Here is a 120482-nt window from a genome sequence, read left to right on the forward strand (position 1 = left end):
TTCAAAGTAAAGCACTTTCAGGCATTAAGCGTATATATAATAGGTAAGGCTGGTCTCGTCAGTGTCAGTGATGGTACTTGCAAATGTAAATGCAGTGCATGAGTCAGCACCATGCCCATTCAGGCGTACCATGATAGCAGGCATCAAGCTCTCATAGAGCTCCCTGGGCAAAGGCAGAGTGGAGTCAGATCACCCAGGAGACCCAGGTGTGCAGAAGGGGCCAGCTCTGAAAGGGAACAGCAAAATATTAAAGGGCACCCACGGGTGTTCACTAACATGTTATCGGTTGTTTACTTTACAGTTTACAGTACCTTGACTTTTCATCGCCATTTTGAGGTTGGAGTTAGTTTTCTGAGGAAAGTCCATTTCAAAGCAAACTGCTGGTGAGGTCTTTCATTGGTCATTGGACATACTAACCATATCAAGACCATTTAAAGGCATTCATTTATAAATCCTTGGTACATCCTGATGAAAACACTTGCATTACATTTTCATATTTAATCCAGTTAATACATTTTTAAACACACATGCAAATGAAATAAATGTATGTAAATATAAAAAAGCACATTTTGATTAAGATGTCTTACTAAAAAGTATCAATAAATTTCCCTAGAGTGAAAAAATACCAGGTGCAGATGTGCATGTGTTATAGAAGGTCATGTATGCTTTTGGACTTGAATAAAAATATACCCAGACGATTTAACTATACAGTGTATAATTTCCCATAATGTATTTCAGAATAGAGCCCTGGGTGCACAAACTGACCTTCTCATGTCTGATGAGAAGACACCGTTTTTATTTCACTAGCCCACAGCGCAGGTCTATCTTGGGCGGAGTCAGTGATTGGTGTTCTCGACAGGTTCCGCCCAGCACCCAACCCCCTGGGCTTTCAAAGTGCACTGAGACATGGAGATCCTATTGTGACAGTGCTGACTGACAGTCCAAAAGCCTGCTGTAACCCGAGCTGTAAATATCATATTTCCCTCCAATAAAACGGATGCCATAGCTGGGGCCTGCAGACAAATCTCCCTCTGGTCGGAGCGTTCTCCGACGTGATTACAGAGGAATGCTCTTTTTCTGTGCCGCAGAGTTAAAGGCCATTATGAACGCAGGCAATGAAATACCTCTGATTGCATTTCATTCGGGGGACTACAGAGGTGCTTCGGGTAAAAGGCAAATTTTTCATTTGCGCTCTGAAGGGCTGGTTTAAAGGACTGTCCACCTTTAATCTTTCCTGGAAGAAGACAGATTCCCTCATGCTCTACAGAAATGTGTTTCAGAGAATGAAATTGCCTTAGAATTCAGCTCCACGGTCAGGAAAGCTGAACATTCATCACAGGACCGCTAAGGAGAATCTGTAATGTCAGAGTGTAATATGGATGGCTTTACTTATAGTGCTCTTAAAATATTTCCAAAGTGCAGTCACACGATTACAGTTAAAGGTGGAATTACAGTCTACCATCAGCATGTCACAATTCAGATTTAAAACACTGGCCAGTGGACGATTGAGGAGATGCTGTTATTGGGAGGGAGGGTGGGATAAACTCTACATCTGGATCTTAAAGGGGCCCAGTGCTACTACAGCTCCTCACACCCTACTGCAGTTTCAATTATATATAGTGCTTGCATATCACCCTGGAGATATCAGGTCATAAAAGCATTCGCTGTCCATTTTCAAAATATAAAAACACTGCCATAGCTGGGCTTTAACAAAAGGGGGCAGTGTTTCCCCATCACAAAGTACCAAAGGTATTAGGCTGACATTATATGCAGTATATGCTCACTTGTAACAGAGCAGACGATGTGCACCCACCTCAGACACTTTGGGATAGTTAATCATCATTATTTATTCCAATGGTCAAGATTAAAGCTACTTGTGTGCACTCGTCTTACAACAAAGACAAGTTTATGTTGTTGGTTACTGTAAGTGCAGTAGTATTTTCTAAATTTGCATTTTTATGAAGTAAAATGAGGCTTGTATGGTTATAGTATATGGGTATCGTACACAAATGCACAGATGAAAAAGACAATGGACTTAAAAATTCAAAAATTTCCTTTTATTTACAGCCTTAATTGTTTTGTCTTCCAGTGTTTTTAAAGCAACAAAAATAAATACACATATGTTACAAAACATTTCCAGTGTCTATGATCATACAAAAATGAAAATATTGACAGCTTTTTTTTTTTTAAAGAAATACAGCGATCTGATCCCATGAGGAGAGAGGTGATACACTAGGGGGTCAAGGGAGGGGGTGAAGGACACAGAAAACGTGCTTCTTTAAACAGCAGGGGTGGGTGTAGGCAGACACTGTGGACAATCATTCCTAGCTATTCTGTTTCAGGTCATAATGCTGCAACGATCCTGCACAGACTTCACAGATCCACTGATCTCTAAACTGCGGGGATGGCTCATCCTATTCACCATGCGCATGGTACCAGCCGATCCCTTCACTATGAAGATCAGTGAAACCACACAGGATATGTGCATCATGGCACCCAACAAAACACAACCAGGGAATGAATAAATAGTGGTTAAGCCACGAAATATAATTCCCCCAGCATTTCTGAAGAGAGAGCACTTTCAAACACTGCACCCACAGTGGACTATAATAGGATCCTTCCCTGTGAACAGCTTTCTGCTCTTTCTGCAGCTGGGCTGTAAAGCTCCCTCTAACTGGGGCTCATTTAAAATGACCAAAGGCACTGTGTGTTAGTTCATTTCAAACACTGTTTCTATGGAGACATCTTTTATTACAACACCATAAAAATCGCTCGGTGACAGAAGAGGGTTTATGCGGTTCTGTACCAGTGTCAACTTCACAGAAGACCTTTTCAAACGAGATGGAAATCTGTTGCAGCTTTTGAACTTCGAGTCTTGTATGTACAAACAGAACTGCATTTATTCTCTGACTCTTTGTGCAGTTGGCATGTGAAATACAGGAAATTTTCACCAGAAATGCAAAGAGATGCAAAGTCAGAGGAGAAACAGAAACACGTGTATATGACAGAGGTCTCAGTGCACTCCTTTATGGAGATATTGCTCTCTACCAGAGGATGTTTCAGCTGCCATTTGATTGGACCACATGCTATAGCGCCCCCTGTAGTCAAGAAAAGAAAACAGGTGACGACAGAGCTTCTTAACATAATTTTTGATGCATATCATATTCAATGAGTTACCATGAGCAACGCAAGCAGTATGGACCTGTCTGTCTTCTCCCAAACAACACGCTCGACACATAACTTCACACACTTTTTCCTGTTATTCACAGAATGATCTTTCTGAACCTAAAAACCATCCATTAGATTATCATACAATTCAACATGGAGCTTTTCCTCCTTTAAGGCAATAAGCAGACCTTTGGCCTGAGCCTGATGACTGATGGCTGTTTAGGTCTCCGTAATGTCTCTCAGAACAGAAAGTACCCGCTTAGACACAGCTCTGCTCCTGTACCAGAGACCGACCTGCTATAGGTGGAGGGTTCATACAAAATGGCAGGCATTAAAAAGATACCACAGATTATTAAATGAAACCCATGTGTTGCTATTGATAGTTTTTTTTCTAAGAGCTGGTGCAAATTTTAAAACCATCCTAAAAACAAACATCTTTTTCGACCGTAGGGCAGTCGGACAGTACGCCAGCATCGAGTTAAAACTGTGCTATCAAAATGTCAAGAAAAACAGCATGAGATTGACCCCGAGCAGAATCTCCAGCATTGACATTTACGTTAAAAATACTAATTACAATATACAAATGAGTTTTTCTCTCTGCTATGAAACAGTTAAAATACAAAACAGACCATGAAAAAAGTATCTACAAATTAATTACACTCAGAAAAGCAGTTGCTTTAAGACTGTTTTCCTTCCAGGGAAGTCAGATGGAGAAATCAGGGCACGTTTGCTTGTTTGTGGGGGGTGGAGTCATTGAAGTATGAGCTGGGCTCTTGCTTGACTCTGTCACAGTGAACACCCATTTCGTTTCATTCCACTCTGTCCATCACACTGGGGATAAACCGGGAGGAACATCAGCAAACATCCCCACCAGGTGCCGGTATCATGTAAAAATGTATTCATTTCCGGAGCCACGCTCACACATGTTCTGGGCCAGGGCACGCACAGTGGCATGCTGGGGGATGTAGTTTTCCACCACCCCGGGTGTTTTGGCACAAGTTCACCATCCTGCCCGGACCCCTCTTATCGTAGTCCAATACATTCCCTTTTTTTTTTTCCTCTGGCAGGCAAAAGTCTGCAGTAATACTGTTCTCCATAGGAGCTGAGGAGGAGAGGCACGCGGGGTTCCCAGGGTGGAGGCGTGGGGAGCCCTGTGTCCCTAAACGGTGCGCCGGTACGGACGCAGTCCGCCTCCCCCCCCCCACCACCCACCCCTCACGAAGGCAGGGTCTCCTTGGATTTCCTGCTGGGTCAGATTGAGGTTTCGTTACTGCCGCTGCGCCGGGGAGGAGAGAGAGAGAGAGAGAGAGAGAGAGAGAGAGGGAAGGGACACATGCGGGTTAGGTGGGCTCCGCAGGCAGGAGAGAGGACAGATCACTACACATTTACGGTAACCACATGCAGCATTCATACAGAGCCGGAGGGCTCCCTCAGACCACACACATGCTCTTTTAAACACACCGCAGTGAGTACACTAAGGGTACACTAAGTAAACCTTTGTTCCCCTGAAAACTAGAACTAATGAGGGACATGGCATGCATATCAGTAGGAAAATACTGTGCTGTAAGGACATCGATTAATTTCCAGCGTTCAGTCATCTCCTCGACTAACTTCTACCAGGATTTGTATTTTAGTTATTGCATTTCAGCTTCTTGAAAACATTGTGCTTTTTGGTTAGATGTTGGCCAGATGCAAGAGATGGGTAACATTTAAACCCTGTGCAGTATATTACATTACATTACATTCATTTAGCAACGCTCTTATCCAGAGCGACTTCCAGCACAAAAGAACAGAAGTGTATCCATTCAAGTTGAATAAGCAACAGTGTCAGGCCAGGCTAATAACACTCCCCGTGTGTAACATTTCTCAAGCACTGTGACGTCACTGCTGAGGGTCACGCGACTACTCACTCTGAGTCTGAGGCGTCGCCCCCGTTGACCCCCCCGGCCCGCAGGTTCATGGCGACCCCGTTCTGCTGCTCGCGGGGGGGCACGGGTGGCCTCTGTGGAGGCTTGATGATCATGCTGTTGGAGCCGGCGACCGGGCGGACGCCGTCATTGGAGCCCACCGACGGCGTCCTGGACGTGATGGTGGGGGGGTTGTAGTCGGACAGCTTCTCCCTCAGGCGGTTCTTCATGTTCTTGTCCGTCAGCGGGGGCGGGTAGGTGATCTTGTTCTTCAGAATCCCTGAGAGGACGAAGAAAGAAAATATAAGCAACTGGCCTGCGATCGGAAAACTGATGATGCTGTCAATGTTTTTTTAGCTGTTAAGAGAACAGAAAACACTTTTGGTTTAATCTGATTAAGATGATCTGTGGTGTTCCTGAGCTCAGCAAAACTCTCTTTAACATCTATGGTTGTTACTGGGGAGCGGGGGAGCCATCTTCACTGGCGATCTCCCAAAACAGACTGAAGACCCACTTCTTCAGAATGCACCTCGGTTCCACCTCAATCACCACCCACTAACACCTGCTACTTGTAGTACTTGCTGCTTATTTTACATGTAGTATCACAGTGTGTTTTGGATTATATTAGTACTAGTTACTGATGTATGGTAGCATTCTTGGCTTCCCTTGTCTAATCAGGTTGCACAAGTTAGGGTTTGAATAGCTTTATGGAGCTGTTGAGGGGCTAAGGAGATATTACTCTGTATGTAGGGTATGGGGAATATGGTGAGGGGATTTGGGGGGTATGGTGCGCGGGGCATGTAGGAATTATGCAGTATGGAGGAGCTCACCTTTCCTCTGCTCTGGCTGGTGGTTGATGTTGGGCTGGCTGGGGGTCACACCCTCATTGCCCTGGGGATCCTTGTCGGGTTGGGGCGGGTCCCCAATGTGGTTCAGCTTGTTCTCTGGGTGCAGCTCCACATTAACCTTGGTCTCCACCCGCAGCTTCTCCGGCCCACCTGGGTCCTCGCTGTCACTGGCCGTCGTTGCCCCCGCCGGCCAATAAGGCTTCACGTGATTGGCCACCGTGTCCACTGTATCACACGGACAACCAATGTCTCAGTGCCAGATTTTCAACAATACTGTCATACCATGCAGGGTGAGGTGTGAGAACTGAATCAACAATATTTTCAGGTACTTTGTGGTTTATATTCATGTAAGTGATGATTCATGTTAGTGATGATTCATGGCAGAGCTACTGAATTTTTTTTTGTGTGTGTCTGGGGGGGGGGGTGAGGATGGGGCATGGGGAGGGATGAGTAAGTGAAATAGAGGAAGTGAAAGAGATATCTGGGGTTTGAGAGTGTGGGTACCTTTAAGAGTGCTGAATGAGTTGGGGCAGAGGGATTTGGGGTTTGTGGTTATGGGTGCCTTCTGGGTTGCTGAGTGAGTGGGTTGGGTTTCAAGAGCGTAGGTACCTTTGGGGGGGAGGGGGGGGTGCTGGGTGAGTGGGACAGAGGGTTTTGGGGTTCGGGAGCGTGAGTACCTTTGGGGGTGCTGTGCAGCGGCTGCCGCTCGTTGTTCCACTTGGGCTTCATGTCCACCTCGTCGTCCTCGCTGTCGGAGGACTGAGACGAGGCGTAGGAGCTGCTGTGCTCATCCACTGACAGCTCGCTGTCTGAGTCCGAGTCTGAGAAACCAGATAAGCCATCAGCTCTGTGAGACTCCGTCCCCAAGGGCTAAACCCCTGAGCTGAACAAAACCCCCTGTGCACTCTATACAGCAAGCAGTGCCCTTTCCATTAGACTACATTACATTATTGGCATTTAACTGTCATCCAGAGCGACTTACATAGGAAACAATTTTTATGTTATTTACATTTACATTTACATTTATTTATTTAGCAGACGCTTTTATCCAAAGCGACTTACAAAAGTGCATACAGTAAGTACAGCGACAGTACGGGGACAGGATGTTATCCAGCTGGATATTTACTGATACAGACAAAACTTTTATCAGGAGAACGTAAACGCCGTCAAACACTAGCAGAGGGGTCTGCTGACATACCGTCTCCCTTGGTGCCGTTCCGATGGAAGAGGGAGGAGTCTCCTTCGGCGTGCCCCACTTTGGCCGTCCCGGAAGAGACGCCGGCCTTCTGTCCAGCATCGTCCCTGCGGGGGTGCGACGTCGTGGGAGAGAGGGATGACAAAACGAGACGAGATTCCGTTTGGAGTCAGCCCCACAGACAAACACTAACACACTCCCTGCACTCACCACTCCCTGTAGCCTGAAACCCTTCAGCTGCATCTCTATAGCCCCCTGCACTGCGGACAGGAAGTGGCACCACCGCAACTGGATGACCACACAAACACTTCCTCCTTTCTGCACTGAATCACAGAATAAAGGCCGATCCCAGACTTTGTACTGCGGGAGTCAGAGCAGAACCCAGAGCAGGCTCCTGTGGATTAAGATGTTCCCCTGAAGCACAGAGGCATTCCTCTTTTTGATCTGAGAGAGACATGCTGGGGCTGGATCGGGGCCAGGTTTGCCAGAGGCGCAGTGAAATATTCCTGTTCCACCAAGCACCACACCCCCGCAAAACACCCCCCGACCCCTGCTCTGCCAAGCCCCTCCCATACTTCTGTGTGTTTGCCGCAGTTGACCTGAATGTCACACCGGTCTGCGTAACTATGACGACAGCTACACCCTGAAGCGTGACTCAAGGGCCTTTCGGTGACTCGCAATTGAAGATCTTAAACAGTAATAATCTTTATCGTACACAGAGAAGTTTCAGGTTGCTGTTTATCTCAGTTTCATCTCGAAGTCTCGTCAGAAACTGATTGTTCACAGTCTTTCCACAGTGCCAAAATTTCACCACCTCCATCGGTCACACATGGTGCAGTACTGACCTCAAGTCCAGTTCAGTCCAGACAAGAGACCTTTCTCGCAGTGATGTACATTTTCAAGACTGCATGTGAGAGTGTGTGTGTATGTGTACGTGTCCACCTGTGAGTGTTCGTGCATACATATGCAGCCCCAGAGCCATGCACTGCTAAGCATATGAGGAACATTCCTTGAAAGGAAAGACTAACATTGAGAGGAAAAGCACAGAAGGAGTGAGAGAGAGTGCAGCATACACGTGCAGACAGGGGCATTAGTTTGGGTCAGTGCTGCACAGTAGAGACAGAAAGAGATAGAGACTGTGAGCAAAAGACAGAGACAGGCAGAGAGACAGAGAGCGCCATGCACCCTGCACCGCGTTACCTGAGAGCGTAAGCGAGGTAGCTGCTGTGGCTCTTGGCTGACCTGATGGTGCTGTCCAGGGACACGGTGGAATCGCCAATGTGCGTGCGGTACAGCGCCCCCTCCTCTGTGTACGTGTTGTTGCAGTTCAGCGAACGCTGTGGAGGTAAAGGGGCAACTGTGAGTACAGGCCCTGCCCTCATCCCAACCCTTCCCTCACTCTCCTCCCCCATCCCCACCCTCATCTTCACCCCCCCCCCTCCCCACCCTCATCCTGACCCCTCTCTTTTCCTTTCTTACCACTCCCTCATTCTCCTTTCCCTCCCCCCTACACTGCCCCACCCTAAACCCGACCCCTCTCTCATTCTCATCCCCCTCTCCATCCCCCACCCTCCTCTTGATCTCTCCCTCATTTCCCCCCCTACACTCATCCTGACCCCTCCCTCATTCTCCTCCCCCTCCTCATCCCCCACCCTCCTCTTGATCTCTCCCTCATTCTCCTCTCCATCCCCACCCTCATTCCTGATCTTCCTCTGACCTCATCTTCCTCTTCCTCCTTTCCAAAGCCGAGCACCTCTTTTCGCTCCCTCACTCCACCTTTCCCTCCCTCATCCTTTCATATACGCACACATTCCTAATCCTCGGAGATCGTACTTGTCCTCGGCACTTACGCAGAACCCACTGTACAACAACACACTACCTCCCTAAAGAAAACATTACAGTTCAGGCAAGGCATTAGCCCCCATAATCACTCTCTGAGAGGTAAACTCACATTTGCAGTGTGTGTGATCTGTGTACGCTTGTGTGAAATTCTTTAGGGCGGATTTAAACACACGTCCAACCCTTTCTCCGATACGGTGTGTGGTCCGCCGTGCAGTATACACACACCGTTCCGCTCAGAATGTACACAGGGTGGAATCTTACGGTTAACAGCGAAGCCCGGGTAGTGCTGGACTCGTCCGGCAGGGCCTTCTTGCCCGTGAAGACGTTCTTCAGATTCTTTCTCACTTCTTTGTTGAAGACACAGTGGAAGAAGAATATGAATATTCCCTGGGAAAATGGATGGAGAAACTCATTCATAACTTGCATTATTGTTGTGATACACTACTGACACGGGTGCTTATTCTGATATCACAACACAGACACACACCCTCCCTGCGCTCTCCTCCCGCGGGGCCGTACCTGCAGACAGCTGAAGATGGCGAAGAGGTAGTGGAAAGTCATGACGTCGCTGTTGACCGCCATCAGGCCCAGCAGCCAGGTGGCGCTTATGAGCAGCAGGAGCATGAAGGCGGCGCGCAGGGCTGAGCTGGAACAGAAACCAAGAAGACAAACTAGAGTCAGACCTGGGTATCCATAGAGCCTCTGTGCGCCATATGTTCCACAGATAGAGTTCTCCTTTGAATGAGAGGCAGGAACCTCTCCCAGTACTCACATGACCCCAGACTTCTCAAAGGTACGGTGCCTTCGTCCGCATGAGGCCTTCGCAGCCAGCACAAATATCACAATGTTGACCTGTGGGGAGGGGGACAGTTTTCATTCAAATCAGTGTGAATAAAGCTCCAATATGCATACAGACACAGGTATTCAGCCCTCTCAAAACAGAGAAATCAGCTTCATTAGGAGAGACAGAGAAAGAGGGAGTAAGAGACTTGGAAGAAGAGAGAGAGCTGCACTGATCCAAAACCCACGTAGACTCACCAGGACCACAATGGAGATGGGCCCTGCGAAACTCCAGATGAGAGTGTCGTGGACCGACAGCCAGCAGAAGTCTGGGTTCCCATAGCCCTGCGGGTCCAGCCCAACGGCCAGGCCTGAGAGTGGATAAAAAAAAACATCAAACTGTAAGAAGATCCACCTGTTTTCCTAGAAGAGGAGAAAAGAACCAGGCCATCCCAATTCTTCTTGCACTTGGCCCTCTTCCCCTGGCTTTGAGCGTGTGCCAGTAGGCAATCTGACACCGGCATGCTCTCAATGGCAGGAATCAGCAGCTCTAATCACCCGGAGAGGAAGTCTTCCATGGAGAGATAACACCGCAACACCATAAAACTACATAACAACCCCCGCATTCTGGATTTCCCACAGGGATCAGCATATCTGTGACCAGCCGGATAGCCAGGAGCCAAAATGGCGGGTCCTTACCGGTGATGATGGCCGGGATGCCCCAGCCGATGGCGTAGTAGAAGCGCATGTGGCCGTGGTTGATGTTGCGCACCTCGGTCAGCATGCGGTAGATGTGCAGGCCCTCCACGAACATCCAGGCGAAGGTACACATGTAGAAGTAGTGCAGAAGGATGGCGATCACCGTGCACACAAACTAGGGGGGAGACGGGAAGCCAGAGGTCACAAAAGATCCCCTCCCAATCTCACCCTCACCCACGCCCAACAGACATAACCCTGCTCCTGACTGACTCTTATCTTTTGAGAAATCCTGGAAAACCCCAGGCCTGCAGAGGAATCGGGACGGACTCAGATCCTGCCCGTCCTTCACAGCTGTTTCGTGACTGACGGCATTCCACTGCACTGAGGCAGCGAACTCAGGTTTCAGCCCTCAGAACCGAGCACGGTGGGCAGAGCAGTGGCTCTTTTTGAGCAGTGAAACTGATCTGCCTCTCATGCACAGCACTGAGAGGGTATGGTACTACTCAAGCCCTGTCCTTCCACTCTCACGGACACTGAAACCCATTCCCTGGCAGCAGGTGGGCTTATACAGTTAGGCAGTGCCTCGCCAGTCAGGACATGTCTTTATCATAAGCCTAGAGGGCTTTTCTAATAGCTCCGCAGAGAAGGAGGGAGGGCCAGAGGGAGGGGGAGAGAGACAGCAAACATGAAAGGAGGCTGTATCATTAATCTCACACCGATTACAGCTCTGGATCTATCCCTGATCCAGGATCAGTAAGCCAGGCCTTGAGCCCTGAATCGTCATCTACTTCTCCCTTTCTTTCAAAGGTGAAGGAGTGTATGCAGTAGGGAGTCAATATAAAGGACTGAGGGCTCTCTCCACAGGTGAGTGAGTGTGAGAAAATGCTACCTTTATCTTCTACAGGTGTGTGTGGGAGGGACTGAGGCCTTTGTATCCCTCATGCAGGTGAGCGTGTGTGAGAAATGCAAGCTCTTTCTTGCACAGGTGAGTGTGCATGAAGTATTGAACCCTCTTCTGGTGCAGGTGAGTTCATGACCAAGACTGGGGCCTCTCTGCTGTACAGGTGAGTGCGCATGAGGCTGTAGAGGTGACTACGTGTCGAACCCAGATGGTGGTGTGCATAGTGCTGGATCATAGGCTTGTCTCTAACTCTCAAACTGGCATTATGTGATTTAAGTTTCATCCTCCTAAAAATCTCAACAGGCATCTCTTTGGAACATTTGCACACTTGTATAACTTGTGCAAACTTGTTCAGAGTACTTCCATTTTGATTTAGGTCTACTGACTGGCCAGTAATTTGTAGCAAATGTAGCTACATCGGAAAAAATGCATTCTTGTCATACTTGACATAAACATGCATGTTCTTGCACTTAAAGTCCATACATTTCTTAACATACACATATTTATATGTAAAAAAAGTTAACACTAATGTGGATACGCGATATTAACAGTCTTATCTAAGCTGATGTGTGCCATTACTTTAATACATGTTTGATACTTACATACCACAACATGAAACCATCAGAAATTTTTTATGATGACACCTGAGCATTCAGAAAGTTTAGGCTTATCATTTTGCTTACTGCATGTAGCACTACATCAAGCCTGGTCTTGAACCATTCAAGGACCTCTGCTTTCATTACCAGTCCTGGAAAACTGTTCTAGGAAATAATCTATGTGGAAAAAATACTTCCTGACAACAATGCAATATTTACCTTTACCTAATTTCCAATTATACCCTCATGTTCTATTGACAGAACTTTAATGAATGCATTCCTTCTGAGATGTCAGATGCATCTATAATAAACATTACATACATATTCTACATATTTCTTATAAACTTATTCTTGTACATTTAAATCAGCAGTATACTTGTCCAAACATATAATCAAATGCACACCGGGCAAACCTCAGGTGTTGTCAGCGTGTTCTGTGCTAAACTAATCTACCATCATCACCTCTATTGTGATGCTCTGTGCAAAACAATGCAGACATCTCTGACGAAAAACCATGCTTTCAACAGACAGCATGTACCTGCCCTGCATCTGTAAGCCTCAAATCCCAGCATAACCCTTCATTGTACCCATCCAGCCGCAGGCAACGCAGAGAGAGCCTGCCTGTGCCCTCTCGGTATTCCTGGCACATGCTACCACATGTAGCCAGGGCCCAGTGTTACCACGCAGGCTGACGGTACAATGAGCGCTAAACCTGGGCCTAAACAGCATCGAAGCCCGCTCCCGTGAGTCAGAACTCAAACAGCACAAATATGATTGAATAAACTGCGTTATTATCTAAGATGTCTGATGTTCGTCCAATAGGATCACTACGCTTCGTGAGTGATGTGAACGCTGTCTCGGGCATGATTTGTGAAGGCAAGCACTGGGTGGATTTCATATCCCCAGGTGGGAGAAGACGGAGGACAGATAATTCAATTCCCTTCCTCTCGCTAATCCCCTCAATTTGTCTATTACCGGAGCTCTTTGCCTGAAATGCTGTTATCCTGGTAACATGAATATACTCTATGCACCTCATAATTAAAGAATGAAGTGGTATTATGGAGAATATGAGAAACCGCATAAGCTATACATCAGCACTGGGATGAATGCACACCCAGTACAAAATTAAGAACTAAAACCTAAAAACCACTATCCCCTGTGTTCACGGTCCACCAAAACAGATCAGGGCTCCACGTGTGCCAATTTTCCCTTATGCGGGTACTTAGAAATCACATTTATTTCGTTATCGACCATAACTATAATCACCAGTGCAAGACGAAGTTGAAGTTTATCCTAATTCATTTTCAAAGATCAGTTTCAAAGACCACTTCTCTCCTAGTACATGCAATACTGTGGCAATAGTATGAAGCTGCAGCACAGGCAACTCTTTGAGTTCTGTGTTAGGTTTCTTCTTTGTTTTGCTTACCTTACTTAAAGACTTAGCAGATGTCCATATTCAGGGCAAATCACACATCCGACACTTTAACCTTATCAAACCTAATATTTACTGAAACTATGTAGGTTTCAAGGCTAGGCTAGGAGCAAGGCTAAAACAAGCGTCCTATCTGAGATACGAGCTAACAACATTCTGGTTGCATGCTCAGCTCCCTTATTGCTACCCTGCATTGCCATCCTGTTTGCTTACACCTGGGTAACACTGCATGTTTCAGGGCCGCCGAGGTCTCACCGGGTTCTCGGTCTGGTTGATCCCAATGAGGAAGACGAGCTCGGAGAAGAACAGCGCCACCACCAGGTTCTTGTGGATGCTGTGCAGGTTGGAGCGCAGCTTGCGAATGATGGCCAGGAGGATGAAGGTGAGGAGCAGGGCGACCAGAGAGGCGGACACCGTTGTGTAGGTGACGATCTTCAGAGGCAGCACGTCCCCATGCTGACAGAACAGAGAGTTAGTTGCGTTTTGGTGCCATTCGGCAGACAGGCGATTGACAAGAATCTGGGATTGTGCGTTTCGGCAGGAAGGGGTACCTCTCGCTTGGAGATGTCCATGAGCACGGCGAAGCTGGTCATGTGGTTGCACTGGCAGCTGATGTGGGTGCTGTTCCGGGACACCAGCTCGCACCCCTTTGAGGACCAGCCTCCTGTTCCTCCGATTCTGAACCGAAACAGAGATCAGTGCAAATTACATTAAATTACATGCATTTAGCAGTCATTCTTATCCAGAGAGACTTCCAGCACAATAGTAACAGTGTATTCATTCAATTTGAATGAGCAACAGTGTCAGACCAGGCTAACAACACTCCCAGACCACTGAGTGTGAGCATAAATCATTACTAAAAGCCATAGTGCTGTGTGCTACATCTCCAAACGTGTCAGAACATGACATGAGTGACATGTGAATATTGTGCTTATGACAGCAGGCTCACCTCTGTGTGCTTCATATTAATGTTGTGTAAATGTTACATAAATGTTAAGTTCTGGTGAGTGAATGTTTTATAAGGGGAACAAAGCTTGTGCGTAATATTTTAAAAAACGTTGAGAAAACGTTAAAAGTCATGGGGGAGAGCAGGCTTACGCAATGGAGTGGTTCCAGAAGACGCAGACGGGTTTGGTGCGCTCCTCCGTCTCCAACAGCCTGTAGTCCAGGGTGATGGGGTGCTCCAGCGGGGTGAGCAGGGGCCCCCCCTCGCTGTGCACCATGGCGCTCACGATGGGGGTGTTGATAACCGGCCGGTTGGGCAGCCTGGCCAGATAAGGGGGACAGAAACATCTAATGTAAACATTCTCAGCTGTTGTTCTGTCGCCTGGCAATCTGCCAAACCGTCTGCCTAACACGCCGCCCCCCCCCCCCAACCCCACCCCCACCCCAGCTCATGTTTACAGCAGGAAACCAGCTATTGCTTATGCGCACAGTCAAATATTTTGACATGTTCACCGGGAGCAACTTCACTTTTTCTACAGTGAGTTCTATATCATCTCTGCAGTGTATCTGATGCTGTTTTATGAGCATGGGCTGAGATACAAGACATGCAATTTAGAACAGGAGTTGTGAGCTGTGTGTGAAATGGAGGGCTGACAAGAATAATGCAGGAATAAGCCCGATCTCGTCCTCTGAGTGCCATAAATCACTCCAGAACTGGGGAGCTGTGCTGTAGGTCTCTGCAGAGGAGACAGAGCATAATTCGTGGCTGGGGGCGAGAAGGGGCGTCATGGAGGTCCGAACCTCAGACTCCGGCGGTCCGGGTCGTAGCGCTCAGGCAGGAGCTGGCCCAGGGACCTGTAGACAATCACCATGGCCACCGGGAGGGGGCCGGCGCTTTCGGCGTGCCGCCTCTTTTTCGGGGACGCCGTTTTGTCCTCCCCCGTTGAAGGATCTGTCCGAGCTATAGGCTCATCCGTGGGGTTCACTGGGGAGGACGACAACAAGAGCCAATGAGACGAAAGCACATAAATAGCACAGCTAATGAGACACTGGTGGATAAATCTGTACAGCCAATGAGACAAGGGCAGATAAACTACCAGTCTAACCTTAGCTTAGGCCAACCTTGGCTTTTGTGTGAAGCATTCATCTACACACGCATTTAATAGCTTATCTGTGGAGTTTGCCTAAAAAGATGAGCCTAAAAGCTGGTGTTTACAGCTTTCGTGTACAGACCTGAAACTAATTGCTTGTGTGTGGTGCTTTCGTAATCAGAGATGTGACTAACTGGTTCAGTGTTTATATTTTGTAGAGATGGGAGTTGACAGCAAGCACTGATGTAAAAGCTAAGATTGGCTTTGCCCCCGTTCTGAGGCTGGGGTGGATGGCTACCTATGCTTTGTGCTGGTTTGAAGCTGAACTCCGGGAACTGCACAGAGGACTCCAGGTCTTTGGGGTAAGCCTCCTGGATGTCCCGGAAGCGGGGGATCTTCGCAAGGTCTGGGCTGGAGGTGTCCAGGTAATCCACAGCAACAACTGAGCATGAGGAAAAACATCACACAGAACATCAAGAACACAAGCAGTACCACAGTATTCATGCCATTACTCTCATCATCTTTCATCACATTTTTATTTATACAGACACACACCCTTATTCAGGCTGACTTCCAGAGCCCACATCTGACATCTGAGCCATTCATACAGCTGATATATGCTCAAGCAAAGTAAAATAACTTTACTAAAGGGTTCAACAACAGCTGTCCACATGGGATTTGAACAAGCAACCTTCTGGTTGTAATTTTGGTTCACTACAAATATTCCAGACTTCCACCCTTTTCATACACATTGTATGGACACATTCAATTTGGAGCTTGAAATGAATTTCTCAACTACAAATAAAAAAAAAAACAAGGCAGGGAATGTTTTGTTTGGGCATACCCTACCTCAGAATGACCTCATTGCACCCTTGAATACAGCTATAAAAACACGTATACACAATATATGTGCGATACACACTGGATTAAAGGTGACACCCTACATCAGAACATGATGAAATAGAGGAATCACTCACTCATGTTTTCAGTGACGATGGTGAATGGCTTCAGATAGGTCTTCCTCATGTTCTGGGCTAAGGTGTTGGCGTACTCCTCGAAGTTCCGGAGCAGGTGAGCGGTACCACCCTCAGACCGTTGGATCTGGTCCCAGTGCTCCTTGTAGCCCGGGTCCAGTATGGCGCTGCCCGCTCTGACTATGTTCTGCAATGTGCACCAAACAAGCAAGAGTCAACAAGACAGAATATGCGCCAGTGTCTGAAATAACACTGCAGCGCTCGTTCAATGAAGTTCCCTACATGCCAAAACCTTGTTTGGCAAACTCAGAAAACCCCACTTTCACCATGTAGGACTGAAAAGAGTAGAAAAATGCACCAGGTCATAAGTGATAGAAATAACAGCATCTTAAGAAACACTTTAACACTGCAACTGCTTATATCCAGGGTACAGATTAACCTTTTAGCACATCTATAATTCACACACGCTTTTCTGTTTCCTCCTTTCCTAACATACACTTAGCAAATTCCAGAGACTCGCGGTTTCATCAGGTGACATGCTTAATGATAAGCATGATAAGAACCATTTTAAAGATAAAAAGAGTAGAGAATCTTGTGCCAACGCAGGCAGACACATGACAGATAACAGGCTAGCGGCCAATAGGACTGGTACCACAGGTGTGTGGTGGGAGAGGAACATGAGAATATATGAATATTATCATGATTACAACAGGCCCTTTGCAATACACAGCAGAATAGAATACAGCAAAATACCATCACACTACATCACATTATTCGCATTTAGCAGACGTTCTTATCCGGAGTGACTTACATTGGTTACAAATTTCATATGTTATCCATTTATCCAGCTGGATATTTACTGAGGCAATTCTATATTACGCACCTTGCCCAAGGGTACGGCAGCAGTTCCCTGAGCGTGGAATCGAATCGGCAACTTTTTGGTTAGGTGTCCTGCTCCTAAAAACTATGCCACGTTGTCGCCCAAATTAACTAAAATTTAAATTAAATAAAAGATTAACCCCTCGAAACCTGCCATAATCCTATCTGTGGTCCCTGTCTTTCTCTTAGCAAGCCTACTTGACCGTGGCCATTGTCAAAAACCTCCACATAGGCCCAGTTCCGGTTCTGGTTCTGGAGCAGCCATTGGGGGCTCCTTTCTAAGATAAGACCCATGGAGACCCAGAGAGGTGTGGTCCGTGCCAGGAATGAGCACCGGCAGAACAGGTTCTAATCACGGGCCATGTTACCTGGGGCCTCCTGGCTCCCAGCGAGTACATTAGTCACCGTGCACAGTATTACTTACACATAATCCCCCGGGCTTTAATACTCAGAGCCCGGATCGCATGCTGCTGCAGGGGAAATCTCCCCCTGGAAACGCAGCTCCAAGAAAGCCTGCACCAACTCAGGAGGATTTGAGAAACTATTAACGTCTTTAAGCCAGAACATACTTTAAGAGCTTTAGCCGCATTTCGTAATCATCATACCCTTTTTTTCACTTCATGGACAACCTACATTTACAGTCTTTATGATAGTGACTGTATTCTTGATTTTCTGAACTCTGTGTTCTTTAAAAGGGTCTCCCTAAAATGTGTGGATATTTCAATACACCCAATGACATCAGAGGCAGATTTTTTTCAGAGCTGTATACCTGAAGGATCAGATTAATACCACCAGCAGGGGGCGCAGTCACCCTAAAGTGTTAGAGCATAAGTGACCTTGTGAAACCCAATAAGCACGTTAGGAAGCCTCTGTCAGGTTCATGAATAAATGAGTCAGGCCTGGCCTGATGTACCTCATTGAACTCGGCGTCCCGGGTGGCAGCCAGGTCGAAGCCCTGCTGCCGGCTCTCATACTGCAGAACCCGCGAGATCAGGTGGTAGGCCGTCCTCACGTCGTTACCATAGAAGGTGGCGGTGTGGTTGGTGGCGTTCTGCAGCAGGTGGGCGATGTTCTTGGACTTCTCGCCGTCCATCCTGGACTCATTCCGATGCATCTCCTCGTTCTGACGAATGAGTCAAAGAGGACAGTTAGAGAGGCAGGTCACAGAACAGAATCAGAGGACATGGAGAAGAGTCACTACAGAAAGGAGATATACAGTATATATATAGTTACAGAGTGAATGTGAAGAGTGAGAGAGAATAGTAAGCATGGAGAGCCAGAGAAGGGAGTTAGAGAAGAGTGTCTACATAAAGGTCTGATTCATGTAACTCCAGGAGGCACATACCAGTTTCTTGAGCTGGGAGAAGGTGATGGTGGTGCAGTTGAACAGCTCAGGAGGCAGCCAGCCTTTTTCATCACTACAGTGTCGGATCGCCGTCCCTGCAATGGGAGAAATCCAGGAGAAATTCAGGAGAAACACGAGAACAGAAATGAGTCATGGGAAATCTGTTGTGTCAAGACTTGGGCCCTGATAAATCAAAAGAAATATTTACAAAAGCACACAGCCACTGAGTCACTGTGACCTGCCCCAGGCAGAGACACAGAGAACCTGTGCCAGAATGGTACAGTAAAGGGGTGCGGGCACAGGGTAACCAGGGAAACTGGGCAGAAGACAGCGGCTGCATGAGAGTAGGTCATCGTGCTCATATCGCTGCTCCACTCGGCTTTGTGTCTGCTCTGCTTTCCGGAACATTCTGGAACAAGAGGCCCAGCCCATGGACGTCTTTTACAGAATGCATTCAGTCGCACATGGAGCTCCTCTGCCCGGCTCCAGTCCTAGATGCGCCAGACCACAATAACCCTGCCGTCCATGGGTCTCTGGGGAAGCGCTGCCAAGTCCTTCCAACAAAGTGCGCTGTTTGTCAGAGGCCCGGCTTCATTAGCAGGCTTGGCCAATGAGAGCACTTTCATTAGCACGCTGGACCAATGACGGCGCACCCCAGAACCAGGTCCAAGTAACCCACCGGCTTGAGGACATGCAGGAAAAGAGCCAGCTAGGGTGCCCATACAAGACGGCTACTGTCCCTGGCAAACATATCTCCAGTATCTCCTCCCTTCTTACTTTCAGCTTTAGCAGCTGGCTTCTGCAGGAAAATCAGCTCATAATTTTACCAAAGTGCAAACGGCACTCACCTGTGGTTCCCTTGGGACAGTTCATCGCAGCAGGACGACCGAACTTGGTCTTGGGCCACCAGATACCTGCGCCGAAGGCCTTGGGGCAGCCCTCATAAACAACTGCAGACAAAGGACGAGGCGGAGGATTAACAGTCAGGAACCGGCTCTCCCACCGATGTCATTAAGCATTGCTAATGAGCCAGTCGAACAGGGCTGCTATCCATGCAACTTTATTAAAAAAAAAATGAAAAAAAAAAACAACAAAACAGACTTCCAATTAAACTGATAATCCTCCAAAACCATTGCATAATAACATCATTCAGAACATAAAAACATTTCTCACGCAATTAAAAAAAAAAAAATGATCACGGGGCAAACAGCTCTCGACAGCTCATGTGAACTGCGGTTTCGGCTCGCGTCCGATTCGCCGCTTTCCGGCTGCGGCCCACGGTCGGGAGGCGAAACCTTAAAAAAGAGAGCCCTTAAAATGCACACTGCTCCCCTTTGAAGGTACAGCCAGCGCGGCCTCAAGGTTAAGTTCACACATGCAAAGAGATGACAGATAAACAGAAACTCCACAGCTCTTGTATAAATTAGCCCGAGACAACAGCACCTTGGGAGCCCTCAAACCAGACCACTAGCACCAGGGAGACATTCCAAAAAAATCTTCGTGTTATCATCATTTGCGATGACATACGATACATACAATAGTCCAATATCAAAAGTATACCACGCTGTGTGTATTCTGATGGATTTAAATCGTTACGTTCATCTGAGACGTTGAGGACTGAACCTGACACCTGATGGTTGTGTTTGATTCGGAAGGAGCGGGAGAATGACGTTCTGCGAGCCTGAAACGGGGCAAACATACCCTCACAGCCGCCAACCGTCACCTCGGCGAAGGGGTTGTCGCAGCGGTTGCACTGCCGCCCGATCACGCCCGCCTTGCAGGGGCACTGCCCGGTGTGGGGGTCGCACGTGCGGCCCGTGGAGCCCTGGGCGAAGCAATCGCACGGGAAGCAGGTGTCCCCGCCATTCGGCCTGTAATAGTTATCCTGAGGAGAAGGGACAGGGTTAGCGCCACCTGCTGGGGTCGATGCTCATAACGTATGCAGCCACTTCAACAAATGAGTAGAAGGCATACAGCAGACTGCTTGCACTGCACGTCCAAAGGCTGCATGCGAAACACTATAATGCACTATAATCCTTATCACTGTCATGAATACGGACACATACAGTGCCTACGGCCACTCTTACTTTGCAGCGGCACTCGCCCGTGGTCTTGTTGCAGTCCAGGTTGAACCCCTTGCTGACGTCACAATTGCAGGGGCCACACATTGGGTTCCCCCACCAACCACGAGGGCAAGGCTGGTCAACCCTGTGAGAAGGAAGAAACACAATCCAAAATCAACCATACAGAAACATTCCATTACTTCTTACCCAGCTATCTATCAATTCCATTCATGTACACTGGCTGTGTGTGGCTGTGTTCAGCAACCTGTTCAACTGCACATGTAAAACTTGTCCTCATTATGGCGTGAATCTTTAGTATACTTCCTTTTCCTGGAGAAACAGCATGTTCTATAAACCAATGCACATTTTTTAAAACCAATTATTCTCTTACAAAAAACAGCAGGTCAATTGAAGTCAGAAGTAAATGCCACGTAAGAAACGTCTCTGAAGCCTTGTTCCAGTGGGGAAACTGGAACCCCTGCTACGGAGGTCATGTCCTTTTCAATGACTTATGCATGTAAGTGCTATTTGAAAAGAAAAGGAAAAAGAATTTAAATCAAATTCTCGTACGATGCATCACCCAGGACAAAAAGCAGATTATATTATCTGTAATCCATAATCTCCCAGGCCTCTACATCCAACAGCCACGTACCTTTAAGTACAAAAGAGCTTTGGTGGTTATTGCAAGGTGTGTTAACACTTTGACAACGACACACAAAAGCCTGATCTGTAACACCTTTCTTGGCTTTGAACACAATCAAAGAATTCCTGCTTAAATCGAAGCCAGCTCTGGAATCTGTCCAGAAACACAGAGTCACCAGCAAACATGGATGTCCATATGGGGCTCATTACCACAACATCGAGTTCCTCAACTTGGCAGGAGATAACAGCGAAATAATTGCCAATATAAAATCCAGTGGGAAATCCGATGACAAAGCAGATATTTTCCTGTAGAGGACAGGTTCTGCGTGGGGGTTAATTAGGGTGCCCAGCAGAACGATGACAAACGTTTGACAAACATCACACAGGCATCAGAGCCTGACCCAACTCGCAGCAGGTTGATTTTTATCATGTGCCCTGCATGGCGGAGCTGGTGCCAGAGCTGACACACACCAGCCTCATGTGGCTTTGCACCAGGTGATAAATCACTCTGCCTGCCATGCAATCCGCTACACCCTGCAGAAATCAGCAGGCCAGGATACCGTTTTAACATTACACTACCCTTTGGGACACTCAAAACACATATACACACACACTCAATACACAACCACACATACACACATGTACAGAACAATTATATCTGTAAGACTGTACATGTGTGACAGACAAACACACAGCCCTGAAAGGCAAAACACTAAACAAAAATACTGGATACCGTTTTAACATTACACTACCCTGTGGGACACTCAAAACACACACACACACACACACACACACACACACACACACACACACACACACACACACACACACACACACACACACACACACACACACACACAAGCATATGGACACACTACATAACGTTGCAGGACAGTGTGGAGATAATGCCACACCTAACTCAACCCTGACTAACCACGATTAACTAATGACCCCATAAACCTGACATAACCCTGGGCAGCTGAAGGGGTCTGGAATTAATGTGAACTTGTAAACAGGAAATGTAAATTTGCTTGCTTGGGCAACCGTGTGTGTGTGTTTTTTACCGTAACACTCTATCAAAGGGTTGGCAGCTCTATAGGCTGGCCCTTCTCCAGCAGAGCTCAGCTGCAGGGGGGAGAGGCAGGTGTTTCAGGATGGCTGTGATTGTGGGCGTGTCCGAAAAGATGGTGGGTGTGACTGGGGGGGGGGGCGTGGTTAAGGTCGTACTTGTTCTCACAGTACTGGCCGTAGTAGTTGCTTCCGCACTCGCAGGTGTAGCCGTGGGAGGAGCTGGGCTTGTGCACGCAGCTGGACACATGCTCACAGGGGTTGAGCTGACAGGCGTCCACGCAGTCTTTCCCAAAGTACCCTGGGAGAGGAGGGAGAGAGCGCGCTCAGACCAGATACACTGACCCTGAAAAAAGACATTCTGACACACAGACATCCACCTGTGTTTGTGTGTGTGTGTGTAATAAAAAAATACAAAAAATGCTATGGCACAAATGAGCTGAGAGTGTTAAGGGTCAGCATTCGTGTGAAGGAATCTGACATGGGAACAGGTTCAGTGTTTAGTACAGGAGCCTAATGGGTTTTGGACTTGCTTAGTGCAGGGTCCCCGCGGGGTTTACCTGGGTCGCAGATGCAGGTGTGGGTGGTCCAGTCGTCGCTGCAGTAGCTGTGCTCGGGACAGATGTTGGAGTCGCAGGGGTCGGCCATGTCGCAGCCGTCCTCCACGCGGATCCTCAGGCCCTGCTGCATGTTGACGTTGGCCGTGTTGGTGGACGTCTCGCCCATCCGCACACCCTGAAAGGGTCAGCTTGGCACATTAGGCATCCCTCAAGTGCTGCACCCCATCCAAGAGGTAATGCAGACTGAGTACAGACAAGAACTGTAACACAGTGAAATCAGCCAGCATCCTTTATAACATTGTGTAAACGTAAAGTCAGATGAGGACAAACGTGCACAGGTGGATGCAGGTGTACGGGCCTGTGTGGACTGGTGGGTAATTGTGTGCAAAGGTAACCCCAGGAGACGAAAGGTATGCGTATGAGGAGAGAGACTCACCTGCATGCAGCCATGGAAGCCGTGTTGGACCGCCCCATCTTTCCCCAGCAGCCCGCCCACAAACAGACTCTTCACTCTCAGACCTGGCAGCTCATTCCCAATCTCCACTGTCCTCTGTGGATCAGAACCACTGGCAGTGTTATATGCTATACACCACACACACTGGCAGTGTTATATACTGTACACCACACACACACTGCTCCTCTTATATAACATACCACAACCAGTGATACTCTTATATACCAAACACCACACACAGTGCTACTTTAACAATTTATTCTTGCTGCTTTCAGTGTAAATGGTCTGCAAACGCTGTAGTCTAGACACAAGAGCTCAAAGTATTCAAACTCTTCACCTTTGACATGGCTTAGAAAAACCAGTTCAGCTTAATGCACTTGAAGTCTGTACCTGAAACATGCCGTAGTCGACAGACACCCGCCCCATGTACTTGATGTCCTTTCCGTCTTTGATGCTCTTCAGCTCCACCAGCACATGATGCCACTCCCCGTCATTCACCCGCACCTGCGCGAACTCCAGGACGGCCATCAGCTTCTTTCCCAGGAGCACCTCGAAACGCACCTGATTGTTCCTGATCTGAACCCAGACGCGGAAAGACAGAGAAAGAGAGACAGACAGAGAGAGACAGAGAGGGTGAGGGTTAATAAAAATCCCGGTTTGTGGTCTTCAAAACTAGGACTGCACATGGCACCTTTGCTTTAAAATCAGTTCTACAGCTCACCCTTGGCAGGGGATGTACAACTCCAGTAATTTTCTAGTAATTTTTGGGCTGTGGACTCATCTCAGTTAGAGCTGACCAGTGGAGCTGTTGAGTGAATTTTGATTGGCTGAGAGCCGAGAGCTGTGGTGGTGTAGATCACTCACCAGCAGGTTGATCTGGGAGGAGGCTCCAGCATTGGCCTGCATCAGGGTCCCGCTGCTCTGCCGGGTGCGGAACATCAGGCCCAGGTACCACGGGATGGCGATGGTGATGTCAGGCTCGTTCCAGGAAACCAGGGCTTGGCCATCGAAGTACTGAGGAGACGGCATGGCTGGGGGGGGGGGGCAGATATAATACTTTAGTGTGAGACTGATACAAGAGTATGACTCACCAGTTACAGACTTAACTGGATAGCACTGAATATTCTTATTTGAAGTCTGTGCCACAAGCATTCTGGTTGACTCAGTAACAGTAAGTACTTGCAATAATTTTTTTATTCGGTCTAGAAGGAAGACTTCCCCCTACCGGTCAAGCAACACCACTACTAGAAAACTGGTTTTCCCCAGGAGGTTTCACATCCAAGTCCCAACCAAACCTAACCTGTTTAGCTTCAGCCATTTGGCCGGTAGAAGGCTACAGTGCAGTATGTCTGGCAATACCACCTACTTCACAGGTAGGCAGTTTTGGCGGGTGGAAGAATCCAATGCGACATGCTGAGAGGGGGAGATTCCCAACTGAGAATCAAGATGAATCACCAGAAGAACACTGTCTCTCTACAGCTGCAATGAGGCTGAGACTTCTGTGAAAATTCCACAGGTAATTACAGTAGCAAGCATAATTACCTTCAAGGAATGCGTACGAGGAGGTCCTAAAATAAATACAATTTTTAAAAAGAAAGCCTCAAGATATAAATATTTTTAAAAAAATATATGATTTGATGCCACCTATGAAGAGCACCAGCCCTGCAGGAAGGCAGAATGTTGTCGGTGCTACTCTGGGCATGTCTGTCAGTGTTACCAAAAGCTTCTCTCAGAAGCTGGGGAAATAATATTCTACCTCACAACGGCTTCAGGGCAAATTTTTCCACTGAGGCAAAACGACTGCAATTACCTGTTAAAACAGCAGAGAGACAGAGCGAAGCATCTAGTGCTAGCAGCCACCCCCGCCCCCCACCCACCCATCCCCTTCTCTCAAAGTTTCAGTCTCTCTTTCTGCCTCTGCCTCTTACTGACTCTTCCTGCTCTCACACCTTTATCTCTCATCTCATGTCGCCGATACCATCACCCGGCCATGGAGCTGCTGCCGGGGCTGTTGCTGGGAATGGGGACGTCTCGAAACACGACCACGCGGGTCCGGATGGGTACGATTACACATTACACCTCCGCACCGCTCCTCAGAGGACACCTGGGAAAGGTCCTCAGCTTCTGTTTGGTCCCATAAAATGCAGCTCTTGGTAATTAGTTGGGAATCAGTGCTCAATAAATGCACAGTGGCTTGGATTTCTCCTGCACACGTATCATTTAATGAAGAGTGTTCAAATGCCGGGCAAATGACACCAGTTTTTCTTAGGGGGATTTCTTCCCTTCAGCATCAGAAGCACTGTAGTACCTATGGCTATTGCTCAGGCAGATCTTACAAATCTGTTTATTTCAAAACATTTGCGTAGTGTTTTAACATTGCCTTTACACATGCTAAAGCATTTCTTCTGAAAGCACTCTGTCATGTACATTTGAAACTGAAAACAAGGAGATCACATAAAAAATGGAAATTCTCTGAGTGAATGAGAACACATGTATGTTACATGTTGCTTTCTTTGTAATAGTTTACAGCTTCAACTTTATGATGTAATATCACTATACACAGTTCATTTGATTTAATTATTACTCTGCACTTTCACATGTACCTCAGCATGACTGGATAGGTAATGATAATGATAACAACCCCCTCCAGCTCCCTCCAGCTCCAAGGATTACAAAGACCTGACCATAAAACTGTTGCAAAATATCCTGAGAAAACTATTATTAACACCACTCAACACAGAAACACATTAATCAATCAAAGGTATAATATACGTTGTGCCATAAGCTAGGGGCTTGCATAAGGCTTGCCCGGCTCTTAAACCGCAACCACAAAACTGACAGCCAACTGAGTCAGTCAGTCATCATTTCCTCTGAAACCACAGCCTGTCCTTCATGCTGATAGAGCAGCTGTCCTGCTATCTACAAGTCCTTCTGTTCCACCAGACTTCTTCAACAACGCCTTATGTCAATCCCGCCCAAAACAATACCGTCCCTCTTGGCTCCACTCAAACCATCACCTACACCAGTACTGTATCCTTTGACTCTACCCACAAATTCACCATTCCTCTCTGACCCCACCCACAGCTCGCTGTCTGTTCATGACCTAATGACATGCTGACTCACAGGCAGTCTTTGCATGTCCTGTAATTACCTGCCTGCAGGTGACAGTTACTACATGACTAACAAACCGGCCCTTTCTTCTAATGGGTGTAGTGTATGCGTTTTACTCCGCAGTGGAATTTCAAGGAATTAGGTCAAACCGAGCTGTCTCCACAAGAAAGCCACACACAGCGCTGCTCAGCCATTTCTTTTTCGCAGGAAAAATCACATTGTAAATCATGTATTGTACTTTCGTTAGTTGCAATTGCATCTGGGTACGGCACAAATCATGAAGGAATTCGACTCAGGGTTGACTGCTTCACCAAAAGAATTTCAGACTGTGTAGGATATTTTGGGAAAACCCAAGGACCTTTTAAGAAATGTTTAGAGTCTGAGCAAAAAAGGCAAAACAACATTCTCTTGACTTGCACTGTCGCTGCTGAGACACAGAAGTGTTTTTGTCAGCCGCAGGAAAACGCTTCCCACAACAATGTCCTTGTCTTCTCTGGCTAATCAAATCAATCTGGGAATGTGGTCACATGACAACAGCCTGTCACCTGGCTGTCCTGGTACTTTGGCCCTTAACTAATACACAAGCATAAGCGCTAATGGTACTGGCTCATCCGCTCTATCACCATGAAGTGTGTGTGCATTTCTGTACGGCAGGCCTTTTTTGCGTGTAACGCTCTTCCTGATGCTGTAGGACAGCTGCGTGAGTCTGAGGAGAGTTTTCCTGTGTGTGTGTGATATTGTTCCTGATTCTGTCGGGTATCTGTGAGTCAGCGAGTGTTTCTGTGGACTTGCTTCCTTCACGGGAAGCTTAGGCACGTTATCTCCAGTGTCTGCTTCCTTAACAATCAGGCGGCTTAACACAATAAAAGGACCACAAGTCGTTATCATCAATATCAGTGCAAGCGTGCGCACACACACAGACACACACACACACACACACACACACACACATATATATGTCCCTCACCTTGCTCACAGTTCTTTCCTCCAAACTTCACTGGGCAGTCACAGGAGTATGTGTTCCACTTGTTGATACAGGTTCCTCCATTCTGACACAGATCCTTGGTGCAGAAGTTGCTCTTCGCAGTGCAGCCTACCCAGGAATTAGAAGCATGGGAAGAACACAAAAAGCAGCACATTGTTTTAAGTCATCGTCAAAGACAAGCAACAGTGTTCACACTAACTCCCAATGCGTGGTGTTGAGGCTGAGAAAATGAGAATTCAAACAGAAGTCACATCAGCTACGTCCCACCGAGGAATGGCAACACAGCATGCAGCATGGGAAATTCTGGGAATATGAGGGCCACCAGCAATGCTGGCAGTGTGGAGCAGATGACTTCAACTGCGGACTGAGCCAGGGAGGTGCAGGGACGAACCTGCGGTGGTCCCATTGTTGGCGATGAAGCTGGCCATGTCTATGGGCTTGCCGTCGATGGTCAGGTTCCGCATGCAGCCCACAAAGTCACGGTTCTGGACTGGGAAATCCTCCGGGAGATTGGGAACACCGCCTAGGAGAAGCGGCCCGGTGAGGTCCAGGGACCTGTAGGGTCAGAACCATTAGCTGGGCTGATGATGCCTGCACAAATAGCACTTTCAGAGGATCTGAAAGCACAGGGCCTTGAAAAGCCCTGAGGTCAAACAGGTGCACTTTTTATTAAGTTTACATTTACACTGTATGCATTTAGCAGACACTCCTATCCAGAGCGACTTCCAGCACAATATATAAGTGTATCCATTCAAGTTAAATGAGTAACAGTGTCAGACCAGGCTAACAACACTCCCACCGTTCAAGCCCTACCACAAGTTAACTTGTGCAATCTGACAACGCAGCAGAAGCCAAGTATACTACAATACATCAGTCACTATCTGAAGGAAGCTGGGCTTTAAGAGGCATTCTTACTAATTCTCTGGTCACCGTCACCCGCACATGAAAATTTCAGGACTTTTTAGGATGGGGGCACCCACAAGACTGGCTGACTTGCAGAGGTAAGTCACAGTGAGCTGGTATCAGCCTCCTAACGCTCACATAATGAACACAGACTTAAATGCGCAGGAAAAGCAAGCCGCTTACGCCCTTCTAAATTCTCACATCAAACACTCCGGTTTAAAAGACTAAGGGGGTGATGTGGCAACGACGCATAATGCTCGTTATGAAAAAATGAGCCGTCGGCATACAATAATCTGTGTAATCGCACAGTCATATGATGATTTAATATCATAATCAACTTTGACCTAAAGGGGAACTCGATGAAAGCGCTGCAGTTTCAGAGACTGGACACGTACGTATGAGTTTTAATCTACTTAGACATTTTGCTGCTGTATGTGAATTTTGATTTTTGACATTCATTCTCCTTGTAAATGCTGGCTCAGGCTGCTGGCAGCACTGTTGTTTTTGCTGATTGCAAAAACAGGGCGGGTTCAGGCAGGGAGACAGGTTTGCACCGTACCTGCGACTCTCTTGTCACAACAGCCAAAAAGACAGGTGTCGACACATGACCCGAACGACACGGAGATCTACCAAACAGGCCACCGCCTACTGAAGGTGAGACACTCACTCTGTAGGCCTTCAGCTTCACTTGTGTCATTTTTTTTGTCAAGTTTTTTTTTTGTAATCAAATGCGTTTGTGCATGTTGACCCAACTGACGACATAATCGCTCCACATAATTTTCTCTGCTTCTGGTTTCAGACACAGAAACAATTAGCAGAGAAGAGTAAACTGAAAAGATAAGATTTGAGCATAATGCCATTTTAAGCTCAGTGAAGCCTGTCTGACAATAAACAGTGTATGGATCCGGAGAGATTACCGCCAGAGAATGGCAGCGCGAATGGAAAAGAGTGTAATCTCTTCTAAATTATCAGTAATTTAAAAGTGCCCTCCAGTGAAAGAGCTTACCTCCACTGCTCTCTCAACAACCTGCCAGTATTGCCCAAGAAAGTGCCCCTGAGGCCAGAGACACAGAGGTGAGAGGGAGGGGCAGAGCCCAAAAAAACAAGCCCAGGGGGGGTGCAGAGGAGAGGAGCGGGCCGAATGGACTTACTTCTTCTGCCCGGTTTGGGTGCCCTGGGCAGCACAGGAGTAGTTCCCAATCTGGCTGCCGAAGCGCACCGCCATAGCGATGTCGCAGTCGTCCACAGCAACCACTGCTACCTTCTCCCCCGAGGGACCGTGGGGGACACCCAGGCGTCCGATGTTGGGCTGGAAGAGAACGAAAGGAAAGGTTACATGACCATGCCAGGAAGTAACCGGGTCACAAACAACACGAATTACGAATCCAGGGCTGGTTACACACTGCAGGAGAAGGCATTGCAGTTGGTGATATTGTGTATAATTGTACGTCAAGGTTACTTAATATTATTTCCTGAAAATGATGGCTGTTAAATTAATGCTGTCATTTACCAAACACATCTAAATTTAACAATCTAAGATGATGTACATTTTAAATTCTCTTTAAATGTAAAATGCATATGAGGGGTAATATATATTTTAATCCTAAACTCTTGTTTATATGCATTAAGCTGTGACATTCTGGTCAGGTTATATTTTTAGGCATTAATTTTATCTGATTTATATAATTAGTATAGACCATTTCACTTGGTCTCTGCAAGAGAGAAATAACTTCATACTACATGCACAAAAGGTGCAACCTTACAGTGAATCCACGTTCATTTTCTCAATGTGTAGTTTACAAAAGCCAGCATGTTAAGATAAAAAGATTGTGTATCTTTCCCATGAGGGCAATAAAGAGGTCCCCTATGTTCACAAAATGAAGCTCTGTATCGTGGCAGATCAAAGTTCAACAGAGAATTGCTTGTTCAGGGCAGATGCGGGGGCTTCCTATTTCTGAGTGCTCAGGAATACCAAAGCAGCCATGTGGGTGCAGAGAAGTGATGAATGCTTAACTTTGTGGGCCGGCTGTTTTTAAGCATTTATCACATAACTGGATTAGAGTGACGAGACGAGGGCGGGGCGGCGAACAAACTGCAGAGAGACGCAGGACTCCATGACTCCATTCCGTGTCAAAGCTCACCAGTTTCCACCACACGGCGACAACAATCCGCGTTATCTCCACGCACGCCCTTGTCCCTGCCCCTGTTCCACCTATTAGAAACACTCCGTTTTCCACACTGCACCCTCTAAACAACAATCACGTTTCTGACCTTTTTTTTTTTTTTTTAAACAGGCACAGAAGTCGGTCAGCCCCTGGCATGCCTTTGATCTCCTTCCTTAGGGAGCGTGACTCCACGGAGAGGACGACAGGCTGACGACACCACGGGTGAGACCGCGACAGCCGGAAAATGCAGGACCCCTTTAAACTGCTTCTTTGAATAGCTTGAGCATCTCTGAGGTTGTCCAACAACACCGTTACAGTGGGTGGTTGCTACTGATTTATGGACTGAGTAAAAGCAGACCCTCCAGATATGTTCTGGCTGCTGTGGTTGGATGTGGATGAGGGTCTGAATTATCTATATGTCTGTCTATTCATTACTGAACAATAGCTGGCTATGACAGCCCGTTCGGCTCAAGGGGAGACCATTATACAACTGTGAGCTCTTTAAAAATCACTACCTGTGACAAAAAAGAGGTAATCTTTGTTACACAGCTGAACTGTTCCAGGGGACAATACTGGATACATCCTAAAGCAGACTAAAAAAAGCTGTGTTCTCTCCATCATCTCCTCCATCATCTCCATTGATGTGACCTCTTTAAAGGCTACTGAAGCCAAAGACCTGCATGCTTTCAGAGGGCGTGGTGGAGATCTTGTTTATTTCAGAGATCCAAGGGTTAAATAGAAGGCACTGTGGTGGGTTCACCTCTCCTCTCTGTCCTGTTCACTCTCAGCCGTGATCCCTGACTCACTGCAATTCCGCCTGTGTTCAAGCCTTTCAGAGAGAATCAACTCGGCTTGGAATCTCATTAAAGCCCTGGACCTCTGCCAGCAAACATATGAAGGAGAGGAGAAAAAAAGCTACGAAACAAGCCAGGGTTGGCACAAGGCCTCTCCAGCAGCCCCACCCTGCTGCTGGGCACTGTTCACAGTGCCTCTCCTCACGGTCTGTGACACCAGCTGCCCTCATGTCCCTAGAGAGGGCCGTTAGCATTGTCTGCAGGAGCCTGGTCTATAAAAACACATTCACTGGTACTGCCACAAACCTCCAAAGGAAAGTTCCATTGTAACAGAGAGTCAACCACACTCACCACATGGCTTTGAGCTAGCAAACCAGGCTAACCATCAAAAGTACTCTGCATTACCATAGGACACTGTAGTAAAGCGCACTACATGAGTATAGTTTCTCGGGAAATGATTGTCCACCATCAAAGAATACTAAAGCCACTCTGACACTACCAATTTCAGCAAATTACCAATATTTAAATGGTGGCATAGGTCACTGACATCCCAGTCAACTGATGCTGGGAGAATTCCACCAGATTGCTGGTTGGTCCCCTTTTACATAAATGAGGCAGAAGGCATGTGTTTGCAATAACTGAAAGTGATACAATGTGTTGTTTATGAGCATCTTGATGTGCAGTTACAATCTTATTGCCATAATTGTATCACAATTTAATATGAAAGACCACACTAGAACTCTGTTAGAGCAGGAATTATACGTATTTAAAATAAATTAGCTCTGAGGTACTGGAGGAGAGCATGTAGAACTTCCAGAAAAATCTGTGGCTTCTTGAACACATGGGCTGCTTCCACATACACAATTCAGCAACAAAAAAGCGAAAGTATTGGCATTCTTGATGCCTGTGCTGTGGCTGGGGCAGCTGAGGGAAACGGTTTATGTCTATGTACGAGATGATTTATTCTCAGTGTCCAAGTCCTGTTGACTTATGGGGAAGAAAAATTACAATTCAGGCTTATGAGATGGGAATTTTACAATGGCTGCAATTATGCTGTAAATCAGGTTTCCCTGAATATTGCTTTACCGCATACGTTAAAATTTCTTGGAGCATTTCAAAGGCTGAACTGAAGCAAGACCTTGAAAGAAATGTAGTGGAGAAATAAGGGTTTTAACTTAGGTTATTTAAATATATTTCCTGAAATGTTTACACCCTGGCCCTCTTAAATGTACAGTAGGACAGGGACTCACCCACATGATACCCATGGCCAAGTTTTTTGTACACCCATTACTTCAGCATAGCAACGCTAATACGTAGCTACTGTTTTTAAGACTCCATACAGATTGAATTCAGCTTAATGCAGGTAACAAACTACATCACTGAAAGAGAAAGCAGAGAAAGCAAACTTCATCAGACGAGAACGCTAAGAATACTGGAAATAATTCACCACCATGGAATACTGGAAAACCAAATCAAATTACTAGTCAGTTTACTCAGTGTCAGGGTACACAGTAGCCGTGGATATTCCCGCTCTCTCTCTCAGCACCACTTACTGTGAAACCCGATTCAGTGAACCAAGGTCTGGGCAAAACCAGACTCACATCTGTCTCTGCTTTGATTTAAAAGGAAAAAACGTAGCAGGACCCAGTCACTGTATTTCTGAATGGTGTAATCTGTCTAATCTGACAATGTTAAAAAAAAAAGAAAAAACACAAAGTTAGTGCCAAAACTGAAGAAAATTGCCTCCTTTTTACAGCTCCAACAGCACAAAACCATGAGAAAAGAGAGATAAGAAAGGCATTCACTCAGAAAATAATAAAAAAACAAGATTACTTTTATGCTTGTCTGTATCCATTTATAATACTCAGGCTCAGTACAAAGGAATGCAAAGCTGCACTGTACACTTAAGATTTATTTGTTATATTGCATTTTTTCTACATGAAATACCTGAACTATTGAACTATGTTGGTACTTCATCACAGGGCACTCGGCTGAGGTGTTAGGTACCTTTCTGTGCATATTTGTATGCTAGGTCTGGTATGCTAGAAAGCAGTTCATACACATCTAAAGTATATGTTTGATTATTGAGTTTGATTCTCAACTTTTAATACTATTATTTTTTGTTACAAGACCACCTCATCCAGAATAATTTAAACAGATCAGCTTGCACAGTATTTTTCAGTGCTGGTATTATTCATTTATAAATCTAGATATCTACCAAAACAACATAGGTTAATAACTTGCTCATGAGTATAACTGTTGTGTAGCACCTTGAATTCGATCCAGCAAGTTTCCTGTAACAAGTCAAGTTGTAATAATGATGCCACATTGCTGCCCCTAACCCAAAATGACCATCAGAAATGGCAGGAGGTATGACCCCAGACCAGCACTGGTCACTGTCACACTGAGAGAAGATGGTGAATTTTTCTTTTTCACACTTCCCTGTGAGTCATCCCTCATAAAATCCTCATGCCACAATCAAGATGAGAACACACACGCATTGTTCCTGAAAACTACACATAGACTGGCTTTTGCTTGCTTGTTCAGTACAGTTGAGTCTATGACAAGCATCATGCTACACCTTGTGATTAGAGTTAGACAGGGAGTTAGGGACAGGGATTAATTTTCCATGTTTTTTTTCTGAATTGGTCTGGGTATTCTGGTTTTTGATTCCCTCTGGAAAATGCACTCTGCTATATGTACGGCCCTTTGTGACAATTTCAATTGTAAAAATGCCACAACAAATAAAATTTGATTGATTGATTGACAGACTGCAGTGACTGTCCTGGGCTTCCTAATGTCTCAGTGGTATGAATAAGGCAATGCGGTTTCCTTCTGGTGTTACCTATTTGAGATTCCACATGAAACATGCAGCGTATTGTAAAAGAAACAGAACTGAAACCGGAAGACTAGAACATTCACTATTCAAAAATGATGGAAAGCAACCTTCATTATTTTAAAAACCAATAAAAGTTGGCTGTAAATGTACAATGCTTGCACACAAACACAAGTTTGTGACAGACATCCATTTAAGCTAAAATCTAAATAATCTCTGGCACACTACTTGGCCTTCCCTGCCATCAACACTGTCAACAGGGCATGGGCTTTGGACGACATACGATTTAAACGTATTTATTTTCCTTGAATTGTGAAGGAGCTGACTCTCTACCTTTTTGTCTGCTGAGCATGCTCTTCCTGCAGAGTGGAATCAGGAAAGGACACTTTGGGCCTGTCATCCCTGGCGGGTACTATCATTAGTTGTAACTTAGATTGGTAATTAGCACCCAAGAATCACCTCTCCTGGCCTGTCAGGGGATTGTTGAGTCTTCGTCTCATTAATATTTGATTAATTACTGTAGAAGAAACAATGATGGATAGTTCAATTCTGCTGCGTGATATAAAAAAGCACAGGCAGCAAAGTGCTGTGGTTTTCTATGCAATCACACTGCCCCTGCACATAAAGACAGCGCTGTCACAGGTAGCAGTTTACCTGGATTTATGCGTCTCCACGGAGGGGTTAAGCCACACAATCGATGTGACGTGATCAATTGTGAGGCGCAAGGGTTCTCTCCGCTCACTTTCAAAGGCATTGCTTTTGGCAGAGGTCCCTGCTTTTCAGGCGGTTAAAGAAACAGGTATTCGATGCCAAACGACTGCTCGAGGCCCCGAGGTGAAGGCTTTGTTTAGGCAGGTAGTCTTTCTGTATTTATTCGAAAACAGAAGCTCACGTCCCTGGCCTCTCCACAGCGGCGAGTGGAACGCTGTTTACGAGCTGCCGCGGACAATGCACTGCAACTACGTAGGCAGAGGGGGGAAAAATTAAACCTAGCCATAACAGGGAGATTACCTGAGCAGGCTGACACAAGAACAAGTTTACACACACATGCACACACAGGGGGACTCAGGCCCATGTGTCAGTGGTTTCTACCCACACTATCCAGGTTCATCCGAGGTAATTGGGGATCTTTTGTCCTGCCTGGCTGCACGGAGGCTGCAGTGATCTCCCCGCTGCTGTTAGGATAATACATCACTCTAACGCCCGCCACACCTGTAAACAGGAGGAGGCACCACACATATCCCCCTCCACCGGAGGAAGAATAGGAGAGCTTTAAAATTCCAGATGCCTGATCATGAATTGACTGGAAAAAAATTGACTGTCACATAATATCCGCCTGGATATAAATCCTACAGTGATATATTGCGTAGCTGGAAAAAAACACAGGTAAAGTAAAAGTGCATATAAAACACCGCCTCAACCTCCCTAACCCCCCCCCCCCTTTCCCACAGACACACCAACAATACTGTAGCCATACTGTGTTATCCACCTCAGAGGGCAACTTTTCAGCTTTTGTGTCAATCTCGATACAAGTTTTACACATGGACTGAGACAAAAGTCATTCTGCAAGTCTGTTTTCGTGATCCAGGCTTTATATCTGCAAGCTAATGTATGTGAGCAAGTGGGCATGAACTAAATTTACTTCCACAGTGATGGTAGTACCTCACAACTGGTACCACACACAAAGGATCAGCCCAGCAGCTGTGAGATGTCATTTCTGAGCGATCCCAACGCTCTGATTCATACCTCCCTGCCAGCCTGCATGCTGCCCGGTGAGGCGGCTCAAGGCACAGGTGCTCAGCACAGAGCCGGGTGGACTTCCCAGCAGATGCTGGCTGTGTTTTCATTCAGGCCCTGACAGCCCGCTGCAGATGAGACGGGGCAGATGTTGGCCCAGATGTGGTGCATGGAGGCCCCACCCCCCCACCCCACCGCATGCCCCTGAGCAGCGCTGTGTGAAACCCTGTCCCGCCACACCTGCCCCCCTCCCTGCTCCTTCCCTCAGGAATAGGGGCACAAGGCCGTAGTATTGCCTGCTTCTGTTCCTCCAGCTGTCTGGCCACAAGTGTTCCACACAACCGCAGCCGGCTCCCACGGTATTCCTCCAGGACCAGCTGTTGTCAATCACCACACTAAAGTAGTGGCGAGGCCCTCGTGAACCTCAAGCACACATCTGACACTAGGCGCTACACTACAACACGATGGCTTTTTTTTTTTTATACTTTCATATAACCGAAAGGCTTTCTCCCCTTCACAGTGTTGAAAGTGTAAAATTAGTTTCCTGACTTCCGACTATGAGATAATCCTTGTCTTTTGTTTGGTCTCCCTCTCTCCCTGGCTTTTTTTCCCCCCTTCCTCCTAGGTTGATAATTCCCTGTTCATCTCTGTGTTTGCCTCCTGGAATGGTAGGCCTGCTGGAGCCATGGCAACACACTTGATCCCCACAGTTCTACACAAAGAGGAGAAGGTCAGAGAACATGAGCTGCTGGCAGCAGAGCCAGGAATGGGAGCGTTCAGGTACCGGGACTGGTTGTTTTCCGGGGCCCGGAATGCCAACTTTTCAGGGGTTAGGAATGGTAGTGTCCAGGAGCTGGCAGTGTTCAGAGCCTAGGAACGATAATGTTCGTTTACTGTGTTCCCATCACTCTGCCACAGGCTGGAAATCACTCAAGCTTATGGGTAAGACCTGTGACACAACTAAGCGTGCATGTTTTCATCTAACGCACAAGTTAGTACAGGAGAACATCAGTATTACAGCCTAAAACCATGTCGTTTACCTTGCAGCGAGTTCAGGTTACAAGCGGCAGAGATGATTTGACACTTAACGTACAGATTAAGTAGACAACGGAAGCCCTTGCTTCCTGGTGCCTGCAGGTGAGCCCAACTGACAAACAAAATATATTCTTACGCTCATTTAACCTGTCTATCTTCAGCCTCGTCTTTCTTCTTTCTTATTAACAATTGTATCAAGGTCCATAGGTGATCATATCATGCACTAGTGCAAAAACACCTTAAAGACATATGCATATTGTAACAGAAATAACTGTATCTTTTCCATGAATATCCTGAGTTTGACAGAGCGGGAGGAACAGGTTTGCAGGCTCTAACAACAGCAGCATGCGCACGCCACAGGAGAGAGAGAGTGCAGAGATTCTCAGAGAGATTATTTTCATAATAACGGAAGCGGTGCGTGCAGCTGTGATTTTATTTGGGTTTTCGCGTCCCCTCTGCAGGTCCTTCTCTCTCCCTCCTACTCCCCCCCCCCCACCCCAGGCAGGGTAACCTTCACACAAACCCCGTGAACATGGGCATCCCATTCCCAGCATGCTCTGCTCCCTGTAGTGGAAGGATTAGCTCAGGTCATGTGATCTGCACCTTCTTCCTGTTGTGGGCTGGGTAGGGTGTCCAACACTATTACCTCATATTGGCTCTGTCATTGTACACCTTAAGGAGTGAATTACTGACAGATGACAGTGCGGCTCCAAAGAAAGACATAGCCTCAGGAAATACACAGAGGTTAGTGTTATTCTGTCACCCATACACAAGAGGAACATTTCAGAACTATACATTACAGAGCTCATATTTCCTAACCCTCTGCTGCAAATTCAAGTGATAAATGGTACGCTATTTTTCAGGGGTCTCTGGTGAGACATGCATTTGTGTCTCATGCTGTTCTTTTATTGTACAAAACACACGGCATGGTAGTGCTGGTATGCGAGTGAAGAGGTCCCTTTATCTCCTGCTGTCCACTTCATCTGTGCTCCTACATCACTGCCCTTGTCAGCAGCTCAACAAGTCGACCACGCAGGGGAGAAGTTCACCAGTAAACCGCACTGGAAATTTAACTGAATCCTCTCAAAGTGAAGCGAAGTCACTGCTGAATGTGAGCGTTTCCTAAATCCGGCAGAGAAGCTTTTTAACTTGAAAAGCAGGCCACGTGAGAACGTGGGATTGCTTGATGTAAAAACTGACAGGCATCAGAACCGACCTGGAGGTCTGTGCCCTTGGTAAGCAAGATTGCGAGGGAAAGATGGGGAAAAGAGAAAGGAAAGGCAAGTGAGACGGGGAGAGAGGGATAGAGGAAATGGAGGAGTCAGGGAGAAAATAAGTGAGGGAGAGAGGGAGAGAGAGCAAAAAGAACCAGGTGTTCACAGCAGGGGACATAAATCTCCTTTCTACTCTGCCAACCTCATTGGTCAAGGCAACAAGTCTTACTTGATACTCACATTTAGTCATGCAACACAAACTGTGTGGAATCTCATATGGAGATACAGGAAGGTGAGTAGAAAAAGGAGTGTTTTTTTTTCTTGGGGAAGAGGGAAGGGAAGGGATGCATTCAACCCTGAGATATATATATAACAAAGTAATTCCCTTCACATGTGAAAACTCTGTGCTTGTCCCTCACACAGTCATCTGTATGCCCCTATACCTGTTTACCTGACTGCCAAATACCAGCCAAACCCACACAGACTTGGACCACCCTGTTACCCTATTTCTATGTGCCTCACACCTTACATAAAAATGTGTATTGTACATGATGAATGTACATATTGAAACTCCTTTGCACATAAAGCACATAAATAAGCAAATAAACCCGCAGTTTCTACTACCTTGATGTGAGCTTTCTTCTGCAAATATTCTTAAACCAAAAAAAAAAAAAACATAAATGTTGCAAAAGAAAGTAACACTGTACCAATAGATTGCCACAGCCTTTCAAACACACAATTCAGTCACAGTCAGATTCATTTTGCCTGTCTCTGAAATGGCAGCCGTATCGTGCAAGACCATACCCATCAGATCAAGACCCAATTAACTGGTCAGATTGAGTGCCAAGCAGCTGTTAGGGCTTGTGCCGTCAGCAATGCTGTGAAGGCCATGACCGGCAAAGGGGGGGGGGGGAATCCCAAGATGCCCTGAGAGACGTTCCCACCACCAGCCAGAGATGGAAAATCAACTGCCCCCTGAGATGGTAAGAACTGCAACATCCTGCTAATGTTCCAATCAAGCAAAAATCTCCCAGAAACACACAACCACCACCATATTAACCCGTCTAAATGTGTAAACCATTACAACCATTACATTACAACAAGGAAGAATTAATGAGTCAGGTCCAGCGGAGAAGCCATCTGACATTTAACTGAAACGCCTGACAAATTACAGGGATGAACCTTCACACCTTTCGTGCAGAGATTAAGCTTTGGCTGACAGGAAGCCCTCGTATTTAATCCTGCCAACATAAATATCTCCCTCGTCAGAAGACTCTCCCAATGGATTCGGGAGCAGCATGCCAGCCCACGCCGCACACCCAGGGGTTATTTAGACAAGAGACGGGGCGTCAAGGAGGAACTCCAGAGATTAATCGCTCCGTGAGTGATTTATACAGCCATTCTGAAGTCCGCAGTGAGGACCAGGAGCTTGCTTTAATTATTTTAAATTTCGTGCCACGTACATTTCCCTGAAGTATGAGAGGATGCACGGCTAACTCTCAGAGATGACCTCAGGAGGAGATACACACAGGTCAGAGGCCACAGGTTATGTGTGAGGAATGGGTTACGTGCTGGATGCAGGGAAGCCGTCTCATCTGCCCTGGGTTCAAGAGTGATGCACTTCACAAGAGCTTGCCCTCTCCCCCTCCCTTCCTCCTGCTAAGTATGCCGCACTGAGCAGTCGTGGAACAACAACGACCACTGTAATTCACATGACTTCAATTCACATCCACAACGGAGCTATAGCGACCAGTCTCATCTGCAACTGGGTGTCGAAGAACGCTGGTCCGATGGGGCCGTGTGCCTCGAGGTCACGCCGCTGACAGCTGTGTGACGTGATGTAATGCTGTTCGTCTCTGTGACCTGATCTCCTTTCCCGTTGATCCTCCTTTACAGTGTAAATCCCACCTCGGGACAGGGCTGCCGTGAGAGGGAGGGGGGCAGCGGCATCAGATAAAATTCCTGCCCGATATTAATACTTTGATATTAATACTTCATTGTTCCTGGTGGCCATCTGACCTTTCTTATTAGAGTAAGCATGCCAACAGGAAATTGGACACCTGTTTTCCGTGCAGATGGAGTAATTGGCTGAAACTGGATGCTCTGCAGTTCGTAATAAACACCTCCATTTCACCTTTTCCTCTGTCTAGATCTTCCTGCAACTCCCTGATGTATCACCAGTGCCTCTGGATATGAATTCAAGAATCCATATCTTTACAGCACATCTAGGTACCTTTCTTTTAACACCATCCATTTTGCACTCCTGAATGACTTCAAGGTTTACTAACAAGAAAAATGAACATGAAAGTTTTGGGTTGGGTTCCCAAGTGCCACGATCCCCTTTGCTGCACGATAGCTTTAACACCTTTATTTATGCGCATTCCATTCAGCATACATGTATTATCAGGGTCAACGGAATTCTCTTTCTAAAAATCATAATCCAGCTAATTTTGGGTTTGGCAGATGATAGCAACACTAGCCCTTTTCTAATAGGCCCAAGGCTAAAACCTAACACAAGACTGATTTTGTGTTGAAGAAACTACAAAAAACATATTCCTTCTGTCTCATCAAATTACCTTATTAATTTTCTCAGCAGTCATCCTTACCCATGGCATTGGACCCTTTATTACACATAGTGTCCAGTTACACACCTATACATTTACTGAAGGACTTTGTGTTAATCGCTTTGTCCAAGGAAACAGCAGCAGTACCCTACTGAGGACTGTAACATGCAGATAGCCATTTCCTCAGTCACTGCACAAGACAGCTCTTACCTGTAACTGAGTCATGTTAAAGCAGTGACCAGATAAGGGGATACAGAATTTTCACATCTTTCATTCAAGCTGTCTGCTGTCATGCACCATGTTTAGGCCAAACAAAGTGAACAGCATCCTGCTAAGAAAAAATACGGAAGGAGCTAGTGGACAAAATATCCAAGGGGCATATTGAATAATTAGTCAAAATGAGCAAAAACTGTCAAGGAAAACGCACAAAATATAGTCTTTTAAGGGAATCCTAATAGTCATTCCATGTGTTTAACCTTCTGAGCTAGAACAATTCTTCACGGGTGATTGGCAAAGGAATTGCATTTAGAATGCTAAAACCGGAGATGGCTGAGTGAGTATTCAGTGGTCCAGCTGAAAGCAAAGGATATCTTTATTCAGGGCATCTTGCCAAAGCACACCAGTTGAGAAGAAGTGCGAAGCCTCTTTCAAACAATCGAGTACCTGGAGGAGCACTCCGACTCTGAAATATGTGATGAGAAGTGTCTGTGATCTCACGAAAACAAACATCAGAGTGGCTGATAACGGACAACACTCTGAGAAAACAGGGAGTGGCACAAAAACATCTCATAAATCAACTTCCTGTTCTGCCTTCCTGCCTGCAAATACCTACAAAGGAGCCTGTTTTCACATGTTCCATCAAAGACGGCGCTAAAATCCCCCACTCATATCAGGAAGTTATAAATTGTGCCAGAGAACCAAACTGCTTGACCAGACACAACTCTGTTCTGAGGTCGTCGATAAGGAATCAACCAGAATTTTTTTTGTGTGTTTCTAACTGAAAACACAAAAAAAGTGATAGCGTTAACCCTTCGATGATCATTAACAAGTTTTCATGATGCGAGATATTAGATGCCAGTGAAGAAGACATCAATATTGCTGTTCTGAAAGCCAGGAAGCTGTGAAAGAGGGGAATGTTATCATGCCCATGACCACCACAGCCAGCAGTTACATGCACAACACTCCCTACCGTTTCTACCCACCCACAGAATGGTTAGTGCTCATTCATGTTGCCATGCAGTTCTGCTGCAGAGACCAAACACCTAACAGCGACTTTGACTGATGCTGCAAACCTCTCCAAAGACCTAAATGGCCTACAGGGGTACTAGCAGCCCAGAGGCTAAAGAAAGGGCACGGTTCAGACCAGACAAAGTTCTGGACCTCAGACCCGAAACCAGCACCGCCACCGGACAGCTAAACTATCCCACATTACAGTACCTCCTTATGTTTCAGCTCCAGCCAGGCTGTATAAAGGGGGACGTGTAGCACCCCACTAGAGTCCAGGAGGTGCAGGCTATCCTGGGTAGATCATGGGAGAGAAAGTGTGCGTTAGATTCTCTTTAACCCCGCCCCAGCGTCCGTGACTCCTCCCACTAACACATACAAACGCGAACGGATCCGGTAAACGCCTCAGCTAAGGGACCTTGGACCTCTGACTCCTCCACATCTTCAGTGCTTTTGACTTTCTTGCCTCTCTTTTTAATACAGCTGTGTAATTAGTAATAGTTTGCATAGACCTATTAAATTAATCAAAAGTCATCTACTGAACCATATTCTCACTCAATGTGTCAAATTGCATGTGTGCTTTTAAAAAAGTCTAATTTAAATATTAGTATTACTAGCATAGTAATACAATAGAATATACTAAAACAGTACAAGATGTTTCAAAAAAGGGGAAAGTAAGACTACGGCACAATGATGGGATGTCAAGGTTACATTCAACATGATTGCTGTGGACAGATTCCACAACACTGTTCCACTGATTCATCTGCACTGATAACCTTTTTTGGGAGAGGTCAGGAAAAATCTGCTTGAAGACTTTCGGCAGAACAACAGCCCTGCTTCCTCTTAATTAATCTTGGCAGAAAAAAAAACACTGAGGGGGGTGTTTAACTTTCAAAAAGTTCAGCCCCTCCGACGCACACCGCCGAGGAAGCGGCGGGGCAGTGAGGAACTGCCCTGGGGGCCAAAGAAAATACAACACGACGTGACACCCAGGGAGGGCAGGGCGGATGGAGTGAGGGGTGTCTGGGGGGGTGTGTCTGTGGCCCCTGGACAAGACAGAGAGACACATACACACACGTACACACAACACACCCCCCGACCCCCTGGGGCTTAACCTGCACCTGGGAATGCATGCTTTTTAGTTCCCACCCCTGCTACACTAATCCTCTCCGGCTGAGTGGGCTACTTCAGCCGTTATCTTGCTTTTTAATTTCACTTCAAGTGACCTTTCAGGAGGTAAAGGCTAATGGGGGATATCAAATGTTACGCCTGATAGGTATTTTTCATTTCAAATTTAGCACTAAAACAAATTTGGAATGTATTGCCTTGCATAACAAACACTCCTCTAAACCAAAGAACTCAAACCAGGGTATTCAGATTTATTTGTCTTTTAGTTGTATATTTTTTGCTTTTATCACTCCTCACCCACGACTCAGTCCATCTGAAAAGCAGCTCATAAAGTTTGTTTTGAGCGACTCTCGTAGCTAGCCGTATTAATAATAAAGGAAGGGACTTGGAAGTGTTTCCCATCTGACAACCTGTTTATGAGACCATGTGGCACACATTGTCATATCATTTCATATTTACTTGCGATTCGTGTCTCGGTGTTAGAAAATCCGTTCAGCTTGGGTACAATGTAAAGCTGCACAATGCCTGGTTCTGCGGGTCCTACGGGCAGCTGGCAAGGCCTACGACAGAGTTAATGAGAGAAGCCCAGCATACATGGAGAGACGCGGAACGGGCCATTGTCCTGCACACCAGGGGGCCGGTCAGTGTCTGTTTGTCTCCGTAGGAGCTAAATATGAACCGGGGTGGAGAGAGTTGGGCCTGTTTTACATCACAATGAGGTCAGGTGGCAGAGCCGCCCAGGGCTGTAACTGTGAAATCCTCACGTGTCACTTCCTCCATTGACGGGCCCGTCATCTATTCATATCTGAAGGAGTTAATCATATTTCTACACGCTCTCCTTCTCCACCGACCGAGACGGGGGGTTTGCCATGGTTAAAGATACCAGGGACCGTCTGGATGTTTAGACGGGAATCTGTGCTGCAAATAAGCATGCAATGGGCAGACCCTAATGTACACAAAACTGACTGTAGCAACTGTAAACACCCCTGCGTCACCAACACTACATCCCTCCAGCCCCCCTCAGACAGTCTCAGCCTGAACTCACCTCTATTTGCCTTTCACACTAATAACAGACTGCCACCCAGACATATCGTTTCTGCACTACGACCAAAGGACAACTGTCAACAAGCAAACACACACAAGGACACACAGAGGTACGCGCAAACACACACACATGCACACACACACATATATACACTTACTGTAAATACATTCACAGAAATAATGAACCCACTAAGTACTGCTGTGATAAATACTTACTTTTTAAATGAGGTAGCATGGCACTTTATTTATTTATTTATTTTTGTATTCATGGTAGCTGTCTGTATCTCTAGCTGTGAAGCTGAGCCGGATGAGGAGAGATACTATGAACTGTATTAATGCATGTGGCTGTGGATAAGCATTTTTTTTTTTTTGCTTGAATCAACAACCTTAATTACTTGGATGATTTAGAGTTATTGTATGATGAAGCCAATGGAAAATTTTCTCTGTTCATGGACATTGCATTTGTTCTCATTCTGAAAAATGCCAAGGTCAGAAAATTCAGTAAAGACACTTTGTTTCCTTACTAGACAGAGATAAATATGTGCCTTTTAACACGTCCAAAGTGACTATTCTTCATCTGCATCCGGTAATGGCAGAGAACACAACCTTCTTCATCACAGTATAAGGACATTGACAGCTGTTTCTAAATGTTTCAACAACAAATGGATCAGTCCATTATTCTGCTGACCTCCTTCCAAGAGTTTTCATCCTCTAAGGTCACATGATCTCACTTCCGCACCCATAAACATCAAAACCTTCCCAAAAAAAAACCCTCCCTGTCCAAAAATATCCTTCCTTTCATAGGTTTCCTATTGGGATACGCAAGCCAAAACAACCCACTGTCCTTGGAAAACAGCGCAACTTCTCAACAAAAGAGGAATTCCAAAAATCCCTTTCCTGCCTGTTCCATTGTGACATCTTCAATAGCAAACGTCCCTGAATGAAAGCTGTGTAAAGTAACTCACCAGAGCAGTGACGGGTGTGTCCGTTGCCGTGGCGACTGACACGCCCTCTCTTCCGTGAAATCTGACCCCGCGGGTCCGCCCAGACACCCGCACTTTCCCAAAACCACAGAGCGGGTGACATAAGGGTACAGCACTGTCACTGACCTCTCACCCCATAACTCAGAGAAGGGGCTTTAAGGGGTGACCAGGGCCATCTCATCTCTAGTTAAGAACCTTTCATCTTTCTGGTGCCTCGAGAGGCTGTAAAGATTCCATCGGACTCCATGAAAAATCCCCCTGGAAGAATCTCGGCTCTGACTGGGTGAACGATAAGCCCTGTTAACTGCAGCTGACTGGGAAGGAATTTGAAGGCAGGCTTTCATATCCCCAAATACTGGACCCGGAGGCTATCATTTGAACAGCTTTCACATCACATAGGCCCCTCTCCCACACTGACCAATCACATGACCTCTTGTTAACTGGCATTTTTCCATTTACATACCATAGCCAGAATCATCAGCCCAGGTATGCTCACATTTTTTCTTTCCACCAAGTAGGGTGAGAGCCAAATGTGAAACTCTGGCTCTGAAACCAGCATGGGCAGTATTAACGATCTGTGCAGAACTTGCCACAGTCAAAGCTGTCAGGGAGAAGAGATCTTCAGTTGATATTGTCGATATGTACCTATATTTTTAGCTACTGGAAGGTAACAAATCCAAGCATTTTCTCTTATTCTCCTTAGCAAGGTGTGAAGGCTACAGGCATGTCACTTCTATCACTATCAATAGCTACAAAAACTTTACAAGCACGGGTGATTACATAGCTACTTATATATTACACCACACACTAATGAGGATTAATACAAATGATTATTAATGATAGCAAAAATAAAATAAAATATTGCTGTCATAATTAAAGCTTGCCTTCTCTGCCCACCCTCCTTGCCAAGGTGAGTGCAAAGTTCTTTGAGTAGGTGTGGCTCTCCTGCAGCAGCCATGACTTGTGTCTGTTTTTCAGTTTGTTTTGTAACAGTTAATCCCGATTGTGAACAGTGTCAGGGCTTAACTAACGAGGAGGTGACAAGTTCTGTCACGAAAAAACAAAACAAAACAAGAAAGACAGAACTCTAAGGAAGACCAGCAACACGGAAATTAATCTCGCCTGTTCCCATGGCAATATCTCCAAAACCATAACAGCAGAGACACAGGAGAGCAGCTTTGCATTCTGTTGTTGGTACAGTGTGGACGATGCAGCCTTTTATATGAAAGGTACTTCACCTCAAAAGTGAGTGAAATACATTCCTGTGTTTATTTGCTTAGCAGCCACTTATCCAGAGAGACTTACAAATCCTACATTGTAAATACTACCCATTTGTACAACTGGATATTTATTGAAGCAAAGGTCAAAGGTTAAGTATTTGTTCAAGGATATATAACAGCAGTTACCCCGCCCACTTAATGAACTGCAGCCGTCCAGCTACAAGACCAGCATCCTAACCTCTGTGCCACTTTTCTGCCAAAGAGAAACATGCACGGCCAATAGGATATGGACAAAGAAAAAGGGGTTCAAAAACTGGAGAAGCGATAATCAGAACTAAGTGAGCAGAACTTTTATATCGCATCTGAAAACATTTGTAGGATTTCAAGTGCAGAGTGCAGAGTCTTGGTGGGCTAATATCATGCTCCGGACTGTGACAGTTTACAACACAAAATGGCTCATACCTGCATTCACTTTCCGATCTCTGTCTATTGTCATTCCCATAAACCTTTTTTGTTGTAATTTTTCCAAAATGAAATGGTCTGATAAGGCTGAGCTGGTGCCACTGTGACACACAGTGTGTTAACTGAGAAGACAGCATTGTGTGATTTGCCAGGAAGCAGAAAGAGAGAGAATGAGAGAGCGAGAGAGAGATACTCTGAGAGAAAGCAGAATAAACCATAAAACAGCACTATGAAATCCTAGCCAGGCTGACTCAGACAAATAAAGAGCATGGAAAGTTACAATGCCATATTCTGTGCCTTAAGTGTTGGGTTTACATGGTCTTTCTTCAGTAGTAATGTGTAAAACTTGATATATCAGACAAGGAGATGAGTTGAAACACAGGCCTCTGTTCGGTACACATGCAATGTGCTTTTGTTCATTACTCAGATTAATGCATTTAAGCAAGGGTGACCTTTCTTCCCAGCAGTGGCACAACATGTTTTGCTGGTTTCAACAACCATCACATTCATCATGTTGCATAAACATTTGCTTAAATTTGTGATTTAATGTTATGGACAAAGTACATGCTTATTACACTGTTAAAAAAAAAGAAAAAGTGATTTGAAGAACAGTGAAAAGATAAAGAACATCTTCACATTTACTACACGTTTTCACAAGGATGAGCTGGAGTTTGCAAAACCATCCAAATGTTGTCAACTGAATTCCAGTCATGTGAGGGTCACCTCTGGTCCACACTGGTTTTAGTGTCACTCAAGATGTCTGTCTCTTTCAACCATTTGCACTGCTCTACTGTCTTCATGACCATGACCCACACAGGCTTCTCGTCGTGGTATCAGTTGCCGTGGTGACGAACGTGCTTGACATACATCACTTACCTTGTTGTAGTAATGCAGCTGGACCGAGTGCCACTGGCCATCGCTGACTCCACCCGGGACGAAGGGAGACACAGTGGTTTTGGCCTCTCCTGGAGCGAGCGAACAGGAAGTTGGGAGCAGCAAATGAGTGAGAGCTGGCTTCTGATTCAACTTTTTAATCAGAAAATGCAATTAAAAGGTAGGGCGCACAAGCTGACACAGAAGCGTTTCAACATAGCCTTCTCGCAGATATTAATCACCCTCTCTTTGATAAAAGAAAAAAAAACATCACTGCTCCCCTTTGTCCCCATTAGAAAACATGCTGGTTGCCCTCAAAGGAATGTTGCAATGAACTCCCAAAGCGGTGGTGAATCACATTTTGAACCACTCTGGGATTTTTTTCTTCATATCAATGGCATTCTCTCACATAATCAACAAAGATTTACAGAGGGGTTAGTGAATATTTACCAAAGGCAGGAGCTCTCTGGCAGGCATCTGCCCTTAGAGTCGGCAAACAGTAACGAAACGCTGCTGCCCTATTTACCCTCTCTCTCCCCAGTGTCTGTTTGGGGGGGGTGGGACTGACCTTTTAACCCCTCGGGATTCATTATTAATCCTCTCATCACTGTGACCCCTGACCTCTGTGACTCTCTCGCTAAGATTGTAACCTCGCTATCATCGAAACCAGCACCTAAATTACCATGTTACCTCTCTCTGATGAGAGGGTTTACAGCATTTAGTGAGTCAGTGTAAACATGGTGACAAAGAAGAAAAAATATTTCCTGTTGTCTGCGCATGGATTTATTACTCTACTGAAGACAACAGAGACGGCATACCAGCCTTCGTTATCTGGTCTATAATACCCCTGTTGGAGACAGAGAGAAAGAGACTGTGAAAGAGACCGAAGGAACAGGAGAGCCAGAGAGAGGATAAGGAAGGGAGAAAGAAGAAACAGACAGTAGTATTAGTGGTTGTAGTGCTGAGAGTAAGAATGAGCAGCTGACACAGGGGGAGAGAGTGAGGGAAACAGAGGAGAAACGAGAGAACAAGGTAGACAGACAGAACGGATGAGAAGAAAGGATTGTGTTAGAGGGAGAAAGACAAGAGTTCTGCGTTTTGCTGTGCTCGGTCCAGCTGCTTTCTTGTGGAGCTCCAGCTGACAGGTCAGTAAAGGCCTGAACACTTCACACCTCATAAAGGAGCGTGGGTGTGTCATATTGCCTCTTAAAACAGAGACCGGGCAACACCCACTGGCCCCCCAGATTACTGCAGTCCATATAGAGAACTTACTCTCATGACTCTGTATACTCATTTGGGTGGGGTGAAGAATTGCATTGATAACAGCATATAGGGGAGAGCTCTAACAGATTCTAATAATACATTCAGAAAATAAAGAGGTAATGCACTTCAGAAATAATCAGGCATACCAAGTGGTTATTGTGCCTTGTTAACTGATTGATGTTATTGGTTTTCTGGTTTAATTCATTTTTAGTTATGCCTTCCTGACTTTAGGCCTAGTTCCAATCTCTGCTCCACCCAGCCACCTGACAAAGGTAATGACACTGGCTAAACTCTCACCTGCTGAGAAGGTGAGCAGGATCTGCTCCTCGATGATCTCCAGGGCAATGAAGTCATGTTTCTCATTAAATCTGCCGTTATACAGCAGCAGGGCATTCCTCTCCCGAGTGGCGAACCTACAAAGAGGTAAAGGTTATTTCAATGCTACCACACACGGGGGGTATAAGCACACAGTCAGGTTCAACAGGGTTGATGATGTCATTGACAATGACTGCACAGGATTGTGGGAGAAGACACACAGGCAGGCCAGGTACTAGAGACACAGACTAGGGTTGGCCTTTGTGAACACTGATACTGATAGACAGCAAGAAATGAAAGAGCAAGGTCTTTGAAAGATAGAAGGACTGTAAAGATAAAAGGAATGAGAAAAGTCCTGATGCTATAGGAAAGGAGAGAGAGACAAAGAATCAGAAGTAAAGAGAGAGGGGTTAGGTTGGAGCAGCAGAGAGTGAGGGAGAAAGTATGGAGAGGTTGTTCATCCACTGACAGGAAACAGACACTCAGACGTTTGCAGCCAGTGACAGGTCTCAGCTATCCCGTGTCGAGAGTGGAGGAGGGAATGAAGGGACAAAAGTCAGAAAGCAGCTGCCACGAGGGGCATCCCGCAGGAAGCCACAGCCAATAAAACAAAACACTGATAATGCTCCTGAGCCACACACCACTTCCTGCCGCCGCACATCACTTCCTGTTTGCCCTGCTGCTGGGCATGTGTGCTCCGGTAGGAATGTATTTATCCAGAATTACTGAATATCTATATTTATATACAATATTTACTGAAGTTTCAAGTGTAGGCTGGGTTTATTTAAAGAATTATTTCAGCAGTGAAATGCCTTTTCTGCTGGGATCCATAGAGTCTCCAGAGGGTCATGTGACAGAGCTTCTCAGCAACTCTTCTGAAATCAGATGTACAATCAAGATGTGTTCCAACATGTCTGGCCACTAGAAAAGGCTGACTGTACACTGTTATATTAGTGTAACCACACATTCCACAAATTACAGTTTATTAGAGAGGGGCTGCATCCAAGCATAGCTTTATTTACATGCTCTTTCATGGCTAAGGAAATAGTACGTATGAAATAAGGTGGGTTGAGCAAGTCTGCAAGTCTGGAAACTGATGCAGGAAACAGAATCAATCAAGCCCTGGTGACAGACACGGGACCCATGAGGAGCGTGTCATTAACAGTTTGGTAAAAGAGCTGTCACATTTCTAAGACAAAGGGTGATCTGTTGGTGTTCAGGCACACAGAGGCAGTGCAGTACATTGGGCCAGTACAGGTATAGTGAGGTACAGGGGTACAGTCAGATGTAGGGTTACAGACATTCAGGTACAGAGTGAATATCCTCTAACAACACTGAGATGAAAGAGACAGTGGGGCACAGACTGCAGAGTCTTGTGGACTGACATTGGGGTACAGAGATGCTGTACTCACGTGAAAGACACCGTGAAGTGGAACCGCTGCCTCAGCCCTCTGAAGGTGACGAAGGACTGTCCGGGGAAGCTGCGGGTGGTCATCTCGCAGTAGGGCTTCTCGTACTCTCCCGCCGGGCAGTGGCACATGAACCCGCCCGCCAGCAGGTTCACACACTCGCCCCCGTTCTTACACACCCCGGGCACACACCGCCCGGAGCGGGCGTTCACCTCACAGTGTTCACCTGGGGAGGGGGGAGGCCACAGGTGAGGGAGATATCCACTCTGCCCCAATCAACACATAAACCCAGTGTCTTTCCTCCCACATCTCAAGAAGAAAAAGACATAATAGAGGACATGACAGATTGCAATGTTACTTTTTACATCTTACGTGACCGTTTTATAATGTATTTTGCCATAGTACATGATTCCAGAAAAGAGCCATGCCTGATATTATTATTGTTATTATTATTATTATTATTAACTGTATATGTTGTTCAGAGCCTTCGAGTCTTCCTGTTTCCTATGTTTTAAACTCACCTAACTTGAGTAAAATTAAAAACTGTTTGTCTATAAGGCCCTCACACCAGAAACAGGGGTCACTGAGGGTGCAACTACTTGATGAAAATTCAATCAAATCTCATATTCTGCATGCACACCAAACAGACCCATCTCTGCTCAGAGTAAATTCAATCTGACAGTGTCTTCTGTTTCCTCGTGTGTCAAAACAAACCATGTTGTGGCTGCTCAGCCGCCACCCCCCGGCTGACCCCTGGCTCCCCAGTGAAATCAGACAGCTCTAGACACAATGGGTCTGTCTCCCGCTAGCCCAAGGTCACCATGGTGGTCTCCAAAGGCCTGCCATGGTCCGTTGCCCTGGTACTGTCCCCTCCATTAGTCAAGAGCTGCACCGTGTTAAATAACCAACAGCATTTTAACATACACTGCAATTAGTGCCATTTAAGCACTGACCACCCTGCCTGTGCAGTCTCACATTAGCTCAAAAAAAAAAAAGTTTATTCTTTAGAAAGGAACCAATAAACATCATTAGTCACTGCAATAATGAGGTTAAGCATTTGGGTTGCCATGAATATCGCATGAATAAATGGATTCTGGCACATGGTGGCGTGACAACCTGACAAAAAAAAAACAAAAAAAAACAAGAGAGCAACCGCCATCCTGTCAGTGCTGGTTGATAAGCAGCACCAGGTTACAGTATCTAATAAGGCTCTGTAACACAAAGATCACAGAACATACAAAACATTGGACTGTATACTGTACACAAACTTAGAAACCTGCAACATGTTCCTGCCTTCACTCTTCCAGAGGCAGCAAGCATGACAGCCTCAGGCATGACTATCTGGACATTTTTTTCTACATCCAGTCTGGATATTTGTGAGTCAAAATATCACATATCATATTTCACTATCAATACCACAACAGCCACATTTACTTTCACCCCTATGCATGCTACTAACACAGATTTATATCAATCCCAGAGTTCTCCTGGGATTCACTGAGTCTAATTCACTATCAGTGTCACTATAGTCACATCTTCCCCTTAATGCATACTTCTAATGCAGATTCAGATCAATCCCAGAGTCCTCCTGGGATTCATTGTTTTTATGCCGAGCTATCAGAGGTGAGATCAAATGTACTGCAAGCAAGTCACAGCTCTTCAGGCGGATACGAGCGCCAGGCCACAAAGACGAAAAGAATGCGGACCACAAATGTCTCCCCAGCAGACTGAGCAATGACTCACACGTCCAGGACACGGCGGCGTTCTACTCAGCGCTATATCTGACAGCTCTGCAGGGATACCTGGCTTTGTTTTCACTATGCAGCGTTTTTAAGCAACAGCCTGAACAAGGATGTTAATGTTTAACAATCTCTTATCTACACAGGACTCAAAAAAAGCTGCACCAAAGTCTGACCATGTTCTGCGTCTGCTTTCGCTCTGGTGCTTACAGTAACGATCCCACGTAAACTCGATAGTAAACAGCTTTGTGGGGAACTGGGATCTGTGCCGGACGAGACGGGACCGCAGTGGCATATTTGTGATTTTTCCTCACACAAGGAGCTCTCTCAAGGAGACAGATTAATATTTCCCTTTGCTTCAATAGCTCCTTTCCAACAGCCAGACCCTCTCCAGACAGTGGTATCTGTCAGACCATCAGGAACCAGGTTCCGGTAAATATGGATCGGGCCGAGACTGGGTCTTGCTCTAACAGAGATCAACAAGGCCCGGAGGTCTCTGTGGTGCCACTGATCCACTATCTCACACGGACGTCCAGTTGGCACAGGATTTTGTGTCGGCCATTATCCTGACAAGATCTGGACAGAGAGCAAGTATGCGTGGTGGAACAGGGAATGCCAGCTCCAAGCGCTGGTAATGACCCCAGTGTCGGCGAAATAATCCCCTTTCTGAGGGAATTAGAAGGATCCTTTTTCATCTAATGTGAGAAACCGAAGGAGAACACAGTCGGACCCGCTGTCATCGGCCCCTTAATGACCGAAAAACTACCTGGACTTGAACTGTGACCTTCAAAGGCCGGGCCCCCATTCCGGGCCGGGATGATTAGCAGGTAATTGCCCCTGTGAAGGAAGTAGAGGGGCAGGCTGGGGGGCTCTCTCAGGGGAATTAGGGCTCCTGGTGGGGACGGAGGAGCTCGGACAGCAGATGAAAGATCCGAAGGAGGTTTATCCCATCGCTCCACCTGCTGTCCACAGGACCCTGAAACTAGACTTCCTGCAGCCCTCATCAGCATAACTTCCCATGATGCATCAGGAGGCTGAATTAATGTTATCACCAAGCCCTTCCAGATGTACCACATTCTTGCCCCTGTCAGAATGTTCATGTTCTGTACAATCAATATATTCCTCCTATCAGTTCAGTGGTCAACATTCACAGCTCATGTCTGCATCCACATGAACAGAATATTTCCTTTGACTGGGTGCTAAGCAGATGCCCTTATTCATTATGACTTATGTAACTTACATACCGATTCATGCAGCTAGATATTTACTGAAGCACTACAGTGAAGTACTGTGCTCAGTAGCGTCTAATGGCAGTGCCTCATTTGGAAATGGAACCCGCAGCCTTCTGGTGACACGTCCCATTTATTAGCCACTATGCCCCGCTCCCCCCATTCACATTCTCACACACAGCTATTCACATTCTCACACACAGCTATTCACATTCTCACACACAGCTACTCAGCTTCAATCAGTCCCTCACTGAATGAGAGAGCCAGGGAATGTGAGTGACTAAGAAGGAGAGGCAGACAGTCAGAGGAAGAAACACAGAGGGAGACAGAGAGGGAGAGAGGCAGACAAAAAAGAAGGAGAAAGACAACAGACAGAGTCAGACAGACAGAAAGAGAGCTAGAGAGAGGAAGAAAGAGAGAGAGACAGAGAGGGAGAGAAGCAGACAAAAAGGGAGGAGAAAGATGAGAGTGACAGACAGAGAGGGAGAGAAAGAGAGCTAGAGACAGGGAGAAACACAGAGAGGCAAATGGAGGGAGACAGGACTCACCGGTGAAGTCCTCCAGGCACTCGCAGGTGTATCCTCCCTCCCGGCTGCGGCACCTCCCGTTGTTCCGGCAGGGCCCGGAGTAGCACAGGTCGATCTCGGTCTCGCAGTAGTCGCCGGTGAAGCCCGGCGGGCAGCGGCAGCGCAGGCCGTTGACGGGGTGTATGGGCCGGAACAGCACGGTGTCGGAGGCGATGAAGGGCGCCGAGCTGTCGAACTTGAGCACGGACACGCACTTCATGTAGTTCTCGCAGGGCTCGCGCAGGCAGATGTTGTCGTCGAAGGGCAGCACGCGCTGCGTGGAGATCAGCGTCAGCAGCGTGCGGTTCAGGTAGATCTGCTCCTGCAGCTCCTCCGAGGGGAAGTAGCGGCCGGCCGGCGCGCCGGGCAGCAGCGCCGAGAACGTCACGTTCAGGATGCTGCCGTGGACGTCGGTGTCGTTCTGGATGTTGAAGACGAAGACGCCGTCGCGGCTGGTGGAGAGGACGGTGGCCACGCCCTCCACGAAGAGGGACAGCAGCGGGGACAGGAAGCGCTCCTGGGACATGTTCTCCAGCCGCACCGTGATGCTGTTGGTCAGCATGTCGTCGGTGATGATGGTGACGCGCAGGGTACACAGGGCCGAGACACGGTGCAGGCCATCTGTAACACACACAACACAGCTACTCAACAACACAGTATAGAGGACCTAGGCAGCCATCACCACATACAGCCGTACTGACCCATCAGACACATTCATACAGGAAAAATTCACACCGTCAGCCATTACTTTACCTTTACAGACCGACACACTCAATGTCATAAACTGGCTAACAACACTCCCAGACCAGTGAGTGTGAACATAACACCATTCAAACCCTACGATATGTTGACTTGTGCAACCTAAGCAACGGAAGCCAAGTACATTAGAACACAGAATCTGAAATACCTCGCAATTCTACATGTATTCCTACTGATGGCAATTCCCGCTGATGGCAACTTCTGAACAGAAAAATTGACTGCAATCTTTGGACTGCCTTTGTCTGGGCAGTGATGGTATCAATTGGAGCCCAGGCACAAGTCCATTTCCTTCATCTAAATAAAATAAACTCCTTGCATTACAGCAGTGTCTTGGACAATATCCACATTCCTACAATAAAGACCTACAAGCAGAAATATTTCCTGCCGAAGTGAGAACATTTGTAGTGCCCGCATAAGTTAAACTGTGACTTCCTGACAAATATTATGCTGGTCTAGGAGGTGAAATACGCAACACGTGTTGTTCTGACTCTACAAATATTTTGTGTTTTGTTTTTTACGTTGAGGCCTTAAATCACAACCCTTTTGCGATCCAGTGTTACAGTGCTGTGTTAAATCAAGACGAGGGAACTTAACTACAGTCCTAAGGCCAGGAGGGGTTTCATTCCATCTGAGCTCCATATTACAAAACTGAACAAATATTTTACAGGAAGGAATTTCGCCCTTGACTCAGTCCTGACAAGATGAAGACACAAATTTTCCTTGCTGTTGGTTTTTTCTGCTGTTAAAACTTTTATGTCCTCTGCTACTTTTGGGTCCATGTTCTGAGAGAGAGGGAGTGCAATACTCTACAGATACATCTCTCATAATTAAAATGAAAAATGATTATGCTCAGTACAATTACAAATTGAATTACTAAACAATACCTCAATCATAAAAAAGAGTAGAATTTACCTCTGCTAGAAAGAATTGTAAATTTACAATACAACAAACATACTTCTGTCATAATCATCTTAAAAGGCATAGTCACTCCTCACACAGACTAAAGAAAATAAGTACATATTACATGACCCGAACAGTGTAAATAATACCTTTAAAGACATGGTCATGCTTCTTTTGGTTACACACTTATGTTTCACATAAGTTCTTCAAAGCTAGCTAGCCATCTGTAACTAAGTAAGAACTCATGAACGGTAAATGTTATTTGTTGATTTATCTGTGCCGCAGCTCGCCTCCGTTAGCCTGGATAATAAGGAGCTGACCGCATCCAGCTGTGTTAAGGGATGTAAGCACAGGCTATGCAAGACTCCCTGGACTACAGTGTGTGCTAAGAAAACAGATAAGGTAAAGTGATGATTTAAAATACACTTGCTGCAGTGAGTCCTGATATTGCTACTGAAACCTTCCCTCCTGCCTTAAGTGTAACTGTGTCAGCCCTCATACTGGCCAAGCGACACGGTCCCACCGGTGGCACATATAGGTGAAATGGCTGGTTGGGTCAGGCACGGTCCGGGTGATTTCACTCAGTACAGCCTCGCTGCCGAGCGAATCCAAATCGCTGAAAGCTCCACAAGTTCCACAAGTTCCATTCCACAAGTTCCTTCGCAGCATGTTATAATTCGCGAGGAAAGACGACAGAGATATCACTCTGCATCACCATCCCTCTCACACAGTGCCAAACCCAGCAGGACGCACAGCTGTAGACACAACACAAACCTCTCACGTCCTCAGAGTTGCACACACTGCACAGAACAGGCAGCAATCTATACCAGCTGAGGTCAATACAAAAGGCCCAGATCTGCTGAACAAACACAGGTTTTAACAAATGCCTTTCGGTTTCTATTTTAAAACATTTCTCATACTCATTTCTCAACATTTTCCATTGTTGATCTAGAAGAAATACATTTACATGTACTGTACAAAATATATAAAAACTGATCTATCATATCTACCTAGTTTTTGCGTGGTAAAGCACACATAGCTAGAACAACACAGCGGTCATTTGTCTTCATCTATATGTTCAACTGTTTCATGAAGTTGGCCGCGCTTCTGAGAGCAAGCGTGAAAACGTGCGTGTTTTCAGTGAATGATTGATTCCCTTTTTAACGGTTAGGACTGACTGACAGTGACTGCTTTCATTGTGCCAATCCCTGAGCTGCAAGACGGAAAGGCGCAGCTATCTGCCCCTTTCACACCAACCTCCTCGAGCTCCTCAAACCAGCCTTTCCTCAAACCACCCTTATCACCCTGCCTCCAGCCTCCTAAAACTCCTCGCCCTGATTCTGCACAAAGCTCTGCTAGCCCGCATGTCAATCCAGGTCAGTCAGCTGATACTGTTAGCCCTAAAGAGCGTAGCACATGCACTCACATACACATGCACACACGCTCTCACACAGACACCTCCCACACCAAGGCTGAGCTCACCCCCAAAGCACTCGAAATAAACAGCCAAATGTCACACGCAACCAGATCTCTAGGTAGCTGGTGGGAATATCCGTTGGCACTACGCTTATGAAAACAGTATCCCGGTACAGTGGTTTGCCATTGCAAGTATTACCCAGGGTTTGGAGTTGGTTCAGACAGATCTGGGAGAGAACACAGCTCACCGCCTCCCCCCAGGCCCCACCTGTTCATCAAACTCAAACTGTACTCAATGGTGGCGATTCAGTGGCTGAGAAAGACCATCTGACTCCAATCACGCTGCGTGTGGAGGGTCCTTGTGACTCGTCCGGAGCAATGTGCAGCTAAAAACGTCAGCAAGGCCCACCCGCCTTTCAGTGCCAGCACATCGCTTCTCTTGTGTAACCTCGAAGCGTGCAGGGTCAGCTTTAAAACAACGTGTTTATGTGGAAAGAGAAAGCCTTTACATGATGCTGCTGTCACAGTAGTCCTGGCCGTTTTCTCTTTCTAGGGACATTCCAGCCCACGCACCCTGGCACTATATTTAGATGCCTGCCGGTTATTCTGAGGTAGGCAGTCCGTCAAATAAACAGTCTGCGGTCAAGCCGAACATGCTAATCATCAGCCAGCATGCCCTGTAAGAAAGATTAACTCCCACATAGTGGATATTGCGACCGCAACAGGACCGGGCTGGGGAAACGGCAACTGCTTATTTACTGAACTGCATGGACCACAAGTTACAACGAGTGGATTTTTTTTTCTTTTGAGAGCATGCAAAAATGCCCTCAAGGTAAAATTAAGAACGTTTACAAAAACCGATTAAATCTTAATCACACAGATAAAGCAATGTTACAGTCAACAGACCAGAAAATTAATATTACATCATAAAACATGTTAAGGGCAATAAAACACATATTAAGTGTTTTATTGAAAGTTTGGACAGCAAACACGGCCTTGATAACTAGGTCTTTTTTTAATGAGTATTAATCATTAATAGTCACAGATCATTCTTGTGTATTTGCCATGCCTCAGGACGTGATTAATCTGCTTGTCTTTCGGCTCGGGCTTTAACGGCTATGAGTCAGGGAGACACATCCCAACGACTGCTCTGTTAGTTTAACATCCTGCCTGGGGCAGACGAGATTCCACAGCCACCCTCAGCTGTCGGAGCGAGTGACAGGACCACCCTGGCCCGTATGTCGTCTGCACCCACTTCCCTTGTGACCAGGTGACAGGATGGCCAGAGCTTGCACCCAGTCTCCCCAAATCCTGATCCCCCCCCCACCCCCCCCTTCCTCATCCACCAGCTGCCAAAACCCCTCCGCTCCAGACAGAGGAGGTCAGGGTGGCCACAGACCCTCATCCTATGCAGGTCACAGGTTCCCCTCGCAAATCTGCCGCCCCCTCACTGTACCCCTGACAAAGTGGGACAGGGTGCACAAACACCCCCGCCCTCAACGCACACAACAGGGGACATGCTGCTGCCACAAACCTGTCCGGTCACAGCTGACACCCTCCGCAGCCCACCCCACTGACTGAGCGCATGGAGCACCTGCTGCCTGAAACATACCCGCATGTGGTACATAGCCATTTACCAGGGCAGATACGAAAAGCACTGTCACTGCCACGGTGCTCTAAACTGAATTACTCTGATTCAGATGTATCCATTCCTACTATCACTATAGAACATAACATCATTTAGCCTATGGTCTAGTGCACATGTAACACTTCCCAAGCCTGCTTTTGACATAGGCATAGGTTTGGGTATGGGGGGACACCATGTTGTGAGAATTTTTGTGAGCGGTCACAGCAGTATCTCCCCAATGTTCAGATGAAACCGACACTTCTGGCTCTGAGCATTCCGAGACAGCGTTTCGGAATTTGGACAAAGTCGGACAGGGTGCAAGCAGAGCCCCCTGGGAGAACCTCAGGCTAGCAGACATGCACCCCTCGTAAATCTGTCTCACAGCAGGGGGGAGTGCCCAACTGCTGTCACGTCATCGCTATCTCCAGTACACAACGGGCAATTCCTCTATAAAATAACCTTCCCTTCCACCATTCCCCCCAAAATAACTTTGCTTTGTTTTTTCAGTTATATTTTATCTCGGCCTTCTTTTTCCACTGGTCCACCTCAGTAAAAACATATACCGAGCTTTTATTACATATAGACAAAACCATTTCATGATGACAATGAAAAATAAAATATAAATAGATGTAATATCAAACCAGCTTTATTCAATTTTTTTAGTTTTCTAAAGAAGTTGAAATGAAATCCACAGAAAACAGCATGAAGAGAAACATAGCCTCAAGCTGAAAATCCAAGCTCTGAGATACTAAGCCAGCCTATCCCCTTTCTTTCAACTGACGATTCAAATCTTTGAATCACAACAAAGGTTTAAAGGTCTCTCTTTGCCAGCCAATGAGAGTACAGAGACAAACAAAGGACACTCCTTCCCCTCACCTGAAGGAATGAACCAGCCCGCTTTCTCTGGTGTTTAAGAACCATGTGATGCCTTCACATATTAACCAACACGCACTGTTAGTCTCTGCAAGGCAAAGGCTTCATCTCATGGAGATTCTCTATGATGGACTATTTTAGAAATTCAACAAAGACAACATTTTAAGTTTTAAAGACCACTGAATGGAACCTGGCAGCTTTATTGCCATTATTATAATGTCTTGTTACCTTAATCCAGGGCACAGTGCACAACAATAAAAAATACAAAGCAGACAAAAAATAACACATCAAAACGACAACCCAAAGTTGAAAATATTCGACTGTGGGAGCCATCTTACTGATAATAATAATCATAATAAATAAATAGCTGCCAATAAAAAAAGGCGGATAGACTTCATGCCTCAGATTGCAGACAGAACTGTTATTTATAGCGTTCACATTTGGTTCAGTTACTCCCACAAAGCAGGCTGGAATCCATTAGCAAAGCAGTGCACATCAAAAATAGGATTCAAATATTAATCCTACTCTCCAAACTCAAATATGCTCCTCTGCTGAATAATCATAGCCAGTTAACTGCTTCACATTTATCTGAAATATTCCAGTAACGCAGAAGAAATGATCAATCTGAAACAGAGGTTTCAGTGGGGCTACTCCAGATATTTTCCACAAATGCTCCATTAAAATAACATTTTGACAGATTAATTATCAGTTATAACTCACAAGCCGTACTGAACTCTGTCCAATAAGATAGAGCGTCTCTCTCTCACTGCGCGCCAACATCAGCCGAGGATCGCATATCAGCAACAGGCAGACACGCTCAGAAACATCCTGTATGCTTTGGCAGAGGAAATCATTTTATAATCATACCAATAATGGGATTTTTTCTTCTTTTTTTGCTTGGAAAGAGGGACAATAGCCAAGTAGAAATTAGACTGAGAAATTGGCCCACGGAAATAGAAAATGCAAAAAAAACAACAGCAGTTAAATGAGTAAGACAAACGACTCCCCAGACCGGACAAGGAACCAAGGTTTTGTGACACAATGAATAGAGTGTGGCATTCCTCTTGGGAGCAGCCAGACCATTAACATGACATTATGTTTAAGCACCGCTTCTGGGAAAGGCTTACTGTTCACCCCTTTCTGTGCATCTGTCATTAACATGTGTTAAACTTACAGGTCTGGGCTCGGTAATCAGACAGATCGCATCTGAGATTTGAACTGTGTCAGTCAGAGTGAAGCAACGGATTCCCCCGAGAGACAAGCACTGACGGAGCGCTTGAGATCCGACTGGCTGCAAGCAATCAGGGGAAACTCTGAAATTTAAGCTGTTGGGGCTAATCGCTGCAGATAAAAATGAGAAGGGCACATCTGTCTCTACATGCATGAATGACGTGATCAGAAATTATTCTTACACTGTAACCGTGGGTAGTTTTACTGTAACACTGCAGAGAGTTACACAACATCTGTAATTGCCACAATGCTACATAAAACAAGTACAGTATTGCTGCACTGTTGACAGTTCTATAGCAGCTGTAACTAATAGCCTGCATCATAAATCAAAAACAGTTCTACTGTAATAATATCAAAAGTCCTACAATTAGGACTATAATTGCCACTGTAAAAGGCGGCAAGGAAGACAGTTCTTTTGTTGAAAGTTGAAGAGGATTTGTACCAGCTAGGCTGTGACATTAAACAAGGAGGAGGATAGGTTTGATTGAGGACTCATTGAGCCACACAAGACCGAATATACACCCACTTTCGTGGGAAACTCATCATCGTTTAGTGGATCTTCACATAAAAGCATACCGCCACATCAATGATTAAAAGAGGTGTGTGTGTGTGTGTGAGGGGAGGAAACCAGAAAAAGAATGTCTGAAAGAACAATACAAGTTAAGGGAAGGATCCCTTGAGAGGCAAATTGAGTTGGTGGAACACAGATCTGATGAGGACTTAGGCTTACTACACAACTGATACAGAACCTGCTGGAACGCCATATACTTCTGTGTTGTTTTAGTCCATATCTGCTAATCCAATCTTCCATCATCCGTGTGTAAAAGCACCTACTTCACTTCACTAGTTGGGTTTGTTTCACTGTGGGCATAAAACCTGATGCCACACATTTTAACCCATGAGGGAATCAGCCGGCAGGAGCAATCCATGAACAATCAATAAAACAAGCAAAGGACAGCAGCTCTGCTCAAACAAAGAGCTTTTAAAATGCTGCTTATGATTCTAACAGGACATGCATGTCACGGATTGAATTACCAGACACATATACACTATTTCATCAGATGTACAGAGAAAATTGCTCAGATGGAAAGGAGAGCCGTAAGTGGAGTTAATGGGATTAAATCTCAATGACACCGCAAGCAAATTCATTACAGTCACAGCACATACACAGCCTCTTGGTGAACCTTTTCTCCCTCGCTCACATACACTTTCCCTGCTGTGAACAGCGTGCAGGCAACAGGCTTTACGACGTATCTGGAACCACTCAGCGAAATCCGAACTCGTTTCACAGACATCTTTATTCTCGGCATTCATGCCCATCTCCCGCCTCAGATCAAAGCCAGCGCCAGCCGCACAGGACAACTAATCCATCCGAGATAAAGACTCTGCAGCCAAATCCAGGACTGATGCCGAATGCACCAGGAATGTGATCATCGCACAGAGAGGCCGGGAGATAAATCATCAGATAGAGAGATAGGATGCAAAGAGGGGCAGAAAGACAGAGAGAGAAAATGAGCCGAGAGAAGTGAACAAGGGCATGAAGCAGTTTCACTATAGCTATAGGGTACACTGAACTATTTAATGCTGTCCCCTTTATTTTTTCAGGTAAATTCATAAGCCCAGTGAATGAATGCATGAATGCTGAACCATAACCAATAACTATAACTGATTTTTTCACTGTAGGTCTAAAACCCGGCTGGCTCAATCAGTTCAGGATCTAATGTGGTTTCTGTTACCTTTTACAGTTTCATTAAGTATAAGATGCTGTTGCAAAGTTCCACTCATTGTTTAACCATTTTTCCAGTTCCAAATTATTGCAGAGCCAAGCAGCTCTCCTGTTATATTTTCCCATTCTATATGTGTCTATATGAGCCTGCTTATTTTTTTGCAGGAGAACATCAGCCTTGAGATGCATCTAGGTCCAGGCAGATGTCTGCATGTGGTGCAAAGAGATGAGCAACAGCTCTGGTTGTGGGTAATATAAAGGAGCACTGTACTGTTGCACTGTAGCAGATCAGTTAGCTTTAGCTGCTAGTGCTAGCCAGGTTTCAGCTTGTGCATCTGCACAGGAAAAGGTGGATGATGTACAGTCACATGACCTTGTACCATCCCTGCTCTTCTACAGTTAATACATGTCAGTGAATTTGCATGTTGGCATTGCTGATAGGAAACATCAGGTACACCAAATAGCCCTTTCCACCTGAAACAGCTTTTACTTCTGAATGCTGTGAGTTGGTATGAAAAGTGTCCCAACACTGGCAGGCAAAATGGATTTTCATCCTCTGACAAGGTGTCATGAGGTACACCTGGCTTTTCAGCATGGGGCCAGCACACTCCCATGGCTTTTACAGTCTGAAACAGTCTGCACTGACACTCCCTCAGTCCGAACATGGAAGCTTACTGGTTAAAGATGAGTCGGACGTGTCTGACAGGCCGCAGTCAATCTCACTTATCTGTCATCAGAACCCTCAAATCAGCAGGTCCCCTGTGGATCCCCACAGCTCTGAAACGAGGTAAAGACGGTAACCCGAAGCCCCCGCCACATTCGCCACGCTCCTCGCCGTGCCTTCGAACGCAATTAGGAGACAATAAACTCAATTACATTCCTCTCTGCGCCTGCTGGACCGCTTCCACAAAAGAAAGGCTGGCAGCGTCAATCCCCAAACACCCGTGTCCTCTTTTAGCAAGGGGAAGAAGAAAAGAGGCCCTGTCACAGAGAAAGAGGCTTGAATAGTCTCAGCTGATGGGAATAACAGTCTGAGGGCTTTTTAGGCTGTCTGTGGTTATTTCGCTATGCTCCGGACTATTGTCTGTGAAGATGTGAAACAGCCATGTTTAGCAAACTGAGCGAGCTGAACAGGAGATGTCACATAACACAGAGACAAGCTGTGGTCATTGCATTGTTCCAGCAAAGGGTTCAAATGATAGGGGCTAGAACTGGATTTTGTGGTCTATTGAATTAAGTGATGTAACAAAAAAAAAAGGCAGTGTCAGGTTCATTGTCTATTAAATTAGCTGGAGTGAGGTAGGGTGTCATGGGATCTTTATCTCGAAGGGCTTTAAGGCTCAGTTCATGTTGGCAGAGTTTCCACCCAAATCAATCCAACACAGCCAGTTGCACTGTCACACCACAGCCAAGAAACCACAGCTGCGATAGTTTATATCACAGGATTTCTCAGCAAACATACTTGGTCATAAAGCAAGAGGAATGAAGGACACATTAGTAATTGATTTTCACAGCTCAAATTCACTTAACAGTTCAATTCTAGATTGAACCCTACCTCTTGCAGTTGAAGTTAATCCAATTACAGCTCTTTACTGTACTTCCTGTCAGTACGGGCATCAAAGGTCAGCTTGTCCAGGTGTCTGCCACAGTGGACCCCCCCCCCCCTTCCCTTTCTGAGAGAGTGGGTATGGTTGGAGGGGGGTGGTTAAGAACAGATCAGCAAGTCAACCACCCTCAACGCTCCTGTCTGTGCCAAAGACGGACGGTCTTTAGAGAGCAGTGGCCACGGCAACCGCGCTACCAATGGCTGACCTAAATAATCTCTTGTTGGCTGCTCCCTGGCGTGCGGCCAGAGCTCGCTGGGGCACAAAGAGCGCCACGGCGACCGGGACCGGTCAGCACGCTGCACTGCTCTCTGACCGCATAAAGCCAGAAAGGAAGAACGAAAGGGGAGAGCGAATTTCCCATGCTCCAGCGGTACTGGATCAAATTCAACTTCAGTGACTTTCCATAGAGGACAGAGGCTGCACAAGGGTCCGTCTGCCTGAACAGCTCTGGACTCTGTGCCCTTCCGACAAGACAAAACCTATCGCTCAGGTAAAAATACCTCCTTCAACAGTTGGTTTTCAGTCAGCTAGGAAAAGGAAGCATAAGACCTGATAAACGCCTCACTGTTCAGACCTAGTTTCAATTCAAACGGATAAGCACAAAATACAATAAACAAAACCACCAAGGCTTCCCAGTAGTGGGATGTATTGATATACACCCTGTATGAAAAAAGCAAGGACTGATATCGCCAGTACATATGAGATGGCACAAAAGTATGTTCAGGATCAGATCAAACAATACAGTCCTTCACGGCCTTAGGCGATAAACTCAGACGACGACATAACAACCAACACAAAAAAAGGCTAGAAAGTGCCAAATCTAATCAAAATAAAGCCAAAACATGTAAACAAACAGTACTTCCTCAGTCATCCCTGTCAAAACTATTCCTTCAGGTTAAAGAGAAGAATACTATACTTCCTCTAGCTGGAGCATGTCTTTAACAATGACTTTAACAGAGCACAGCTGAGCAGATAGACGCTGACTAATACACTTTGAGAAATGGTGTGATTACGATCAAGGCCCTCATACACAGCTTGAAGAGAGCAACACGCATAACTCAAACCACTGGTGACTCAAGGCTTTCCACACAAAAGATCGCCTGTCCATCCTATATCAAACAGCACTTTACAGATTAATAATGCAGGTTGAAAAACTACCACAGAACAATTTACACATTGAAATTACTGCTACTGCCTCACAAAGACAAACTCACAAAACCTTTCCACTCATGCGCTCACTCGTATATTAGTGGACAACAACAGCCTAACTCCTGACCATTTATTCTAGAAAAATCGATTTTCATTCTCTTTTCGTGTTACCCAAAACAGCATCACCCCTTTGGTTACAAAAGCAATTCATGTTAAGTATCCCGCTGAAGAGTACAATGGAAACACCTGATAAAAAAAAAAAACAAGCAACTTATTCATTACTAGCCCGGTTGGATGACCCCTATGTCACACTGCCCCTGAACATCTAAGACATCCTGCTAAAGGTTGGACACATGTGGGCATACTCCAGTAAAGACAGGAAGGATCTCTCCTCTCATTGAGTAACTGCATGCCTCTTCCACCTTGACCCATTCTGGAGAACATATGCTCTCTGTCTTGGCAGTGTCCTGTCTGACAGCACTGGAGAGCAAAACACCACCTGACCGCAGTTCAGCTACATTGGCTCAGCCAAATCTCCAGTAATAACCCAGCCCTCTGCAAGCTCTCATTCACATTAAAGGAGTGTGAGGGGATTTCATAAGTGAGGCATTGCTCCTGCCAGGCGTTTCTGTCTGTCAGCCTGTCCGTCGGCAGCCCTGAGCAGCGCCCTTGACAGGAGTTTGGCTCCCCCAGGACACAGATGAAGGCATTCCTTTGTTCACTCTCGCTTTCAGAGGCAAGGGTTGAGGCAACCGGTGGCAACCAGGTGTCGGGGAGAGCGTGCCGGTGCTGTTGGCTTTGATTTCAGGTAACCAGGCGGGCAAGGCATGCCGACCCCGGGTGGAGCCGGGTCGAGTGCTATCATAATCTCAATATTAGCTCCACTCTCTCCATCAAAGGTGAATCTGTTTTTTTTGTCTCTACGCTAGGAGGGCAGGTGTCTGTACATCAACAGGAGGAATTTCTTTGGAATGGGAGAGGTCATCTATATGGCTGCTATTTCATCGCATTTCAGTGTAGACATGATACATTTACAATGATATGAGACACGACCACCTTCACTGGAGATAGATACCTTTCTTAGAAGTGATACTTTCGATGACATCATGAAGAGCCCTTGCAAACTATCAGTCAAATCCCTCATGGTCATAAACTGCCCTTTCACCACATTTTTCCCCCACTTATTTCTGTTGTCCCATTTTGGGCTCTATACCATACCACAGCAATGCTCGCAAGACAGAGCTGGCAGATTCTGGGTTTCACTCTTGCTTTCATTAAATTACATTACACTATATTATTGTCATTTAATAGATGCTCTTATCCAGAGCAACTTACATGGGTTACAGTTATTACCTATTACCCTTTTAAACAGCTAGATAATTACTGAGGCCATTGTGGGTTAGGTACCCTGCCCAGCAGCAGTGCCCTAGGAGGGAATCAAACCAGCAACGTTTCGGTTATGGGCCCTTCTCCTTACTGCTATGCTACACTGCCATGCCATCAGGTATCTTGCCGTGGAGATGCGCGAAGCCAGGATGGTACTTGCCGGTAACTGACGGAGGTGTTCGCTGCCGCGCGCATTTGCTCAGATGTCTGTGGAATGGAGGTGTCCTCCCAGGCAAAAAAAAAAGAGCAGCTCCAAGGCTGTGATTTACTGTTCCCTTTGTTGATGCCCCCGGAGAAGGGGAACATCCCAACCTGGGGATCAGGGGTTTTAAACGTTACTGGAATTGCTGTTATCTCCCCTCCTCCTCTAACAGTGATAAGAGCTCCGGATGGATGCGGGGGTTGTGGGGGGGTGTTGTTAAGTAATGCAATTCTTGTATGTCACCTCATCCATCACCAGAATGCACCAGCGCTCTGGAGTGCCCTGGGGAAAAGTGGGAGGGGCATCATTAAAGTCTACATATTCCTGACTTTCACATTCCCACTTCAAAGGAACTCAATGGGCCAGACTCGTTTGCAGTCACTCAGCAGTAATTCTTTATTTTACTTTAAAAAAACACACTTAAATTATTTCCACAAGAAGAAGTTTGTTAATGTGAATTCTAACAAAGGTCCAAAACTCTTTATATTCTGCAATCTTAAAAGGCTTACGAATCATAATATTTAACCAATTTTGCTGACTCCAGTCTAAAGCATTTGTAGCAATTGTAGCCAACTTACATTGGTTACAATTTCTACAATGTTATCCATTTACACAAGTCGATATTTCACTGAGACAATTCTGGGGTAAGGACCTTTCCCAAGGGTACAGCAGCAGTGCCCCGGCGGGGACTTGAACCAGCAACCTTTCAGTTATGAATTCTGCTCCTTAACACTATGCTACACTCACATGGCTTTCATTTTACCTGGGACCCATTTATACAACTGGACAACCACTGAATGTATTCAGGTTAGCCACATTGATCTAGGACGCGACTGTAGCGTTCCTCCACGGATTTGAAACCACATCCATCTGGTGACAAGCCCAGTTTCCCCTACCGCTTTCCTCCTATCCGTTTTGTTCTAATCATCACTGCATTGTCCGCATTCCTCCTTTGGTCTCATTAATAAAATTTTCTCAGCCAGGGACTGGCTCAGACCTCTCCACAGGAAGCCCATAAAAGGCAGTAAATGTTCCCTCATTGAGGTTCATTAATGAAAGTCCTCTGTAATAAAAAGTGTCCACGCTGTGCTGTAGGCCTGCGAAAGCGCCCAGGAATGATGACCGCGCACCCCCATCCTTCCACCTCCTTGAGTGGGCATCAGGGAACAGGGCGAAAACGGGAGGGGAAATGAGGAGCACCTGGCCTCGTTTAATCCACTTCTCGCCCTCCCGGGCCCTCGTCGTTGTGGACGCCGCTTTGTTCTGATCTCGCCGGGGCAATAAAGACACGCAGGCCGAACAGCGTGAGGCAGATTCCTGCTACCGCGGCATTTGGGTTTACGGCCCTCCACGCAAAGCCGCGCGGGAGAGCAGGTACAGCGGGAGCAGGGGGACAGTGCCAAAAAAAAACCCCAATTAAGACATCAATAATTCAAACCAGGGGAACTCCGGGTGAGGCTAGCGCTCTGCAGGCATTTGAAAAAACTTCCGACCCGAAGGATTCCTTTTAAGGACATGGTAAGGATGAGGAACAGGAGTTCTGAGGTGCGAACTGCAATAACAGAGTTAGGACTGTAACTAAATCACGACCAGATCAGGCAGAAGAATGTAAGTTCAACACTGAAAAGGACACTGTTATCTTATTGTACCTGACATACGGCAAAAACACAGCTGTATAAAGGGGTAGTGTAAATTCAATTCACTACAACTGTCTATTAATGGAGTTTTCATTACCTCCCTCCATTTTACAATGCTCGGTAAAATAAGCAATCTGCCATTTCTACATTTACATTTACATTTATTCATTTGGCAGACGCTTTTATCCAAAGTGACATCTAAGTGAGGCAGTGTACAACACAAGCAAAAAGCCAGATGAGGAGTCAACAATATTAGAAGTGCTGTATGACCAAGTTTCAATAGTCGGCCAGACAAGATATGCAGATATTATATCAGCCTGCACAGAGACCGTTTGGTCCACAGTAAAGAAAAATGCAGGAATGCTTAACAGGGCTAAAAAAGCAGGGAAACAGCGACATACCACTTCATTAAAACAGGTATTTGTCTGCATTTCAGTCATTTTGTGTCTATAGAGAGACAGTTGTCATTAACTCCAGAACGGGAGGCATGTGACCACACCTTGCTTGCTGGCTACTGAGGCTAGGCTAGTCAGTTTCTACAGCATGCAGGGCTGTTTCTGCCAGATACTGAGGCTAGGCTAGTCCATTTCAGCATCAGACAGGCCTGTTTCTGATGGATACTGAGACAGGGCTAGTCAGTTTCTGCATCATGCAGGCCTGCTCCAAAACAGAAACCAGCTGGGAGGCCTGAATACTGCACAGCTAATGGCTTACTAAGCGAACAGAGTCCAAAATGTAAAGCCTCTATAACTTCAGCCAATCAGAAGTGACTCTGAATGGGATGTCTTGCAGGCATGTGCTATTGTTCCTGTATGCTGTGAAGTTTAGGGAGAGGAATTTGAGGGGTTACTGCTTTGTTGGGGGACTAGGGGGTGTTGCCCTCTCTGCATGTGTATTTGGAATCACTGTGAAAATACCCCCACATCCCCATGCGACGCCTGGCTCCCTTTTTCAAATTTACACAAGTTCTACTGTTCCCCTGGCAACCTATTTTTGCCATTGAAAAGAACCAATCATTTGGGGGCTGGTAACTAAGCCCTCTGTTTATCTGTTACCAGGGGTAACAAAGGCTGCAACCCAACACTGTCTCAATGGAGCATCATGGAGACACAGAGAGAGAGAGAAAGAAAGTGAGAGAAAAAAGAAAGAGGGAGAGAGAGTGACAAAGACAGAGAGACAGACAGACAGATGTACAGATATCACACTGCAGCCTACACATCGTTGGAATTGTTCAGAAATCATAGAATTACAAAATGTTTCAGTAAATCATAGTTCCAAATCAATGAAACAAGTCAAAAAATGTTTGTATAACGTTTTTTTAAAACATTATAAAAGGTGTTTATGGATCCCTCTAAAGGTGCATCCAGTGTGAAGAGGAAGCTGAGGCCCAGTGCAGTCACAGTTGAGTGGACAGTGTTTGACTCCAGGCCTTCTGTGTTATAGAGGACACCGAGACAATACTCCTGCATTCATCCTCCCAAGGCTGAGTCTTTGAGCCCCGTCCCCTCCTTCGCAGGCTCTTCAGTGCCTGGCCCAGTCTGCCGGGCGGTTTGCTGATCCGTGTCTGAGCCGAGCCCGGCGGTGCTTGACACAGGGGAAAGAGCTCGCTTTCAGGGGGCTCCCCTTCTCCCTCCCTCCGCCCCCCTCGCTCCGGCACATAATCGGCCCTCCGCAGACGCTTTGTGCGACGGTGACAGAAATCCGCAGGGGGGACAATGCGGGCCCCGCTCGCCGGGTTTAAAAGGTTTTTCCCGGGGGCTCAGAACGCTCCACGTCGCCATGGCGATGGCCCGCGAATGCCCACGCCTTCTCCGGGCCCCGGTCCGCCCCGGCGCGGCCTAGCCTCGAAGTCACCCTCTCAGCGTCGGGCAAATAATTCTCCTCCAATCAGAGGCGGTGAGCCAGGTTACCCAGATCACCCACCTGGCACCGGATCAGAGGGCTCATTGCTCACTAGACGAACGGGTCAGAACGGGCTCAGTGGGGTGTTCTGCAGTAAAAATCTGAAGGGGGTCTGACAGTGAAATTCGGGGAAATATGCTGGCAGTGGCGGGTGAGGAGGGGGGTTGTCTGGGGCTATTTTTCAACAGTAGAGGAATAAGGACAGCAACACATGTTGCTGTGTGAGAGAGCGAAGAACAGACAGAGCTCGGGTTACATAAGCACAAAGGTATTCCAGTGCAGTGCATGCCCACGCGGTATTGTCATCACTGTAATAATACGCCATTTACACTTTATCAGTTTCAGTGCCTGCTATTCAACACCGTAGTCATGCCATGATAAAGCATATACATACCAACGTTCTGATACAGCCCCAATTCTCCACTGACAAACCCACAACTCCCAATTAAGCCTTTATTCCTGGCGGGTAACACATTTTTAATAACAATGTTTACCCTTGTAGAACACAAAGGCCAGTTATTCTGTGTTGGAGCCGCTGGTTTATTTGGACAGGAAATGAAGTTTTGAAAACGAGAATGAGCTTCAAAGCTGTGACAGGCCTGAACAGGGAGTGCAACGGTACATCATTTCAATACCTTCCTATGAACAAGGCCCTCTGCAAACAGTGCACCTTTCAGTGTAAACACCATTGCTATTGAGGAGTTGCTACATCACATCACACTGCTGTCATTCAAATGCTCTTATCCACAGCGACTTAAATAGGTTAAAATTTTACATATTAATTAATTATATTAATAAGGCTGGATAATTACAGAGGCAATTCTGGGTTAGGCACCTGACCCAAGGGTACAACTGCAGCGCCCCTGCGGGGAATCGAATCAGCAGCCTTTTGGTTACGAGCCATGCTCGTTACCACTACCCCACACTGCCACCTCTGTGGGTTACTAAGACAGGGAGGGAAGGAAAGACAGAGAGTTTGAGGAAAGAGGAAATTCTGCAGTTAGAGTCAGTGAAAAACAGCCCAGTGATGATGTCATACACTTGAAAGTCCCTGCATTTAAGGACAAAAACCCTGAGGAATCCCTAAGTGCTGTATATGTATACTTTGTTATGACATTCTGGGACAGCAATGACTGAATGATACTTTTAAAAGCATGACAAAAAGCCGCAAATTAGACCTGGTGTCAATGAACGGACATCACGCTGGAGTGCAGTGAGTAACAACATACAGTCTAAAGAAGTTATTACTGTCAGGCTATGAGATATGAGGGGATTATTTAAGGCTATCTCCTCTCCTCCCTCCCCCCCTCTGGACATCGGAAGGTCAATCGTCACCTCTCATATCCTGCCCACCCTGGCTAAACCGCTCTTTTGAGTGATGTCATCTTTCCCCTCCACAGTAGCTGGCATGTGGCCCCCAGGGATTTCCCGTGAGCAGAGCAGACACAGTGAAATTCTCCAAATGGGGGTAGTGGGGGGGCACAGTAATGGAAAGAGGTTGAAGTATGGGAGGCAGGACAGACACGGGGGCATGGCACTGCAGCGGAGAGCATTGATGGACAGGGATTGGGGCGGGTGGGGGCTGCACAGAAGCTGGGAGTGACGACAGATGGGCGACGGGGTAAACTGCCGCGGTGTTGGAGCTGGGCCGCGTGATGGACACAGTACAGCCGGGACCGCATCTGAGGAATCCAAGGCCCGCTTGCAGGACACGGGCAGCTGTTGCGGTGGGAGCCCCAGTATGGAAACTGTCACCCCAGCAGCAGAGTGAAGCCATCATTCCTGGGATGACAGGGGCCCCCGCGTCTCACTGCCCCACCTCAGGGAGGGGTTCAGGCTGGAGGCACGGGTCTGGAGCTGGGGGGAAGGGTTGGATGGGGGGGGGGGGGGGGGGGGGGGCTAGGGTACAAGGCCCAACCACAGATGCCATTAAGACATCAGCAGTAGTAGGAGTACAAGAATCCCTAGTGTCCGGACAACAGCGGCAGGAGGGATGGGGGGGTGGGGGCACCAGTTCTGAGCCACGCTTCTGGAACACTTGGTCACTGTGAATCGAACCAAATTACTGATTTCCCTCACATGACCATCTAGACGGTTCCAAAGATGACTAGCATATTTCCATCTCAGGATAAGAAGACCATTGAGGACATGCACATATGATATTTGATGCACTGTATTACTGCATTAAAGAAGAATTAATAAGAAGGGATGCCACATTCAACCAGAATGACTTTAAGAGCAACAAGGCAAGAGTGGACAGAATCATGGGAGTCTCACCATTTTCTTTCACCTGTCTCACACTGTCATGCCAAACACCACTCGATCAGTTCCCTAGTAATTATGCGCCATTTCCCCTCCAGTATCATCTACACACAATGAAATGTATAAATATAAAAAAAATAAAAAAACTCAAAAATCTTGACTTTATATGGCATGCTAAGACATCTTAGAAGAGCCCATGCTGCTCCACAGGGGGAAGGTTAATTGATAACTCCATTGTTCCAGAGTATCACTGTAGGGCACTTTTCAGCAAGCTCATCTCCATTGTCCTACCCCCCACCTCTCCCCCTGTTAGCGCTCTGTGAATTCTAACACCCAGAGGAGTACATAACACCCTGAGCGGCGCGAACTGAGGCCCGGGCCTACAACAAAGGCTTGGAACATTAGCATGCGGCAGGACGCATTCCACACGGACAACACCAGCCTCCCACCATGAGCCCATTGTTCGGGCATTTGCATACTGGGGGACACATACGTTTTCAAGGCATTCTACATGCTTTCCACATCAACCGGCGATTTGCCCTGGGTTTTAAAAACATGCAGTGCTCCATTATAGTCAATGGCGTCTTCTACACCAAACCCCGCGTTGGCCAGGTGACTTACCCGCCTCTGTGCCATCACACAGCTTGATGCGGTCTTTGCCCTGTTGCTTGGCAATTTCTACCTTGTCATGACAGGAATCTGCCTCCACGGACCCACCCCAACAATTGCACATGGTATGCGATTCTGGCACGGCACCACAATGCATCAGTCACGGGTATTGTATAGGAATTGTTGCACGCCAACTTCGGAGGATTAGGAGACTACGTAACTCTCACAAATGCATAGCAATAGTCACAGACCTGCACACGCAGACAGAAGCATGAGTAACTTTTCTGTTGCGCAGTAAAGAGGTGGACTCCATTTCTAAAATCAGCAGAAATATGAATGGCATAGAGGTGAGGGACATGGACATGTGACAGCGGCCAGTGTTTACATCACTGTGTGGTCAGTGTGGTTTTCTTCACGGCCTGCGTTGCGTCCGACATGTTTTCCGAGTGTGAATGAGCTTTAACAGCGGGGACATGCCTCGCTGTAATGCTTGAAACGCGAAGCTCACTGTAGTGTTTGCTCAGTTAGTGTGAGACGACGGAATTCCTTGGCTTTGAGTGGTGTCACAGCGGGGGGTCCCTCATTGTCCCAGAGGGGAGTGAGAGGGACTCCCCCGGCCTGCAGGCACTGGGTCACCTCTTCACAAACATGCCCTTAGAGCCCTCGGTGCGTCCCAACTAACGGAATTCCAGCAGTCAGCTGTTTCAAATTACATTTGGGTATCATTCCGGACAGACACAGTACTACTGTAGAATACTACCAACACTGTCCCAATGAGTTTTGGTTTGTTGTTGTGGGAATCCATCCAGTATGTGCATTTCAAAATATTTTGCAGAGGCATTTTGCAAAGGTAGTTTCAGGGATACACCTATCATGCTGAGATTGATGATAACAGAGCTGTTATTAATTCTTTCGAGAATAAGGGAAAAAAAGCCATAGAGAGACACTGTCATAGTGTTCCCTGTCATTATTCAGCCATTAATTGATAATAATTGATCATTCAGATTAATCAATTATTATTTGACCGAGCTAACATCCTACTTGCAGCACATAAGTACATATTTGGAGATTCTCACAGACTTTCATGGGTTAATGACAGATGCGGGTTCAACAGTGCACGATTCCAGTGTCAAGCCTGAGTAACGCTGCCTGCGTGTAACAGAACTGACCCATGGGAGCCGGGACCCCCTCAGCTGTTCCTGCCAGTCCTGGCCTGACCGATCTCTAAGAATCGAGCAAGGTGGGAGGGAGTCAAAAGGCACTTTGTCAAGAGCCAGACTCCCCGCATTCTCCACTTACCAAAGTGGAACACGAGGCAAACTCTCTGTGTGAACATACCGCATGGGCGTGCACGACAGTGAAGCGCTCTATCCATAATGATGGAAATGCTTGTCTTTGTCATTGACTGCTGCAGCCAGGCCAGTATCTACAAGTTTCCCCTTTAACGGAACTGATATTATACAATCTGAATGTAGTATTACTGTAGATGTGATGACATGTGATGTGAATACCTTCAGTTTGAATGTAGAATGCTCTCCTGGCTGGCTACAGTTGGAAAGCAGACTTGGCTTCTGGTCTTTGGCTCTGGTCTTTATTTTTTTTCCACAGAGCCTCAGATAAATGTTATCTCCACCTCTCCCCCTGCTCTCCAACTAAGGATAGAGGAGCAGCCACCAGGAAACATTTTCCCTGGTGTGTCTCACACCTAATATATTACTGCACTTTAACCTATTGTATTCCAAATGGAAATGAGATAAAAGATTTTGCCATAGTGTCAGCTGCAAACAAATCATTTAAAAACAGACTAAATGGCAAATTCCTACGGTAGACCTTGTTTAAGGTTCAGTGTGGAAACTGGTACGCTTTTTTTTCCCCATATAGTCCATTTTAATGTGATTGAGATGACATTTTCAAGAGAGTAAGAGATTTGAGTTTTCTGTCTCAGAAGCAAGGTTAGACAGTTGTGTGAGACTTGAACGTGTGTGCATATGCATGTGTGAGAGTATCCATGTGTGTGAGAGAGGGAGAAACACAGTGTGAATGCGTGGGAGGGTCATCGCAGAGACGGGTGACACAATCACCATGGTGACAAGGTTGCAGAGTAAACAGGTAAAGGGCACTCAACAGTCTCTCAGCGCAGAAGCTGTAGGCAGGCTTACACTATTTACCAAAATTTCAACATGGCTTGGCAGAATTGAAGGCACAATATAATTCAATTTCTATTTCTAATATTAAAATGAGTAATTCCCACCACCACCCTAATGTTCTTTATGCTCTTTACAGCCTTCTTTTAACATTGTTTACCCTACCGTACCCATCACACCGTGCGCTTCTGGCTGGAGGCGTGGGTATAGTGGCAGAAACATTAAGAGTGCGAAGTCTGAAGTGTAACGGCTGGCCGACCTGTTGACTTTCAGCATGCTCAAAGAACAAACAAGGACATTATCATAACAATGTCACCTGGCCCCAGAAGTGAGATGTTTCTCGGCAACCGCCTATAACATAGGGGGTGGCAGGGTAAAAGTTTACAATGCCTGTCCTGCCCAAACCTAAAGCCCGCAGTAGCTGGGAGAGAAAGTATGTAAAGAAAAGAAACATCGCTTATATGAATGTCAATGCACTCAATAAAATCGGTTTGCGTGGTAGATTCTCATCCCAAGTACAGGTACTGTCGTTTCGGGTGAGTTCATACTTTTGCAGAGGCTTATGCATTGCTTTGCCGGAGACAGCAGCACTGTGTTCACAAAGGGAGTCCCTAATCGACTGTGCAGGCTAGGATTCTTTACCTCATAAAAGGCAGTTTGCTTTAACGAGATTAATCACTTTGAGTTCTGAAACGTTCATTTACCCCCTAAATCAGAGTTCTCAATGACTCCTGCAGGAAGAAGGCACCCTCTCACTTTGTCTGGGTGAACAGGGGTCTCCAGCACTAATAAAGTTAAAGGGTGGCAGATTCTCTCCTGACACTCAGTGAGGAGATGCAGTCAGGGAGCAATGGGAGACTCCAGACAGGATTTATCAGATGCTCCAGATATATGCAACCCACTCAGGCAATATCAGATGGTAATCAGCACGCCTTGGGTAAGTACCACCTTTAAGTAACTGAGATTACATTACATTACATTATTGTCATTTAGCAGATGCTCTTATCCAAAGTGACTTACATAGATAACAATCTTTACATGCTATCCATTTATACAGCTGGATATTAACAGAGGCAATTCTGGGTTAAGACCCTTGCCCAAGGATACAGCAGCTGTGCCCCAGAGGGTAATCGAACCAGCAACCTTTTGGTTACGAGCCCTACTCCTTGACCACCATGCTACACTGCCGCCCCAGTTGCGTTTCTCTAAGATCAGTTGACGCAACAGTCAAGTAGCCCTGCCCCTTCTGAAGAGAGTACAGAAGATTTCTCAAAACTCAGGGTGGATTTACACTGTGTACATAAGCAGCACATGATGATGTTTCCTGGAAACGTGACCTCTGCATGGCACTACCAAGTTAAAAAAAAGAGATGCAAAAGGTTTCGTTATCATAGACATACCATTATTGTTCACGGTGATAATGCATTGCTAATGACAATGATATCCCGTTACTGACATTTCACCACCTTGAGCTTAAGAAGCCTTCAACCTGATCAAGAAAACAGACACGTCTTTCAAGTCCAAATGCTGTACACATGACACCGCTCTTCAGGGTGGAGAATTTTTCACAGTCCCTCACTGCTCGGGCTACAACTGCCTTTAAGGTTTTCTGTCTTAACATTCCTGATCGCGCGAGTGACCACCGAACGCATGTAATGTCACACTTTTCTGCCGTTGGCAGAATTAGAGGGCTTTTCATTCCCCGATGTTCAGACAAAGGCCCTTTTGTGTGTTTGTGTGTGTACAAGGGGAGGGGAGGGGGGAGAAAGCTTGGTGTGTGTCATGTTTCACATCAACAGGTTGCCTGATCTTGTCCAACAAATCACCTTCCCTCAGAGCGGGAGCATTATCTGGATGTCCCCATTCAGAAAGATGGCCCACTCTCATCCCTTCACTCCACTCTTTACACATACAGAAGAGAATGTGAGGCCCCACCCCCCTTTCTTGGATTGTGTCCAATCGCATGGAGACTCTCCTGGATCATGTCCTGAGGATGAGCTGTTTCTCCACTTCTACAATCTGACACGAGTATCTGCTGTAAAGCCTGAAGCCCATCATTAGTCTGAACATACAGTTCCAGTCAAAGGTTTGGACACACCTGATTAAGATAATGGGAAACATGCATTCAAAGACATTTTGACCCAAAGACTTATGCTTACATGCTTGAAATTTGTTTCTTAGACAAATATAAATGGTGAAGTTGATGCCTATGCATGAATTTCTTTCCAAAAAAATCTTAAACATGGGGGGGTCCTGGTGATTGCAGGGGGCATCAAAGACAAGCTCCTGTGTTCACCCCCCTGCCCTCGGGAGTGTTAGGTTCACCGGGTTTGGGGGCGTGGCTGTCAGAGAGGAATGCACCTGGACAGGCCCACTTTCACTTCACGACTAATCCCAGCCCCCAGACTGGAACAATAATGCTTTTACAAGCAAACAGCTCTGTCTAATCCAGTGCCAACCAAAGGCACACATGCTGCGAAGCACACATACACCTCAGGAGCTGAACCAAGAGAAAAAGCAGGAAGAGTTTTTTCTTTTTTAAAAGAGATCAGCTTTCCTTTAACACCCTGTACACAAATGAGTTGCATGCCTCGGACAGTTTCCTGACACTACAAAAGCTCAGCATTTCAAATTTGGAGAGGTGCATTTGGCTGAGCAAAAACTGATCTGACAATTCTGCAATGAAATTCAATCCTCCTTTTTTCCAATTAAGCATTACTGGGATTCCAGCCCTGTTCCCAGTCTTTTGGATGTGTAATGACAGGTGCCAGTGCAAAACGGAATCTGGAGCACTCCCTGTGCAGATTTTCACCCACGACAATTGCCTGTACACCTAGATTTCACCTAGACAGAGTAACTTTAGCCGACCATAGATACCATGAGTGCACACAAATCCACAGCAAAATGCAGAGTGATGTGCAAAGGCATATTTGATACGATAAATATACAAAATTATGTACAGAACTGGTCAGCAACAATTTTAAGCAAAAATACATTATTCCAACATTATTCCGACTGTGACTCTGAGATTACGGTTTCTTACGATCGAAATGACCTAATTGGTTTCGCAAGGTTTTTAAGCAATCATGAATGAAATGCTCAAATTATCAAATGGCATTAGCAGTTCCTCTTCATTAGTTATGTTACTACTTAATAGTTCTAGATGAATATATCTCTCTAATCTTTTGTAACTGAATAAAAAGGGCCTGCAAAATAAAATCTAGACATTTACTGAGGAAAAAAACAATTTGTGTTTGCTAAGTGAGAGACAGTCGTAAGAGAAATTGTGGGTTTTCTCAGACTTCCAGAAGTAAATTTACAAATTCCACCCCATGGTTTTCCTGCCCCTGGAGCTTTGCTGAAACCACCTCCACACACATCCACGTGCTCCTGTCTCATTGCTCCTTTTCAAAATGTCCCTGCAAGATTAAACACGAATCAGATTCCTTTCCCAGTCATTTAACAGGCTGAAAGAGAGCACTCTGGCTGTTGTTTCAGGATGGATTGATGTTAAGGTGTGTGTTGAGCGCAAAATAAGCGAAACCCAGAGAGCCGCAACACTATTCCGCATTAGAGACTTTGCTTGTGAAACTGAACATCAGTGCAAGATAAAACACCTGTCATGTTTTTGCATTAAATACTTACTTTAATACTACTCATTTACTTTTTACATCAGGTTTAATGTGGATTTCAACAAGGAAAATGCAGATGAATTTAATGTCATATACAGAGTTTTTAGTGCTTGGACAGGTAGGCTATTTAGATTGTCATTTGCTAATGTAACTGATTGTAATTACTCAAGATTGAGCCCTTTTGAATCTTTGCAATAAAGTACTGAACATATCGGAACTTTTCTTCTTTTAAAGAAAAGCACAGTAACTCTTGATGCACAGAATGAGCACATACTCATCTCTAAAATTAATACTTGACAATGGATGTGAGCTTTATCATTTACATATTTTAATTAGCATACACTTCTGTTTATATTCTTGATTACTGTTGTTGAACAAACTGATGGACACAGACAAATGGTTAATGGCTTACAAATGATTTAATTCATCAGAGACAGAGAGGTGAACAAGGGGGCCTGTGGGGTCAGAGCAGATTCATACCCAGTTTAGCATGACAAAATGCACACATCCAGCTTTACCTCTGCATACAAACAGTACATTCACCAGTATCGGGTGTCTTAGTATGGAGAGGAGCCAACCATCAAAATGTTTGAAGCCTTTTTTTATTTTCATGTCTATGTGTCATGTAAAGAGTATCATATCCACACCTGCGGACTAACAACCCCCTACACCACAGGTCAGAGGTCACAAATATACCCAGTGGAATTGCCGAATCCCCCCTCACCTCCAATGAGAGATGCTGTGTTATGACAACAGGATCACAAAGGCTGGCCCTCATATTGCTCCAGGTTACAAAACCACACTACTCCATGTTACAAATCCACATGACTTGCAGTCTTGGATTACATGTGCACTCATTCATTCAAACACAGACACACACACACACACACACACGCGCGCGCGCAAGATATCTAAACCTCGTACAACTGCCAATAAGCAAAAGTACAGTGACAGCATCCAAAAGATGGAGGAGGCGGGCAGCAGAGACCCGTCACACTACAAGAGGGGAGGGATGCTGACAGCAGCTGGCACATGGCTCCTGGCGCCCGCTTCACGGGCACTGCCTCTGTGCCAGGGCACAGATCATGTGTCTCAGGTGGCTCGGCTCCTCACCCTCGACGCTGGCACTGCAAGCCCGGTCGCCCTGCCCCATTCCTCATTCTGTCCCCATCTGGAATGCGGTTTTCTCTCCCGCCACCGCACTCTGCGGCACATGCCAGCATCAAAGACTGGTTCAGTCCGGACTGAGACGCAGAAGCTAGATCTAATTCAAAAGGCGGTTTTCAGATCCTATGCTCTACATGCTAGGAACAAGGGGGGGTGCTCCCCGTTAATAGTACAAGCAAGATCAGCAGCCCAGTCAATACACTGTGAGTGTCCCGTGTTTATCATGTTTAAGTTAATCATCCATGTCCGTTATCAAAACATGACATCACCATACAAAAAAAAGGAGATTTTCGGCGAGCTCTCGCAAGAGCGGGTCCTTGTGTTTACTCTCACATAATAATGATATATAAGTACACTGCAAGGACCGTAAGGTCATAAATCACCCTGACCGCATTCAAAGTCACACTCTGCCGTTGAATTCAGAGCCCGAAAGCAGCCACAACTTCATGTTATGAACATGACTGAAATCACGCCACACCCTCGCCAAATGTTCTCTGGAGTCCTAGCAGTTTCTAAACATACAATCACAAAAAAAACACACAAACCTGAGCACACACACATATTGTATATGCACACACATAGACTCCTTCACGTACAACTGCACAGAAACACTAACACAATCCCATAAACATAATTGGATTATTGCAGTTATAAAATGATTCAAACAGTATTCCTGTCAAGTAATTATATCTCGATTTTGCAAATGTTATGGAGGATATCAGATAAAATTAAATTGGGCTAAATATGCAGATATTGCCCCAGAACAAGATGCTGGGCAAAGAAACTGTTTATCCCCTCTCATATCAACAATACACAAATTCATAAATACAAAAATTCATATCACTGAAGCACCTATACTGAAAACAAGCTGACATGGCTCATTCCCATCTGTATAGTGGCAAAGTCAGAGAAAAGAAGCACAGGAAAGAACGGCAGAAAGACTCACAGTAAAACACGAGGCAATTAGTCTGCCTCGGGGGCTGTGTGCAAAGGCAAAGGCGCATGCCACCATTATTTCTCAAATGGAATTAGGACAGACGCGGGTCTCTGAAAGAGCTCCACACTGATGGGGCCAAGACCCTTAATTCAATCCTCATGGTCTGAGACACTCATGTGGGACAGCGGGAGACTCCTGGAAGACGCGGCTCTGTAGGCGGCCTTGTGGCTCAGGAATGAACATGACGGCATGATCTCAGAAAGCTGCAGGTAACTGCTACCGTGACCTTAGGCAAGGTAATTCAAACCTGAGTCAGTAAATATACTGTTGTACAACTATATAAACCACCCGAGGTGCTTGTTAAGGATGGGCAGGTAGTGTAATGGTGTCAGCTGGAAAGGGACCTATAGATGGTGCATTAATGCCCACCTTTATGCTGGTATTACCATCTTCTGTCACACCTGAAACCCTCTGTTACCTGCAGAGGATCACGAGTCCCCTTCCAATTCCCTCATAGTTCCTTACATTACATTACATTATTGGCATTTGGCAGAAGCTCTTATCCAGAGCAGTTTACATAGGTTACATTTTTTTACATGTTACCCATTTATACAGCTGGATATTTATTGAGCCAATTCTGGGTTAAGTACCTTGCCCAAGGGCACAACAGCAGTGCCCCAGCAGGGAACCAAACCGGCAACCTTTCCAACCTTTCCAAGTCCTGCTCCTTACTCTTATGCTGCACTGCCACCCTTACATGAAAATAAACACCTCCGGCTTTCAATTCCTGTAATTTTATATCATAATACAAGCCTCTACAGTCTCATTCCCACCAGGTTCTTACTATTGTAATAAAAACATCCAACAAATTACATGCAAATAATCATCCAGTTAGGTTGTGTAAGATGTAGTTGTGAAAACCCCTCCAGGGTTCATAGGAGTTGAATGTAAGAGATTAAGAGAGAAATGTGAAATATATTCCCAATGCTAACAGTCAAAACTTGCCCTGGACACTGTATGCATGTAACAGCACAGATTAATCTTTGACTGGTAAAAGTATTAAACTAGCTGGAAATGTTCATTTGGCATGAAAACCTTTCCTTTTTGACATATGATCTATCATTACCTCATCATTCAGATAAATAAACTCAGAGTAAAATTGATGCAAGGAATTCAGATAGTTCAGGTAACTGTTGTTGGCCAACCTATTTTCTTTGATCTTGCCATTATTTGCATTGCCTTGGGCCAAACAGAGATATTATCACCTGTACTGATCCAGAGTGACACAGAGGGTGGGAAAAGAGACTTTTTAAGAGAAATAAAACTAAAGAGAGAGCCCTCGTTTCAGGGGAAAGTTTGTTAAATCTTAACAAACCCTGATAAGAGAGATCCTGTTACTAAAAGAGCAGGCTTTGTCCATAGACTGCCTGCTCCATGCCTGTGCAAAACTGCAGCATGCTCCACAGAGGACAGGCTCCTGCTATGACTGAAGCATTGATTTTATCCATTTGGAAATCAGACACGGCTTGTGTTTCAGGAGGTTACACGAGTAAGCTTAGTTCTTTTAATGGCAAACCCACTCATTCTGCTACACAAAAAAATTCCCTCACAGACAAATTCAAGGCCATTTAAACTTGTCTGTCAAGTAAGGCCAGTATGTAATGCATGACGAATTGCAACAAAACATATACAGTGTGTGTATCTGTATGCTTAATATACAGCTAGAACCAACGGAGCTATTTCAGGTATGAACTGTTGTTTGTTTTACTGATATCTGTGTCAAATGATTGTTTCCAACATGACCAGCAACATTAGAGATTTAACAAGCTGACACAATATTCTATTCTGTGTGTCAAAATGGCAAGTACAGGGAATGTGCAACCTAATAATTAAAAAGGGTTGGAATCTGAGGCTCTCATTGGTTCACATCATTTGGGTGCCACTTTTCTATGCTTTTCATCTCATCTCTTTAGGGCATTTCCTCTGCCCAGGTCTCAGGGTGAAAGGTCAAATAACCGGAGCTACCCATTCGCTAACATTTGACATGAAGACATGTCTGATTACGACAGGGAGGGGGGCTTATTACTCTGAAGGAGATTGGTGGTCACCGTTGTCATGGAGACCACAACTTCACCTTTGTCATGAATGAGCCCCATTGGAAGTACCATTAATTCTGGTAATAGCTGCCCCTACAGGGGCAATGGCTGTCTGCTAGCATGGTACTCTGAGCCTCCATGTCAAGGAAGACAAAAGGGCCTTCCTTAAAGCTAATTTATGGAGAGGGGCATTTTGAGAGCCTTGAAGAGGCCAGACGATCACTGGGGGAAGTTTAGTTGTTACACACTGCACTAGTTAGAGAGGCCCTCTGAGTTCTGGGGCCTGAGCAGAGAGGAACAGCAGCTAACAACAGACACCACGGGGCCACATTCCGATAGGAGGTCAGCAATTCCCAGAGCCTCTTTCTGACACCATCAACTGCAACCTTTTCACCATTCACAAAGTCTCCGTGACATTACTGTCGGTTCAGTCCTACAGTCATTTTCAGGGACAGCGGGTGACAGCGATGTGTTTGCTGCCCGCTAATGATTAACATGGGAAAATATTTGAAAGACTCCATGAGTAATGAACTACACCTTTTACCAAATTCCTGCTGCCTTACAGTCCTGCACAAACACACAACTGTGCCAGCTGCAGCATAAAGCACAGCGAGATTCCACCAGACTTGCACATGAGACTCATTTCAACAAAACATTCAAATATGATTATAAGGACAAACACACTGTATTGTTTAAAACAGACATGGCCAAATCCAACATGATGATCTTGGCTTCTTCCCCTATTATTATTAACAGTAATAGATCGTGATTACACAACATTTGACAACATGCCTAACTACTTGCCATTTCAAAACCAGCAAAGTTTCAGTCTGAGATTAAAACCACTCCTTCTCAATACTAGCCATACCCAGGAGAGCCAAACTGATGACTGCTTAAGAAATGTCTTTGTGAAATGTTTTTTGCTAAGCAGCTTCAAAGCTAAGAAGAGAAGCACCACAAGCTTTTTCCACATTTTCCACACATTTTAAGATGCCTTCTTAAATTTCTAAAACTCATTGGCACAGATTTATCTGTGTCTTGAAAGCAGATTTTGGAAAAGGATTAATCTAGCAGTGATAAAAGCTTCTACATTCACCCCTGCACACTACCAGCACAGCACACTGGCACACACAAGGCACAAAAGCAGCAAAACCGGATCACCAGTGTGCGTGCACACACACACACACACACACACACACACATTAAATTGTTTCTGTGTGCATGTGAAATGACAGCATGTCCTTCTACCACTTTTCAACAGCACTAAACCAGTGTAATGAAAATAAAATGTGAAAGGCTGTACCTATATGCCTTCATGGTAAACTTAACCTAAGATACTTTATGCAAAAGACTTTGGGAACTGCAGCTTTTTTCAGACTCAGTACTGTCTGACGTGAAGAGAGAGTGGAAGGGCCTTACCTGTGACAGAAACCCGCATTGTGGCCTCCAGGGCTCGGTTGTTGTCAAGGTCCCGGCTCAGCCTCAGGTCCCCCGTGTCCTGGTTCAGAATCAGGAGACTGAGCTCATTCCCCTCCACAAAGCTGTAGTGCAGCTTGTCCGAAACGTCCGGGTCGTGGGCCGGCACCTTCCCTATTACTCCGGATGGGAAGCTGTTGGACTTGTTGGTGACGTAGTTGTTGAAGATGATCTCGAAGTCCTGCAGTATGGGGTCGTTGTCGTTGACGTCCACCAGCTTGACGTGGACCGTGGCCCGGCTGACCAGCGGTGCTGAGGTGGCCTGGACCACGATCACGTACTCTGTCTTAGACTCGTAGTCCAAATCAGTAAGGGCGGTCAGTTCTCCATTAAAAATATTCAGCTGGAACACCTCTGGGACATTGCCCTCCACGATCTGGTACATGATCTGGGCGTTAGTGCCCTCATCCGGGTCCGTAGCCACGATCTGGGCCACCACTGAACCCACAGGGCTGTTCTCCTCAACATAGATGAACATCTCATCTTTCTCAAACACAGGTGCATTGTCATTAATGTCCAGCACTGACACCTGGATGTCCACAGCCGCTTTCAGAGGGGGAACCCCCCTGTCCACCGCATAGGCCTTGAGGCTGTACACCGGAACATTCTCTCTGTCCAGCTTCCTGGCTGTCCTGATGATCCCAGAGTAGGGCTCAATGTAAAAGTCACCATCACCATCGTCGCCACCCTGGAAGGTGTAACTCAGCCTCCCATTGGACCCCGAGTCCCGGTCAGAGGCGGAGATCTGCAGAACGCTGGTGTAGACGGGAGCGTCCTCGGGCACGCTGCCCTTGTACATGTCCCGGAGAAACTGCGGCGCATTGTCGTTGGCGTCCAGCACGATGATCTCCACGTACGTGGTGTCCGACTTCTGGGGGATGCCGTTGTCGCGGGCGATGATGGCCAGCGTGTAGGAGGCCTGGTCCTCGTAGTCAATCTCCGTCTGGGTGGTGATGGCACCCGAGTCCGGGTCGATCTTGAACTGGGGCACATTGTCCTCCATGACGTAGGTGATGCGGGCGTTCTCGCCCGTGTCCTCGTCGGTGGCGCTGATCACCACCACCGTGGAGCCCACAGGCTTGTCCTCGCTGATCATCACCTGGTAGTTGGCGCTCTGGAAGACGGGCCGATGGGTGTTGGCGTCGGTGACGTTGATGAAGACCTGGGCGGTGTCATAGCGCGTGCCGTCTGAGGCCGTCACTGTCAGCACGTACTGCCGCTCCTGTTTGTAGTCCAGAGGCAGGGCCAAGGTGATCAGCCCGCCCCCGCTCTGGCTCGTGATGGCGAAGCGGTTCCGCGTGTTCCCACTGGAGATCTGGTACGTCACCACGCTATTGACGTCCCTATCGACGGCAGTGACCGTCAGCACGCTGGTCCCCACCACAGCATCCTCGTTTATCTTCAGCGTGTACACCTTCTGGGTGAACGTGGGGACGTTGTCGTTCACGTCCAGCACCGTGATGCTCACACTGGCCGAGGATGACATCACAGGGACACCGTGATCCCTGGCCTCCACACCGAAGGTGTAGAACTCCGTGGTTTCCCTGTCCAGCTCAGAGGCAACTGTAATCCAGCCTGTACTGTTATTAATGGTGAAAGGGAAGCCGGGGGTTGTGTCTATGAGCCTGTAGTCCAAGCGGGCATTGTCCCCAGAGTCAGCGTCGATAGCCTGGATGTGGATCACGGAGTACCCGATCGCCACGTTTTCCAGCACGGTGGCCTGGAATGGAGTGCTGACAAACATGGGGGCGTTGTCATTCACGTCCACCACCTGGACGACAACCATCCCTGTTCCGTTTATCAGTGGGGGCCTGCCTCCGTCCTGCGCTTTTATCCGCAAATTGTACTCCCTGATCATCTCATAATCCAAGGGGTTGATGACATCGATGACGCCCGTGGGGGAGTGGATGTAGAACTGGCCCTTCACGTTCCCACTGATGATGCTGTAGTGGACTCTGGCGTTGTTCCCCTCATCCTTGTCGGTGGCCTCCACCTGGGCCACCCTGGTGTTCACCGCTACATTCTCCAGCACCTGAACCACGTACCTTTTCTCACTGAACTGGGGGTAGTTGTCGTTCTCGTCCTCCACGGTGATATGCACTGTGGCAGTGCTACTCCGTGGCCCCGGGTCTTTGCCCTGATCATTAGCTTCCACGATGAGCTGATACTGGGACTGAGTTTCTCTGTCTGGGCGGACCTTGATTTTAACCAGCCCATTCCTCGGATCGATTTCAAAACCCGCGTTCGCCCCGTCACCGTTCACAATCTTATAGATCATGTTGGCGTTGGAGGGCGCGTCCCCATCTGTCGCCCGAATAGTTATCACTTCGAACCCTACCTCCACGTTTTCCCGAATATTCACCCGATATTCCGTCTGCTCAAACACCGGCCCGTGATCATTGGTGTCACTGACAGTGACGGTAAGGTAAGCAGTGGCAGACCTCGGCGGGGAACCGTGGTCGGTAGCAGTAACTTTGAAGAGATGCGTGTCCTTGATCTCCCTGTCTAAAGGCTGCATTGTTGTGATGCTGCCGGTCTGTGGGTTGATGTGAAAATAATCATTGGATCTGCTATCGAAAAGAGCGTCCATGCCATACTCAATTCTCCCAGCCTCCCCATCATCCGAATCAATTGCTTTGAGCGTAATGACCCGGGTTTCAGCTGGCTCGTTCTCCGGCACCGACACATGATAGTTTGGGAGCTGAAACTGAGGAGCGGTGTTCACGTTTCTCCTTTTTCGTTTGCTCCAGGGATCCAGTCTCTCCTGATCAGGGTCCGTAAACAAACCATTCCTGTCTGTTGTCATAAATCGCAATTTCACGCGCACGGAGACGCGGTCACTATGCGAGCCGTGCAATGTGCACAGCAAACCAACCTCGCTCCGCTCCCCGGGCTGCAAGCAGCCGTCCCCGCTCAGCGTTATGCTCCCGTTGTTAAAAACTACTTTCAAGTCCGTTTCCGTGCATGACCAAGTGGAAAACTTTAAATTTCGAGTAAACACAGGTAAATGTTCCTTTACATTCAAGAGCAAATTACCTGCAGAAAAGCAGGAAGTTGCCCCGACTCTTGAAAGGTAATTAATTTGGATATCTGGCTTACCTGACGCGTTCTTTCTCTTATACTTGATGAAGCAATCCTGTCCATGCACATAGGCATTAAAATGTGTCAAAATAAAGTTTTCAGATGTCAAAGACCTGATCTTAAAATAGACCGGCGCTGGATTCCTCGGTATGTGCGTACAGTCCACTCTTCGGGAAAGAGTTAGGACTCCGCTTTGACCGTCTATTTTTAAAAAGTTACGAATAAATTTGGGAGTTAAAGTCCTATCGATTTTATAGCTCCAACTGGGTCCAAGTGATAAATTTGACAAAACAGTACCTGGATGCAATGTGTCCGAAATGTGAATATCGAAACATCCCAGCAAGGGAACATGGAATAGAAAACCAACCCAGATCCAGTTCATTGGCAGTTCCATAGTTTTAAACTCCTTAGATCCGCGCAACTTTTTCACTAAAACACCTGAAAAAATCCATCAAGCCACCTTGTCGCCACGCTTCGCCTTTCTTTTGTATTCCATGGAAGGTTTTTATCATTGGAAAAAATCACCTTTGCGTTGTATCCGCGGAGCAGTGTCTCATTATTTCCACGTTAAGTTTAAAATGACTACAAAATGGCTCCGTCGCTCCCCTCCTCCGAGACTTATTAGCATAAACCTGCTGCGTTTGCCCCACGGGGAACTTTCGCAGGGGGGCTCTTTCTTATGGATATTCGCGAAGCTCTCCTGAGTGAATTTAGAATTGCGGACAACTTGTGCATTCTCTATTGGCCTTTGGAAATAGTTTGTTAACATGCATTGTCTTTTAAATTCACTTTCTTCCCGAGTCTATTATTGCAAAGGGTTCGTGTCATTGAAACTTCCTCTGATGCGGTCTATGGAATCACAGATAGCCTACTGGCGACTTTTTATATAAACTACTTAAAAGATGTTTGTAAAAGATGACGAGAAAACTCGACTGTTGTAGCCTATTGAAATCAATAAAAATATAATTATGGTGACGGATTTATTAACATGAGGACAAAACCTTTCCTCAACAATGAATCATGCTTGAATTCATTCTACAGCTCTAGACAGTAAATTCGCAAAACTACTTGTAAGGTGAGAAATTTTCAACATTTTGAGTAGGGTAATATTTATATGAAAAAAGATTTAGATTAAAGTTTTTGATAGTGTGGAAATCAAATTATTGTAGAACGAATATGAAAATATAACTCAAACTGTGATTTATTAAAATTATTCCAACAGTGAAGAATTTGGGATTTGGGATACAGCTGTGTCCTCCAAATATACGATTAGGTGCAGGATTGCGACTAATTCAATTCCATTTTACAATGTGTCACAAGTCTGTATAGGAGCGACACCTAGCGAATCGGAAAATAGTGCCTTAAGGAATTACTTGCATTTAAATGTTAATGTCAAGTTAAAATCGCCATTTTTCTACAACTCCCAAGATAAAATAGTTTTACATACTTACTTAGTATAAGTCATTTTTGAAAGACCCCTTATTACCGGATATTTGCCGGCACAATTTTTTCGGTTGTCAATAAGTTCAATTTCTCTGTTGCTTCTGGAACCAAGGGTGGGTCAAATCTCAAATTGTGAAATTGGTCATTACGGGTTAAGCGCTAACAAACTCCGTGGTATCAGAAATATGATTTATAATTTATCCTAGGTGTGTATGAGAGGTTGTATGTGAAATGATTTTATTTCATTTGAAATTTCTGACACTTGTGTAACCTTTTGCATTTTGCATAAAATTTCAGTGAATCAAGTGAATCAATTTCCAGCCCAGTCATAAATTTGATTCGCCAGTAAAATCCATTCAGATGTATACGATGCATAGGCTATTTGCATCACAAATTAAGAGGAAACGTGGGCTACGTGCTACAGGTGAATCAACTAACATTCTATAATATATGTAGAGTATGTAGGCTAATTCCTAAAACTGTCCAATAGCAATGTATGATGACTTGTTCACCGCAGTCTATTAAATATGGCAAAAGTCGAAGTGAGTGATAATCCCACACACATCCGTTGATTTTGTTACTTTAATAAAACAAACAAGATTACTAGATGTTAGTTACTATATGTAATAATTGTGAGACTGGTCTTTCTTAGAGGATATATCGATATCATGGAAATTTTTTTCTGCATTTTGTCATGTATTAAAAAAAGCTAACTACAAAGTTAACATGCACTTAGTATGTCAACTAAACAAGTCATATAAGCTTGCTGTGTGTTTGTTTAAAAAAAAAACTCATGGAATACATCGTGTTGATCTGGGTAACATTACAGTGTTATATACTGTCATCTGACCAAACCAGCTTTCTGTTGAATATTTCCTTGGTCCAATTGATCAAAATATGAGCATTGGCAGACCACCACTTCTGCACATTTATTCAATGTTCAATCATGGGCAAATGCCTTTACATCATTCTAGAGAAAATGCCGTAGGCTACAGTTTTGTTACTGGTATTTATCAGTGTGCATGAAACGCAGTGCAGCCTACATGTTTCTCAGTTGACAATTTTTACATTACATTACATGGTATCCGATTTAGAAAACTGCCCAAACCCAGAAGGAAAATGGCTTCATCTGTGTGTGTAGCTGAAACAACAGATGTAAATCCACTTGACTTACCTGCAGTGATAAAATAAACAATATGTTATCAACACGTCAAGCTCTCCAGCACCAAAAAGTGAAACACGAATACTTTTACTAAGTTATGAATCATCAGCTGAATTGGTGTTCAAGTGCTCACATGACTGATTACCTTACATTTTGAGACCATTTTCCTCCTCATTTTTAAAAATAAACTTGTTCAGTCGTTTTGCAGCTTGAACACTTGAAAAACAAGTCTGTAAGAGAAGCAAAACCAGGGAACAGGAACAGAAAACATTTTTCCTGGTTAATTGATCAGTGCTTTTATCTGGGTATGGTATATTTATCAGTTGCGTCTGTGAACGAAAAGTGGAGGTCAAATTGTTGCTAAAAGTGTAGTTAAAAGTGTAATTTCAAAAATGATTTATCCTCCAATGCTCCACAAGGAGCCAATGGTGAAAACATGTGTTATGTTGTAATTTTAAAATGCATAAAATTGTAGGGAAAAAAGTAGTAGTAGAAAAAAAAGTTGTTTTGTGTGTGTGTGTGTATGTTGGGGGGTTTGTGTTCCTTTGAAGAACACATGATTTATTATTGAACATTGATTGGTCACTATTGTAAGACTTTTGTTTTACCCCTGTAAATTGATCGTGTAATGGACAGGTTACTCTGGCTCCAGTGCGCCTTTACTTAAGTGTCTGCCTTCAACTCAGCGTAATTGTAACGTAGAGCATGTTTGTGTGAACTGCCTTCAAGTGCAATCTAGGTGGACTAAGCCAACGGTAAATGGTAAATTAACAGTGCCAGAAAATGGTCAAGAACAGTTTTAAGGATTTATGCAATAATAATAATAATAATAATAATAATAATAATAATAATAATAATAAACATACCCGTAGTGACAGTGATTTTCCAGTCAGCTGCCCTAGAAAGAAGGCAGAACTACTGTGTCAGCTATTCTGAAGACAAACTCGTTCTGAATTACTTTGCATAACCCCTGAAGTAAACGCTTAACTTTGTCCCTTGACTTTCGTTTTGTTTGCTATTGCGTTGGTTTTCAGGCTTTTGTTGACATTTAAATAATTGATATAAATTGGTATATTTTTTTTCTACAATCCCTCTGTATCTGTGGACGTAGTCCTGTAAGGTGTGCTCCAGGCAGTCTGTGACCATACGTGTGAAATTATTTAGTTTTTTTTTTTCTTCCCATGCTTTGATCCTTGTGAAATGAAAGATTGAACTCGGCTGTCACCTGGGACAGCGTCTGCGCTCAGCGAGGCAGTGACCACATCTCACCAGTAGGATGGTGGCGCTATTTTCATGCTTGCCTTTCATTGATCTATTTCCCTGTGATATCTATGATTAGTGCTAAGGCGCTTCCGTGTTTACAGGCTTATGATTGGCCTCACAGTAGCTTGTCTTTTCGTCTGTACAGGCATGATTATTTGGATAGTGACTCAGGTAGCCATCTGCCGTGGCAAAGATGTTATATATTAAACCATTAACCAGTAACCATTGAACGTTTTCGTTTTGTAGATGAATGGGAATGCACTGTGCAAAAATTCAGCAGGAAATGAGCTCTTAGCTTGCTATCTACGGTAACCGTTAAGACGGCTGCAGAAACATGAGGAGCAGTTCGTCCACATCACTGGCGCGTGTGCGCAGCCTGGGCTCGGTTCGTCTCAGTAGTCCTCCGATTTGTTCTGGTTCAGCTCAAGTTCTCGGGTTGCTAGATTTAGCCGCCGAACAGTTAATGGTGCGTAGAGATTTTCAAACAGCATTCGACACATGCGAAAGAGGGTTGGACAGTCTTGGAAGCGTCGGTGAGCAAGGAGAATCCAGGTAGTTAGTAATAACACACCCCGAAGTCAACTCTCAGATTATGTAGTGGAGATGAATAATTAACCAGCTAGCCAGCTACCTAAAGTAAGCTATGCAAATGTGAACGTCATGAACATCAGTCAGTGAAGGTTAAACAGCAAGGTGTAATGAAATAGCTATGGACATACAGAATGTAAAATCAACTCTGTCAATTCCTTGTGGATGGAGGAGGTGCGGGCACACTTTAAATGATAATTAAATGTTTTAATGGTACATTAAATAAAATTGTGTCCAAATAAACTACAGTGCTGTAGGTACTAATTAGAATCTGAGTTGACTTTGATAGCATAAACCCAATACTACCGCTAGGATTCTGTTTATGATTTTATTGCTCTGACAATGATTAAGACTTTTTGCGGCAGCTCCAGGTATGGAGAGTTGAAGGCAGCTCTGTGTGTAGTGGCGATCCAAGCTTTGGCAGAACTCAACCAGTGGCGGAGGGTGCTCGCATGGGTAATTCAGCAGTATGGTAGACCTGAGAAAATTCCAGCAAAAATTGTGCAATTGTGGTAAGTGTTGAGGAGATTTTGATTTTCACTGTTTACATACTGCTTTAAGTAATGTAGTCAATTCTACTGCATTCAGTGGATTTGTCACTGGTGACTGTTGGTGAAATGAATAGTCCCTGTCATTTTAACCTCGTCAATATCATAATTACTTTGCTTAGACTGTGTATTGTTTATTTCCTTACTTATTTGTTTTTCTGTTCCTGTCTCTAGCATTCTCCTCTATGCCAAGGTGGGTGAGCCAGCCACAATGCAGGAGGTTGGCCACGACTGGCTGAAGTTTCATGCCAGCGGGGGCGTACCAGCGTTCGGCACAGTTGCAGAGCTGTACCTCATACATGTGCTTTTGCCGCTGGGTCGATTGGCAGAGGCACGTGAGCTGGTAGTGGGTGAGGTGGGAGTTGTGGCATTCACTGAGGAGCAGAGGCGAACCGCGCTGGACATTGTGGAGAGCCAGGAGAGCTGCAGGCCTGGACAGAGCCCCAGCCCCAGCCCCAGCCCTTTACCGAGCCCAGCACAGAGCACTCAGCTAAGCACACACAGAGGTGCGCTTCACGTCTTTCATTAGGGGCTGGAATATTGTAGTAGCTCTTGAGTGGCTTTGTCCCAATACATATTTTCTTTCATTGCAGTTGGGTGGAAGAAAACTAATTTAAATGAAGATGAAAAGCTGAAAGAAAATGCTCACCAAAACATTCCTTTCCACTGCCTGCCATAACCACACTGTACCATTTCATAGAACCAGCCAGGGATATTTCTGTTTTAGTTTTGTCAGTTCGATGGGTATAAGTCCTTGCACTTTGTTTGGCTAGCACACATCTGGTTTGTATCTGACAAGGGGTATTGGAGTGTTAACCATAATGAAGATCACAGAACTGGTAACCATTGAAATTCCCTGTTTTCTACTGTAGACCTGACACAGGCCAGTGTTTGCGTGCATGTTGCAGGTGCTGCCACTCAGAGGCTCCAGGCGGTATTGCAGTTGGTGTACAGGGGGCTCTCTGTGGCAAAGAGAAGCCTGCGGTCATTCCCCCTCCGTAGGGTGCTCCTGGCTGCTTTCCTGCTCTACCTGCTCCTAGTACGGCTGGACCCAGGTGAGCACTGCGGGATGTCCCTCTTAAGAACACTGTGAGGAACAGCTGAATTCTCAGGATGAAGTGCATCAGCACCAATATCATGTGATAAACAGTAATAGCTACAAAGGAAGAAGACATCTTGAAAGTAGCATTTTATTTTAAATGGATAGTAAATAAAATAAAGACTGAGACATCCACTGCGAAGAGGAAAACAAAACAGTAAAAAAAACACAGGAATAGATTTACAGAATAATATTAGAAGCATTGTAAGATCAAATTTACCTTCATTGCCTTACTGGATAAATCAAAAATACTACTCCACCCACACCAACCCTGCACAGAGGGTGTGCAGACTGTATCACTGAATGTGATATTACTCTCTTTTTGTTGGTGCTCAGAGCGATGTGCCAATATCTCAGACTGGTTGAACACCTCAAAAGAGCAGGCTCAGTGCCATGTACTGGACTCACAGTGACTTTAGAGTGTAATGCAGTCTTTTTCTTTTGGATGTCTTTTCTTCCACAGCACTCCCCTCGTCCTTCCCTTGGCTCTCACGTCTGCTGCAAATGTTCAGACAGATGTGGGACACTATGTTTGCACCATACTACCGTGCCAGCGCACCACGCTAAAAGTACACCTGCATTGAAGCCTTTCTTTGCACAGGGACATTGACTCCCAACACTAAACTCCTTTGACATCACCATGGCTTCCAACACTAGCACTGCAGGAACATGGCTGACCCTCCACCTTTTACATGCTGGTCTGGACTTGAAATGTTTAGGGTCTGTTCTGTTATCACAGGCTTATGACATGAGAAGAGGAATTGAATTGAACAGTGAATTCAGTTTGTCGTTTTATCCAGAACTGTTTGGAGATGTATTAAAATAAATATCTAGATTATATACCTTCACTCACTGTGATTCTGTTGGGAAGGATTATGAGCAGCAGTGGGCAGGCTAATTACAAATGATCAGTTTACCATTTTCCCACGTTTATGTAAATTGTGCAATAAAATTATTTCCTTCAATCTGTCTCTGCATCATTTTAAGATATCTCTGTCTTTTACATAAAAACAAACAAATTTTTTTTAGCAGGGTGTGTCTTTATTTGTCGTTTCCAATTACAAATTTAATGTGAAATAGCTAGCACTGTGCTGTGATGGTATGTTAAGAACGTCAAACAACAAAATAACATTTACAGCAGTGCACTTCTGATATTGTTTTGCTGAAGGAGTTAAAATTGTCTCTCAGTTCGGACAGTAATATGCGCCTATACTGTAGAAGAAACTTGGTTAATACTTGTCAGGTTGTTATAAAAAAAAAAACTATATTGAATTTCATCGCAACGGTACAATTACGGCGAAGAGCTTCGTTTCAGTTACGATTTCAGCTAGTCCACCGAAAGAACAGAAAGTGAAAGTGCGTAGGTGGTTCTGTTGTGAACTCCGCTGGCTAGGTTACTTACTGTATTACGGCTTCAACATATGGTGCTGTGATGTGTTCAGTACTGATTTTTTGACGGGAGAACGTCAACAGGTACGTTTTACTGGACGTTGTTTGGCTAAACGCTTTCCAGCGCGCCGTGGAGTTGACGAACTTTAAATTCAAAATGCACTCATGTGAATAGTCAAACAGTAATACTTTATATGTAGTTTGCGAAATACGAATGGCGTAAGATAACATAATGTAGTTCGTTATATCTGTTGAAATGTGAAACCTTCCTGACATAACCAGTTTACACAATTTTTCTGGGTATATTTGAAACTCTTACTGTAATGATATCCCACATTATTAAGTTACAGCAGGGTACTTCCTGTCATAGAAGATGTGCCCAAGCTTATTTAGATGATTACGCAGTCACCAGTGTGTTCACCATTGCATTTTCGCAAGATAAAATAGTTTCTCTTAAAAATGAAGCTTCGTTAAGCGATCCAGACGACGCAGTCACTGGTCATCTTAAGTTACAGACTGAGGACCCACTTCAGACTGCATCCATGCTCCCTTACATACTCTGCCATATGTATCATTGCAATGCAATTTATTGTTGTTCTTTCGTACTGACGATTAATTACAGCACTGGCTGTGTCTCTGTCCATTTTCAGACCAGTATGGCTGGCAGCGGTCTCTCAAGGAGTTTTTCATATCCAGACTCAGATAGGCCTACTCGCATTTACCCCGCTTCAGCCTGCTACAGCAGAATACAAGGTAGAGCAGACAACGGGCCGGTAGCTTATCTGCTAGCACTATACATCTGTTGCCATATAAATCTGTATAGCAATTTTCATAATATTCGTCAATTAGCACTACAACAATTAACACTACTACTATCCAAAATGTTGTTTATTAACAACTGTTGCACAATTTCGGGATGTGTTGGAAATTAACCAAAGGCAGAATCTACAGCCCATGTGAAATATGACCAGAGTGTCTTATGTCCTTAGATCTGAGAGGTCTCGTGAACTACGGTCTGTCCTGTTGTGTGAATGCACTGCTCCAGTCTTTCTCTGCTACACATGAACTGGTGGTACTCCTGAATAAGTGAGTCAAGTCAAACTCTTGATTATCTGGAATGTTAATTTTGACCAAACAGAGACAGGTTTTTTGCACACCAAATTATTTGTTTGATTTATGTGATATTCACTTTCTTTGGGAGGCTGGTGAACTTCAGAGATCTGGGCCTGTTTTAGGTGCAAGTAGTTGTATAAGAGTATAAGGGAATGAGCTGAAAGCTGAATGATGAGAGGAAACCACTAGGTACATTTAGGCTTATCATTTTGACTACTTCATTGTCTAGCGACCATGTAGCACTGTCACAGTCCTGGTTTTGAGCGTGTTCTGTGTTTCAGGTGGGACATAGATGACCGTGGGGCATTAGTCAAGACACACAATGTCCCACTGCAATTGCAGAGAATACTGCAAGCCATGCAGAGCCAGGAGTTACAGCCCGTCCCTCACAAAGACTTCCTGCACTGCTTGGACAGGAACAACATCCGACGTATGACTATTGACAACTTCAGTTTTATTCAAGTGTCATTTTTGTCTTAATCCTGAATTTGACCTAAATGAGCCATATATTCTTTTTCATCATGCATAATTAATATATGTTTGTGTTGAAAAGTCTACAAACAGCATGATGCAGATGAGGTCTTCCTTTCCATTCTGAACCTCATACAAGAGCAGATGAGCGACAAAGAGCTGGTAAGGGGCTGTGTGCCAAAGCAATTAATGAAATGCTTTTCAGTTCGTTGTGATTTTCGGTTACATGAAAAGAAACAAATCAAGCCTTGAAACATTGACAGATCATCGACACAGCAGAGCATCGTGATCTGCCACTAGATGGAACTGTTTTGCTACAGTACTGCTGGAATACCTAGTCTGAGAAGGCTGGCCCTTAACAGCATGAGGACTATTTTCAACATGTCACGTATGCTGTTGTCCCACAGTCTGTCTGTCTGTCGATCTGTATTGTCACCCATCTAGGCTCAGGAGATCAGGCGTCTGTACATGGTAACCGTTGAAGAGCATCTTCAGTGTATGGAGTGCAGATTCATTGAATGTGGAACGAGTTACCTGCTCAGCCTGCCCTTGCCTTTGCGTGAAGAAGACAACACCTTGGTGAGGGGGGATTTATACTGGCTCCACTCATGTGATAGACAGTAATATTTCACAAATAAAGTATGTCTCCGAGTATGTCTGATTCTCCTGTGGCTGAAGCTTCTGTACATTGTAAAGCAAGTCAGCGCACGTCATGTATTCATTACGATATTCGTAACAGGAACATTGTCTGTGTCCTCTATCTTCCAGGAAGAAAGCTTTAGAAATTTCTTTGAGCTGCAGGAGCTGAGAAATATGGATGAGTGTTTCTGTAATAGATGTGGCGAGAAACAGCCATCTAGACAGGTGAGTATGTGACATTAATCACCTGAAGCTCTAATCCTGTAAACGAGCTATTACATCTAGGTTTTCAGTGGTGTGATCACATTTTTAACCTGAATTAGTGTTTATAATGTTTTTAACAGCAGCAGTTACTATGTGGATCTTGCGGTTCATTTGGTTGCAAAGGGTATGATTTGAAGTGCTTTAATATATACATGGAACTTATTCTGCTTTTATGTATAAAGGGACTCAGACTCATCAAGCTACCTCCAGTGGTCTGCATTCACCTGAAGAGGTTTCGCAGTACCGGTGGTTACACCAAAAAACTGTACTCCAAAGTCAGCTTTCCGCAAACCATTGACTTCAAAGAGATACTGGAACCAGAACAGGTGTCAGGAAGTTTCCTAGAGGTAATATGAAAAACCACTTCTTTGTCTCTGTTTGTGTGTGTGTGTGTGTGTGTGTATTCATGTTTGAGAGAGAGATAGAACGTGAGAAGTGGAGAGTGAAACATGAAGATGTTAAAATGAAAATCAGATACAGATTTTTCTTTGTCTATCCTGGTCACAGAGTGAGTGGCAGTATAATCTGTATGCTGTCATAGTGCACTGTGGAAGTGCCATGTTTGGACACTACACCGCCTACATAAAACATCCTGGGGACAATGAGTGGTACCATGCAGATGACAGCCGAGTGCGTAAGGTGAGTTATCCCGTGTCCAGTGCTGATTCTGATCTGTAGCTATGGCTGATCTTGGCTAAAGTTCAGTGCCAGTTCATATCTTTGACTCTGATGAAACACACAACCACCTAATCCACGCTCAGCAGAAATTACAGTCCTGTGTTTGATTATATAATTTACCTCGTTTGAACACTATGAACAGATGTACTCTTAAAATGATGATGATTTACCTTGATGATGAAAACCTTTATGCAGTATATTAACAATCACAATAATCAACCATTCTTTCCAAAAACAGGTAAAATGGAAGGATTTAAAATACACATTTGGAGGTTCTAGAGGGTAAGAGTTCATCGGAAAAGTGCTGTGCCTTCTATGACTCTCCTCTGAAAACTCAAATTCTTAAATAATGTAGCTTTGTATGCTTTTAAAATGGAATTTACCCCATTATTAAATCCTGAAAGCAATAGGAAGTATCACTCTGATTGCTCTGTGGTCAGAACTGAACATGATGCTGAGTATGTCTACCCACATATTCAATATACTGTATTTCAGAGGTGACTGCATACATGCCATTTCAGGGATGACATTATATACATGCTTTGTTCAGTGATGACACTATTGCTGTTTCAGACACAACAATGCTTGAATGCTATTTCAGAGATGACTATGAGCACTGTACATTCCTTATTTCAGATATGATGCTATGTACATGCTTTGTTTCAGAGATGACAATTACATGCTGTTTTTAAGCTTGGTTTCAGAGAAGACATTGCATAGTCTGTCACACAGTTGGAGATGGAAGTACATGAATGCTGTGTCTCAGAGATGATAATACACACATGGTGTTTCAGAGACAACAATGTGTACACACTGTTGGAATGCCAGAGATGATAATACATATATGCTGTGTTTCAGAGGTGACACTGCATACATGCTGCTGTACAGAAGAACAGAAAAGGAGAAAGAACTGGAGTGCTCTGGGTGACAGACCCAAAAGATTGGAAAGAAACATTCTCTCCACTGCTGCATAGGAGACAATATTTTTTAGCTACCTCTGTACAGCAAAGTTCTATGAATGTAATTCTTCAAAGGACCAATACTGAATGAGTTTCCACATAATTTATGAAAATCTTTCAACCAACTTTTTTTCATTTGAGCTAATCACTGTTTAATTCATTTATACTCTTTATTAGATCTTTTCTAGTCATTTGAAATCATTTTCAGAAACAGACCATCTTTGAAGTGTAGCCTTTACATTGCCTTAATTGATTTTAATAGGAAACTTGGTGCTTGGGAAGGGTGGGAATGATTCTTTGCTACTTCTAGACAGAAAGGTTTTGTTAATATTCATTATAATTGTTTAGTTTCTGAATCTTTGTTTCGCATTGTTTCATTACAAGTATAATACGACAAAGATTTTCCACTGACAAACCAATTTGATATATACAATAGCAATTATTTTGTCTTTTCCTTTTCCCATAATCCATCAGTTTTGCTTTAAGCTGGTGACATATTGGTGACTACATTCAAAAATAAAGATTTCATTTTATAGTGTGCCTCTGTTTTTGTCACGTCATTGATAAAGTAAAATGTGACCGTGAAAGAATTTAAACAGAAGAGTATACGTGAAACACAGCTTTTATAAATAATGCCCCTAAACACGGATTCAGAGTTTCTTAAAATCAATTTTGTTGTAACTTTGTATTTGTTAGAGCTAGAATGTAATCGCTATGGGGCAGTATCTTCGCGTTCTTCATCTTTAAAAAACAGGGAATGTCCTGCCTGAGTCGCCTTACAGTTGTAGTGACGTACAATGTTTACGTGTGACACGTGACTGTCAGCGCCGTGTTTCGTCGGCTAGTGCTGCAGCTCAGTTTTAGAATCATGCACAAACTATTTCAGCGAAATTTTCATTTACGCTAAGGTTGCTTTGAAACTGTGGCTCTAGCGGCCTTGATAAACATGGCCTGTTAATTGGATTGCTAGCTATCAGCGAATCACTTTTCGCCAAAAATGCTACCCGGCTAGCTAGCTAACAGTAGCTTCGTACAGCTACAGTGCCCTGCTAGCTTGCTAGCCGGTCAGGCAACCACCTTGGCTAGTTAAAGAGTACCAAAACGATGCGATCCCTGAGCTTTGTACAGCGTGTCAGTCTTGATTTCTCGGGAACGCTGTTTCCGCATGCGATATGTTTGGGAGACGCGGACAATGACTCGGTAAAAGGATCTGATGTTTTCTATGTGTTATGAATGATCGTATGTTAGCTAGTTGTCTTGTACATTACCCTGGCTGTCTGTGGCTTGACGACATCGATTACGCATAGTATTAAGTAAAGCATCAATGCTTGCTTACTCACAGTGCCCGAGCTAGTCACTGTAACCCCCCACCCTCGACATCAAGTACGCTGTAGGAGGGTCGGGGACAATCATTTACTCAAGAGCAGGAAGCGATACATCCCACCCACGGTGTCTGTTATGTAGTACCTTTCACATGTCCTGCTATAGTCCCCTGGTTTTGAATGACGTTGTTACCTTTACAATCGCAGACCTGACTCAACAGGCACTCTCCCGCAGTCAAAAGACGTATTAAGATATCAGACAGCACGACACATACGCGCTCAGTAAATGAACTGAATATAGGCACGCATCTTGGCTGCTGTGCCCTTCGTGTGTACTGTAAGTGTGATGAATAAAACCGTGGAGACGGGGCTTCGTCACGCATCAGTGTCTCTCTTTGTTCCCATCTCTAGCTGAATGAGCTGGTGGTGGGCGACACGAGTGGAAAACTCTACGTGTACAAGAACGATGAATCGAAACCCTGGATCACGCGCTCATGCGTTGGGATGGTGAGTATCTACGTTGGACATTTTCGGACACTACGTGACGGTATAAAATAAAGGTGTTTTAGAAAGTCGTGCCTGGTGTTACGCTATGAAAGAAATGTTATGCCTTTGACCTTGTTCTGAAAATCAAGTATATTCATATTGAATATTATTTCGTGTGTAGCTCACCTGTGTAGGAGTGGGAGACATCTGCAATAAAGGAAAGGTGAGTGAGTCTGGGTAATAAATTAACAGACAGCTTAACTGACTGGGAACAAAAATAAGAGTTTTATGCCCTGCACCTACCGATGATTGTAAGGGTGGGTGTGCATGTTATCTTTCTCAAAAGTATCAAAAGAAAATTACCCATTTTCCTGAAGCGTGCAGTTTAAGGAAAAGAAACAAAACAAGACACACCCTACATGACACATACTCACCCTGTACATCTCTTTCTTCTTATGTTGTACTCTACCTTCTATGCCTCTGCACCACCTACTGCCTTGTTGTAAACCTGTTGTCTCCTCCCACCCCTCCCTCTGGCTTTCAGAACTTTGTGGTAGCAGTGGGGGCAGAGGGCTGGTTCCACCTATTTGACCTGACCTCAACTGCTACAGCTAAGTCTGACTCCTCCAGCCAGCAGGAGGCGCTGTTTTGGGATGATCAGAGGCCGTGCTTCACACAACACATCCCCGCCAACACCAAGGTGATCCTTATCAGTGATATTGGTAAGTTTTTCCATTTATCCTCAATTGTCTTTGTCTAACTATACAGCTGTAGATTTCTGAGATTCACTGAAAACATGGCATTAGTCTGTCCAGGAGACCTGTAAGAGGAAGGTTTATTTATGTAATAAAGAAGTACTGTCTACTCCTCTTGCACATACAGTCTTGAAGGATTTATAGAAGTTATCTAAATATATAGCTGCAGATGAGTTAGCAGGGCCTGAGCTAGAAGAGGCATTAGAAACCTGTGGATCGACGTCGGATTACATGGCTGTAATGACACAGAAGAATTCCAGAGGGCGCACTGTGTCCATCTGATCTTTGCAGTGATGCTGCTAGTCCATTCATTAAGCAGGGGCAACTCTGCATGGCCTTTACCTTTTTCAGATAGCCTTTCCAGCAGCCTTTGAGTGTGAAGGGGCAGCAGGGTAATTGAAAATTTGCTGGTTTGATTCCCCCACTGGGATACTGCTGTTGTACCGTTGGGCAAGGTACTTTACCCAGAAGTGCCTCAGTAACTGTTTAGCTATAAAAATGGCTAAAATTGTATGACCCATGTATGTTGCTCTGGGGAAAAACAACTGCTAAATGATTGTAATCTAGTGTAATGAGTTTCTTTTGGGCTGAAACTCACCCAGTGCAAACAAAGTAGACATGATGGCTGTCATAAAAAAATAAGAAGTTAAGAGAAAATGAGGAGAATGTGTCCTTCAGCCCGTCTAGGCTGATCAGTTTGCCTGTAATCTAGAGTGTGTCTGGCGCTGTATCAAGCCTGTACTTGAACACTCAATCAAAAACTCCACCAGGAATCCTTGTGAAAGCTGTTCAAGGCATTAATAACACTGTGAAACAATCGTTCCTAGCATGAATCTTGTTGATGTTTGTGTGTGGGTACATGCGTTGCTGTGTTCCCGGCTGGGTAGACGGAGACGGGAGCAACGAGCTGGTGGTTGGGTATACTGACCGCGTGGTGCGAGCTTTCCGCTGGGAGGAGCCTCCTGACTCCACAGATCTGTCCACAGGACAGCTGGTGCTGCTGAAGAAATGGCTGCTGGAGGGACAGGTACACCCCCTCTGTTTCCAAAACACATTTAATGTCCAGTATGCTTTCACTGGTCTGGGAGTGCTGTAAGCCTGGTCTGACACTGTTGCTCAGGATAAGAGCGTCTGCCAAATGCATGTAATGTAATGCATAAAAAGCTCATGACATTATGGGGATGAGCCATTCTCCTACTCACTTCATTCTTCTCCCTCTCTCCTTGCTCTCTCTTGCCCTCACTTCCTCTCACCCCCCCCCCCCCCCCCCAACTGTGTATATCCCCTCCCTCTCTCTCTTTCTCCACTCACCCAGGTGGACAGTCTGTCTGTGAATCCAGGGCCGGAGGGGGAGCCGGAGTTGATGGTGTCTCAGCCAGGCTGCGGCTATGCCATTCTGCTGTGTTCATGGACACAAGAGGGCACCACTGGGCCAGGGGAGGGGACCCCAACCACTCCTGGAGGGTGAGGATTGATTGATGTTTGATGGCCATATATGTATTCACTGCCCACCGTATTTATTCAAACTGTTTAAATTTTAACAAAACCATGATTCATCAGAGAAAAGTGTATTTTCTTTTGGTCAGATAAGTTGATTATAGTCTTATTTTGAACACTAAAACTGAAAAGAACAGCTTGTATGTTTTCTAAAGGATTTGTTTAAAAAGAATTTGTTAGGAAAGTATGGGATGTGTTGTTTGAAGTTAAAAGTGGCCCCATTTTGTATTTATCTAGTAAAAAAAAAAAGCTACAACTGATTTCTTTCAATCAGTCATTTTTCTTATAGAGAATATGAGTAAATATAGAGGGCATATTTTCTGGGTTTATGTGCGTGTGTGGAATGCGGTATTATTAGGTTTTAAGCAAGATTGTGGGCGACTCTGAGACCTCTTCATCTCTATTGCTTCTGCTACACCAAAATAGTCAAAAAGGGCAATTTGTTTTATATTGTTCTGCATCTTGAAAGACATAGAAGTGGAGTCAGCTGTCATTCTTGTTTTTTTGCTGAGGTAGTAATGCTGTTTCTTGTGTGCACTGTGTTTGGACTTTCTGAGCGTGTCGCCTTTAATATGCGTACCTACTGCTTGCATCAGTTTGTGTTGCTGTATGCCACTCCTGTGTGTGTCTCACAGTGAGGGGCCCTCCAGAGATGTCATTCTCCACTTGACGACTGGCCGCATCCATAACAAGAATGTCTCCACCCACCTGATCGGCAGCATTAGCAGAGGTACTGTATGGGCAAAGGAAAAAGAGATAGCCAGAGGAGTGCTGTCACAAGTGAATCCAGGGCTTCATTAGCCCTGGTATATAAGTATGACATCAGGTTATGAAATATGCACTTTTGAGATGTGCCCATAACCACTCTGCAACAACAGTGTTGGGAAAGGGTCTACCCTTTACTGGCCTTGTTCTCCCTTCGATTGGCTGTAGGGATGTCCATTCTTTCCTTGAAAAGGGGTGTGTGTGTGTATGGGGGGTGGGGCGGTCTTCTGTGACGTGGTGCCATCTCCCCTGTCCCCGCCTCCTCGACAGTATATACAGTATCTGTGTTCAGCACCCAGCACCACCAGATTGTTGATGTTTCAGGCCTGGCAAATACCGAGGTGTTAGATTAACACCACAGGCTCATGGCTGCTGACTCAGGAGCCCTGCACTTTCTTAAGCCCTTCCCTGAAAATGGATAGTTTCATTTAAATTGTCTGGTTTTCCCTTTTATCTCCTGGAGACAGAGGATAGGTCCAATGCAGGGTTTGAAATCTAAGCAGTCAGAGGATTGAGGCTGCATTAACCAGGGAAACTTCTTATGCATTGGTGGATGGGAAAGAAGTGATGAGAAAAATGGATCTCTGCAATACCAAGGTGTTTTCCTTATGAAAGGAACGTGACCATCCTGGATCGGGAACACACGGAGTACTGCACTAAAAAGGCTTTTGTTAAAACACGAAGACCACATTTACATGAAGGCGATTTCATGAATACCTGAGAGTTCTGAATACATGCACTCAGAGTATATTCTCAGAAGAAACTTTTATAATACACACATTTTGAAAAGTTCCGTTGATAAAGGCACCTCAGAGTAGGAAGGTTTGCCTAATGCACAGTCTTTTAGCAGGAGTTGCCTCGCTCCCTTTGAGGCAGGAGCTGAGCTCCCAGGGTGCGATACAGTGATGCATTACTTTTTATGTTAGAATATCAATCAGGCAGACAGAATGTTTTCATCTTTCTCAGAACTGGGGGGGGTCTTGAAATTTGAGACAATTTGGAAGGAAGCATTTCACCTATTAATGGGTTCAATATAAAGTGCCACTCTTTGATTTTTCTCTCCCCCTTTTGGGCCTCAGCTGTGTCTTGGAGCGTTTCATGTGTTTTCACACGATGCACTTGCAGTGGTGGCTTTATACATGCACCTATTCAAAATACAGCAGCCCCATTCTGCGCAAGTTTGCAGCTTCCATCCTTCAGCATGGCATTGAGTAACAAAGGTAGCCACTTTCAGCACACAGCCAGAGAGAGATAGAGAGTCTTTCCTCCTATGTGCTGCTGGAGGTGTCTGCCATAAACAGAGGCCCAGGTGTGGGCAGGTCAAAGAGGTGGCACGGGGGGGGGGTGAAAGGCCGCCACTCTGATGAGTGTGAGCGGGATGAAAGGAGCCTGGGAGAGAAGGAGCTGATGAGGAGACACAGGAACTGAGGGCTTTTCCACAGGTGCGGGGAGACAGACGCACAATGGCATTGAGCTTGCATTATGCAGTCTAATGCATGCACACACACACACACACACACTCGCTCATTCACACATGAATGCGTACCCCACGCACACGTTCACACACCGCATATTATTAGCACTTGCAAAATGTAGATCAAAGGGCATGTTATGACAGATGGAGGTTACCCTGTTTTACGTTGCAGGTTCCAAAGATGACTCCTCCAAGTGCGGCCTGTTTGCCCTCTGCACCTTAGACGGTAAGTATCAAGGTCAGCCAGTGTGAAACAGGCACTTAGTCCCTGCTGCTAATCCACAATCCAGATGAGTATGTTCTAGTCAAGAGGGAACCTGGCATCATAAGTCCTAATTGGGATCTGTCACTGGAATTCTTATCTTTTTAATAAGATGACATACATTTCTACCCAGAAAGGAAAAGTCTACAGCCTGGAGCTTCAGAGCCAACTGGTTGCTCAGTCTAGTTTGTTGATATACATGGCTTTGTGTGCTATCAATAAAATAGACTGGGCAACCATTAATAACATGACATACCATTTTTAAACAGTAAGGAAAAGACTACAGCCTGGGGCTTCAGAGCCAACCGGTTGCCCAGTCTGGTCTGTCGATATCCACGGCTTTGTGTGCTTTTCTCCCTCTTTGAACCGCGCCGAGCGTCCCCCGCGCGTCTGTGCGGGATCAGTGAAAAGCTGAGTCTGTCGCTTTCATCCAGGGAGCGGGGACAATAATAAGCAGCTCTGTCAGCTGGAGGGCATAGAGAGAGGGGGCAGGCTGTGGGAGGAGGAGACGCAGGCCTTTATTTAGCCGACGCTCCCGTCACCATTTCCCTAAGAGCTTTAAAATGGTAATTAGCAGGGCAGGGGGAGCAACGGGGTGCTTGGAGTAGAAAGAGGGGGGGCAGGATAAGTGGCTTGAACGGGTCACCTGTGGGGATCCGTATGGTTCTTTAATTAAGTGCCTGATTGGCTGGAACTCCGATAGCACTGTCCTGCACTGTGCCCCAGCAGCCCCTGGTCCTTCTCGGTGCTCCAGGGCTCGGTGGTACCCAGAACGTTTACACCACTGTATGCTGACGTCTGGAAACCCACATAATGACTGGGGTTCACGTCCCTCCCGGTGTGCACTGAGCAGCCAGTTTGACAGTTAGGAGAGGCTGCTTGATTGAGCCACAGTAAACACTAGCGTAGTGGTAAATGTTTGTGTAATAAAGAAAATTTGGCTTACCGCCTGGACGCCCTCCTGACACACTTAGAATGAGTCAGATTCGAAATGAGCCGCAGCACCAGCGTATGAGTTTTGCACTTGTGATAAGCAGCAATATATATTGTGGAGTGGTATTAAATCACTTTTTCACTTGGCAAATGGCAGCAGCCAGCACCCATTTTCTGTTGTAATTAGAATGATGTTCGCTCAAGCAGTTCATATTCTGGGTGCTTTTACATAATCTTCTTTTGGTCATACACACCCATGTTAGCTAAGTCCTCAGTCCTGCTGTTACCTAGCTTGGCTCACTTACAGTTGAGGTGTGGGCAGAACTGGCATGGTGTGTAACTATGCTGTGTCTGTGTTCATGCTGAGGTCAAAAGAAAGGGGAAAAGGACCATGGCCCCACTGCAGACCCCTGCAAACATTCAGTGATAGATGGAGGCAGTATGGGGCCTTCTTTTTTCAAGGAAACATCAGCACTGGATTGCAGATGAAGTCCAGGCAGTTACGTGTGTATGTGCCATTCTCAGTGTGACGTCAGCGTCTATAGTTCTAGAAGGTTGCAATTGATTTAAAAAGCCGTGAGTTTTAGCCCTCACTCATGCTAGCTTGGTTCCGGCTGTGTTGTGCTAAAGCCGAACAAGCAGTGGTCCTGGGTGCTACTTGGATTGGAAACCTTGGAAAACTGGAGTGTTGCTGGCAGTGATGTAGGTATGCCAGCAGGGGCATCCTTCCCTCTAGATTGAACCCAAAAAAAACACGACAGTGTAGGGACAAGAGGATTATACAACAGCTATAGATACTCCTTTGTTAGAGACATTACATGACAAGATCTATATTCACTGTGGTATTCAAAGTAGGGCTTAAGCAAAGAGTAGGGACATTCCCCAGTGTTCACCTAAGGCTGTCATTATCTGACAGTCTAGGTATCATACGGCTTATTTGGCTCAATAAATGCTTATCTCTCCACTTTGACTGAAGTGTGGATGCTCAAAAACTGCAAAACGGCCGCAGTGCTTCACCCGTTCTTCTCCTGTTGTGCTCTGCTTCATTTGTTGCCTTAGATAAAGGAATCTGTCAAATTAATAACTGTAATGTAAATGTAAATGCAGTTGGGAGAGTACGCAGGTACACGGTAGAGATTGTGGACAGATAATGGAAGGTGCTTTATTCATTGAACAGATTCTCGTGTTCACTCTACCTTCAGCTGCAGTGCTTAGCTGTCTGGACTGCTTCGTGAAGATTCGCGCAGATGTTTCCCGGTGCTCAATGAGATAATGAGTAGACAATTGATTTCTGAAGGGGGGGGGAGAGAAGTGATGTGATTAGCAGTGTGAAGAGCCGCTGCTATCACAGGCACTGTAGTAATTATACACTTGGACATGCTTTGACATGCTGGTGAGAACCAATTAGAATCAAAGCGATGAATCGAGGGAGATTGTCACCGCAGTGACCTCGCTCAGGTACTCATCCGGAAACAGAACTGTTCGTATTCTGCTTTTCCAATAATTTCCCTACATTTCAGGATATTAATTTCATCGATGTACGCGGTCAGATATTCCCTCGTTTTCCAATTCTGTTTTTTAACCTTGATATGAAAATAAAGTCTGTATAAGAGACTTGGTGAGAAGGTGGCAGTACTTCAACTATGTCGTGTAACTTTCAGTACGTACAGACTGTACACTATATAATTACTAATTGGTAAGAGCTCCTTATGTAAATGAGACCTTTTCATACATAAGCATTAAAAGCAGAGTGGTTCTGGGTCATGAGAAAAAGAGCTTGGTGAGGCAGCTTTTCTGCAGGTGCTTGGTGCTACAGCTTCTCCTTTCCCTGGGTTATGGCTTCCATTGTCTTTGGCCGTCATGAGTAGAAGTTATGATTGGGCATGCTTGCACAAAAGATACCGCAGTTCATGTAAATAAAATGAATAAGTACTCACAGCATATATATGTTCAAGAGGCTCTTGCAAAAAGTGTAAGAAAACCCGGGTCCAGTGTAATTTCAAATTGCTGTGTGCTGGGGTTAGCTATGGCTTGATCCCAAAGTGCAGTCTTTGGTAGAAACCCAGTAGTAGGAGAGTAGTACTGGCCATGGGGTCAGTATGTGTATATGTGTGCATGTATATAAATGTGCACCTGCGTGTGTTTGTGTGTGTGTGTGTGTACATACACGCAGGTTTGGGGGTGTGTGTGTGTGTGTGTGTGTGTGTGTGTGTGTGCGTGTGTGTGCGTGTGTGCACGTGCGTGTATATGGCAGGCTCCCCTTCTTCATCTGTGTCACTGCCCTCTGTGCCGGACTCAGGTGTGAGATGGGATTGATTTTCTCTTTTCATCTTGATATCTGCTGTTGTTCTCCTCTCTGCTCCTGGGGAGTGATTGGATCAGAGCAGAGACCTCCCTATTCACTGCAAATCAAACTTTGATGGGGTGTTTCATGTGTCAGCCTGCTCTCAAGCAGACAGGGTGTATTATTAAGGGGAGTGGGGGTGGTTGTAGTTCTGTCTCAACCCAATAAAGCCAGAGGCATCAGAGGTTCAGTATTATAGGAACAATTTTTTTAATGCAGCTGCTCATTTTGTATGTGGTAAAGTTGTAAGGAATTGGTTCTATAACTAAATGGGTGATGATTCATTTCTCAGGCTGCTGTTATTTTAAATTTGCCAGTGGTATTTCACCTGCAATGCTTGTGTAGAATATTCGGTTTTATGTCAGGATAGTTACCTGAAATTTATGTATGTCACCCTGGAAAAGGGTCTCTGCCCAGCACGTAAGACAAAGTAATGAATTAACATCTCTTTTTGTGAGCTATTGCCATTACTGTTGTTTGTTGATACACCTGTGCCGTCGGTGAAAGGTGCAGATGTAGTAACAAACATGACAGCCTTTCACCTTTCAATGGGATAGTAAGTTGAACAAGGTGGATATTAACATGATGTGAAAATGACTGCACTGTTTGAATGTCATCTGTTCCCTGTCCTGTGTGTGTGTGTGTGTGTGTTGTGTGCATGTGGGCCGCAGGTACCCTGAAACTGATGGACAGCTCGGAACAGCTACTGTGGTCAGTGCAGGTGGACCACCAGCTGTTTGCCCTGCAGAAGCTGGACGTCACAGTAAGTCTCTGCCTCTGATCCAGCTGCCACTCTCCCACTGCATCTGAGCTTAAATTACACCCAGCCCCTGCCTTCACCCACCTGCTAACTGTCACTGACTCGCTGACTCTGTAACAGTATGGATTTAACAGTCACACTTTGGATTAACGGCCTATTTATACCTTTGTGGTACATATAAATGCATTGCCAACCGTTAATTATAATTTTTTTTTTTAAAGCAGTCTTTTTGAGCAAACAGGTATGGAAGTAATTTTACAGTCAGTGAAAAGATGGACACTCCAGTTTAAGAATGTGAAATAATTCAGAAATCACTGTTTTAAAAATGTTCTGGTGGTATGTTCATGTTTGAGTTAATGACAGGTTTTAACATTGATATTTAGAAGTATTATAATGTTGTCACGCTGGAACAAACAAGCAACAAGACAGAGAAAAGCAGGGTATAAATAGGGCTGGGCTGATGGGATACAGGTGAGCAGGCAGGCAGTTGGAGGCGATCTGGAAATCAGGTGGGCGGGGACAGGGCGGAGAGCGGGGCAGGGCCGGAACACATGGGAACTGTAAACAAAAGCACATGGACGACACCAACAGACAGGGAGAAACACAAAAACAACAGCTAGGGGGTTGAAGTACTGACAGATGTATTCACTTCCTGACCAAAGTGTTATACCAACAACAAAATGGACCTACTTGATTTGTGCTTCTTTTGCCTATTAACTTAACAAAAAAGTAATACATAGACGATGTGTGTGACTGTCTGTAAGGGTGATGGGAGAGAAGAGGTGGTGGCTTGTGCCTGGGATGGCCAGACCTACATCATCGATCACAACCGCATGGTTGTGAGGTTTCAGTTCGACGAGAACGTCAACGCCTTTTGTGCAGGTGAGAAACCTCCCTGAAATCCATTGCTGGTTTGCCGTACTTTTATATAATAAAAATGAAAGCTTGTAAGTAAACCCATATAAGATGTGTACACCATGACCATCTCACTAAGCAGATGTTACTATTGCTGTGGTGTCCTGCCCTCTTTCTGGGCAGTGAGGAGATGTCAGAGAATGTCACTAGGCAGCCCTGATTGGACCCATGAGGAGGTAACTGAATGGGCCTGAAGACTCACCACTAGGTGGCAGTATGGGGCTTGAGTCGTAGTGATGCAGGCCACTGAAGGCTCTGTCTGCACCCTGAGGGAGAGGGCTCTTATTGCGCAGTCTTCTGAACTCTGCTTGCAACGAATTCATTTAGAGACGTATCATGTTAGCGTGTTTATTTACGGAAGCCGCTCTCTAATGCAAGGGAGACTCGGAAACATCAACCACCACCGGAGCCTCTCTTCACCCATCTCCCGCACTCCTCCCCTCTCTCTGCTTCGGTTAATGCTCTCTCTCGTCTTATCTGTCCATCCCTGTCTCCTGCTCACCCTCCAATGGCATACTTTTCTTGTACGTTATTACGTTACTGCTCTAGCTCTCCTAATCTCTCCTTCTGCTAGTCTTTCAGTTCATGCTCAGTAGCTCTGTCTTTCCTTCAGCCTGATTCTAACCCCCCGCTCCATCTTTCATTCTCTGTCTCTGTCTGTTATCTCTTTCTCTCTCTGTCCCTCCCAATTCCATTGAATTCAAAATGCTTTATTGGCCTGAAGTACAACAGTAAATATCAGCAAACCATCGGGATTTGCATTAGAATGTAACACAGCAAAATGCCCGACATTTAGGTAAATGGATCTCTCTCTGTCTCTTTGTGTTGTCAAAGCATACAGCAATACATTCACACGTTAAAACAGATGAGCAGTGGGCACTACATAAAGCACATATTTGCAATGCTGATAGCTATGATAGTAATAAGAGGAAATGGTAATTCTGATAAAAGCTCTCGGTCTCTCTTTTTCACTCCTCCCTGTCCGTCTCTCTCTCTCTCTCTCTCTCTCTTTCTCTCTCTCTTTCTCTCTCTGCGCTGGCTGTGACTGCCAGCGTGGCTCTCCGGCACTCCTGATGAGAGAGGTCTCTCTGTAAATGGAATAAGAGGGTAAATGAAGTGAAGGGGAGAAGCGAGGGAGGTGGCCGCGTCGCTGTGGTGCCCTGCCTGCCCCAAGCAAGAGCAGCGTCCGCGCGGCCCTCTCTCTCCCTCTTTCCCTCTCTCCCTCTCTTTCCCTCTCTCTCCCTCTCTGGTGGGCATGCAAATGCAGGGGCCCCTCGTTAAACACGTCCTGCCTGCGCTTCCTCCCTGCCGCCGAGCGCTAATTAGAGTGCATTAGCCCGGCGTCGCGGTTACCGCGAAATCAGCGACTCCCGGGGAAAGTCGTGTATTAAGTCAGCCAGGGGGGTACCGCGGACCTAAATTAGGAATTCGCATTAATAATGTTTCTACAGTCAGAAATGGAGCATGTACAATGCGACGGCAAAAATGGCCTATTTGTCAATAGTAACGTTTTCCCATTTATTAGAAGATCCCATTCTGTGTTTGATATGTTTTACTTGTGGTTTCATTGCCTTGGTTCTCTGTGCTGTTGTGTCAGTGCTGTGATTCTCAATGCTGTAGGGTCAGTGCTTTGATTCTCCATGTTGGAGGGTCAGTACCTTGTTTCTCTGTGTGCTGTAATGTCAGTGCTGTGGTGTCCTGCGCTGCTGTGTCCGGTACAGGTCAGTACACCTGTAAGGATGGCAAGGACAGCCCGTGCCTGGTCTACGTGGGCTTCAACCACAAGATCTACGTGTACTGGAGGGTGGAGCTGGAGCGCATGGAGCCCACCAACCTGCTGAGGGTGCTAGAGGAGAGGCCGGAGTACAGGGGCCTGATGGAGCGCCTTGGCATGGGTGAGTCCGAGTCTTCCTCCTTCCCGAATGCTATTTATTTATCTGCTATGACTTAAATGTGCTAGGTCATTCATTACATTATGTGCATTACAGTTATTTAGCAGATACTGTTATCCAGAGCCACTTCCAGCACAATAGAACATAAGTGTATCCATTCAGACCAGGCTAACGACACTCCCAGGCCAGTGAGTGTGTGCGTAACACTATTCAAACCCTGCCACAAGGTAACTTGTGCAATCTGACTAAGCAATAGAAGCCAAGTGTACTACCATGCATCAGTCACTAGAACACATAATCAAAAATACATCACAATGCTAAAAGTAAAATAAACAGCAAGAGGTAGAGCTAGAAGGTGTTAGGAGCTGGGGATTGAGGTGGAATTCAATGAGTGGAAGAGGGATTCCCTGTCTTATATTAATGCAGGCCTTCACACACAAACACACACACACACACACACACACACACACACACTACCACGCATAAACGCCCACAAAACCTTAAACCGCTTTAAAAGATGCGGAGGGAAAAAGGATTAATATGTTCTTTGAAAAATCTTGAGGACCAGGCTGTCCTCTGCTCTAATAAATGCATGTAAATCTGGCTGTGGCTCCTTCCACAGAGTGATGCACAGGCGTGACTGGCATATTTATAGTGAAACTGCAGACTCTCTCAGCCTGGGAGAGAGGGGTATGTCCGTAGTGCTGCCATGGGGTCTCTCAGACAGGGAGAAGGAAATATTCATAGTGAAACTAAAGACTGTCAGACTGGGTGAGAAGGGTATGTCCACAGTGTTGCCATGGGGTCTCTCAGACTGGGAGCGAGAGGCATATTCATAGAGAGGCCACAAAATCTAAATATAATTCATGTTTACATGTTTACAGATACCATAATTTTGTGGTTTCTGGACCTATACAGCTCACGCCACAGGGAGATGTGTTTTCCCCTCAATAAGTGAGTCAAGTGCCATTCATTCACAGTGGCCAAGACTGGCAGGTGTTCACAATAACAGACGGCAAAGGCACTGATGAGCATAGATCCACTGAGATTCAGGGAGTGGCTCAAGTATTATAATAAACCTGCAGCTACTGTTGCCAGCGTATGACACCTGTGTCTCCAGTTACCGTGAATGAAGCCTTAATGGATGACGCCTCAGGCACTGAGAGAGGGCGATTAGCGCAAAGCCGCTGAAATTCGGTGGGGAGGAGGGGCGTAGCGGTAGCCGTGTGTCCCCCCGGTGGTTTCTGCAGTCCTCAGTTGTTAGGTTTACAGAAATGGGGACCGGATAAACTTGTCAGTCCTGTGTGCGTTGTGCTGGAGCTGGAGTGGGAAAATCAATAGTGCTGAAACCTTGAGTTTTGAACAAAAACTGAAAAGGAGTAGTATTATCTGGCTGCCGGGTGGAAGTGATGAGCGATCTCAATCAGAGCGAGAGGCGTGAGAAAGCCACCCACACACACACACACACACACACACACACCTGGACACGCTGCTGCCTAAGCAGGAGGAGACATACGCACAATGCAGATGGGTTTCTAGCTCTCTGCATCTGTCTCATTCTGTCTGCGTCCAGGCATCTGGGAAGCCACAATCACACCGATCACAAACCGTATTAAAGGACATGTATGTGTGCATCTGCAGTGCTTAGTGCAGGTGCTTCTGCCGTCGTCTGACTCAACTGCATGTGACATCTTCTGCTTTGGGATGTTGCATGCTGACCTTTTCTGCCTGGCATGTGATTTTCCATCTCAGTGTCTCTGTGTCTCTCTGTGCAGTGGGAGGGAGGGCTGTGCTCGTGTGTATACATGGGAAAGAGCATGTGTGTCCTGGTGTGCGCTATATCCGCACGCTCTCCCTCCCTCTCTCATCCTCTCTTTACCTCTCTCTCTCTCCTCCCCCTCTCTCTCCCTTCTTCCTCTACCACTCTCTTTCTCTCTCTCTCTCTCTCTCTCTCTCTCTCTGTCTCACTCTCTGTGCCTCATTCTCTCCCTCCCTCTCTGTCTCACTCTATTCCTCTACCACTCTCTCCCTCCCTCTCTCTCTCTCCCTCCCTTTCTCCCCCTCTTCCTCTGCCTCTCTCTCTTTTTCTCTCTCTCTGTCCCTGCCTCTCCCTCCCTCCATCTTGGAAACACGTCCTCCGTCTGCCCCACCTTCTTTCTGTTACCCTCCTCACCTCTCCCTCTGCCTGCTTCACTTCCTCCCTGTGTTGTCTGTAGGCTGGGGCAGGGCACTGTGACCCATAGAGGCCCAGGGCATTGAGTGGCATTATGGCAGCCAAAGGATACCATGCAAAGCAGACTCTGCTTCCTCACCCTCTGTAATGGCTGCTGCTCACTGTGTGTGCATGTGTGTACCTGTGTGTGTGTGTGTGTGTGTGTGTGTGTGCGTGCGCCTCATGTATAGTGTTCTGCTGTGTTCCTGTAACCTTCAGAGGTTACGTCCTGCGTGTGTGCATATGTATCCCTTAATGATTGTATTGCGCTACATGTGTGGGTCTGGGGCCTTAGAGGATTGGGTTCTGTTGGGCTTGTGCCTGTCTCTGTCTCTTTGATGCTGGCATTCTGGTGTGTGTGTGTGTGTGTGTGTATGTACGCATGCGCGCGTGCGTGTGTGTTTTCCGCTGTGATGTCCCCTCTGTGCGGGACGGCCTTTCAGATTGTGACAGATGGAGTAGCAACCTGAGGGTGACAGTCCTTGAATTAAAGACCACTGCTCCGGCTGCACGGGAGACAAGCTGTTGATCCATTTCGTGTTAGACAGCGTCAACGTCAGAGCGCTGTGCAATTGACAGGAAATAATTAGGTTTATATTGTTTGCATTCCACCCGAACCTGCTTTTGGATTTGAGTGATTTCACTGTCCATTGAGAATTCTTAATCACAGTTGATACTCATTCCAGTCTTAAGGCTGTTAATTGATTTTAAAATCCATTTTTTTCTGATATAAAAATCCAAATTTAAATACCAAAATACAGAAAAATCACAATCAAGTCTCTCTTGTATATGCAACTAATGTTGAATTTTTAAATTCAAAAATCCAAAGTTAAATATGTTTGGAACAGAGTTACTGTAGTCTTCTCTACTCTAAATCGCAATGTACGTTGCAGTATGATTTGGCCTGTATTTGTAGTTTAGATGATGACTGGGAGAGCTCTGCACTCTCCATCGATATATGAAAGATTGCGTAACCTTTTACAGCTTGTTGGCTGAGTTCCATTTTTAGGTAACTGTCTTTGTATTTGCTGATGATTTCAAGGCTCTCAGCTCACCAAGACCAGAAGGAAACAAATTGCCTTTGCTAATTACTGAACCCTCAAGCCTGTGCTGAATTTTGTCTTCAGCCCACAAGCTAGTAACTGTGACCTCATATACCCATGTCAAAGGTCAAATGGACACTATTGCTAACAATGATAACAGTCTTTTCTAATGGCTTTTAAACAGCAAACCGTACCCTTATGTCCTTCTCCTCCGCTTGTGTGCATTTTCAATCAAATGCAAGCAAAGCATGATGGAAGTATTTCAGTTACATCACAAGCTTGTCCAATGTCTTCACCTGTGTCATTGCATACATACAGTGCTCAACTCCAGTAGGAACAGCTTAACTGGGTTGTGATTGGGCGGTGAAAGCACAAGGGTACGTTGAGGAGCAAAACAGGTGTGAGAAATGTAGAGCGACATGTTTAGAAAGCAAAGCCGTGGTGGTCTCTCAGGGCAGGGGGGGGATAATATACAATAAAATACAATGAATACAATAAAATACAAATTTAAAAAGAAGACACATTTTAAATATAAAGAAAAACTTGTGCAATAATATGGCCTTTTAAAAACTACTTAAAGTGCACAGTGGCATTGCACACTTGTATTGAGGTAGAGGGTTGGGTGGGGGGGCTCAGTGCTTGTTAGCAGTCCGTATGGCCCAGGGGAAGAAGCTATTGGTTAGTCTGGTGGTGTGGGACTTGATTGACCTGAAGCGCCGTCCAGAGGGCAACAGGTCAAACAGGTGATAGGCGGGATGTGAGGGGTCTCCTGTGATGGCCTTAATTTTACCACCTGGGTAACAGAGTGGACTGGGACCGTCCCTTCTGGTGGCACTCTGGGTCCTCACTCATGGGCTCAGGAGCTCGTCTATAAACGGCCTCCACAGCTGCTGCCACCCCGCACCGGGGGAGCGAGCCGTCTGAGTGAGCTGGCCATCAGCCGTGCGTGCGTGGCAGATTGGGAAAATGGTGGTTCGTAAATCCCATGGGTCCTGGTTGCCATGGCTCTCTGCCTCTTGTTCTCCTCCGGAACGATCGACATCCTCTCTCCATGTGTGTTATTTTCCTCTCCTTGTTTTTTTTTTTCTTTTTGTTTTTGTCGAGAGCACGTTTGCAGTGTTCAGTCAGCGAGTGGCTTTTCTGCGTATAATCAGTGAGTTGTGGCCGAGTCGGTAAGCAGTGCCCTCCTGGCTGTGTATTAGCACGGGAGGCACGGCAGTGTGACTGTGTATCAGACGGACCTTTGTGCCGCGAACACGTGACTCCACACCCCTCCAGGCAGGCTGGTCAGCAGCGCATTGCTGTGTGTTCTCATCAAGGTCACACACACAGACACGCGCGCACACACACATGCACAGCCCACTGATTCTCACGGCTCTGACTGTCTAAATGTGACTCATGGTCCAAGAGCAACCCGGCAGCCATACTGTATGCTGGCGTCTGCTCGTACCGGCAGCCATTTTTCTGCGCCAAAAAATTCAAGGAGTGTCGTCATGCCTTAACTCCCTGTTTTCCATTTTACGTAACTAGGGTTTGTTGTGGAAACTGCCCTCGGGGCACATCTGCTGCCCAGCATCTGCAGTCTCTACCGGAACATTCTGTGACGTAAAACACGGAGCATGGGACTGTGGACCATAAGGCAGTAGGCTTGAGTCTATGTCGGCGAACTGTTGTTGCATCCAGGAGCATGATAAATGACTTCAATTGCCTTAGTGTAAATGTGTAACAGAATGTGGATGGTGTGAAATTGTATGCTTTGTAGCCTAGCACAAGCGTTTCAGCTGAACATGTTTGGGTCTGACTGTCTATCGTGTGGCAAATAAGCATGGCACTGTGGGCCAGGCACTTTTAGAAGTGAATAATGTGATTGATTCACTTTTTTTTTAAAGCTAAGCTGCAGCTCTCTAGCTCAACCCGTATCTCACACAAACACTAGCGAAGTATCGATCCTACCTCTCACCTTACCAGTGTGGACCCTCTTAATGAAATTCCAGCTCGGTGCCCCACGAGGGGGTCTCAATTATTCAGTCGCTGCACCTGCCGTTTCTCCTCACCCTGATTCCTAAGTGCTTTTGCCTGACTCGTTACAGGGCACCGCGGCTCTGAAAGCCCGGGGTTAGAGGGGAGGGAGCGACCTGTACAACCTGTCAGCTGTGTGTGAGCACCGGTGCCACATCTGGGGTTTCACATACTCAGATTCCACTCTAAATCAGACCTCTCCCACCCTCACAATCACAAACAGGCAGGCCTTTCACAGCAGTTCTGTGAAGAGGGCTGAAGGATCCACTGTTACACAAAAACCTACAAGAATAACAGCAAAAAAAAGCACACGCTTTTAGAAGCAAAGCCCTTCAGTATATTTTTAGGCCGTTTTCCATCTATATTGTCAGTCTGTCCAGGTGGCAGCATGCTCCATCTTCACAAAGCCGTGGTGATAACAGTCTGGACAAGAGGAGGGGGGAGGCGGTGACGTAAAAGCTCTCTGGAGCTCTCTGACGGCTAATGGAGCATTGCTGTGTGTTATGAGGTTCGCCACGTCTGATTTAAGCTGTTGACAGTCTGTGAATTTTCCCGGCCCATGCTGTCAGGTGATATCATTAGTCAAGTGCAGCAAGCCCAGCTTTTGCTGTTTACCCTAGAATGCTGACTTTAATGAAGGGGTAAGACATGCAGTTGGGTTATGCTATTAGGGAGTTTGGGTCCTTTGCATAATCAATTATATCTGCATGAATAGCTTCTGGAAGCTGAATCAATGTACACCAATAGCTGCAGCAGTGGGGTAGCAGAGGAAGAAGCAACAACAGTTCTTTGCAAAGTGTTATGTATTTACAGCCTGTTGTGGAGAAAATCCCCAACATATCAAATTGTTAAATAAGGAGGAACAAAGTAAGGAAAAATATCAATAGCTGCCAGTTAATACGCTGATACCCTGTGATGAAGGGGCTGGCATGGTCTGAATGAGCTCTGAAGTGAGGTGAAAATCAATGCTGGCGGAAGATCAATGGTAAGCCTTATAAAACATTTATTTATGGAGTCGTATTCCTAGGGATATTCATTTTGGTTATGCTCTCACCCAAATTGGCCACATTCTGAAGCACATTTATACTGCTGGGTTTTGTCCTGAGGCAGTCTGGGTAAAGCACTTTGCCTGAAGGTTAGAGCAGCCATACAGTCTTTCTCTCAACAGCTCCTACATGGGATCCCGTCCAGCAACCTCCCGATCAGGGGCCCAGTGTTGTCTCCAGCGTGGCATGACATTGTTTGTCTCCTAACAGACCCTGAGGACACGCAGGCCGTGGCGGAGCTGGTCCGGGACGTGCTGTACGGGGACACGCCGGCCGCGTCGGACTGACGTCACCCTCCGTCGCTCTCTCTCTCTCTGCCCTCTGTGTACAGACCATGCCAATAAAGTCCCGCTTTCCCTCTTGCTGGGCCCTGTGCTTGTTTTCATTTGATTACTGCGTCTGATGTTGAAAGAGCGTGTCTTGATTTTGTCTTGGATGGTCCTGGGACCATCTGCTTCTGTGACTCAGCAGTTGTTCTTCTTGAATCTCGGGGGCTGTGCTGGTCTGGGAACAGTGAATCACTGCAGCCTGACTGGAGAAAACGAAAAATCTATGTGGTCAGTGGTCCGTGTCTCTGTTTCTCTTTCTTAGAGGGCTGTGTTGTAACAAGAGTAGGGCTTCACCACACATTGCCAGTGATTTGATGACGGAAAGCCTGGTTCAGTAATGCTCTCATAATACTGCCAAGGAGTAGCCACTGCCAAGAATAATTTTCCTATCTGTAGCTACAAGATGGAGAAGGTGGATTTTGCCCTTAAAGACCTTATTTTTAAAATTCTCTACTAATAATACCAAAACAAACTTTTCGGGACAGCATTTTTAATGTTGCTGAGCACTTGCAGTTAACCACCGCTGTGACTTGGTTGTAGGAATCCTTCCTCCGGGGCCCACAGTCAGTATTGTACTGAAAATAAACAGAAGCCGAACAGCAGAACGTGTGCTTTTGAGGTCAGCGGAGGAATCAGCTGCTCTGTTTGTGCCGGTATTAATCAGGGGGTTCCGCTGCGGGGGTGTCAGATCGCTGGGTTATTTCTGCCTCCCTGCTGTGCATGTATTATGGATGAGAAGCCCCTGGCCTGCGGTGCAGAGCAGAGGGGAGGTTTACGCAGAGAGATTTAGATACAGCCTGCGCTTT

The 120482-nt window shown here is 45.6% G+C and overlaps 4 protein-coding genes across 4 annotated transcripts; 3 read left to right on the forward strand and 1 right to left on the reverse strand.

Moving 5' to 3' along the window:
* Positions 1–4378: 4378 nt before the first annotated feature.
* On the reverse strand, positions 4379–88400 carry LOC118770240 (cadherin EGF LAG seven-pass G-type receptor 1-like). Its single transcript, XM_036517792.1, has 35 exons — positions 84869–88400; positions 54171–54809; positions 50658–50880; positions 49228–49343; positions 47671–47759; positions 29540–29697; positions 27877–28040; positions 27468–27593; positions 24254–24420; positions 23780–23965; positions 23372–23485; positions 22936–23110; positions 22535–22676; positions 20690–20810; positions 20304–20487; positions 19451–19552; positions 18603–18697; positions 18171–18380; positions 16382–16565; positions 15703–15846; positions 15115–15298; positions 14467–14634; positions 13920–14046; positions 13624–13824; positions 10440–10614; positions 9999–10111; positions 9733–9812; positions 9480–9606; positions 9222–9347; positions 8319–8455; positions 7122–7225; positions 6601–6744; positions 5906–6148; positions 5079–5355; positions 4379–4444 (listed from the first exon to the last, which is right to left on the reverse strand). Exons 1-35 carry the CDS (start codon positions 88398–88400, stop codon positions 4420–4422), a joined length of 9102 nt encoding a protein of 3033 aa, XP_036373685.1. The 3' UTR covers positions 4379–4419.
* A 3715-nt stretch (positions 88401–92115) lies between these two features.
* pex26 (peroxisomal biogenesis factor 26) lies at positions 92116–95031 on the forward strand. The gene is made up of 5 exons (XM_036518144.1): positions 92116–92426; positions 92828–92974; positions 93185–93516; positions 93919–94065; positions 94573–95031. Exons 1-5 carry the CDS (start codon positions 92209–92211, stop codon positions 94674–94676), a joined length of 948 nt encoding a protein of 315 aa, XP_036374037.1. The 5' UTR covers positions 92116–92208; the 3' UTR covers positions 94677–95031.
* Positions 95032–95495: 464 nt separating this feature from the next.
* Positions 95496–99527, forward strand: usp18 (ubiquitin specific peptidase 18). Its single transcript, XM_036518472.1, has 10 exons — positions 95496–95582; positions 96149–96251; positions 96488–96584; positions 96893–97041; positions 97165–97244; positions 97527–97661; positions 97851–97946; positions 98168–98332; positions 98493–98624; positions 99522–99527. Exons 2-10 carry the CDS (start codon positions 96155–96157, stop codon positions 99525–99527), a joined length of 957 nt encoding a protein of 318 aa, XP_036374365.1. The 5' UTR covers positions 95496–95582; positions 96149–96154.
* A 912-nt stretch (positions 99528–100439) lies between these two features.
* On the forward strand, positions 100440–119693 carry itfg2 (integrin alpha FG-GAP repeat containing 2). Its single transcript, XM_036517948.1, has 12 exons — positions 100440–100822; positions 101356–101451; positions 101612–101653; positions 101975–102152; positions 103073–103212; positions 103501–103649; positions 104318–104412; positions 106094–106147; positions 110132–110223; positions 110985–111102; positions 112857–113030; positions 119558–119693. Exons 1-12 carry the CDS (start codon positions 100727–100729, stop codon positions 119632–119634), a joined length of 1311 nt encoding a protein of 436 aa, XP_036373841.1. The 5' UTR covers positions 100440–100726; the 3' UTR covers positions 119635–119693.
* The last annotated feature ends 789 nt before the right edge of the window (positions 119694–120482 follow it).

Source organism: Megalops cyprinoides, chromosome 23, assembly GCF_013368585.1.
Source record: "Megalops cyprinoides isolate fMegCyp1 chromosome 23, fMegCyp1.pri, whole genome shotgun sequence".
NCBI lineage: Eukaryota > Metazoa > Chordata > Actinopteri > Elopiformes > Megalopidae > Megalops > Megalops cyprinoides.

What these genes read in the sequence shown, in the direction of transcription:
- LOC118770240 (XM_036517792.1), bottom strand. Translation starts at nt 88,400, where the DNA reads ATGGAACTGCCAATGAACTGGATCTGGGTTGGTTTTCTATTCCATGTT. An exon ending in CCGGACCGCCGGAGTCTGAG is followed by an intron (nt 14,635 to 15,114) that starts GTTCGGACCTCC and finishes TTATCTGGCCAG; the next exon opens with GCTGCCCAACCGGCCGGTTA. An exon ending in TTTGAGAAGTCTGGGGTCAT is followed by an intron (nt 9,607 to 9,732) that starts GTGAGTACTGGG and finishes TTTCTGTTCCAG; the next exon opens with CTCAGCCCTGCGCGCCGCCT.
- pex26 (XM_036518144.1), top strand. Translation starts at nt 92,209, where the DNA reads ATGAGGAGCAGTTCGTCCACATCACTGGCGCGTGTGCGCAGCCTGGGC. An exon ending in GGTGAGCAAGGAGAATCCAG is followed by an intron (nt 92,427 to 92,827) that starts GTAGTTAGTAAT and finishes TTTTTGCGGCAG; the next exon opens with CTCCAGGTATGGAGAGTTGA. An exon ending in GCAAAAATTGTGCAATTGTG is followed by an intron (nt 92,975 to 93,184) that starts GTAAGTGTTGAG and finishes TCCTGTCTCTAG; the next exon opens with CATTCTCCTCTATGCCAAGG.
- usp18 (XM_036518472.1), top strand. Translation starts at nt 96,155, where the DNA reads ATGGCTGGCAGCGGTCTCTCAAGGAGTTTTTCATATCCAGACTCAGAT. An exon ending in GGACAGGAACAACATCCGAC is followed by an intron (nt 97,042 to 97,164) that starts GTATGACTATTG and finishes TGTGTTGAAAAG; the next exon opens with TCTACAAACAGCATGATGCA. An exon ending in AGATGAGCGACAAAGAGCTG is followed by an intron (nt 97,245 to 97,526) that starts GTAAGGGGCTGT and finishes TCACCCATCTAG; the next exon opens with GCTCAGGAGATCAGGCGTCT.
- itfg2 (XM_036517948.1), top strand. Translation starts at nt 100,727, where the DNA reads ATGCGATCCCTGAGCTTTGTACAGCGTGTCAGTCTTGATTTCTCGGGA. An exon ending in GATCGGCAGCATTAGCAGAG is followed by an intron (nt 104,413 to 106,093) that starts GTACTGTATGGG and finishes TTTACGTTGCAG; the next exon opens with GTTCCAAAGATGACTCCTCC. An exon ending in GATGGAGCGCCTTGGCATGG is followed by an intron (nt 113,031 to 119,557) that starts GTGAGTCCGAGT and finishes GTCTCCTAACAG; the next exon opens with ACCCTGAGGACACGCAGGCC.